Raw genomic sequence first — 138,181 nt, forward strand, 5'->3', positions numbered from 1 at the left:
AGCGATTCCGTTTATGAGCAACAAATGCGATATAGTTGTACCGAGGAGGTTTAAACCTCCTTGGTTGTACTGACTATGTTCCGATTTTAGCTCAGAACAAAGATTGTGAGGGAGCATTCTAAAATCAGCTAGCTAGCTAGTTTTATTTTTTGCTATCCTTTTAAGATTGTTTTTCAGCTTGTTGTGTGTTTTCACTTTGTGATAAAGTTTTTTTGAAAAAGGATTTTATTTATATCAGCATTCATTTTAAACATCCACGGAAACTTTATTGTTTATGCTATGACAATGGCTTGTAAACTGTGTTTTCATTTCGGCGGAGGTTGCAGTAAAGTTATATTTTGAAAAATACAGTACACTCCCGATAACTCGAACCCCTCAATAAACTCGAACTTCCAGTAACTCGAACTTTGAATTCTCGTTAAACCTTCACTAATACTTTCTTACAAAAATCACTCGATAACTCGAACCCCCGATAACTCGAACATTCGTTACGTCAAACCATTTTTCCAACCAAAACCAAAAAAATCTTTAATAGCTCGAATTATTTTCACTTATCGGCCAAAGTTCGAGTTATTGAATGTCCCGATAAGTCGAACATACGATAACTCGAACTATTTTTTGGTCCCCTGGAGGTTCGAGTTGTCGGGAGTGTACTGTATATATATATTACACACGAAACACTATAACGATGTGTGCACTTCACTTGATTTACAACATAATGCATACGTGTACTAACATACTCCACCCAGATGTGTTTACTTAAGGAGATAAGTAGGATAATAAACTTCACCAGCAATATTTCTTATAGCTCAACAGAGCCATGTGTTTTCGTGATCTTTAGCATAGTTCTTAACAGATTTTTTGAAAGTTCTACACTCCTCTCACTCTCGGTATGTGAAAATACAGCAAAAGTGGCGCAACGGATGGGATCTCCAAGCTTAAATGTAGCTCCTTCTTTTTTTAAACCTCCTGATCGGATCAATGTAATGATTTACTGCAAAAAAAGAACTCCATGAAAGGTACTGTGTGCCGTATTAAAAAGGTATTCAAGCGCACCAGGTTACCCGTAGTAAACACACCTAATGCTTATAAAACATTTATTCCTCTTTGTAAGCGCACCTTTAGATAAGCGCTTCTTTTCTTAGAAAATGCTAATCTCGTTTATAAAAGTGTCACAGCCAATCATTAGCTATGAAAAAGAAGTTTTAGAGTTTTTATGTACTGATTTCCGTCCTGATTCTATGTGACGGAAAGAAAAACAACCTACTTGTCATTTGAAAGGGTTAGAATAATATATAATGTAATTCTAGGAACTGTATGATTTTGTTTGTGTCTTTCAACACACTATTTATATGATTAAAGTTGTTCTTCTTAGAAAACTAGGCTCAAGTTATTAAAAATTTAGGTATTAAACCACGGCCTCCTAAAATAGTTATATCAGAAATATATTATAGCTAGCTAGCAATCTCTTTTCTTAACTTTCCATCTGCTTAAAATTTAAAATAGCACAAGCTTAATTTTTACCAAAGTTATGGGACGCTATATATACTATATACTCGGTTTAGACTTTTTTGTTATTTTTTATGTTCACTGCTTTGTAATTAGTATTAAAACTCTTGAGATAATATATCACAGTGGTGAGCTGTTCAATATCTACCACTATCTTCAGTACTTCCTGGATTTAACCATATGCCAGATTGAGTGCTCATTCAAAGTGTGACTTAAAATTTATTTGAGTTTGATTTTCTGAAATTTCTTCATAGTGTGGTGAAAAAGGCCTAGCAAAAATCAGTTTAAGTAAATCTTCCTACCTTTTCTCTTCCTCAAAATGGCTGTGTAATTTTTTTATGCTTTGTGTAAAATTATCTTATATCACATTGGTCTAAAAGTACTCCGTAACTGATATAATTCAAAACGTAATGATACATATATTTTGTAAAAAAAACATTTTCGATATTTTGTGCAAAATTATTTTATCTGTAAAGGACATTAGCGGCACTAGGTCTCTCAGATGTAACGTCATTCTTTGCATAAAGCTGCAAATTAAACCTGGGCACTTGGAAACAAGTTGAGTTTCTTTTTTTTGTTCTTCTCTTGATAGTTTGGTACGTATAGTGTGCTAGCTAGCTACTTTTCTAGTTTTATTAAACTTTCCCAGCTATTGAAATATTTTCATGAAAGCTGTATTACTTTATAATGTCTTATTTTATACTTTTTTTTGCTAAGTAATGCTTTTTATTAAAAAAAACATGATGCATACTGATACAGCTCCTCCGCCATTTTAATACGAACAGCTTCCTCCTGTTCGTCACAGACTCGCCGCCTCGCCAAAATATTTTGTATGACGCAATATCTATGTCACATATCCGCGCCAATCAGGTTTCATATCGGACCAGCCTCCTCCAGGGTCATGTTCGTATCGCCGTCCCGGGGTCAGAAAAGATGCAAGATGCCCTGGAGACTCAAGGTCAGTGCTTATGTAGAATAAATTGTTGATATTAACAACCTCAGTAAAAAAATATAGTAAAAAAAGAGTCCTGGGTACGAGGTTGGGATACTATATATATTTCTAAAGTACATTTCTGTTGCTTTCAGTTATATTCATTTCAGTTATATTCATTTCCGTTATATTTATTTGGGTTTTAAAGATTTTTTATAACGCGGTAAACCCGTCTGTGCCTGAACGGGTGAGTTAGCCAAAGTGTAGAAAATTGGTTTCATTTTGGTCCTAGTTGGTTCCTACTAACCCACACAGGTTCTAAGTTATTTACCCTGAAACTTTAAACCGCAATGCAATGTTATGAAAACCTTTCTGTAGTCACAAGTAGATATTGTTGTTTTAACATAATAAGAGATCTTATATAATTACCACCTTGTCATGGGGACTTAGGATTAACTTGTTACCTAATGAAGGTAGTTTTGGATACCAAAAATCTTGAGCATTTACTTCAGAATTGACTGCTAAGACACCAATAAAATTAATTTTACGTCAGTAGCTTAACTTGAATTAATAAAGCCATTACAATGCACTCATTATTTTTACCGCTCGGGTAACTAGGGACCATCCGGAACCAATTTACTAACACAGGGTCAACTAACCTGTTTCGGAACAGATGAGTTAATGACAACATCAAAAATACTTCAAATCCCAATATCTTTGCAGCCGTTTGTCAGGGCACACGATCCTATACATTTTCTTGATTAGTGTTTAAAAATCTACACAGTGGAAGCAAACGAAAAAACAAATTTCTCCAAAAAAATCTTTGTGCGTTGGTGCGATTTTGCGGATGTAAGCAAAATGTTGAACTCGAATCACGCGACATGTATCTAGGACTTTAAATGATTTCAATGACATTAGCAGCTTATTTTTTGCTTTTATTTGACATAAATAGAGTCTTAACCGATTCGAATGTTTGATATATACATGTGTAGGAGGCTTTAAGTGATTCGAAACCCTAACACTAACCCAAATATTTGAGCAGAAAACAAGTCCTGCAAAATTAAATACAAAGTTTTATAATACTTAGAAAAAGAAACTGCCCCCAAAAAATGTTCCTTCCCTCTTTTTGGAATTAACTTTTATATATTATATAGTACCTTTATATAGTACCTGCCAGTGCATTATCAACGTGGAAGAACAAAGATGACAAAGAAAAAATATTCAGCCATACAAGAAAGCGAACTGCCATTTCTGATTTCATTTTAAAAGAATTAGTGAGGGTTGCTATGTTCTGATATAAGGCTTCGTGTGCACATGTGTGTTAAAAGTGATTTTTTGATTTAAAGTTGTTCCTTAGGTCCTGAATTACCAATAAAAATGGGTAGCAAAAATTTTGGTTCCACGGGACCAAATTAGATGAGATCATCACTTTTACTGTCAGCAAAAAAATAATTTTACATTTATAAATCATGTTTATATGTCTGGAAAGAGGAGGTCGAATGCATCAAAAAAAAAATGTAAAAATTATGTCTTCAAAACGTAGCTTTGTACAAATTACAGATCAGTAATTTACTGACCCAGCACAAAAATGACTATAACTTGCTCAATAGCGAAGTTTTTTTGTTCAATTTTGGTATAGTATTGGGTCAACCTAATGTCTTTCTGTTTGACCAAAATCTATTGTTTAAATCACTTCAAGGGATAATTTACAGACCAGTAATTTACAGACCAAAGCACGTTATTTAGTTGTCTACTTTAGTTTTGAAAAGCAAGTAGCGAATTTCACATAGACATTTTGTATCTATTAGTATCAGTATGGTAATAAGTTTTGTTTTATAACTTTTCGATTTCATTGACATAGAATTCGAATGTTCTATTTCTAGAAAACAATCCATTGTTCAATTTTATAGCTAGACTGTATAATTTCGAAGTGTTATTAAATTGCAAGGGTAGAGATTTTATCCTTAACGGAGAAAGATTTTGTTACCATCCTACATAAAATAGACTCTCTATTACTCAAACTCTCCTTAATTCGAACAATTTTTCAACAAACAGTTTTTAGTTTTTAACTGGAAGAAACCCAGTTTTTAAAACCAGCGCAAAAAAAATTGTAACGCTCAGGAATGCTTAGTTCATGACTCCTTGCGTGCATATTTGCACCCACGGTATGCTTCTTCTGCGGAGATCAGGATGAATCACCAACCTCGCTTTCGGGCTTGTTTTGCTTTCCCACCTTGCACTCCGCGAAAGCAATGCTAGGATCTATTTTGTCCTTGCTATTAGTTTTTGACACGGTGCATGTTTTTTCAAAGCATAATACGTTCAAAGCTAGTGGCTTTCTGTCATTCTAGAAGTGAAGGAACTACATATTGAAGAGTACAATCTGCGTATGTTTGCATTTTTTTGTTTAATAATTTTGTTTTCAGTATTAGCTGATTTGTTGCTATCAGCTAATGCTGTCCGCTTGCATTATAGTTGCCATTTTTTGTATCTGTTGTTATGCCACTACTGCTGCCTCGAAGTAAGTTCAGTTTTTCTTATCACCACACCAATGTCTCATTTCCCATCAGAAGCTCTATTGGCCAGCTTCCATCAAAGTGATGATAAGTTTGGAGCAACAAAGGGTGTACAATTTTCTTGCATTTCACTATTTGGAGTGGTATTTTCTTTTTTATGTGTCTAGGCTATCCCTTCTCAATACTTACTGGATCTTGTTTTGTTTACATTATTAATTCTCACGCTAGAAATGGTTTAGGTGAACCATGCCCACATGGAAAAGCAGCGATATTGAGATTCGAAAATTTGCTTTTGCTTGCAACATATATAAAATATACATATCTGTTAAATGATATCATGGTACATAATGGTACAGTACGATATTCAGTATGTCAGAGTGACTTGCAGTATCACAGAACAAATACGGAAAGTAGTATTAAAAGCACACAAATCAGAAAATCTGCACTGCGCCGTATGAATAGTCAACGCCTTCGTAAGCATCGGTGGAAGGTGGAAGCATCATTTTCAAATATTAATGCTAAAAAAGGCAAACTTGATTTTAATGCTGCAAATAACATGAAGCAGAATTTTTCCACACATATAAAATCATTCAAGTTGAAAATTTTACAAGATGTTATATGTTTGTGTCGTATGCAATCGTGCATTGCACAAAAAGTCAGTTAAAAAGTGCAACCGTTCTTTTTATTCAGAACTTATTCAAGATATTTTCACTTATGTCAATCCTTTAATGGTAAGCAATACATTTTGCACACATGTCATAGAAAGTGTCTGAAGAATGACGTGCCTTGTCAAGCTGTACACAATGATTTATTACTTGATCAAGTACCAGGATGCTTTTTGTACCTGAATTCCCTTAAAACAGCTCTCATATCGAAGCGGCTGCTTTTAAAAAAGATCATGATTATGTCCAAAGGACAATTCCCAAAAATTAAAGGTGCTATATTCAATTTGCCAATAGATTTGAATGATACATGCGATACTTTACCACGAAGTGCATTGAACAATGGTATTCTATTTATAAAGTTGAAAGATTAGATTTTAAAGGTCATGTATTTTTTGAACGTGTTTCACCGCAGAAAGTTTACGATGCACTTTTATCTTTAAAACTGAATAATCCTCTATTTCCTGATATTGAAATTGATATGAACCAAATATCGGTTGAATTTCTAACCCTTCGTGAAGACGAAGAAAAAGAGATTGAACTTCGCCAGGAACCTGATGAAAACCTAGAAACAAATCTTAATCCCTTCCATCAGTTTCGTCAACCTGCAGTGATGACTTTAAAAGGGTCTGTCGACTTCAAACACGAATAAAAACAAGTAAAATAGAAAATTCAATTTTGGTGAAAAATTTCGTCGGTCAAAATTTTTAGCCGGTTATAAAATTTCGTCGGTCAAAACATTTCGTCGGTTACAAAATTTCGCCGGTGAAAAGTGACGAAATTTTTTTCAAATTTCGTCACTCAGGTTATTTTTGTTCCTTATATAAAAGTTCGTCGTCCGTGTTTTGAGTTAAAAATAATTACCTATATCTTGATCACACACACAGACGTTTTTTCTCTTAAACATGATCCTCCTTTGTAAAAACTTTAAAGCAAAATTATAGAATTTGGACTTTATTTTCCACCTTTCAGTCCCAACAATGGCAGGCCTCTCTAGATGCTAAACATTTTAGTCTCTCCACTTTTAAAATTACTCTTTCGGCCTGTTCAATGGAATCGGTATCTTTAACAACAGGCTGAGCGTTTAGTACAGGTAAACCGTGTCGCACATCCGTATAGGCGTACTTCTTTCGAAACACTTCGGTTTACATAAAAACATGCCCGTCGTTGTCCCGTCCAGATTTATAAAAAAAATAGCAATTTTAATTTGCAGTGTAAGTTTTCATAACAATAATAAAAGATGTAGCTACCTAGCTGCACTTAGCATAAAGAATTATTGATTATGACTTTTGTTGTAGCCAAACTGCATTTGTGGTTATCTAGCTAGCTTTTTAGCTAGCTAGATAACTACAAATCCAACATAAAAATAAATAATAAAAAACAAACTGAATAAAATATTTGAAAGAATAGCATTAAATATGGCTACCTATGCCTTAAAAATCTACGTTTGTAGCCTAAATCTTAAAATTGGTGTGTTTGGGATTTATACTTGGCTAAAAAATTGACATGTGAAAGCATACAGAAAATATATATTCTTTAGATACAAAGTATTTGGAAGAAAATGGTTAAAATGAGACCTACAAACGTCACACTATCACTTCCAAACCAAACTGGCATTCGTGAGCGTAGCCTGTAGCATGCTTTCTTTGGCCGCAATGCTAATGTGGCGAGGAACTTATATTGGTTGGTAGCAAAGTCTCATGATTGGCCTATTACGTTTGAGCAGTAGAAACAAAACCGGTAAAAAACGCCTTCTGCGAAGTTCCGAAATAACACTGCGGCGTTGCGGGGGTTTTCTGAAATAAAGATGCAACGCAACCCTTTAACAGTATACGGGTGCTATTAAGGAGAAGTCAGTGGCCCGTGGACAATCCACGAGATCGCCCTCCTTTATCTACTGTATTTCATATTTCTCGCTAATTTTAGTACCATTTTACGCAGTAATAAACAGATGACGGTTATTATCATAGAGACTAGCCGTGGGACCCGGCGTTGAAATGTGGGGTGAAGCTACAAGAGTTGAGGGCTAATAGCTGTGCTATGAACCAGGGGGAGCGCTTTAGTACATGTTTACAGTATGTCGTAAATCGAGTATAACGCACACAGCATCATAGTGTTTCGAGGGCAATATATCTTTCAAAAAAATAACATTCCCGCAACTTTAGCTAAATTAAAACACAGGTTAGCCTGTTAAAGCAAAGAGTTTCCAACCATATTTTTATTTTGCGGAATAACTTCCCGTGAACGTTTAAAAAATTGTTCGGTACACACTTATAGGCGTGATAAGCTTTTCTCAAAAAAGTTTATCGCAGCTTCGGTTTAAATAAAAACATGGGAAACCAGGTCGTCATTGCGTTGCCAAGATCAAGTTTAAAGATAATTATGTTGTTTCTTTAATAAAAGCTCATTAAGAGGTCTAGGTTCTAATTTATGCTTAACACTACATACGAATTATAAATTATTTTAAAGGACGGTTGAAAAAAACTTGTGTTGCCACTGCCATTTAAAATGTCGCTGAAATTAATCGTCTTTGGAGTTTTTTTTATTTTCATTCAAGGTAAGTTAGAGAATGATTTCTAAATATATTTAAATTCTTAAAAGTACATGCTGTGTTGGAATTATATAGTGGAAATTTATATGGAGTGATAACAATGTTTTTATGCGTCAAATATTTTTATGGCATTCTGGCATCTACCATCAAGAATTGAAATAGTTTAGTTAAAAAGACTTGACACCGACGTTGTCTATTTTTTAACTTGCCTTTCTTCTTTTTTTGTACAGAAATGTTATCAAATAGAGCAGAAATGAGCAAAGCAGTTATAGAAGTAGTTGTTAGTTACCAATAATTTTCGACACAGAACATCACAAAAATTCCTGCCGTTTTTGTTTTTTGAGTAGTCTCTCCGAAGCTCAATAATGGCAGCTTGTGTAACCACAAAGTCATTCAAAATAGGTACAGTTTGCTGAGAAAATGTTTTTTGAATTCTGAAAACGCTTAAACAGATGTACATTTTTTAATTTCCAGGAATCCAAGCAAGTTGTGAACACTGCAGAGGTAAATATGTTTTTGTAAACCCATTTTACATACCCGTTACATTAACATCAGCAAGAGTTACAAAAAAGCTTATGAGAAAGAATTACTTCTATTCTTCTTGTGGTTAGGGTTTGACTTATTTTTCCACGACTAAAATTGAACATAAGAACTGTCGTGAGCCTCTTCATCTTTCATTCATCTTTAGATACGAATTGGTGGGAAGGTCAAAGCAAAGTAGTCAAAGGTGCTGTTCTGTTTTCTGTCATTTTTGCAATAATCATTCCATGCATGCTATGCTGTTGTTGTTTTTGTCACGCTAACAACACCTCAACATCGGTAATTGGAAGACGACATGGTCCAGGTCACTTGAACACAATTTTCAACAATACGAACATGATGGAACAGCAGACGAACATACCGTATGAAAGACAGTTATAGTTTAACGTTTGAAAAAAATTTGTAACCATATTTTGCTAAACTTTTTTTAAACTAATGATTGTTGTACCGATTTATCTTGTGTCGTTGTGTCGTTTCCTAGTGAAAAGCTGTGTTGCTGTGGCAACAAGGAGTGCAGAACATCAATTTGTATGAACATAAAATAAAATCTTTTCGTTCTATTAGAAAGTAATAACACGAGATCAAATCTCAACTTTCTTACGATACGATTTGTAGTAGATATTAATTAGTTTTTGTCTATAAAGCAGGATTTAAAAAAGATTAAACTCTTAATAATCCAATCATTTTGTTATACCATAGTTTATTTGCGTGTAATACATGACTTAAGAATACATAAAGGCCGTTTCACATTACAGCAATATATTACCACTGAAAATCCCCAGCTTTAGGTGGACATTTTAGCATTACGTCATTTTCATCAAGTAAGCCACAAAGCACTAAAACAATATGAAGGAAATCTATCCAGACCACTTAAAACTAATGCACGAGTTGCAACTTTATTTGAGCGAGGCGTATATTACGTCTCTTTGTCGGCGTTTTCTTGAAAAAACAATTATAAATGTTCACCCAGAAGGAAAGTTTACTTGTCAATCAGATATGTGTACATTATCACGAGATATGTGGCTAGCAATATGCTAAGTAACATAGAACTATTTTTAATGTATAGATTACTGTTAACATACATTATATCTCAAGTTATCTGTGCATAAACACAATCTGGCAGAGCAGGTTCTGGCAAAGCAAGGTCACGTACAGTCCATCCTGCTATTACCACCACCTGTATATGATGACCATTTGTCTTAGACGACAAAATTTATGTCCTGCCAATGTTTTTCTTGGTCATTTGCCACTCTATAAGACAACTACCTGGCAAATGTGACCAGCGACCGCGATCTTTGTACGTCCCGACAAAATAATACCTGCGTAAGACGACCTTTTTTTTTCTTTTGAAAAACAAAAAACAAACGGCCCCCACTTCTCTACCGCAACACGAATGCTTAGTAAAGTATTTGAATCCACATTGCAGTTTACATAACGTAGAGATCACAGCGATCCGACACGGCCAGGTCAGAAGCTGACTGTCTTACAGGGGCGTTTTAAAACCACCCCTGCTTAAGGTGACCCCTGCATAAGATCACCCCCGCCTAAGATGACCCCTTCTTAGGATAACCCTGCTGAAGATGACCCCTCCTTAGACCCCTCTTCTTTAAGCCCCCAGAGTGACTGTGTTATACAGGTTTGGCTTTAAAAAGAGTGTGAAGTATACTTGACCAACGTATCTTTCAAGTGGTCCTGTAAATTTTTTTTTTAACAGTGATTCTTTAATCACAATAGTGGGAAGTTTTGCAAAAATAAGCGAACTTTAGTTTCTGCCTAAATTTTCAAGATTAGCCTTCTACAAAGTTAAATTCCTGTAGAACATTCAACTAATTAGGCGACACGGTGCTAAACTAGGTTGATGAATCTGCATTGTAAATTGCAGAACAGCAACAACATAGAAATGTCTGGCCAAATATTTTCGTATTTAAACCAAGCATTCGCAAATTACGGCTTTGATGTTTAAATACTGAAATTTTGCACGCAAAATAATTAATGTCCAATGATACGTCACCTAAATCATTTGCGAGCAGGAACGGTTTCTCTATGTTTGCAAGCGAAAAATTGTTAATTATGCTAATGAAAGGACAACACATTTTTAGTCCTCTGATACAACCTCGTTCCCATCGTCTGTTATCTGTTTCATATTGGGTCGGCGAGACAATGTTTGTATCGTCACATCGATAGAGAAAGAGACAACAGGTACTAGAAGTCAGTTTGAGTACGATAACAATATTTAGACCAGCCTCGTTCCCAGAGATCATATTGCTATGTCGTGATGCCGAAACGGATTCAAGATGCCGTTTACGCGAATTTGGATTTGGGTAGGAACTAAAAAAATGTATGTTCGTTTTCAGTGAGTAAAAAAGGCACATTAGCCAAAATATTTCTCTATTTCTATTTTCCAAAAAAAAGGAAACTTACCTTTAAATTCCTGAATTCCATAAATAAACCCACATTTGCGATTTCTGTTGGTTTTTTTGGTTCGTTTAAAAATTATGGGTGGGCCAGTGATAAGAATTGGAAAGAATCAGGTCCGGTATTGTTGCATCAATTTTTTAAAACCGTTCGTCTAGTAAACTTTTGGAATGTAAGAAATAGAAATAAAGTAAACGTATTATGCAATGTTAAGTATTAAAGTGAGAGCATCCTGACCATCAGTGTTTTACCATATTATTAACAACTCTAGTGAATTTGGAAACGGGCGAATTGTCCCAGCTTTGGGAGATTAGCCTTAAATTAGTCTCAGCTGGTGAGATAACGTCAGGTTTTTTCTATTAAATTATTTTCTACTAAAAACTATTAAAATTAGATATTAAAGTTCTACAAAGACATCAAGCATAGATTTTTACCTTAATGAATGTGTACGTATCCGGTCATAGAATAAAATGGCAGGAGTTAGTAAAAGACTATGCAGTCTTATCGTCTTATCATCTTACACCTTATTTAATCGCCATTAAAAGATATGTCAAATAGAAATTGACAATTAAAAATGTAAATAAAAATGGTAAATGCTATGTTATATTAAAAAGAAAGGATTAACTTTAATTAACGTCATTTGGCCTCAAAGTTATTAGTGCATTGCATTTGTTTGCTTACAAATTAGCTGTTGATGTTAATACATGATGTATTAACGTCAACAGCTAATTTGTCAGCAAACAAATAAGACATATAAACATCTCTTTGCTACTGGCACAGGCAGACAGACAGACAACCAGACGGAAGTAGCCTATTACTATAACAGACTAGTTGTTGTGCCCGTGGCAATATCCACTGATTAACAGTGTTTTTATTTTTATATGGACGAAATATTTTTAAATTAAAATTTCTTTCTTTATACTTGATTTTATATTCTTAGTTTAGCATTTCTTTGAGCATTGGATTGGTACATACAGTTAAAACTAATAGCTGTTTTGGATTATATTACAATGTCTTTATTTCTATTATGTTTCTGCCTTTAAAAAAGTGTAAACTAATTTTTAAATTCGACTTAAACTGAATTACAAACAGAACATATCTTTCACTACAGCCTTCATCGCACAGTACTTTCACGTTACTTTTATTTATCAACGTTAAATACTTTGGCGTTGTTTTCCACTATGCATTTGCAGCTGTATTTCAATCCTACTGTGCCTGCCGCGACGCTTTAAAACAAACCAATCATATTCATTTCTATACTTATATCAGCCAATGAAAATGCTTTGTTTCGATCTTCTTAAATTGGTGGCATTTACAAACGCTACTACCGCTAGGTTCAGTCAAGCGCATCTACAAACAAAAGCAGCTGCAATTTTAGATTACAAGCGAGTAGTAGCAGTTTAGTTTAAGCTTGTGTTAATCAAATTTTAAAAAAAGAATTGATGGAATTATACGGCGAAGATTAAGTGGTGCAAAAATTAAACATAGCTAGGTAAGTACAGATGTTTGTTCATCCAGTGAAAGTTTTTGAGAAGAAAAGTGCTCAAAGTGAAACATGAGAATCGCATGCTGTATAATTTTGATTGTTGCTGTTTTTTATTACTAAAAGTTTGTTTTAATTTCACACCTAAACAGGGCATGAACGCTTGCACTCAAGCCCTAAGTTCGTCCATTTCGTCCAATGTTTGTTAGTTGAAATTACTGTTAACATTTCAAAATTACAATACTGACTTAAAAAATTAGCCATGCTTATGAGCAGTGTTTGAAGTTTATACGTAACCTTTGTTCAAACATTTTGAACTTAAATTCCTCAAGTCGTTCGCAGTACGCATGACCGCTTAATTGTGCATGGAAGTTCGTTGAAAGTATATGTTTAAAAAAAGGTTTAATGTTTGATTAAAGATACATCTTAGATAGTTCAAGTGGTTATTTTTTGTAAAATATAATTTAAATGACAAGCTGTTTGGTTTTCAAAATGTTTCAATAACGGTAAGTTTGCTAGGCTTGCTCCTCTATGAGGTGGATTTCTATTTCATAATGAAACAAACGGTAAAGATCATTGATAACTTCACTGCGATCTGTTTGCTTTTGTTTGTTAAATACATATACTTTTTTTTTGACATACAGCAGAGAAGGTGGAAAGAATTTTCACTTTTCTTTAGCTGTGGAGAGGGGAAGGCCTTACCAACCACTTCGATATCACAGTTGTTGCGTCTGTTTGTTCTGGCGTAAAAATTAACATAGCCTGAACTTCTGAAATGTGCAGTATACCTTCTTCATCTCGAACAATCTTCCTCCAGCCCCGCCCGCTATCTCAAACAAATACTTTGGTCACTTTCCGAGTTTTTCTCCCTATGCTCTTTTTTTGTTTCGCACTTTCTGTATCTCGAACAAATTTCCTGTTCCTTTGCCAGTTTGAAATTAGGAAAATATACACTGTATTAGCTTACCACGAAGCGTACCAAACACTTTTCTAAACATTTATTTAACTCTTGCAGCCATGGTCATTGTGGCATATTATTTGGCATATTATTGACATAGGTACCGAGCAGCATTTGGAATATGTGTTTATGGAACGGTAAAAACTTGTGTATTAAAGCTACCTTCTATTACAGCGTACTTGGTCATACCTCCCTGCTTTAGTATTTGAGCATGCGCATTGGAATTTTTTCCTTCCCGCTACGCCTGTATTTTGAACGAATCAACTTCCAAGTGTTTGTACACACTCAACTTTTTTTAAGAACCAAAAAAAATTTAGTAAACTCTGCCATCTTTAATGTAATTGATATTGAGCATATTGAGCGACGACGTTTAAATTATTGAAGCTGCTGCAGGTTTTAGGCCATTTTTTAAAGCTGGGAGGAAGTACCTCCAAGATTAAAGCGATAAGAAACGAGTTTATATTTTCATGCCGTGATCTTGCTTGTTCATAATGTTTAATTTGTCAATATTCATTGTTCTAAAAATCAACAAACAAAATAAAAAAGCCGGCCACAAATTAGAACTGTTATGGTAAGTTTGCCTAAACAAGCTCAGTATTTTACAATCAAGAGAATATTTATGGATCATGGTATTATGGTATATATGACGTACATATTGCGTTTTAATTTTTACGCAAACTCTCGTAAAATATCCAGTTTTTGAAAAAGTTCACTTAATACAATCCTTAATTAAAAGTTAACATGCGCAAGAAAAGACATGCTTAAAAAGGAAAGGAAAAATCAAGGAAACAACAATATTTTTTGCAGCCTTAGTGATGGTTTATGCTGTTACAGTACCATCCGTTACAAATTCACTAAAACATCACCACAATAAGTTTACTTTCTCTTACCTAACTTTATTGTGGAAAGTTTGACTAAGAGAGTTGTTTTTGCTAGGAAAGAGTAACTATGTGGAAAACAAATGGGATTTACTTAATTCTCGACCTGTATTTCATTACTTTACGGTACGCAGTAGATAATTTTTATGATGTTATCCTTCAGTATCTGAAATTCTCGCTCGTGGATGAAAACTAACTGAAATTAATGGCTAAAAACTTTATTAAACAAAAATAAAGTTGATTCAGTTCCCTTTTCTTATTTAAAAATTATTCCGAGTAACTGTAAGCTTGCCGCAATGCTTCGAATAAACGCCCGGGGCGTTTAGTAATTTTTTTGATTTTTAGAGATGGGATCTATTTCAGGGGGCGTTTAATAAATATTTTTCCAGGAAATGTAAAACTATGGAATTTTCCATTCGCTTAAAAAACATTTTCTTTCATGGAAGCCAATCTGGAATAGTATTATCATATGAACAGGGGAATTTGTGAACAGTGACAGCCAATCTTTCCTCTTTCACTTTCCCCAGCTTCGAAACTCTCTCTCAAAAAAAGTTGGCCTTTCCGAAGCTAAATGACGTCATTATCACATTTTCGAACATTTATGCCCATTCAAAATCATTTCTTTCGCAAGCACTGCGACAAAATATCAAACTTTTTTTATATTTGTCGTCTTACAGCTGTGATTTAAGGCTTCCAACTGAAAGACATGTTACACACTTATTTTGAATGATATCAAAAATTTTGAGTTTTTTGATATTTTTCACTAACGATCATTGTAACATAAGGGTTACGACGATAAGTGAAAACAAGCCTTACTTACTAAATTATTTCATGCAATCATGATGTAACTATAATGACGGGGATTGTATATATTTATTCAAACATTTGTGGTGCTACCTGCATACACTAAAAGTAAAATTATATTAAAAGATAAAAATTTTAGCTCTAACATTAACCTCTTTAACTGTTTTATTGTTTTATTTTAGCCATGCATCGTCTCGTTGATATTTGTTGTTTGTTGTCCATTTTAACCGCGTTCATAGTAAGTAAATTCTACATCTCTTCTATATATTGATAATACCTTCTGTCTCTCCCTGCGCAAAATGGTACCAAAATAGCGGTAGTTATCTTTGCTCTGTGCTACGGACACATGAAACTGTCTCTCTCTGCGCAAAATGGTACCAAAATAGCGGTAGTTATCTTTGCTCTGTGCTACGGACACATGAAACGCGATACATAAAGGACGGCCAAACTCGTGGATATATCCAGGGGGTACCGACTAATCTTTTATAGTAATACTCGTATAAATTTTTTTATTTAAAATGGCCGCGTGTAGCTTTATTCCAGTATCCCCACAGTGCAATACACTATGCTTACCGGTGACCACGTAGATTTTTCTACGGATTAACGACATCTCTTTAATAATAGCCGTCGTCTGTCTGTCTGTGTGTCCGCGAAAGCCGTGTCCCGTAACGGAAACACGAAATTTTTAAAATGCGCATCAATACCAAATGCGATATATTTCTGTCCACTTCGTTGCAACGGATTAATTTAAAGGACGGGTGACCCCGTGGATTTTTCCGCGGGCTGACGACTTTTATATTAGAATACCCGAATACGTTTGTCTGTCTATCACGCAAAATGGTAACTTAGCTGCGCAAGTAGCGAGGCGCACGCAATGTGATATAAAAAGGACAGGCGAACCCGTAGATTTTTCCACGGGCTAACGACTAGTTATACAAATATTTACTGTATGTTTAGTTCTCCATTTGTTAACAATGCTCGTGATTTTTCATTAAATTATTTTAACAACATGAATCACCAAAACCTCTATAACCTGTCAGATCAGCCAAGCCTTACAGGAACAGGAAGAGATCTTAAAATCAGCAAAAATTATTAAAAAATTACAACCTATAATTTTAAAATTGTAATTCTTTTGTTTTTCATACTCTCGTTCAAGCAAAAGCGCAGCGAAATGGAAGCGCTCTTTATTGAAAAAAGGACGTTTCAGTACTGTCTCTATTTAAAACTTTCTTTTGGAGAGGGAGAAAAAGAAAATCTTTGTCAGCAAAGAAGTCTAGAGTAATTTGTTATAATTTGTATTATTATTATAACTTGTAGGCTAAACCGTCTATCAAAAAATCTTCCATATCTGATTTAATCTCATCCAATATTTGTTTAATATGTAATCCCTGTTACAAAAGTTTCTTGTTTATTTCAATCATTTGAAATCGTTTTAATTCGTTCAAGTATCGACTTCTTTATTTTGACTTTAATCTCTCTACCTGATAGGTAATCAAAATATTCGAAAATAATTCCAAACGTTATTTCTGAAAACTGATAGATTTAATTGTTCACTTGGTTATCTTACATGTCAGATATTACATGCCCGTTCTCGCTGAGTGTCAGCATTATACGCTCTTATTAGTTTTAAAGAGTGTGTCTTAAGCTAAGGGAAAAATACGTTTTTCACCCCTATAAGACAGAACATTTATGAAAGAATATAATAGAAAGAGAGTAAAGGCTCTATTTTGGCTGTTTCCGTGACCATCAGTAAAGTGAACCGCAACACCAATAGTGACCATTTTTATCTATTACAGTATTACTTTACTTTCATGTAACGCCTCTCAAACCATACAAAACTTTTCTGCGTCACTTAGCATAATATTGTGTGTTAAATGTAGCCACAAGTATCTACAAAGCGACTCAATAGTGTGCCCTAAAATGAAAACTCGTCAGCTTTCAGACTTGGATACAGAGATGCTGCAAAAATCAAATTGGCAGCATCACGCCGCTTCAGTTGCTTTGAAAGCTGTCAAATTCAAAACAAACAAAAAACTTGGAATGCTTTTTTCTTGTTTCACTATCAAAGAATGTGTTGTCAATGATATCTAGATATCCAAGAGGTCACGCTTCACACTTCCATCACCAGTTGTCCTCTGTATTTTTTTCTCACACCGGTAACTTTATGTTATGCTGCGCGTAAAATCGAATTTTTGTGCTTTTTTCATACCGTAAAATTGCCCGCGAGTTGCAAGTGGAAGGACTTCACCTTGGAAAAATTCGCCTGTATCACTGCCGTTTTTTCTTGATACAATTTTATGGGATGATCTCCGCCTAGTACCATACTCCTATAATAATAACTCTTTTTAAACTCTTTTTTATGCAGTCTTGCAACCCTACTTCATTTGAAAGACCCAAGAGACAAAATGGAAATTCGGATTACGAATTAATGCAAAGGTACTGGAGGGAAGTTTTACCACTTGGTTTCTTTATCAACAATGGTGCAGCTGAAACAGGTTGGCTACTAAGCGGTTTTTTTATATATATATTTCTTTATTTCGCTGGCATAGAATTTTACCCTGCATTTATATTTTTAAGCTTTTTTAAATTTACGTTACGTTTTAAATGCTGAAGCTCACCATTCTCGACCTTAGTGCACTTTGAGATAAAAGAGCTCTGGGGGCGAGGATGTGAGCTAACTATGAAAATATGGAAAAACTTTTTGGCAATTTTACAAAAATGAACAACTAGAACTTAGTCTCTTGTTCTATTTTACATTTAATTTACGTCTTTTTGGATTCTTCAGGGAAAAAATCAAGATTCTAGAACAGAGTATTGATAAAGTTAAAATACTTTTTCAGTGATTTTCAGGCTATCTTAAAATAAATATTATCTTCGCATAACAAGATTCAGAACCAAGGCCAATTTAATTTCTTCCGTTTAGGAGATAATACCGCCGCTGTTAGTGTCCGTGACAAAATCGAGCGTCTAGAATCAGAAGGCAGCGGTGACGTACGGCGTGACGATATTGCCAGACCAACACCATCTATTACAATACAAAACGATAAAAAAGCTACTGTTAATAACGAAAAAATTAGCACGGAGGAGAGTGGTAAATTGGCCGCAAAAATTGAAAAAGGAGGAGACTCCGCTGGAGAAGACAAGAAAGCTGATCCTGGTGACAAAAAGACGGTAAGCCGGGTGTTTATTTGCGTCACTTTGCGTCACTTGGCGACACTGGTGGCACTACTCATATATTTGCTACCGCTCTATATAAGTTATGAATATTAAATATCGTGTGCCAATGATTAGCTACCGAGGCAACAAGATAAAAGGCTCTCTTTTTCTTGAACATATATATAGGTCTCCCAACATTCTTTCTTTGTCCCCAACTTTTTCTATCTAAAGCAGTTTCTCCAGTCCCCTGCAATTTCGTAATAAGAGAGAATCCACTTCTTTTTATCGTTATCTGGAACATTCTCCCTGTCAACACACACACACCATAAAGGGAACCAGTATAAATACCAGTTTGAGAAGGTCGATTGGTTGGCGGCACAATTTTAGTGTTAATAGCAAAATTCGGGCAAACAACAACTGCACTCGATTGTTGTTTCGCAACCGTTTTCCAAATATGTCTTTGTTAAATATTATTATTAGGGTAGGAGAGGTAATTTAGCTAACAGTTACATCTTTTGGGCATTTAAACATACAGTTTTACACTTCATACAGCCACCCTTGGAAAAAAGTAGAGGGTTGGTGGAGAGGGGAAGTTGTAAGCTAAGGCGTCGGTTATCTGGGTTGTTAATTACATACATTTAACAGACATTGCTGAATTACTCGATTTTTAGCCCAACATAAGGGTTTAGAATAGGAACTATCAGCACTTCAGAAGATATGGTATTTACCACAACATATGACATTCTACGTTTATAATTCGTTAGCCTTAAATACACATATGGGGATACTTAAGTATACTGAATATGATAAACGTCACAGACCTTTAGGTAGAAAAGTTGATAAAAAATGTCTCATCTGCTACAAACATGTAGAATTCCCTTTAAATTTCAAAGCCTTAGAGAGAAATTCACCTATTTCTTTCGCAAACATTATTATTGTCCTCTATGAAAAAAGAAAAACAAAGTAAAGCTTTCTCTTAATGTATTTAGTTTTATAATCACGTTTTTATTTCCAAATAAATAGGAAAAAGAATTAATGGATAGAAAAATTGTTTTCATGTGCTTGTGCGTTTCGTTCTATAATAAATCCAGGGGAAGGGGAGAACGGTCTAAAATGAGATAAAGCAGTTCTGGCCTAAAATTGTTCTAAGTGAAACTGTGATTTCCTTCCACCATGGTAGAGTAAGGAAGAATGACCTAAAATTACTCAAATTGTTATTATTTTTAAAGATTCACAAGTAAAAAGGATATTAAATAGTTAAAGAATTTTAAAGACCACAGACTCGAGGCTAGATTTCGATTTTAGTGTCTTGCACAAATGTCAAGGTAATGGCGGTGGAAATTTTTATTAGCGCGGGTGTTCTGTTTATCACGTGCTATTGTTTAGAATGTGCGATGATTAAGAAAAACCCGTTTAAACCGTTTCGTAGCCTCTTAAAGAATACTGATTGAAATTTTTTAATTCTTATACCTAAAGTTACTGTTTATTATGAAACAATTAAGAACTATTATCGAAACGTAAATTTTAATTTTTAGGTGCGAACAACTGTCACATGTCAGGGTCAAAAAGAATGGTTACAGTGTGATGGACCATACGAATTAATAAAAATAAAAAACGCATTTTGGGGTCGCGATAATGATTACACGTGTACGAAAAGTGGCGTAACGCATGGACTTAAGACGGATAAAAATTGTGCGCAGGATGAATCGAACACGATGACAAAAGTCCAAGAGGCGTGTGATAACGAGAACGTGTGTGAAGTGGTGGCTTCTGGGATATATTTTGATAAAGCAGACTGCTCGGACGTATACAAATTTTTAAGGATGGATTGGGAGTGTGCTCCAAGTGAGTCGAGAATAAAAGAATCTGTCAGTTAGGTATATATATACTCATATATAAACTAAAATGCACCGAACACAAATACAACTAAAAATTATCCAAATGCAGCGAGCTTTTTTTGTCATGTGATCTGTTCTGATTTATTTAATTTTTGACGATTTTATTAATATATGAAGCATCTTACATACATGACAAAATTTATCTGTACGTTCAAACAACAACAGTAACAACAAAAGAATTCAAAACAACATATTTTGTTCAGTTAGATCATACCCACCGAAGTAGCTACCACGGCTTGTAGTGTTTTTTTATTTGGAGTAGAGATATTTCCATGCGAGCAAAATGCATTTTCTTCCTCACAATGTCATACATCTTTTCTGGTGTCAGAATTAGATTTGTCTCAAAAATTCATGAAATTTTTACATGAGAATTTAATTTTTTTTATTTTATTTTTTTCGACTTATTTTCTTAATTCTCTTTGACCCTCTTTCCGGTAGGAATATATCTCTTATAAATGTAATTTTAACTCTACGAAAAATCCAGTTACTCGCTCTTTTACTCGCTTTATATGGAATACGATGAAAAGTTGTTTTCTTAAATCAGACCACTGAAAGTTGTTTCGTAAAAACCAGTACAACGTTTCCCTCTTATCTTCGTCAACTTCGTTTGTCTTGCTTATCATAAAAATTATTTTCCCCTTTCTCGCTTATTCAAACTCTCTTTATATGCATTACACTGTAATTAATAATAATTCTTTGTGTAGATAGTTGCATATCTTTGTTATTTGGAAATTTTGACCAGATCAGAGAGAGATTTGGTTTTTGTTATTGTTGTAAGTTTTATTCTTTTAGGAGAGAAATATTTTTCGATGTATTACTTTCTACTTCATAATAACAGTTAAAATAAAAGAAGCATTTGCATTTGTATTTATTTGTTAATTATCTACTATATTTATTATATTTACGTTATATGTGTGCTGTTATTTATATAACTCGGCTAATGTAATGCTCTGCTTTAAGAAATGACGCCTTTACTTGGATTTGAAGAAGATGCGACAACGTTCTTTTTAAACACAGCGATTTTTTTGTTTTCAATATATCAGCGCATTTTATTTATATCTTAATGATTAAATGAATCAAAATCTCTTAATCAAATGATCCTTTTAACGGTAATAATGTTGCTAATGGAACATCTGCAGTTAAAGACGCTTGTTGGTTGAAATATTCAATTGATTGAAATGATAGAAAGTTTGTTAGCAAGTATGCAGACTTAACGAAGCGTGAAGATGACTCAGCTGCTTCACTGCACAAAGGTGTAAACAAATCTATCAGCTCACAACTCTTTCTTGAAACAACACTACAAACAGATGCAGAAATGAAAGCTTTGCAGAGATGAGATTGTAATGTAACTTTTTTTATACAAAAAAACTTGCAAAGTTGGAGTTACCAGGAAAAAGGTTTTTATTATGTTTAAAGATGTTTCTATATATGCTTTCTCTACCATGTGTGTGAACTGAGGATTTTTATTTTATCAGATGTTAAGTGTTCATTGAATATGTCTTCAAACAGATCAATTTGAGCTTAATTTGTAGCTCGCACTTATGTGTTTCAGTAACTTCCGTTTGCGACATAATATGAGCAAACTAACCCCAACCTTAACATAATGTTTTCCCTTAGGTTGATTGGTTGAGAAATTGGTGTGTTAGCAATGAATGGTATTTGGCCAGCATTATCTTTATTGCTTGCGATCATTTGTGTTGGATACACCGTAAGTTTCTTTCATAACTAAAACCTTTTTATTACGCAAAGAACATTATTATAAGGAATGCTCAATGGTAACTTTCTAAGGCACTGTGAGGCTGAAGTAACTCGACTTGTAATGGATATTTAGGGTGAATGAAAACGTTTGCCCTGTACTTTTTATCAAGGAAAACTGGTAACGAGTATCTAAACTTAAGACCTAAAACTTGAGACTTCAAATATTTTGTTCTAAAAAGCTCTAAATGGTTTTTTAAAGTACTAAGGGACTGCTTCCAAGACTGAAATTTTTAAAAATCTGGAACAACTTATGTATTTATTGTGCTCATAAGATAATTGTTCAAGTATTTTGAAAAGGTAGATAAGTAAAATACTATGTATATATGACACCATACTGCATATAACATTTTCTACAAATTTGAATGTACTGTTTCTATAAGAGCCAGTCAGAATCCTTGAAAATTTAAACAATTTAGGAATTATGCTAAGATCAGGATCCTTTGAGATCTATTTTAATCTCTATAATAATAACTGTATTCGGTCTGTCCCTGCACAAAATGGTACCTCAAGTAACGAGACAGACGAAATGCGGTATATAAAAGGACGACTATGTACTAAGAAGTCTTCTTAAACAGCAACCTCATTTTCAGGGCATTTTACCTTTTCAATAAGGGTAAAGAGACCTTGAGAATTAGGTATTATTTAATTTCTTGCCAAAATAACGGAAAGAGTTGTTTCACTTTCTTCTTTGTTTACATGGAAAGTGATGCTGGCGTAAAATGATATACCGCCAAATAAACTGTTGTGTCAAATATGAATAATTCTCTAGAATGCTGGTTTATGGGATGTTATAAAACGTTCACGTCGAAATTATCCCGATAATGAATTAGCTATGATGTATTGGAATTCGCCCGTCTCCTTCGGAGTATACGTCAACAATGACTTCGGTGGTGATGGGACGGGTGATACTATAAAACGTACAGACACTCCCCTGCATCCAGCGGGTAGTGGAAGCGGTAGTGGTGGAAACTACTTCGCTGACAGTGCAAAACGTGATTCAGTTCCAACTCCAAAGAAGGTGGAGATGGAAAAGAAATCAGAATTAACAGCACAAGCAGCCAAGGTGGAAGTGCAGGGAGAAGATGACGAAACGAAGGTAAGAGGAACATTTGTATCTGTATTTTGTAGATGTATCTTGACCGAACGATGTCATGTGAAAGACTATCTGCACTGCGCAAGTGACATTAATGTGATAAATAACTCGCGACACATTGGGCGGAATAGCTATTTACACTGTACAAGTAACAACACAGTGCAGAATAGCTATAAACATTGTACAAACGACAATACTGTGCAAAAGGACAATCAGCAATTATTTAATTTTTTATCAGTGTCAATGGCAGTTGTCTTATTTTCATGTTTTAAAACCTTGACTTTTTTCTTTCAGCGTCACACAACAGTCACGTGCCAAGGTCAAAAGGAATGGCTGCAATGTCCTATGTATCACTTAATAAAAATCAACAGTGCATTCTGGGGTCGAGACGAAGAAGCCGCTTGTTCGAAGTCTAGTGTAGAACATGGATTAAAAACTGATAAAATGTGTGCTCAAGATGAAAGCAACACAATGATAAAAGTGCAAAACGCCTGCGATGGAGAGAGTGCATGTGAATTAGTCTCCTCCCCTGTGTATTTCGATCGTACTGATTGTCCAGATGTTTACAAATTTTTAAGAGTTAACTGGGAATGTGCTCACAGCGAGTCCAGGCTAAAAGATACGATAGACGGGGGTACGAAAGACGTTGCCGAGAATACACAAGTGGAAAAACCTTCCAACACGACTAGTACTTTGAAGTAAAAACAACATCGTAGAATAGGACAAAGAGGATATGATCTAATAAAGCAAAAGAGATGTGGTACTCCACACCGTTAGACTATTTTAATATCTTGAATACTTCTTTCGATTGATTTGAGAAAACGAAAAAAAGGGGGATAGGTGAGGCAATCGAGAAAATTATGCGGCTGCTGCTCCAGAGTTAACCATATTTCTGGATAGCTAGGTACGCTTTAAAAACAGCCAATCACAACTATTGATTCCCTACATTTGCCCTGATAGCATACTGCACGTAGTGTAGAGGGCATCATTTGTACTGTACATAACCTTAATACTTATACACTTGTTCACTAGTAAAGGTTTTTATGTTCTTTTTTAGAAAGTTTTGTGATAACATATTTATATGATTATTATATGTTTTATATATACATGATTGTCTTTTTATTCCTAAAAGCGGTTACGTTGGCAGCATGCTTTTCCCCACAGTCGCTATCAAGAAATGCGAGTAATGAATAGTAATGAACTTTTGTCGGTTAAAGTCCACGAAACATTTTTATTTTTAATTTATTTATTTATTTATTTACCTGAAATACACATCTGGTAATTCGGACACATATAGTTGAAATCGGCAGCAAAAAGGATACGACTATCATATTGAAATTAAGCATTCCAATTACCAGATGTGTATTATATATTTGTGTATGTTCGTTATCCCTAATTTTTATTTTATTTATATACTAACTCATTATTTTTTTCTTTCCTAAATTTAATAAATAATTCATTTATTTATTATTTTCATTTCTTAACCTTATTTTTTTTCACACTAACATTATCTGCTATACAATCTGTCTCTGATATAACATTACTTACAGCAGCACTAAGGCTGGTCATCTTTATAATAACAACCGTTGCTTGCGTGTTTAAAATGGCTGCTCAAAGCTTTATTTCGGAACTACCGCAGAGTTCATTATACTGACAAGCAAACCTGACGAAATAACCACGGGTTAACGGCTAGTTTCTATAACAATAATCTTATTCTGCGTGTTCACAATGGTTGCACACAGCTTCATTCCGGACCCTACAGAGTATTATAATTACTTCGTGTCAACAGGTGAAAAATGATGGACGAAATACCGGTGAACGACTTGTGCATTGATAATGTTCGTATTCAGTCATTTTCATATTATTTAGCGATAATTTAGTAAACTGCTAATTTTTAAATCAACTTTATCTATACTAAACTGGTAATAGATACTTAAGTAATTGCAATGTCTTAAAAAACATGCAAACTTTAATTCGTTATTGTGCCTCTCAAGTAAAATGGCCAACAGCCTAGTGTCTTGAGCTCTGTTTAAGAACAAATGCCATAGGCTGTAATATTAACAGCACTTGTCCAAGTTTCTTTAAAAAATTTTACTAGACGGCAACGAAGTTTCAACAAAGAGAAGTTTCAAGTCAACAACACATTCGATTCCCGCTCTTTGCCTGGCATTATTGCCACTCAACAATGTTTGTACATTTAATCCTTGTCCATTCAATAATTATGTAACATCCAAATTCGCCATTTTTTACCACCCAACACCCCATCCCTTGTCCCAAATCTAGTACCACCTACCAACCCCCTCTTTTTATGCGATAATTCGACTCTTTAGACCTTCTCTATTCATTTCACATAGTACCAAAAACCTTCATGTCACAGATAATCAGGCAAAATAGTGCTGTAATATGAGAAAAAAAATATAACAGGGCCACTTACAAACAATTCAAGATGTAGCTCAAGCACTAAAATAATTATCGCAACAGTTCGTAAGAAATATGAAAAATGATCTCCCTTCTCCCCCCCCCTTCCCCCCGCCATCCCTCCTTCCACCCCTCACAGAGGTATAATATCCTTGTTACATTTCGTAACAAAAATAATCATAACCCCCTGTGCTTCTTTATAAAGATTTATATAAGAAGTAAGTAGTTGGTTTTTGAATTCCTTAAATTTCAAGAAACCCGAAAAATTCGTTTTAAAAACATTTTTTAAATACATATTGTATGTTATGCATATTTTGTGATCTCGTTCAAAACTGCTCTCGTCCAAGGCAAAAGTCCTACGAGCAAGATAAAATATTGTTTTGACTGATAGTAAACGGATGGCTGTTGCGATCAATACGTAGCATGGTATGTTAATTATGTTGATTATGCTAATTATGTTAATTATATGTTTTAAGTAGTTGTTAGTATATTAACAAATCGTTTTTATTGTTCGGTTGTCAACCGCTAGAATAACAATAATACTATTTGCAATTATAAAAACATATCTTGAAACAATACACGGGGCACAGCAAACCCTGAGGACATCCTAATCAACCTCATCTCCAGGGACTTTTGCCTTTTCGACGTCGAGGCCCGCGGCGAAAGTAAGCGCTAGTGGCTTTGACATAGGCAACAAAATTACGGAGACGAGGATGAAAACTGGTGCCACTTACTGACCTAGAAAAGAGGTTGATAGAAGATTCTAGTTATTAAAATATATGTCGACGTTTAGACTCTTTTTTTTGCACTGTAAGTACTATAATGTTCTGATTGACGACCTGGCGCCCCATTCTACAATTTACTAAAAATACTGCGCATAATTAATGCATTACGAGTCAAAATAAAGTCACGTTCTAGAAGGGCGAAGTGAGGGAAGGGATGAACAACGCGATAAAAGTATATTTACAGCACTCATAAAGCATGTGTTCTCATAAACATATGTCATAAAAAATATATCTAGTTTTTAAGTAAAAATCAATTCGCTCCTAATTTTTGAGCGTTTTTATTAACAAAATGATAACACAACAAAATGATACCATAATATGGTATCTTTTTGTTGTTGCCAAATAGATATATAATATATCTATTTGTCCATGCAGTTGAATCTTATTCACCGGTTAAGCAACCAGTTTATGAGCAACAACACGTTGATTTTTTCATATGCCACACAAACATTTTGGGTTAAAGCTCAATGTTAGGCTTCTGTATCTTGCAGGCTAAACTATCGCTTACTAGTTGCTTGTTAATTATCTAAATCTTCCAAAGTTATCTGCTTGCTTTCTCAGTTAGGTTTGTGGACCAATTAGAATCTAACTTCTCTTTTATGTCAGGTTGTATGACTACAATCCAGGCTAGCTGCTAGCCTAGTTAAATAAGCTTTCTCCGAGGATATAAAATTCAATTTCTCCTAAACGAAAGCTTTAGACGCAAACAAATGTCAGAGCAAAACCCTGAAATTTAAATCCACCTCATAGCAAACCCCGAATTAACTACAATCAACCAATTAGCACAAAATCGTGTGATCACATCTTACCCTCTTAAATGATACAAGAAGTAATAATAATTGTTCAGGTGAGTAAGACCATTCTTCATCAACGCAAAGGATTACCCGATGAACCACGTGAACAAAGAACAATAGAATTAGTCAATCAAAAAGTCGTTTAAGACCCCGCGTAATTTTTTCCCACCTTAACTATTTCGATTTTCTGGTGGTAAGAAAACTTATGCAGGGTCTCTTCACTAGTTAGATGTTGCTTACAAGTTACTTCGTTCTTTAAAAAATTTGAGTCACGTCGTGCTTATAAGATGTTACATGTACTTTTTATATAAGAAACCAGTGAAAGATCCTAGTACTCAATTTTTCTTAATTTTTTTATGTTTTCAGTACCGAAAGTATCTTATTAAGGTTTCTAATTTTTACAGTGATTCGATTTAAGATTAATTCAAATTGAGATTTGATCGTTAAATGTCAAAAATATTTCGAAATGAAATATCCGAAAAAACTAAAATATCGCGTTAAAAGAACAGGAAATTTTTTTTAAAAAAAGTTTGTAAAAACATTATTAGTATAAATTTCTTAATGTTTTAAAGCTAACAAAGTTCAGTGCAGAATGTTTCTAAATTATTTTGATGCTTCAACATTTAGTTTCTTATAAATAACGTGTGATTATAGAAAGCGAAGCGTTTATTAAGATGGTAAAATCATTTAGTCTTCCTTATCGTTTTCATAAGCATTGACTTGAATAAATAATAAACAGGAAAATAAATAAATTCAACTTTTTGATTGATCGTTGAATTTTTTATTTGTGCGCTATCACTTAAGCAGTAGGATATCACTTAGAATGTCAAAATAAATCTGCGCTGATTAAGTATGTTGTCACCAAACTAATCTCCTCAGTGAAATCTGTTATTTGTGTAAAGGAGGCAATTATTAAACTGCTTTGAATTTAATTGTAGATAAAAGATAATTGTATTCTTAAAAACACGAGTGGAATTTTAATAAAAAAGATCCATGAACAAGCAATTTTTCATAAAAAAAAGCAGTTTTTAAGAATGCCAGTACTGGCCTCTTTAATAATTGGGAACCGTTTGGAAGTAGAAAAATGAAGTATTATGTAAGAGATATCCCATGAAGCAGCGTTTTACTCAAGGTAATATTGTATACCAAATTCGATATACATACCAACCCCGTCCCCAGGATTCTTTGTCTTATGTCGAAGCCACCAGCAGTTAACAACTTTCTGCGTTGCCGGCCTCAATTTCAAAAAACAACGAAGCCCTGGGAACGAGGTTGGATACATATCTATTTTTCCCTTTATTAAAAATTAACGTCTGAAAGAAGGGAATTAAGAAACATTTTTGGAACTGAAATTGTGGTAAAATATTAGTAGCTTTTCCAACTATACCCTTAATAAAAGAAGAATCTGTTAAATTGGTTTCTTTTTGCAAGAACCTCCAACTGTTTTCAGTTGTGTTGCCATGAATTTTTTTTTGACAAAAGCTCGTATTGCTTACAAATCAAATATAAACACAAATTATATGCAATTATAAAATGGATAAAAGCTGTCCGAAATTCAGTTGTCCTTTGCTCTTAGATGTATCAAAAATCATGCTGGTATTCGAATAACAAATGTATACATTTTTAGGTTTTGTTTTGATAAAGGAAAGATAGTAAAACTTATTTTTTTACATTTACTAGAGCTGTATTTGTTATTTCACATGCATATTTATTTACTAAAAAAGGAGCTATAAGAAACTTTGTACCCAGACCACCTAGCAGGTGAACATGTTTTGGAACTATAATCCTGGCATAATAAGAAAAAAAAGAATTTTTGTAGTACTTGGTAGTAGAAGTTACAACATAAATATCCATCCAGATTTTCAATTAACAGTTTTTTTCAACCTAGGATTAATTATACAATCACAAAGTTCTCTATAACTAGTAGGGGACCTAAATTGTGGAATACATTTCTTGATAACGACATGAAAACTATTACATCACTTAACGAATTCAAATATAAACTAAAACATAAACTATTGACTACTGAAAATCTATATTTATTTTAGAACACACGACAGTTACAACGTACGACACATATAACACAACTCCTTATCATCTTCAATGCTAACCTTTTATATAGGTTGGAGGCTTGGTGATAAGGCTATTATATCGTTCTTCTCGCTCCTGCCCATTTTCACCTCTTTAGCTAACCTTTTTAGCATATGTAATCATATCTCTAGATTATACGATATAATAGCTTAAGATTTGTATCTTTTTTACGGATAACTGTAAATTCTTCAACGGCAAGAAAAGAAGGAGAAAAAAATTTTTATTTTTTTAAATTTATAGACATATCATTTTTTTCAACATAAAATTTATTTATTTATTTTTGAAACACATTTAAAACATTTTTAGAACTAAAATTGTTGCAGAGGATATACAACTTAGTTTTTTTTATAAAAACGTGTATTCAACTTTTATCTGTAAGATAGCGCTGGTGGTCATATAATAGGCGTCCAGGCTACATGAAGAACATTTAAACTTTTTTTCTATATTCTATATATTCTATATATATACGGAGGACTGGGTAAGAGTATAGAGAACTAGAAACGAGTCAGTTGGACGAAGTTTCAAGCAAACATCACATTCAAATCTTTAAATGGGCATTTTTTAAATTCACTGTTAACTTTTTTAATGTAGCGAAAAAAAGTTTCTTCGCGCTAATTGCAAAATAAAAAACAACATCCCCTATTTAGGAAATCTTACGCATTTTAAATTCCATATTTGTTGCCAATTTTAAAGATCCTCAAGGGTCGGGAATAGGTAAGGAACACATTAAGAGCAATGGCTGAAATTACACTAATTTTCAATTTTTCCTGAAACAGCATAAAAACTTTAAAAGATATCTTGGAGGGAAGTTCGTCAAACTCACTTTTTTTATCTCTGGACTCTTTTATTCTGATATTTATAGTCAACATTTATTCCTCAGATATCAATAAGTAGGGTCGAGGTTCCTTGTCAGGAAGAGTAAAAAAGTCCTGGGGACAAGGTTAACGAGATTTCCTCCTGGTCCTTTAAAGCAAGAAATTTCTAAGGAATCAGTAGTTAAGATTTTGCGAAACATATAAACTTTGTCACAATTTTTTCTCTTCCTTGTTTGTTTTGATATGTAAATGTTATGTTGTTTATTAGACAATTCTCAGTATCCTGTTTAAAGGGAAGAAAAGTGAATAATTACTTCCCTACCTTGTTTTATTTTAGCATCACAGGAAGGTAGGGTTGCATAAACTTTGACATGCTAATAACTAGATTAGATTTTTTTTAAGTTTTATTATTTCCTCCTCTTCGTCTCCAACATAACTTTACAAGATACCGTTTCTAAACTTTTTTTTTTAAAAAAAAATTGTGTTTTTTTATCAATGCTATGTTGTTATGTCATTTACAATATTTTTTCCCTCGAGTTAAATCCTTAATAACCTATAATCATACGTGATTTTCTGTTTTCACCTGAAAGCATAAATATATATAAAAAAGTATAAAAAATTATTTTTCCTCTTTACGGAAAAGTGTCATGCTATTTTGCTTGCTGTCCCAATTTAGTAACCATAGCAACATTGCTTATTGTGTGTAGTAAGCAAGTTAGAAATGAATCATAGATACGGATAAATATCTTTGTTGTGAACGTCGAATTACATTGCTTAAGAAATTTTTAAATGCGTGCAGTGAACTGTTGATAATTTCTATTGTTTAGCTAAATCCTCTTTGGTTTTGCAAATTTATGTATACACGTATTTAATAGGCATTCGAGATTTGTCTTTGAGTCATAACTGACGAAAAAATATTCACAGAGTTTCTTTCTCTTTACTGACAAGATGATCGCCGTAGTAGGTTTAGGCTTCGTTGGATCGGCACTGTGGAAAAGTTTTGAACATAAAAAGGTGACGCCATTATTTGTCTTTGACAAATTTAAAAATGGTGGGATTGGAAGTTTGGAGGAATGTTTACAAAGTCGAATTTTATTTATTTGTTTACCTACTCCGTACAACGAAGACACGAAAGAGTACGGAAAAGAAGCTATCAATGAAACCATGGAGAGGCTAGCAGCTTGTGATTATGCTGGTGTTGTCGTGATTAAAAGTACTGTCGAGCCTGGAACAACGGAAGATTTTTCAAGACGATACCCAAAACTCTCGATACTACACAACCCCGAGTTTCTTTCTGCGGCGACGGCTTTTCACGATTTTCACAATCAAAAGCACATTGTATTAGGAGCTGGAAGTAATTGCTCAGAAGATCAAGTTCAGGGAGTTTATGATTTTTATCATACTTTTTATCCGGAAGCTGAAATCTCGTTGTGTGGTTCTAACGAGTCTGAGTCGATGAAATCCTTTGTAAATTGTTTTTATGCCCTTAAAATTCAATTTTTTAACGAACTCTTTCTTTTATGCCAAAGTAACGGAACCGATTTTAATACAGTTCGAGATCTTATGTTGAAAAACAAGTGGATTAATCCAATGCATACTTCGGTTCCCGGTCGCGATGGGAAATTGAGCTACGGAGGAGGGTGCTTTCCAAAAGACACAAACGCCTTACTACAACACATGAAGAGAGCTGGAACTCCACATGCTGTGCTTGAAGGCTGTATCAGCGAACGAAATGTGATGCGTGGTGAAGTTGTAAAAGACCATATTCAAAACAAGTTGACGAACGGACACACCGAACATGCGATAAAATTGACCAACGGTTTTCCCAATACCGATATTAACCAAAACGGACTAAAATTAATTAAGCATATATGTGGACACGTGGAAAATGGTCACACGCCAAAACAACATCCACAGTGCGCCTGCGAATGATCAAATTTTCAACTGAAACTGTAAATTTTATCTATATTTTTATTTTTTGTATATGATTTTTTTTCTCAGTAAATTTTTTGGTAATGTTTGGTTGACAAAGTGACTCAGCGAGTCAATATTTTGTAATAAATTATCCCATATTTGGTTATTTTAGGAATATATATCTAATTTATGTTTAAATTATTTGGTAGGATTTAATGCCATTTCGAGAATCTTACTTTGATTAAGATTGTTCGGTTAAAAGTGCATCTTGCATCTCGCGGTAGCATTGTTACTGGTTAACATAACTACCAATGTCAGTTGTCTCATTTAGATTGGAAGTAGTTTCAAGAAGTTTTCACTGCCTTAATAAAATAACAATTTTTTTCTTATCAAAATTCTGAAAAGTCTGTATATGTAATAACATTGCACAAACTTCACGTATATGTGTTGGTATGTATGAATATTTTGTTTATTTCAACAGAAGTGGCCTCAATACACCTCGGGTTTTCACTCTGTATCAATACATAACAAGAAGCCCTGCGGCGTAAAGATTTCCGCCATTAGCAATAATCTGAAAAAGTACGGAACTTTAAAGAGGACTGAGAAGTATGGGGGAACAAAATCATTGAATATTCTAAAATTTTAAATTTAAATTTTTGATTATTATTGTAACTGTAAATCATAGCTGACTTAACTTACATAAACTTCATTTCTTTATAAAAACAATTTAAAAAAAAATAATAAACCTGAAAATTGATGAACAATAAAAACAAAATAAGACCAATGGCAAGGCTGAAAATTTATCTATTTTCTCTTTTTTTCTGAAAAACAACTTGGAAAATATCTTTAAAGGTGGCAGGATTTTTTTTTTTACATAATCAGTTACGAAAGGTTATTTTCATAAGGCTACATATTCTTTTTTCTTTTGCAACACACTTGTCACGATTTTATAGCTATAATACATTATCTTTCACCAAAAATATTCAGTCTCAACAATTCCTCTTTAAATTAAAAATCGTGAATAATTAATTAGTTCTGCTGAATATAGCTTTAGTCCACGTGCTTGCAAAATTGTACAGAAGGAAATGACGTAATTATTAAAGGGAAACGTTAATAACATCAAAGATGGCGCATTATAAGACGATCTTCATTATGCTACACTGCACAAGCGTTATCTTTCAATAGCATATAAAATTTAAAATAAAGTATTGTTCATTGGATAATAAAACAAGTTGTTGCACTGTTAGGATTCTTATTGGCTTAAAAGTCATTTTAGCCTCGCTAAACGTCCAGCCTAGCCGCGCTGTCTCTATCTATCTCTCTATCTCCTCAGCCGATTTTAAAGATTCCGCCTTCGCTGGCGGATATCAAAAGATATAGGAAGTCGACTGGCTTTAACAATTCCCGCCACACTCATAAGCTCTTGTGAGGTTTCCGTTTTTCCTAGGTCCGTCTGTTGGAGATACAGAAGTGGGTACGCAGGTTCCTCGTGCTTGCTTTTGTTGCTTTTAATACGGTCGTTCAAACCGCGATTTTAAGGAAAAAAAGTGTGCGCATGTTCCAAAAATTTTTTTTAAAAAAAGCACCTGCGGCATAACATTATGACGTCATCGATATTGACCTCACTCCCTATTATCTTGTTTTAGTGTCCCAATAAAAGAAAATTTAACATTTTTTTATTTTAAAACTAAAGAAGGATGACCATAGACTACTATCTCGCCTTTGGTTTCTACCCGGGGCAGCCTAAACAGACGGCAAGGTGCACAAAACCCCGGATGGCTAGCTCACAATTTACCAGTACAGGAACATTCTGACGCAAAGTTTTGCCTAAAGCGTTCTATCGTATAAGTTAGTAGCTGCCACTTTTTTTACTACTAAAATTTTGAGCTTTTCTACACCATACATTTCACTTTCGTTTTCACAAAAAAAAATGGTTGACAACTATTAGAAATGTAAAATGGACGCTAATAAACAAAGAACAACGATATTATACTTCAAAATTAAATTTTAAAAGGAAAATAATAATTCATCTGATCTGTAACCTTAGCTACCTCTAACGTTGGTCTTGATTAGTTTTCTAGAAGCCTGCTAAAACTAAACGTAAATCTGAGAAAGCTAGCTTCACTCAGACTCAGTGGACCCCAATGGAAATAATCCACTCACAATTGGTTTTTGTGATTTTCTGGGCTAGAAACACTTTAAATATTTATCATTATTGTTGTTGTTGTTGTTAGACTAGCAACTGATTGCAAATGAAAAAAAATTGTACAGTTATATATATGTTAAACGAAAAAGATAACAATTTACACATTTTTAGACATTTCAGACTAGACCAATCCCTAATCGTGAGATTTTTTTACCATGAAAGTCAATCTGAATTATATAAAAATACTTTACAAATTAGGCTATTACAAGTATTTTTTTATTTCAATTCATAATCTGTATTTAATGAATATATTCTTATTTCAAACGCATCCAACGAAAAGTGGTAATCGAGCAAATCAGCAAGCTCTTCTGTTTCATCATTGTTCCACCTTTTTTTTAACCGCTTCTGTCAACAAATCTTCACATGCAAATCACGTTTGAATGACGCTTGAAATTGTGAATTGTTGGGTCAAAATTAGTTCAATGAAATCGTGCCAACATGTTTTATATCATAGAACAATTTGGGACTGGTTCCCTAAAATGTGAAAAAACAGAAAGTACAATAAAAGCTACCAGAATCACCCAGAACCACGAAGACGCATGTGTGTCCAATGTGTGGCAATCGATTTCAATCTTTTATAATTCAATAATTTAACGGACCAGCCATCAACGTTCAATGGACCCAGGGCACAAACCTCGTACAGCCGACTTCCCGAAAAACGAAAAGTTTCTTTTTCAAGTCTCAATTATAAAATGTAATTTTTTGAAAAAGTTTCATAATTCCCAACTTCTTACTAAATATAAGGTCTTCTACCTAACAGGAGTCTTTTCCTTTAAAGTCTATGGAATACACGTTCGATATCGGTTTAAGAGACAAAAAATTTAAAGAACGCCTACTCTGCGAAAACGACATCACATTTGAAAAAGTACTATCCAACTGCAGAGCTAGTGCGGTATCAAAGTTGCAAACTAAGTCTATTCTCACAACAAGCCTGACTCAACTCAATCGTCATCAACTGCTAATTCTGATATCAATCAGATGATCCATCGTCAAAAAAGCAAAGAAGTCATGAAATGCAAATTCTGTGCCCAGCGAACGGCAAAATATGCAATACAATGATTACGTATAAAATAGACACTGGTGCTTGTATAAACGTTCTATCGATCTCTGTCTTTCAACGTCTCAGCAAAAAAGCAATGAGTGTAACATCCTACTCATATATTTTATATACCACACAAAAACCTGCTTGAAAAGTTTCACTCTGAAATTATTCTTGAATTAATGTTGCATAGTCCATTTTTATCTTTAATATATTATAAAAAAATATTTACACCTGTGAAAAACATGTCAATTTCCTATGCAAGTTTTTGAAATTTGATATTTTAAGAACTGCCCTAGATTTTTAAATGCTTTTCGTTAAAGTTATGTGCAGGACTTTTGGGGTATGAGAGGCTTTATGTCGTACAGTTTTCCACTATGATGAAAGGCTCGTTGATAGACAAAGTAAAGTTGACATAAATTCTGTGTGCAAACAGTGGTGTTACCTGCACTTTTTACGGTATATGCAGCTTATTAGCACTCACATCACATTATTCTCTGGTTTCTGAAAGCTATGGCATGTCCACTTCTTAAGCTTGCTAAATTTAGTAATGTTTCAGAATTTGGGTATCAAAATATAATCTTACCGAAGCAGTCGACGATAATTTCTGCACACCAACAACAGAAGTACGATGGGTGTCTGACAGAGACAATACAATTTTTCACTTGCATTTGCTTGAGGAGGAGGAGGTGGAGCTTTAACAACTTTACGCTCTAGTCTTCTTGTCAATAACTCTGGTATAATGTGTCGGAGATAAAACTGTTCAACTTTGTCCGTATTCAAATTGATGAAGTTCACATCAAACAAAACCTCAACAGCATGTAACCAATGTGGAGTCCACACAATAAAAAAACAGCTTTTGCAATTGAAAACAAACATTTGAAACTGTACTTGATAGTAATACCTGTGCTCTTTTTTCAACTTTCCTTCAGAATTCATAACAAATTTGTTGTCAGATACAGCAGCAGCGAAGGAAACAATGTTGCGATAACTGTACGGGCACTTGATTTCAATTAACTTTTCTTCCTTATGACAATCACATGTGAATATTCCATCAGGTGTAGCCCCAATATACGTCCGTTCTGGTACAAGTTTCAACCCACAATCAACAATCTTTGCATTTAAATGGTTACTACGTTTTAAAAAATCAGCGACAGCATGTTTCTCATGGTCAAGGCCCCAACGTAAAGAGGATACAGTGGTGGATACAACAGATGAAATTTTACAAATCCTTTTGATTAGGGACTCTGATGGAGTTTCCAAGTTAGTGTGGAGAACATCATATACTTTTGATGCAGTAATTCTGCCAACACGTATCTCATGCCAAATAAAACTTTTTGATTGTTTCGTACTTGAGTTGTAAATGTAATCAACAACCTCTGCTGACAAAGTCATGTTATTATAAATATCTCTTGACATTTGTTGTAACTCGTCACCATCTTTATCAATGTTGTTACTGCTAAATAGCGTTCTCAATGACTTTGGTAACTTGGCTCTTCTAGGTGGTTCATATATTGGCACGAATGGTTTATAAAAATCAGAGAATGTATGCAAAACAATGGATTTTTTGTCCAATTTAGACAGTTTTGATAAAAACCTTGCCTTTTCTTCATCAGTTGGTGGAACATTACTACCAGGAAATTTATTACTGCTACGATGTCAGAAATCTTCTTCGGTGCAACTTTTTTGACAAAATCGACATTCCACTTACATGCTTCTTCAGTACATGCTTTCTTAGTGAATCCAGCACGAACAGCAGCCTCGATTTTAAATAACAAAGCCCCTATGTGACTACATGACTCACCAAGCCCAGCCATACATGTGCAGTGGGCAGAAAGAACATTAACATTTTTTATGTCCACAATGATCCAGGGTATGTGAGGATCCTCATTTACTCTTTGAGAAGGCATAACTTCTGCCTTCAGTAAAATATATGGCCATGTTTTGTCTTTCTTAAAGAAAAACACAGTTCTAACCCATCCACTAACAAATTGATTGTGGGCTTCCAAACTTTTTCGACTCTTCATAGCTTCTCTTGTAAAAACGCCAGGGGTGTTTACCAAGTAATCATAAACCTCAGGGTACTCCAAGTTTGGCCACTTCGAAGGATCGTTGATCCAAGCATCTGCTGACAATTGGTATGGACAAGTATCCAAATTAACAATTTTTAGCTTATTAAAATATCTTGTTTTCGCTTCGACACTTATTTCTTCAATGTTGTAACTCATTGTGTCATAGACCTTCTCTTACAGTAAACTGCAGTGAAAAAAGCTTTCCACAGCTAGCGCAAAACGTTTGTTTTCACTGCAGTTACTCGCGCATGCGCGAAGATTGGCCAATCTTCAGCGGTGTGACGTCAGCCCGGATCCGAGAATTCACAGTATCAAATATATAGCTAGTTACCAATAAATCAATTCAATCAGCAAACTGCTTTTCACCAACATGAAACTTTCTGGCTACCTAAATAAATTCCCTGGGTGGGAGGGAATTACCTTTTGTATATATATTTCTATTAGTTTAAAACGCAATATAGCCTCGTTCTCAGAACTAAATGTGTCAAAACGAGAATTTAGGCTTTAGCCTGGATAAGTTTTAGGCGTCCAGGCTCTGGGCTGTCTCTATCTATCTATCTCTCTATCTTCCCAGGCGATTTTAAAGATTCCGCCCTCGCCGGCGGAAATCAATTATGATTTATGCATAATTGTAATAAAAATGCATAAGTACTGTAAAATAATTATATTTCTCTTCTCTACGGCACAATGTAATTATGCATAATTAGAATTTCTAAATACACCGCAGGGCGGTAAGCAGGCACCCAACGTTTTATCGTTTTTGTTTTCTTCTTTGGTGAAGGGATGAAGTGGAGGGGGCGGAGGCGGTAGATCGAAATAATTAATAATTACCATTGTATGAAACGTTGTCATAGTTTGGGCTGATGTGCCAAAGTAAAATTTTGTTCTCTCCTTTATTAGCCACCACTGAAAACATTTTTGAGGGGAAGAGGGAATGCTCCCTACCCATAAACCTCTAAGATGTTACACGGTCGTATACCGAAACCCTATTCAAAACGAGCTTCTTTTGTTATATATTTCGACGAACGTCACGATAACGTCACAATATTTTATTTCAATAACTATTTTAATTAGAACTGTTTATCAATACAAATTTCCGACTTTTTTTTTTTAAAAAAAAAACATTTTTTTAGAATTAAGAGCATTTTCTTAGCAACCACGCGTTCTTATTCCCAGGGCTTCCTCTTCGCTTACGCGCCAGCACTGTCAGCCGATTCTTCCATTTTTAGAAATTGGGATTTTTCTCTTTAGTTGATTGAAAAACAACCGAACATGCGCAATACGAATTTTCTTTGACTTGATATGTATTAACTCTGATCTGTTGTTGCAAAGCAACTCGGTGACTTTCCTGCAAAAAAATTAATAAAAAATCGAAGGTCGTAATTTCACTGCAGCTAAAAAATCAATTTCGCGTATTTATATTTTCTAACTACTTATAATACCAAGATTTTAGCTTCGCGAATTTTCACGAGGCTGAAACTCTTCGCCTCAACTAATTAGCACCTACGTTTCGGGGACATGATGATATTTTGAACAAATAAACAAGATATTCCATTTTCTTTTCAACAGATTCTGATTTAGGATTAATATAACTGGTTTAAATGTGTAAAAAGTAAATTTAGGTAAAAGATTTCAAGTAAGTTTTTTAGGGAAATATGATGAAGAATCGCAGCGATAGCAAATTGATACGAAAACAACATTCATTGTTTGCGACGTTTCGAGTGTTCACACACATGGGTGTCAAGCAATCAATAATGTACAAAATTTGTCTAAAATATATACAAAGTTTTACAGTAACCATAGTTACAAATTAAATAAGTAAATGTATAAATACAATGGAGCTGATCTAATGTTATTAGACTTATTCAACTGAGGACTATCCTGCATTATGAACAAACTCTCAGTAATTTCTAACCAATAACGGTTGTTTCCGCTGGACAGGATACTGAAATCGTCAAGAGATGATGTGGTGTGACAGGCTTTGAGATAATTTTCAATGGCTGTCCAATTAGGTAGTTAATTTCTTGCCTCCAAGGTTGACACTCAAGGTGCTCGCTTGCCCGACGTCTCGCCTATATAAGTGGCGTTGCATCCACTGCACTTATATTTATATACCACGTCTGGCATCAATGCTTTAGAGTTTAACAGTGTGAATTCTGAAAACAACAGAAACTTTTCAACAATACAAAATAGATTTAAAAAGTTTTTCTAATGTTAGTTCTCGTTTGTAGAAATATTTTACCTAAAAAACAGGGAGATCGATCAAAATGTTTTCTTCTCAGCCATCTGGGTGACTTCTTTACTTTTAGCGAGATGTAGAAAAAAAGTGTTTTATGACCCCGTCAGTAAATAGTTCTGGATAACCATTTCGGATGAAGATGTCTTTGATTAAAACGGCCCCATGATGGAAAATTGACCAACTTGAACAAATTTTAAAGCAACGATGAATCTATTAATCCTAATTTATACTTATCGGCAATAAAACTATAGAAGTGTGTGTACACTCCGCTAGAAAAAGGCTTTCTATATATGGATGTAAAAAACATATTTCGAGGAAAGATAATGTATTGCTTTTTTCAGTCTCTGTTGTAACAGAGATGTTGGGATGGCATTTATTTAAATAATTCTAAAAATTTTTACTAACTGAAAGTTATGATTAAAACATTGATACCCGTGATAAAATACACGGATATTCCCATCAGCAAGTTATTTTCTCTCCTGGGGACCATTTGTGCAGCCATTTGAAACACACGAAAAACGGAATTTCATCAACCCGTGAAAAAATCCTAATTCGTGGGCCCGTAGCACAACGTTTCTTTTGCGGACACACAGACATAATACTGCTATTATTAAAGAGACTAGTCGTTAACCCGTGGAAAAATCCACGGGGTCGCCCGTCGTGTTCGCTCGTCCTTTAAATTAACCCGTTACAACAAAGCGGACAGAAATACATCGCATTTGCTACTGATGCACATTTTAAAAATTTCGTGTTTCCGTTACGAGACACAGTTTTCGCGGACACACAGGCAGACAGACGACGGCTATTATTAAAGAGACTAGTCGTTAGACTGTGGAAAATTCAACGGGCTTATCCGTCGCGCATATTTCCAGTCATCGGATTATTGCGCATCATGCATAACCCGCCGATTTCTATTTCGTAAATACTTATCGCAGAATAACAATTCGGCTACCATTTTGAACAAAATACAGGCATTAAGAGCGAAGCTTTTAACGGAAACAAAAGTAAATAAAAATCAATTTATGCATAACATATTATAATATCATATTCATATTTACAAAAAAAAATGCCTCTGTATAAAAACAAGAGGGTTGGACCGAGATTGTATATTTACAAATCTTTTTTTTTTTACAATTAAAAAATTTCGTCACGTCGAGACATGCTTTGCGTAATCAATTATAAATCTCACTTCAACTTCTTTCACACAACGCTTCCTCCATACCACGCTTCCTACCAGCATGCAATTTTAAAATTAACCCATCATGCATTGCTCTCGCTACGTTTGGAACCAACTTGAAGAATGGCTTCTAATTCATTACTTGCCTCTAGCATCTAAAAAGAAACGCTGCCTTTGTACTCATTGTCGGTGTGACTTTGTAGTTTGCCCTCGGAAAATTTGTGTCTGGGGTTGAGTTTTCAATGAATTCAATTTTGATATTCTCAAAGAAAGCTTAGTTAAAAGCGAACTAAACTCAAAAATAACTTTTTAATATTGTTAAAAATGGGAGTTATGTTCGAAAAAATGAAGAAATGCAACCTTAATTTATGTCTCGTTTACCCCAAATAACATGGCTGTTATTTTGGATAAATAGTAATAACACGATATTAAAAAATAAATTTTTGTGTTTCATTCTCCTTTACCAAATCTATATACTTTGGTTGGCGACAATAGTTGTTTCAAGTAACCAGTAAATTATAGAGGTATTCATTGAGCTATTTTAAATTGACGTATTGTTGATGATAAAATACTTTCTCATTTTTAATTCCCTAAACCACGCAATACAAAATAATAAATAAATAAACATCCCACGCTCATATGAAAGAAATATCTAAAAATTAAGTTTATTTTTTACAGATCAGATACAAATCAGTTTCGGAACACTAGCTTCGAAAGAACTTGTGTTTTTTTGAAATGGCGGTTAATAAAAGGGGCGGTTACCTAAAGGGGCGTCTATTTTCCTAAGTGGGGTTAATTCGAAACAAAACAAAACAAGGAGCTTACTTCAGGATCAATTTTGTTCGCCGCCAGTGTATCTTTAAGTAAAGATATTTTCTTTTTAAACAAAGATAATTGCTTCGCCGCAGCTTTTCTGTCCTGTTTGTGCTGACACAGCATCAATGCATAATTCAAATGAATCATCGGATTATGACTAAAAAGATGAAGATAAGGAAAATAAGTTGTCATGGAAATTATATTCTTAATTGATTGCTATTTCAAAAAAAGTTACTCCTCCTCGAAACAAAACAGAACGGTAACAGGGTAATGGAAAAAATTTAAATTCAGGGTGGCCATAGAGTTAAAACGCTATTTCTGGAAAGTTTAGGACAGTTTGGGTTTTAGGGGGAAAATATAGAAGAAACAGTAAAAAAACGTAAACATAATTTTTGGTTTTTTTAAAATACATACAGGTTTATTATTTTTCAAAAAGTGTTAATAATTAATAACCTCTTAGAAAGAGAGAAACGCATGTTAGGATACACAATTTTAGGAGATTTTAAGTAAGGTCAGTTATTTTTGTTCAAAATTCTATGTTATTTAGGAGACTTAAGGAAAGTTCCCACTTGAAGCTGATGAGACGAGCGAGAGGGTGCCTTGGCAAATTCTTTTTCTTTATCAATACACCTTTATAATATCTATGCATTGATAAATTTCGAATGCATAATCCTGAAAAGGTCATAAATTAGAAATAGACCGAAAATGATCAAAATTGGTCATCACTAAAATAAGACATCATAATTTATGCAGTTTGACAATTTACAACATAGGTTTAACATCATTTTCAACATAAGGGCTCATATCGACTTTAAGGTGTGGACGCACTAGATAACTTTTATAAGGTGTGGCCACACTAAATAACATTTCTGAAGATTGTTTCCTGCTGCTGTTAAAAGTGAAAGTTAAACAAAAGTTTAAAAGAAACAGTTCAGTCGCCGTTAAACCCATAGAAGAAATTCTTAAGCTTTATTTTAGAATGCCGAAACTGACAAGTCGATAATGTGAGAAAGGTCGGTCATACATGTTTCTTATAAGCTTATAAAATTTAAAAACAGACGTACTTAACAAACACTTATTTTTAGTCTCAAAACACACGTTAACGTATATTTTTATAATTATTTTTTACAAGTGTTTCCTGACAAACGAATCGAAGCGTGTTGTAATTTTACACGTGTCTATTTTTGTCACTGCGCGAGGATTAATACCTTTTTAAATTTTGTTTCAATTAACTGAAAAAAGTGTACTTTTATGGAATAGATTGTTTTGATCTTAAACCTGTTCTTGTATTTCTACAAATTTCTACACAACTGATGAAAAGTGTAATTTCGCGTATTGCTCAGACTGAAAAAATATATTTATAACTGATATTTATAATTTTTTTAACATTTATAATTTCTTTTTTCTATTTATAATCCCCCCCCCCCCCCCCCCCCCCACTTTTTTGCTAAGAAAAAATTTTTGTTGAGGTTTTAATTATTGTATTGTTTTGCTACAAATTTATTTGTACGATTCTGTTAACACTTTTCATCTGCATAAAATGTACTTTATGATTTTAAATGGTTGCATTTGTTTAAAAAATCAAGGTACCTAAAACAGAAATTAAGTATAAGTTTTGCACGAATTAAGTTTTTTTTTTGATTAGTATCCGATGAAAAATTTCGAAAATTGGGGCACATTTAAGGCTATTTCAGAGGCCTAAATTCGAAAACTTTTTCGGCCCGTCGGCCCAACTATGGTGGGGTTTCCTTAGATACTACATATATTCCCCCCCCCCTCAATTTCAATTCCGATTAGCCGGCCCTATTACCTTTCAAAATGGATTGCTTGATCATATGCTTGTTTCGCATCGTCGTATGATTTCAAGTTGGTCAATGCAACTAAAATAACATATAAACAAGTTAAAGAACAAGAGAATTGACAATTACAAACGGGTCGTCGACATTGGGGGAGGGAGGGATGTCTTCTCTCCCTTCCCCCACAACTTTTAAACACGTTTATTTAGAAATCAGGTAAAACTAACAGTGGGGTGTATAACGCACATTATGTTACAACCGAAATTGAATACTCACCGGCAAGTAGCATAAATAACTTTCCCATTTTTGGTTTTAGTGTGATGGCCGCACTTAGATAATGGAATGCTGACGCATATCTGTTACATTGTTTATTAAGAAAAAATAAAGGCAACAACAAAAAAGATAGACAAACAGTCAGACAAAGAGACAGACAGAAAGACAGACAAACAGACAGACAGACAGACAGACAGACAGACAGACAGACAGACAGACAGACAAAGAGACAGACAAAGACACAAAGCGACAAAGAGACAGACAGACAGACAAAGAGACAAAGCGACAAAGAGACAGACAGACAGACAGACAGCCGGACAGACAGACAGACAGACAGACAGACAGCCGGACAGACAGACAGACAGACAGACAGACAGACAGACAGACAGACAGACAGACAGACAGACAGTAGATACTGTTGCATAGTTAGATGTATCAGTCCAAGGTTGTACATAATAGTCCATTCAAACGGAGATAGATATAGAGCACGCTTCAAACAACTAATTGCCTAAAAGAAAAAGAAAAATTAAATCCTCTCAATAAAGCAAATCAACTTTAAAAACCTTTAACCTTGGCGCCCAACCCTTTACGTTGATCCATCTAACTGTTCACACTAACTTAAAATAAGGCGTGAAATGAAGTAAACCCTTCACGCACAATACTTTCTTAAATAAGATAGAAATATATAAAACTAAACACAGCGGTCTTCCAATATCATTCTTATGATGGGACAAACATAAACTTTCACACTTTCAAACTTCTATCTTTTGAGAAATACTTATGCAGAAAAGTCTGTTTAATTTCTATTGATAGTATTATCAGTGCAAAGTGGTTTCTACGCACTCAAAGCTTTTACATGAGACTTGCGAACACAGTAACTGCTCAAGACATCAATCCCGTTTTCATGCTAAACGCTAAGCAATATGGACCCATTTGCACTTATTTAATCTCTGGCTTGACCACGATATCACGCCTGAAGGCCAACGCTCTACCACAAGGTTACCAGTCGCTTAATTCCAGCGAAGAAGGCTATTTTAAATCAAGTAATTTTTAAAAAGACGGACGCTCGGGTTAAACGAGTAAAAATCCTTTAAATAGTATAAAAAATCGTGCAGAAAAAGAAAACTTTTATACTTACAGCAACATATTTCTTCTTCCCAAAAAAGCACATTCCGATATTATTCCAAATTTGTGGGGATTCTGGCATGGTTGTCACAGCAACGCGATACTTAGTGAGAGCAACATCAAAATCACTCTCATCCTGTATCATGGCAGCTGCGGCTAGGATGGCCTGATAGAAATAATAAAAACAATCAACGACAGCAAACGGAACGACAACGAAAACGACAATAACGACAACAGCGAAAACGACAATAACGACAACAGCGACAACGACAATAACGACAACAGCGACAACGACAATAACGACAACAGCGACAACGACAATAACGACAACAGCGACAACGACAATAACGACAACAGCGACAACGACAATAACGACAACAACGACAACAGCGACAACGACAATAACGACAACAGCGACAACGACAATAACGACAACAGCGACAACGATAATAACGACAACAGCGACAACGACAATAACGACAACAGCGACAACGACAATAACGACAACAGCGACAACGACAATAACGACAACAACGACAACAGCGACAACGACAATAACGACAACAACAACAACGACAATAACGACAACAGCGACAACGACAATAACGACAACAGCGACAACGATAATAACGACAAGAGCGACAACGACAATAACGACAACAGCGACAACGACAATAACGACAACATTAAAAATAACAGAGAATTTCAAAATAATGCTATCTTACTTTTATATTAGTTGGATCATAAGTTAATGCATTTCCCAACTGCTCAAACGCTTTTTGATTGTGACCAAGCTAAAATACATGACTGATTGACTAAATAAATGGAAAAACGAAAAAGCAAGAAGAACCAGCATGTAGTCTGGGTGTTAATTTTTGCGTAAGCAATTTCAACTATCGTGTCTTTTCTATATTTTATTTAAAGTAAATCAAAAGAGAGAGAGTGGATAGTGTACAATTCAAAATTTCGTGTGCAACAACTTTTTTGTTCAACATCAATTCTCAAGAGAGTTTTGCAGAGAAAACGAGAACGTCATTCTGCAGAGAATATCAGAACAACATTTTGCAGGTAATATGACAATTTCATTTTGCAGAGAACATCAAAATTAATAGAATATCAAAATATCATTTTAGAGGGAATATCAAAATGTTATTTTCCAGAGAATGTCAGAATATCTTTTTGCAGAGAATATCAGAATGTCGTTTTGCAGAGAATATCAGAATGTCGTTTTGGAGAGAATATCAGAATGTCGTTATGGAGAGAATATCAGAATATCATTTTGCTGAGAATATCGGAATGTCGTTATGGAGAGAATATCGGAATGTCGTTTTGCTGAGAATATCGGAATGTCGTTATGGAGAGAATATCGGAATGTCGTTTTGGAGAGAATATCAGAATATCATTTTGCTGAGAATATCGGAATGTCGTTATGGAGAGAATATCGGAATGTCGTTTTGGAGAGAATATCAGAATATCATTTTGCTGAGAATATCGGAATCGCATTTTGTAGATATCAAAATGTGACCACTGAAAATCAAGAAGAAAATTAGAAGTAGCTGTATATTCTTAATACCATGTCTAGTATACAACACTTAGAATTATAACTTTACTGCGACTTAAGGAATGAGTTTCCCTGTTAGGACAGCCTTTATATTATCATAAAATCCTCTCCGACTGGCATTTTATTCAAGTTAAATTCTGGAAGCAATGCCACTGGTTAGAATCATAATCTTAAACGACCTACTTTAATTCTAGCACAATTTCAACTAAACCTAAGCCCATTGAGCCTTGACTTATTGCCCAACAAGAAGAATTAAGTTCTTTAAACCCCTAGTTAATAATTAGTTAAAATATCCCAGCTTTCTTCATTGCTTTAGCCTGTATAAGTTCCACAATATGACTTTTCAAGGATGACCCACTGCAAAGAAGCGTACTATTAATTAGATTTCTGCGCGAATATTGCTATGAATAAGAAATGGTACCTGTAAATACAACAGACCCAATGTTGTCATCAACTCAGGATTCTCAGGAGAGTATCTAAAATAAATATATATATATATATATACATAATGAAATAAGAAATTATAAACAAAGCCAGGAATTTAATATGCGAATTCTGAACCCTAAAAAAATGTTTAACTAAATATTTTGTAAATCCAAACTCTTTTTTTGGCATAAAAAGGCGAAGGTTTAATGATAGAATTTATCATGACTTCTTGAAAACAAAATAATCATAAAGGCCCAGAATATCTGTTTTCTTAATTTATTAATGGGACGTTTCACTGCACTAGTCGAGACCCGCCACTTCATGCAGCACTAAAGAATAAATGTCGTCCGATCGTTTTTGATTGTTATTCCCTTTTCCATGAAATAAATTTGTCATTATATTATATACAATATTATTTAAAAATTCCATCAATAAAACCATAGTTACCATATCACCATGACTGAGCATCCCCGGACCGATTTTGCAAATATTAAAAATGCAATAACTTAAATGCAAAGAAGATTATTGACTTGAAAGTGGATACGAGATGCTTTTAGATCAATGTAAAGGAATCAGGATAAAAAATAATTTTGAATTAGCTATACTTCGTGCGTGCCAGAATTTGGGCATTAAAAGAAAGTGGAATAAAACAGAAATGCGTACAATTTTTTTAGTAAAAGGCTTTCTTTAAGGTCTGTGCATTTGCTAAGACAATTTCAGATCAAGTATGTGGATTAAGCACGTTTTCAATTTCTACGACATGATGCTCTTTAATATCAATAATACAAAAGCATAAAACTGCATATTGAATATAGTCTTACAGGCCAAAAAGCTGGACGGGCTTAGTACTGTTATTATAGGTGCAAATAAAATGACGTTTATGATTAAAAGAACGGGTTGGTATACTTTAGTTCACAGACAATTAACAAGCATTATAATATTAGATTTATTGATAACTTGACTTATGCTTGACTTTTTTAAGAGAGAATATTTTCTCCCATAACTCCCTATAAAGAGGGATGCCTTCTACTACACATTTATATAAGGGGGTTGCCTCCTCTCACCACTCCATATGAGGAAAGAAGCTTATTTCATCTCTCCATATGAGAGGAATTCCTTATTCCACCTTTCCGTCTGATGCTTAACTTTCCTTAAAGTCTGTAATAGTTTTGCAACTGCTGCCAAGGTGGACACATTTCTATTGTGCGTTGCTTTGTTGTATCTTTCCATTACAATTGGAATTGTGATCCAGTGTACAACAGTTCCTTCACAATCGCAGTTCTTTTAGAAAAACCAAGCTTAAGCACATCAAGCTACATTCTCAATGAAGATTTGCCTAATCACCTTGACATTCTTTTATATACATTTATATTATAACAAGAATCAAGAAACACAAAGAAAAAAAAGATACATACTCGACAGCCTTCTTGTAAACATCAACTGCAGCATCAATCTTTCCTTCCATGAGAAAACATTTACCCAACATAACATACGAGATATCATGTCGACTCAACTGAATTGCTTTAGTTAACAATGCTTTCGCCTTCTCAACATCTTTTAAATATGTGTAACAAACACCTTTAAAGAATCAAAAATACTGTTAGGAAAGATTTGGTAAACTAACAAGCAAAATTAATACTGAGCAATGTCAAAATTTATTAAATGTGCTAGTTTGGTGGAATTCATTTAAAATTCACTGCAATCCAAAATTATTTCCTGACTTTTCCACAACAACCCTCTAATAACGCTCCTTCTTAACCACGTGGAGCATTGGTGATGACAAAATAGTTATTAGATCAAGGACAGGTAATTGTAATGATATGCGAAATAAAAAAAATTAAGGCAGCAGGAGAGGGGCATTAGATTATAATAAGGCTATACCTACAGAACAGAAAACTTTGGAAGATAAGCAAACAAACCTGTTTTTTTCAACTTCATTCACAGATTGTTTCCTCAATTAATAATTCACGAAAAAACCCATGAAAAACACAAAAACTAACTAACTAATCACATTCGAGATCTTCCACATTTTTTTGATTATCACAACTCACAACAATTTGTATGGGCAAATTTCTATTTTAACCATTCATGAAATTTACACACTTGTCATTACCAAACACTATTTTTTTTAACTTGCATAAAAAAATGCTCGTAAAAATAAGTACGCTTAAAGTAGAATGCTTATAAAAAGGTTGTTGTTACTGAAAAATGGCCAACTTAACACTAATATAAATGTAAGCAAGTGACAGTAGAATACAGTAAGTTAGTCTAACCTTGGTTATGATATATTTCCCAATCATGGTCACAAACTTTTGAGGCTTCTTCATAAACTCCCAACGCGGCTTTATGGCGACCAAGAAGAAACCTACGTCGTAAAAATTCCGTATTGTGGTACAACATGACTTATATCAACACATTCCGAATTAAAGTTTGCTTAAAATACATCTGTACACTTTGTTGTGAGATACATGATTAACTGGGCAAAAAATTAGAAACTTAGTCGATGGATCAGTGATTACTTAAATGCATCAAAAAGAGGGATTACTCAAAAGAGTAAAAATGAAAAAGTGATTTTTGTTAATACCTTTTTATTCAAATATTTAATTGTCACTTGTCACTGTTCTAGGTCTTTCAGGTTGAGAAAAATATATATATTTTAGGGAAGTTTCAGTACGCACAACAGGAAAACAGGAAGAAACAATTGTATTGTGCGAACTTACCCCTATTTTTGAAATTGGAATGTTAGGAAAATGTTAAAAAAAATTTTTTACTAATCTTTAAGTAGGAAAGTAAAAAGAAAAAGACAAACCATGAGGTTTTTGCTGGCAGTTATATAGGGCAAAGCTTTGATTTAAACCTCGTAGTTGCTAACGGTTGCAGCTATTATTTCTCCAAATAAAAAAACTTTTATTATTGCAAAAAATAAATAGAGTATAGAAGTCTCGTAAGATTATCCAGATGTACACTTAGGTTGATTAAACGGGCTGCTAAACGATTCAATAAGCTCAACCCCCGCAATTTCCAAACAATAGCGTGCCATAAACGGACTAATCAAAAGGTCAAGCTGCAAGAAGTTATACACATTTTAGAACCAAATAGACGTCTAGACAACCTGTTTATGAATAATTAATTTTCTATGTTGAATTTGATACATTTTTTAATTTTTTTTCCAAAAAAAAAAGAAAAATCTTCTTCAGTATTCTATTTTGTGGTAAAATAAGCTAGGGTCTGAAGATATATTAAATATTAGTAAATCGAAATTTTGTTTTTACGAGGGGACAGAGACAACACGAGGAGCTGTATTTGTTAAAAAAATGCTATGTTACTAGCTTTAAGAATAATTAACACCTCTAAAAATATTTTAAAGTCATTGTTGTTGCTTAGACTGGTTTTATTTACAATAAAATTATGTTCCTATGCAAAATTTTGAAGGGTATAGTTAGGTAATTAAAAATTTTTGAAGTTTATTTTATTAGAAAGTTGGAGTTAAAAGCAAGGTATCGAATAAATCATGGATATCCAATATAGTGTAGGAAACTTTTCTGTCATTTTTAGTTATATTTAGATGCTCAAAATGATATTTAGGATGATGTAAGTTGTTGTTTTATTCCTCAGTGATCATAAACATTTTTACCGTCATTAGCTCAAATTTCGTATAAAACACAAAAGTCAAAAAACCGCTTTAACTTTCTAAATTTCCAGTCTAGTCTGCTGATTTGCGTCAAAAACTTCAGGTCTTATAAAAATGGTTACGTCTTTAATAAAAACTTACAATGATCGAGCCACTTGTTTTAAGTTGTCGATATTGTGTTGATTTAATTCTAAACATTGTTGAAACATTTCCAAAGATTCTTGAATCTCTCCCTCTTCTCGAAGAATTAAAGCTGCAAACAAAAGAGGTTGGTTACACATATATAACACTAGTCAGTGGCCTGTGAAAAAAATCAACGGGTTCTCCCGTCCTTTTTATACCGTATCACGTGAGTCTCGCTACTAGTGGTACCACTTTGCGTGACAAAGAGACGTATACAGGTATTATAATATAAATTTTTAAAATGTTTAAAGTTTTGTAATTTTTACCATATTTCAAGGTTCTTAAGCACTCATACACAATGAAAAACCTTAAGTGCAATTCAAATAAATGTATAAAACACAACATGGTCAAATCTTCACACTTATGAGAAGAATTAAGATACTAAATAACTAACAAGAATAGTGTGAAATTATTTATGCTATCTATATTTTGATTCACCATCAGACACTCTGATTACAATTGCTTTTATTTGTCAGAGGATTGAGTTCTGAACAAAATTACTTGAGTCATAACAGATTTTTAAACGCAAGGAGGCAAACAAATGTCTAAGGGGGTACACAATGGTAAAAATGGACTCTGAGGAATTTGGGTGCACAATAGTTATGGTAATTTTATATAAGTATAGTAAAGTTTTGTATGACTGCATTTTAATAACTGATAAAATTTTTACCAAACTTTTTAATGCTATGATTTGTTACGCATATTTCAAGTTTTTTAGGCAAAAAGACCCCAAAATAGCATAGCCAAACGTTCAAATTCCAAGGAAGGGAAGTATCTAAAAGACTGCAAAAATAGTGAGACAATGTATCATATTACAATAAAAAATTTTTTTTTAAAATATTAACCTTTTTCGATTTTAAAATTTTTAAGCTTTTTTGAGGTGTTTTAGACAAGCATTTTTTTGATAAGCATCAAAGCAATCACATTGGAATATCTCATGTTTTATAGATTTAGTAATCAGTAGTAACGCTAATCCAGTAAGGCTAATGTAGTAAGTGCAACCCTTACTTAAGTCCTCATTTTGTTATTGAGAAAAAATTAACCTGAGAATGATCACTGCAGAGCATAGTGATGTGTGGTAATGTCTTTTTGTGAAAACAGATAAAATAGTAATAATGCTGGAAAGAAATAGAATAACATACCGTACACGTAAATTGGATATTCACACATGTTGGAAGACTCCTGCAGTACATCTTTTATTAATGCCTAAAAATGGTTTTTCAGTTAACTTGAATGAACTAACCTTCATAGAAAAAAATGTTGCATATTTGGAAATGCAAAGGCTTTTCATATAAATTAACTCGATTCATTCAATTTTAGGAGTTTCCCTCACTTTAGAACATAAACAAAACACACCTTACAAACGTTGTATTCCTTTCGAACATAGTGTAGATGAATTAGCCAGTTTTTACGTTCAAATACTGAAATTTCTGGAGCTAAAAAAAACACCAACAATGATAATAACAACAACATTAACAATAGAAAAACTTTCAAAAGTTTTAATTTCAAAGGAAATTTATTTCAAACACACCAAAAAAAGAGAAAGAATTAGGATTTTTAGTTTTGCTAATCGCAATATTTTAGTTCTAACAGTCATAAGTAACATATTTTCTTCTAATGAATTTATAACTTTGAGATTTGAAAATAAATATTGGGTTAAGTAAAAGATGCGAATAAATAAACTTATGAAAATGAAAATAACCAAATTGTTTCGTTAAAAAACCCAAGTTTTTCTAAAATTTTCGCGTGTTCTATAACTTTGCAATTTTCTTGCGTAATTCAAAACTATACCTCTTCCAGGCCTCCGCTTACTAACTTTTGGTTCTGTCAATTCAACTAGTTTTTCCGGTTCTTTTCCTTTTACTTCCTCTACAGCTTTTAACAAATCATCCACATCTTCAGGGTTCTCACTTCTTAAGTTTGATGTAGACTGCTCAGCAGCTGTTTCTTCAGCAGCCATCTTTAGAAAGGTTATTTCTATTATTTATCTCATCTAAATGCAAGTGAACGAATGAATGAATTAATGAATGGATCAATAGAAGCAGATTGAACACTAAAAAAGAGTCAAAGCATAGGCTCAACAACTCTAAAATTAGTATATTTTATTTCATCACGAATACTGACTGTTTTTTTTTCAAATTTACTTTAACTTGGCCACAAATAACATTCACAAAATAACGTCCAAATTCAGTTTGACAGTTAATGTGAATAATGTCATAATTGTGCATGGAGTTCAATACTCATAAACTACTGATTAATAAATAGGCTCAAGTTTTTAAAATGCTAAGTACAGTCCAGGCTGAACTTGATACCCGATGCTTATAAAGACGGTGCTTTGTTTGTAATCTTGTCCTCCTGGCTTATGTATTTAGCACTAGAAACCAAGGAAATATGAAATAACAGAACTTTATGTTTATTGTATAGATTTAAAATCCAAACTTCGAACAGCTAAACAAAATAACACAAAGCCACACAGATTAGTGGCAGTGGAGAAAAATAATGATAGGAGAAATGTGGCTAAATATTAAATACTACTGATACCATAAGTTAATTTTACCTAATATAGGAAACAATACTGATATTGCAGGAATATTTACAAATGTACAAAAATAAACATAACTTGTAGAAAAAGATTCTTCACACAATGAAAAGGTTGTTTGGTGCATGATAAACAGAATCAACTTAAGTAATGCTTGCCTTACACTTATTTTGATCTATATATTATAATATCCATATACTTCTGTCTGTCTGTCAAGCAAAATGGTAACCCCAGTAGTGAGACACAAAATGTGGTAAAATAAAAGCGGGCAAAGTCGTAATTTTACGTTGACATTTTTCACGATTTGGGACTAAATGTACCTGTTCATAGTCTCTTTAGCATAAACCTCTCAAAACAGTGCCTTCTTTAAATAAATACCTTCTTGAAAGGTAAAAAAATGTCCCAGGCATTTAATTGAAACATTACTGTATATATACTAATCATTGTCATCAATATCTTGTATTGATATAATGATAAAAAACACACAGGTAAAAATTAAAAATTTGACATAAAGAAACTTTAGACTCAAACCATTAAACAATTTCTAGGGGATAGTTTCAATGTATATCTTTGGTAATGTTTGAGAAAAGCTGATTGTTTGTAAAAGAAAGAGGTATATACTTAATTTCAGAAACATTTCATTTTGTTTTCATCTTAAAAAAATTACCAGCTATTTCTTAATAATACTACTAAAAGTAAATATAAAAATGTAGACATAAAAACAAGAAAATATGTTTTATTAATTGAACAACAATTATGTTATAATACCCATATACGTCTGTCTGACATGCAAAATGGTAACTGCAGTAGTGAGACACGGAATACGGTCAATAAAGGACGGACGAACCCATGGATAAATCCATGGGTTACAAACTAGTGAAATAATATAAATTGGTGGGAGTGTTTACAACCAATCATTGACGTTTTAAGTAATTAAACAGATCGTATAATAAAATGATGAAAAAAATTGTTTGAGTAACAAAAATAACGGTAACAGTCATTATAAAAAAGTCTAATAAAAATATACATGAATTTAACAATACAATGTTATTCACAAGTCTCTACAAAAGATTCTGTTGGAAGCTGTTCTGATGGTATTGGTTGATCTTCTGGGTACTGTTCTGCTAACATGGGTGTAGCAATATAATGGTACCCATTAAATGATTTAAAATGTTTTCCAACTTCTTGATGTTGAACTGGCCGACCTGTGCTAATTGGCAAAACATTTTCTATAAAAAAGAAAGTAACACAATAGAATTGGCATAAGATTTAAATTAAAAAAAAATTATCCTGGCATCACTGACGAAATATTTTTGAAGTTGTATTGTGACAAACCTTATTTATTGAATACAATTTAAAATGAACTTAGTGTAGTTTTGTTTTGAAGCTTTTTCAGGACAATAACAGTTTATTCACTGAATATTTTCATATCAGTAACCACCCGAAATAAAATTTAAATTAGGTCCACAAAAAAAGTGTTTCACCTTGAGCTGCATATCTAGTTGAGCCATCATGTGCAAGAACATTATAATATGGCTGTTTATCTTTATCAACCAGATTTGGAACACCCATTTGTTGTTGCCAAGCTACATCCATCATACAACAGGCATCCCAACCAAAAATAACAAAGTAATAATGGTACCTGCATAAATAAACAAATAAATTATTAGAGTGAACAGATGAATGAATAAATGAACCTAAAATAAGTAATGTTCTTTATACTTACAATTTGTGTTTCATTACCATCCCAACTCGGTACTTAACATTTGAATTTTCTTCATCACTTCGATATTTCTATAAAAAAAGCCTTGCATTACAAACCACAGGAAAAAGTTTGAGTGTAAATCATTTCAATTTCTTTTATTGAAGTACAAAGTGAAACAAAAAAATTGAAATGATTAGAAGCTGCTTATGTTCAAATTATACTTCTTAAGCTTCGCCCGTTATCATATGTTTAAGAATTATACGGAAAAAAAAAGATAAAAAAAATACACTAAAAAAGAAACCTTTAGCAGCAATAAATAAAAAAAGAAGAATAAATAAAAGCAACGTTTAATTATTACAACAACAACAAATTTATTTATATCCATTTTGTAATATACATTTTATGGTACCCCCAAAATACATCATTTTACTTCCCACATATTCATCAAAAGTACAGTGCTGAAAAAATAGACACAAAAGCGTGCTGGGAATCAAACTGGCTGATGAAGGTTTGGCAGGCTAACATTTGTTGGACAAGATGAGGGTAAAACCAAACCATGCACCTCGTATGGGTTTAGACTGGAAAGCCAGCAATTTAGAAAGGGTGTTCGATGATTCTTTTACATCTTCCCAATTTATTATTTTACGACAAAAATAGTATTATTCGATAGGAAATTTATCTGACTTTCAGAATACATATACTTTTATATAATTTTATTTTACAGTTTAGGAAATATATTTTCAACATGGATAATAGATGTTTCATGTATCCTTAACCAAGCAAAAATCTTGTTGCCAAACATGTTAGCATTTTTACTATAACTTTGGATTTTTTAGGCTCAAGGGGAAGCAAAACAAAGACTTTCAAGTTGTTGTAATTTTCAGGCAAGGAAACTCCCTTTTACACCCTTAAAATGTTTGTTAAGATGTTTGTTCCTAAATATAATTTTTTTAAGCAAAATAGCATCATTTCCTAGTGACCATCACTGTTTTTAAGCCATTATATAACTTTAACTCACAGCTTTAAAAGTCCTATTTTCTTTCATCTTCGCTTCTGCATGTTTCAGTAAAACATCCAACGTTTCCATTGGCAGTCCCCTTTCAGATGAAGACATCTCTTGTAAATGTTTTATCACCTATTAAAAAAAGCAAATATTACAAAGATAATTGTTCTACAAATTTTTCTTTCTCTTTTAAAATGGAAAAATATACATAACTTAGCTTCGAGTTGACTTGCATCTATTAACAAATAACTTTGCAAATAACTTTTTCTTTAGAAATATGAACAAGGTGACCAAAAAAAAAAAAAAGAAAAATCTGAATTTCAGGACATTCCAGAAATTCCCAGGAAATTTTTCGAAGACAAAATTGCTCGAAAATTAAGGCAATATAGACAACCATGATACATTTCCATGAAGTCCGGGATTTCGGAAAATAATTCTTTCCAGGTTAAGATTTTAAAAGCGTTTGGATTCATTCATTGAAAAAAATATGCCACACCCGAAACTCAGGTGGGCTACCATTATGACCAAAATGTATTCGTTTTCTTAGCTTCTTTTATGATGGAACTAACAGTGGCTGTTATCCCTTCTTCACTTTTAGTTTTTGTTGAAAGAAAAAATTGCTCTTGTGTATCAACTTTTAAAGAAGCAACTTTCTGCATGAAATTTGCATAAATTTCTTGAATTTTGTTGCTTTATTTGCATCTTTGAAATTAAATTAAGAAAAAACTTCTGGTCATCCAGTAGATCTCTACATAATTCCACTAGTTTTCCTGTTACTTTGATCTTGTAAATAAACTTATGCACATGTGAGACCACAGGGTAAGTATTGTTAACAAATTTTGATCGCTCCAGATCTTTAAAGCTTCTAGCTGGAAAAGGTATTTTTGCCTTAGGTTTTAAAAAGATTCAATATCTAGATTTAAAAAATTTAACTCAACATAAATATTATCTAGGACAATCTTAGTACATCTTCATCTTCAATTTTTGTCCAAATTCCAGGAATTTTAAAGACTAATTTACTTGGTAAGATTTTTCTGCAACTTTCAGGACCGTGGTCACTATGTGTAAAACATAAAGATTGCCTACATACCTCTGTAAGGTTGATTCTTCGATGCAGATATATTCTTGATAAAAGCAATTTGTGTCCATCATCGTGAGGAGAAAGTAGTAACATCAGCTCTAGCATACTTTGCAATATATCCATGTTTCTGATACAAAGAATGTTAATAAAAGGGAGAATTAATTTTGGTTTCGTCAACTGTATGTAAAAAAACTTTTTCCGAAAACGCAACCTATCTTAATCATGTGACAAAATAGTCAACATAATTTATTTTAGCCAATAGTAAACAATTTAATTAGAAAGGCTTAGATGTCTATTTACCAGCCTATGAGCCACCTTTCCTACAACCAGTTGTTAAAATTTGATCTCAGCCTGATTTTCCACCAAATGCAGGAAATAGTAAATTATTTGTTTAAATAGTGAAATTTGCTGTACTTGTTAAGCTCTTAGCAAATTTGATTGGCCGGTTGAGCTCCGATTATGCATCATTCGGTGATATCTCGTTGCCATGTGTTAGTAGAAAGGTATGTCGCAAGGAGGTAGTATCCCCGCCTCATCTACTACATGTGCTAGAGAGATAGCATCGAATTGAGAGGTTGTGGGTTCAAGTCCCACTCGATCCATCAACTTTGCAGCACTTGGGAAGATAATGTGCAGGATTACTTATACCAATATAGCTCACATATGCACCGTTGTTCCTATAAAACTGTTATTGTTTTTTTCAACTTAAACTTGTGTAATGCTTACATGAACGAAAAAAAAACTCAAAGGATCTATTTTTAATTAATTAAGAAGACAGAACAACCACCGGCACATACCTTGAATCATGATTTGTTGGTTTTCTTAATATATTAATGATATTTGCAATCATTCTGATGAAAATCTAGAAAAAGATTATTTATAAAGTTGTACTTGACAACAAAATGATCTTGATAAAAACAAGTTTAGGTCCACGTACATGCCTCTCATCTGCAACTTGAAACAATCTATCAATTGGAGGATCCGCAAAATTATGCAAAAATTTTGCTACACATTCACCCTGGTTTAAAATTTCGCCTCTATTGAATGCATCTACATAGATCTCAGATGTTTGGCTAAAAATATTTAATATTATTTTATTTAAATTATCTTATAATCATCTTCTTTGGCTTAACATCTGTTTTCCATGCTAGCATGACCTTCTTCCAATCTGATCTAGACTGTGTTATAGTTCTAAACTCCAATTCCTTTGCATAAAGACTACCCTTACTACATCCTGCCAAGTCTTTCTTCATCTACCTCTGGTTATCCCCCCAGGATATTTACACTTTTTTACCCAATTATTCTCCTCAACTTTTCAAAATGTCCCAACCAACTCAATATCTGGATAACATCTCCAATACTACAAATAGTTAGCCTAATTCTTAGCTCATCTGAACTCTTTCTGTCTTTTAAACTGCTGTTACAAATCTACCATATTAACCCTTTCTAAACACTCAAGATTTTCCTGCTTTACTGACCATGTCAAAACAAAGTATAACATAAAACTTCTTAAACAGGCTCAATCGATAAGACTTTCATAGTCGACAAAGGAAGTAACCCTTTTAAACTTTTTCCAAGCAATACCTATCCCGCAAATAATACTTTTTCTAACAACCTCATTGAATTTTCTCTAACCTGACTGATAAAATATAAACTAATTCATTACAATGACAAGTATTCTTTGTTTCGGAAAAGCAGGGCTTACATAATAATAAAGCTCAGTTGATAATATATTACAAAAGTTATCAAGAAACGTTATTAAGATAAGCTTTTATGTAAAACTAATGACTACAACGAAATGTTGTTTTAGAGGCCAAAAGGTTTGGTTTCCACTTTCGCTATTTTTGAGCAACACCTGCAAGGATTTCCATAAAAAATAGAACTTACCCATTTTTATCTGCGTTCACTTTAACCAAGAAATGACCTGGAAAATTCACCTACATAAACATTCAACATAAAACGAGTTATGTAAGTCTTATAGCATATCATTTATCATTTACAAAACACTAGTGCACTCTTTTACAATGATGAGCAGTCACAATTATAAATATTCATATTTTAACAGGAAGCATTTTTCTTTAGTACAGTTTTAGATAAAAAAAAAAGTGTATTAAGGTTGTTATGCATAAGTTACCCACAGCTGTTATGCCACTTTGAACAAATCAAAATGGTGTCCTGTGTTCATATACATATTAAAATCCTTTAAGGTTGTCCCCCATACTCTTGGCCTAAGAATCCTTATTATCTCCCTATCCATCGTACTAGTTACTGAAAGATGGAAAGAGGGAAAAAGCCCACCGTCCAATTATAATTTCAAAATCCTTTAATAAAACTTTACTTACACCGAATATTTGTAGACCAAGTCTTCGACCAATGGCGATGTATAAAATTGATAAAGTTAATGGTATCCCTTTTTTCGTCCTTAAAACCTAAAAATTAGAAACTGCATTCAGTAAGGAACAATTAAAAGATTGTTGTTATTATGGAAAAAGGAGCAAATTTACAGTACAATAAATGGAGTTCAGTCTAGATCACAGTTATTTGTAAAACAAAAGGGAAGAAACAAACGCAGGAGGATAAAATGAAGATGCCCTTGTATTTACAAACTTAAATTATGGTTTTTTAAACAAGGACTCAACATCTTTTTTTTTCGCAATTTTACGTAATTTACATTCGTTTGCAATCTCCAAACATTCAGGGTAACATTTACTTAAGACATATAACATAAAAGTAAAACAGCAGCTATATCTGACGTTATTGTCCTATTGTCCAAAGTAAGGAAAATACTTTATACTCACCAAAAAATAACAAAATTACCTGATGTATATATGAATTCGATATATTATAATATGAAGACGAATTTCCTTCAAACAAATACTCATCATAAAGAATTTTATTCAATGATTTTAAAACTTCAGTAACATAGTGGTAGCCATTAGGCTGAGACTGGCTTCTCGATGGTACTAAAAAATACCAAAGTATGTTTAAATGCTTCACGGTAGACACAATTACAATCAGTTAAATGATGTCCTTACACATTTGAAAGTCTCTTGTGCATGTTTTGTTTTTGTTAAATGAAAAAAATAAATCCAAAGCAATTTCAAAATAAATTTTAGTAGGAGTAAAAGCATTTTTTAGTCTCTAATTAAAAATAATTTAGTAATAGTAATTAGGTGTAATATCCATATAAAACATTAAATATATATAATGCAGAAAAAAAGAAAGAATTACATATTTTTTTCACAGATTCAGCAATATCATTCAGTGTTTTCGTTATTTCACTTAATTCTATTTTCACTTCTGGATTGCACCATTGTGATATTATTGTAGCACCTTGAAAAAAAAAGATACAATTTCTATGTTACACACCAACAATTTTTTTAACTTTATAAGTGCGTAGACTTAACCATCTGTCACAAACAAAACCTTATACTGCAAAAAAAAATTAAATAATCACTCTGAGCGCCCCTTTTTTTTTTGACTTACTTATTTATACTCTAGAACATATTTTATATAATATAGATTTATATATGTATAGGCATTTTAAAGAGGAAGGGCTTGGTATATGCTTTAAAAATAGAAAGCGTGACAATACAGAGCCAGAAAATGTGAAGCTAGACTAAGCAATTAACAACGATGTAAGGACTTTGCATGAGAAATTTCACAACACAATATAAATTTGTAGCTTTTAGCTGGAGCATATCAAAAAGTGACTTATAGAAAAAGCTATGGCATTATTTATAAACCGTGAAACCTAGTAAATCAACTCAGTCTACAAGCTTTGATATTTTTCTTTACACATAAAGTCAAGGTTTTCACGACAGACACTTTCTAACTTTAGATTTACCCTACTTAGGTAGCCACTTATATCAATCATAAAAGCTAGGCTATTATTTTTATCATTGCATGTCCAGATTTTGAGAAACAAAGCTGGGTTGCAAGCCTTTGTTATCTTAACCTGCAAATTTATACCAAGAGACTTTTAAAGAACGTATAGCATTTTAAATATAATTTTTTGTAATTTCAAAATACCAAATATAATTTGTAATATGAACCAATTTTTATATGACAACTGTCTGCTGCGTAATTGCTAAGCCTTGCGGATTCACTGTGAGTCTCACATTTTTTGAAACACCTCAAGATTTCTAACAGATTTAACATACATGTAAGCCTCCAAGTTTATATGTGCATTGTATTTCTTGGAAAACCAAGGATTGTAAGAAAAAATTCAGCGATTATGTACATTAACATTATTGGCATTGATACGTATTCCATTATTACGATGTCTATACAATGCATATCCATCAATTTCAGGATTTAAAATGCAAAAATTTTCTTAGTCACCCAAAATGGCAATGAACTTAGCAACTAACATATACTGCAGTAAAAAATTGAAAACAATTCTACTGTTATTAAAGGACGTACTTACCCTCTTCCAGGCTGTATATAGATTTTTCTTCAGACACCAACAACTTCATGAGTTGATATTTTAGCTTGTAATGGTAAACATATCTGTATACCTTCTCAGCATGATATTTCATGTTTAAATCTCCGGTAAGAGGACTAGTAACAAATAAAAAATCATTAACAACTCTATTAATGAAAATTATAAGCGTTAACCCTAACAACGAACATATTATGACGGGGGGATGGAAGGATTAGTTCCTCACCCCTTCCTCCTTGATAACTTTTGGCTAATAGTCCAAATTGACTCAACTTTGGTACACTTACAGTATGTCATAAAAGAAACAAAATGGCAGCAATAAATTTTTGCTTATGTTAGCATCATCTGTACCTTAAAATTTCTCAAAAATACCACTATCAAATTATTTAAGTTCTACAGCGAATTTTCACATTCTGTTTAAAGTTTTGGATAGTTAAATAAAACACATTTGATATATTTTCTGGTTTTTACATAGTCCGCACAAAAAAATGCCAAAAATTGCCTAAATATCTGATTTTCATCAATTTTATGTGCAATTGAAAAAATGAATATTTCTATTAAAAAATGCTCAAAAAATTTCAATAAAAAAATGTTGAGTGTACTATTTGTTGTTTATTTAAAATAAGTGCCAGTAACTCTATTTAGATCTGTAAAATTAAAATTATAAAAAATAACTATCTGTGAAACTTTATTTCTGAAAAATCTAAATTATTCATCTGTAAAAATTAAATTTTCCATGTTTGTTCCTTGATGTGACTAGTGAACGAATTTTATCAGTCTATGAAAATATAATTGGTTATGTCTAGTTTTTTTACAACCCTAAAACAAAAACATTACCTTTGTTGGGTATGACATTGAAGACAGTCAAGTGCCATGTTGACATAGTTATCATCTACCAAATTGGAATCGAGTCTGTTTAACATTCTGTTAGGTATGCCGTCTAATGTGTATGTATATTTTGCAATATTCTCAAGCATATTTTTAAGTACAAGATCAACGTGGTATCGAAATTGAATTGCTTGAAGATATTGAACCTCGTCAAGTGTTGCTGACCAATCAGGCCACCTAAAAAAAGGTCTACAATTTAACTTTGCAATCAATACGTGATATATTATTAAGCATATTTTTTGTCTTGATAGAATTGAATCATGTCTAGTATATTAGGATGTTGTGATAAACTCTATCTATCACCCAGCATTTACTTGATGGCATGAATTGCTTCATAATAATTATTGCAGATCACTTACTATGCTCAATAAAAATGAAAAAAGACTCAAAATGGTTTGTTTTTTGCAATCAAGAGACATCTTAATTTAAAAACAAGAAGCCCTGCAGCTTAAAGATTTCCGCCATTTAATCTGAAAATGTACTGAACTTTGAAGAGGACTAATATGGGGGAACAAAATCAATGAATATTTTAAGATTTTAAAATTCAATTTTTGATTATTATTTTACCTGTAAATCCAAGCTAACTTAACTTAATAAACTTCATTTCTCTATCATCATCATCATTCTCGGCTTAACGTCCATTTTCCATGCTAGCATGGGTTGGACGGGGTATATTAATGACCCTCTTCCAATCTGATCTAGACTGTGTTAGATCTAAACTCAACTTCCTCTGTATCAAGTCTGTCCTTATAACCTCCTGCCAAGTCTTTCTCGGTCAGCCTCTGGGCTTTTCCCCAGGAACTATCAAGTCTCTACACTTTCTTACCCAATTATCCTCCTCCATTCTTTCCAAGTGCCCCAGCCAATTCAATCTTCTTATCTGGATAACATCTTTAATTCTACGGAGACTTAGCCTGCTTCTTAGCTCATCTGAACTCTTTCTGTCTCTCAGACTGGCGTTACACATCCACCTAACCATTCTCATATCATTCCTTTCTAAACGGTCAAGATCTTCCTGCTTCACTGCCCATGTCTCACTACCGTACAACATAACACTTCTTACACAGGCCTCATACAACCTACCTTTTACCTCAATTGACAGGACTCTGCTAGTCAACAAAGGAAGTAACTCTCTGAACTTTTTCCAAGCAGAACCTATCCTGCAAGTAACACTTCTTCCAACACCCCCTTCATTGCCCAACATATCACCTAAGTAACAGAAGTTCTCAACTATCTCTAACGAGCCACTGTTGTACATCATTAAAGCTGGAAATACTTCATTCTCTATAATCTCACCTTTGCAACACTTGCATACAAACTGAATGTCAGCTCTTAACCTTCCACTAATACTACTGCACTTCTTATGTACCCAATGCTTGCAAGTCTGACAAAAAATTGAGTTACTACCAACCCCTTTCCTGCAAACTCCACAAGGCTACTTTCCAACTACAAGGTCACACTTGGCTGCAATGCTACTAATCATGACTTTAGACTTTGCTGTGTTTACCTATAGCCCTTTCTCTTCTAGTCCTTTCTTCCACTTCTCAAACTTTTCAACTAATTCTTCCATCGACTCTGCTATGAGAACCAAATCATCTGCATACAATAACTCCCATGGACAACCTGTTCTGAACTCCATCGACAAGGCTTAAGACTAGAACAAACAACAAAGGACTAAGTACAGAACCCTGATGTACACCAACATTTACACTAAATTCATCACTAAGTGAATCGTTAATCCTGACACGACTTCTAGCATTGCTGTACATAGACTGTACCATCGAACTAGCCACTCATCCAAACCTAATTTTCTCATAGCCCACCAAATAACTTTACGTGGCACTCTATCAAAAGCATTCGCTAAATCTACAAAGGCAAAATATAGATTCTTTCTCTTCCTAAATACTTTTCCTGAAGCTGTCTGAGTAAAAATATTGCATCTGTAGTGCCGCGCCCTGGAACAAAACCAAATTGCATCTTATCTATATCAATTCTTTCTCTAAGTAACTTATCAATCACTCTTTCAATAACTTTCATTACTTGATCAACCACCTTCAAACCTCTATAGTTACCCCTTTCTAATGCATCACCCTTGCCCTTGAAACAATTCACTAATACACTCGACTGCCACTCACTCAGAATAGCACCATCCTTTATAATCTGGTTAGCAAGACTTGTAATAAGCTCAACTCCAATACATCCAGATGCTTTTACCATCTCTGCAACAATACCTGATACTCCTGCAGCCTTGCCAATCTTCAATTTCCTAATAGCCTCCACTACCCATTCTGTCTTGATCTGCATAGCTGGCCTTTCTACAACATCATCATCAGACAAATTATCCTCGTCCAAATCAAACTCAGTGTTAAGCAACCTCTGATAATGATTCTTCCAAGCTTCTCCTCCTCTGTGCTAGCCAAAACACCTTCATCATTATGTATACACTTCTCACCTACAACATCTTGATTAGTCTTCTTCATTTGCTTTGCTATCTTGAATACCTCATTGCGCTGGTTTTCCCTTCTTAACACATCTGCAAATCTGTTTCTCTCTGCTTCAGATTTTGCCTTATACACTGCTGTACGAGCGCGACGCTTAGCTTCTAAGTAAATATTTTTACTACCACCTGACTTCCACTCTTTCCAAAGTTTCCTGTTTTCCTTTATACACTGGTCAACCTCATTATTCCACCACCAGGTCTGTCTATGTCTAGCTGGTCCTTTCGTCCACCCACAGGTATCATCAGAATCTTCTAGAAGACAATTCTTCAAAGTAGTCCAAGTACTTTCAACATTGTCACTATCACATTGACCATTGTGGGCTAACTGCTGAACTTTTGCACTAAATTGTCTTGCTACAATCTCTTCCTTCAGCTTCCACACTTTCCGACAGGGCCTGTACTTTCCCTTGGCTTCTTTAACACTCTTCAAGATAATATCACAAACCAGCAACCTATGATATGATATAACTTTCTTGTCTGACTTTCTAACCAGGAAGTAATCTATCTGTGTCTTACAACCACCTGACTCATATGTTATCAGTCTACTCTGTCTCTTACTGAATAATGTGTTGCAAACCACCATGTCCGTTGCCATTCCAAACTCAAGCAATCTCTCCCCTTCCTTATTTCTGCTCCTAAATCCATAGCCTCCATGCGCACCTCTATAACCTTCAGATGACTCCCTAACATGACCATTAAAGTCGCCGCCCAACATGACAAGTTCAGTGTCCCCAAACTTTGATGTGACTGCTATTAACTCATCATAAAACTTATCTTTATCTTCCTCACTGAGTCCACACTGTGGAGCATAAACTGACAGAAAAGTGACAATCCTATTACCTATCAAAAACTTTATCACTATAATACGACTATTAACACGCATAACATCTATTACTTTTTCTACCCACTTCTCTGCAACGAATATGCCAACTCCTCCATATCCATCACTATTACCAATCCAAAAAAGCTTATACCATGCCCTCCTAACTTTCACAAATCTCACTGAAGCTCCTCTCCACCTGACTTCCTGAACACAACACATATCAACAGATCTATGTTCTAACATTTCAACTACTTCACCTGCTCTACCTCTCAGAGTACCAACATTTATACTAACCATCCTCAACCTAGTGTTATCTACCTTGTGATGTGATAGCTGGGTAACGGTCTGACGATGCTCACACCTGACATCTGTCCTACCGTGCACAACACCTTCACTCATTAGAGTTCCAGCCCCATTTACGCAGTTTGTCTGATCAACTATTCTTACGGCCATTAATAAAGAGTTTTGGCATTGTTTTACAGCTGGATGCCCTTCCTAGCGCCAACCGTTCACAGACCGGACTGGGTGTTTTTTAAAGTGACACCATCACTATGTGGCATTTCATGGGACTTCCACAATCGCCAATCAATTACTTCTGCTGAATATAGGTTTAATCTACGTGCTTGCGAAAAGGTACAGAAGGAAATGATGTAATTATTAGAGGAAAACGCTAAAACACCAAAGATAGCGCATTATAAGACGATCTTCATTATGCTACACTGGACGAGCTTTAACTTTCGATATATAAACTTTAAAATAAAGTTTTGTTCATTGGATAATAAAACAATTTGATGCACTGTTAGGATTCTTATTGGCTTAAAACTCATTTTAGCCTCGTTCTCAAAAAAAAATCTCTTAAAATGAGGATTAAGGCTGTAGTCTGGATAAGTTTCGGGCGTCCAGCCTAACCGTGCTGTCTCTATTTCTCTATCTCTCTATCTATCTATCTGCCTTTGCTGGCGGAAATCAACAAACCACTTTATGACTAAAATTAAACATTCTTTAAAATGAAAGTCTATGAAGCAAAAACAAATTAAATGATTTTAAGTTTAGTGTTCCTTTTACAAGACTTTATCTTTTGATTTTTTTACTGTCTAGCGTATGATCCGCCAACTCCGTTAATCCGCCAACTGCTTTCGATGCCTACAACAACTTACCACAGCTCTGTCTACCATTTTTAATGAATGAACTCAATTTGGGGGGTTTGCAGCCCTCAAAATAATTTTTGGAGACTCGTCAGACAAAATGTCCGCCACATTTCCAGTTTCATCTGACATGTCCGTAGCCTGTTTTAAACTTTCGCCGAACAAAACGTCCCATAGATTTCGGGCTTGGTCGGACATTTGTTTAGATCTCAGAACTATTGAATAGTGTTGGTCCATTTAATCCACGAGCAAGCCTATTCATAGCCAACCTGACCATCCTAGCTGATTCACCAACTCCTGACTTAGTTAAAAGAACTACATAGACATGAATCTCTATTGCCTGGCCCCTTCGTCGTTGGTAAGCAGGTCTTACACAAGAAATCCAGCCATGTGGTTCTTAACTAATGCAGAGGTGAACGCTGACAGAGTGCGGATGAAGCAAGTCTGCAAAACTGCACTTACAGGCGGAACAGACATTACATCATGGATTTAATTGTAGATAACTTTGTGTTCTTTTCTTTTTATATTTTGAAAAAGCCCTTTCTGTTTTAAAAGTCATTTTTTCTCAGGTGTGTAAATTTGAGTGATAAAAGATCTTTCATGTTAGTTTATTTTCGCCATCATTTTTGCACTTGAATTTTTATCGCTGCCGTATTTTTTAAGGAGACTTATTGTTTGCTAAGCCTGCTTATGTTTAGAAAATACAAAAGAAAACAAAGTTGGGAAGACAAAGAAAAACTATGGAGAGAAATACAAGTATTTAAAAACCTAGAAAGTCTACATATATATTCGTTGTCATCAACAAATAAATCGATTAAAACAATCAGAACATCTACCAACACGTTTTTCCTCTTCGCTGTACCCTTTGACTGTACTGTTAACACTAGTAGAACATATGTTACAAGATGTTTTTTGACACAATATGCACCGATACTTCGTTCTTCTTTCGCAAAAACAACAAGGCAAATCATTAATTTCACTCATACTTGAAGGTTACATGCGGTAAATGTGAAATGAACAAATTTTCATTTCTTATAAAAGTGCAAGGGACTGGCGTTTTTTTAACAGTTCGAATGATCTCACTCAGAGATGTTTTATATTAAAATGAATTAAAAATTTTTTTAAGACGATGGAGTGTTGTAGGTAAAGGAAAATTTTTTTCTTTGTTTGACAAAACAATTCTAAACCATAGCGGCCCATTTAATGGATTCTTAATACTGCAAGTGTTATTTCTATTCAAACAATTTTAATAAAGAAACCCACGTACGGTATAATTTTTTGTTTTGTATATATTTTGTTAAAATGTAGCTAAACTTTTTGAATGAATTTTGAAGTTTTATTTAAGCTACGTGGATAAACTTAAAACATTTTTTTTTTAATTTGAAAACAAAGCATATTTTTTTCCTATTCGCTAGTGATGACACAAATAATTATAAAAATACAAACTTAAAAAACTATTTTGTTTTATGTTTTAAAGTATTCTTTAGTGACGGCATTCTTTACGATTTGATTGGCTTAATAAAATACGCGGCCTTACTTTGTTTTTTAACGGCCCTAACCACATTTATTATTTGTGGTATGTGTGATCATGATTAGAAAACTTCCATGATAGCACGTGGCAGATGAAAACAAAACAAAAGTGACGCAGAACGAAGATTGATTAAAAGAGACAGATTATATTTAAATTATCTCGTTATTTTTGCATGTTTCAATTTTTATTTTAAGTTATAATTGTGAAAATGTAGCTAGAAAAACGTGCCGGACAAAATGACAGGCCAGAACTGATTTTCGTCGGACATATTTGCGTCTGGGATTGGACAATGTCCAATGTCTGACCGCTATTTTGAGGGCTGGGTTTGGTACTACAACTTAATCATTTTAGGGATGTCGGAACTCGTCCATAACAAAAATTTGGCGGTATAAGTTCAGCCAGCTATACCTTTTTGTGATTTTCAAGTCAAGCTCGACAGTGGTCATTTTTGATTCTATTGTTATTTCAGTTAATTTATTATAATTATGGTCATGTTATACCTTTTCTGAGGGCCCAATGATGTTTTAAAATGAATATTTTAATTTTTAAATTATTTTTGCTAGTCATCAGAAAGCAAGAAAAAGCGTTTTTCAAATTTCACGGAATTGAAGGATCCATCACGGCTTTATCGGATGACAGTACATGTTGAATCCGGCTTATTTGTCCACTAATAAATGGGGTTGTTTTCTTGTCATACCCCCCAAACAGTTTGCGACAGATACCGCTACGATAATAAAAGTTTGAAATAATCAATATGTTGACAATATGGATATAAGGACGTTAAATGTGTTTTTTTCACGGAGTTGGCGCAATTATATGCTATGCTTGGTATTTTATTTTACAAAATTGTTTTTGTCATTGTTAGCTACGCTTTAAGATCTCAGTAAAAAAATTGCATTGGCAAAATTAAACTTCACATTTCGCGTATGGATTTTGTTTGTTATGATCTGTTATCTATTATAAAAAAACAGGTTACTATTGTTTGCATGTGCACATTCACATAATCTGGTTTTTATAAAGAGTCCAGGTGTGAACTATTTTATGTAACATTATTTTCTTCCAACAGGTAGGCCGTTCTTGTCTCACATGGCCCATATAGTGAAGCTGAAACAGTTCTTCTTTAATACCACGCAAATCAACTGCAGTTGAATGTTATAATCAAATTCTTATAAATTAAAGAACTTTTAATTATAATAAATCAAACCTGTTCTAATAACCTGGTTTTTCCAAAAATATGTTTCTACCTTTAGCTACAGTTTTTTGCTAATAAATTATAAAAACAAACCTTTGGGAAAGTTTTATTTTCCAAAGTTCATTACTTCTTGTCACATCATATAAACGTCGACAAACTAATGACAGATTAAGGATATCTTTAAAAGTTAGTAGCCTGCAGCAAAATATTTGTTCCAGCAGTTCATCAGCAAGTTCTGTCAGGTCCATCTTTTTGTTTTGGTTCGCCGTTGCCATTTTTGTTTATAGTGGTAGCAGTAAACTTTACGTCAACCGACATAATGCAAAAAAAATCACTGGACGCGTGAAAATCTTGGGTCGTCCCCGATGTTCCCTGCATTATATAAATGTAGTGGGTAAAACATGTCCTTAAAAAAGACGAGCGGAAGAAGTACCCAGAAGAGGGCTGGATGCAACAGCAGTGTTTTAAAAAACAAGTAACTCATTGTCTCTATCTCTGCAATAATTTTTTAATAGACTGACGTTCTTAATATTTTGCTTACCTCGAACCCAGGGCCTGTAGTGTTTTTTTTTATATGAAGATTAAACGCGTTTCATCTTCATACCAAAAAACGCTGCAGTTCCTGAGTTCGAGGTTGAATATTTCGCCCCAACACGTTAAATTATGTGCCTTCTGCGTTTGCTAAGCCGCTATTCTAAAACTTACGCAACGTATCGATACATCTCACAAGATAACTCCTTCATTGTTCATTAAAAATAATTTTTGACATACATTGCGCTAAAAGCAGTCATATAGAGAATAAAGCCCTGAGTTGTGATGTACAACCTCTTCTTCTCCTGCTCGTTTGATCTATTAACTGACAAGTTGGATTTCAAATACATTTTCGCCGTGTTAGGTTAAACACCCTTACATAAAAGAATGTTCTTCTTGATAGTATTAAGTACGCATTTTTTGTTCATGTGCGGTTGTATCGTCATAATATGTTAGCAGTAAAAAAACGAGAATTTTTATACCCCACTAAGCTGCGTTCTACAGGAATAAAATTTCCCCTTCCTCCCAAACTTGCTGGAAGCAAATACAGCTTACGTTGCAAGTGATTGCATATGTACAGCCAATAAGCAAAGCTGACAGTAATATCTGTCAGATAGCGTCTTCAAAAGGTGTGAACACACTTGATATGTTGCTAATTGTTCTCATGATGCATTAAAACCTATCTTGTAAACTAGGCCGCATATGCAGAGTTAATATAAATTTTCCCAATCGTGGACAAAACGCGTATTTCGTTCACTCAATCTTTTTTTTTCTTTTCAATGTATTTCATTCTATCACAAATGCACCCGAGTGTTTATTTCCTTCAACTGCTACCATAACTCCACTGTCCGAGGTTTGACGATCAAAAAACTTTTCGAAGCTTAAGGATCGTAGCCAATGAAATGACCATGGGTGCTAATTTTTTGCCGCCAAATGTTTAGCTCACTCAAAGTCGCACTACCTGAAAAATCATTTGCAAATGCAATCCACCTTGCACGATTTTCATCGATGTCAAGATTTAAAACTAGTAATATACCAATCGTATACATAGCCATTGCGATAAGCCCCCCTGTGTGGTAGACTCAGCTGAAGGTTTTCTTTCCCGTGCAATTCACGAAAAGACATGATGTTTTGCATAGCATTTACGAAAAACCTCGTACCCAGCGCATCTTGTGTCTTTTTGACATCCGGACAGCGATAACAACGATAAGCTCGCGCAGAAAAATCCACTTAGATAGCCAAAGGATGTAAAAAATTGTCAATGAAATTTTAGTGACGTCATTGCTAACACAAAAATAATCATAAATTTGTTAACTCGTTGCCATTGCGCAGACGTAGAACTGTGATCAACATAATGTATATGATCATGTGCTTTGAACCAATGGTTAAGGAGATATTAGGGTTTAAAAAGTTTGCTGATGTCAACAATGGCACAGCAATGAACAAAAATATTTTTTTCATTGAATAGAATGTGAATAGAATGTGCTTTTGTTGAACAGTTGAAGAAATATTGGAGCACCCTTGTCCCCAGGTTTTCTTTTCTTTTTGATGAGAGAAGACGTCATCTCTCCATATCAGAAAAGCAAAAAACCTTGAGGACGAGGGTGATATTGGAGTTCAAGGTCTTTTGATGACGTTCTCAACCCGTCTCTGTTCCGAAACGTGTTTAGGAAATTTGTCCTATTTTAGTACCAAGTAGACGACGTCAGTTATTTCCACCCGTTTCCAAGATTATTTGACCCCCAAACTTGAACGTGCAATGCAATGGCGTTGCTGGTCTTAATAAAGTGACGTCAGGTTAAATGCACTGACATCGTGCCGTAACGTCTAGGCAGTTACAGGAAAATGAACTTGGCATGTTTCAGACAGACAAACAGACAGACACATTGGTTGTATCTCCATTAAACAGGCCAATAGTTGGCTGAAAGACGCAGTATGGTCATGACACAGCTTTGCCTAAAACTCGTGTAAGAACTTTTACTAATCCAGGCCGAACGCCTGTATTTTTCGCTAAATATCAATCAGTATCCGACGGAACGTCTGTCTGTCTGTCTGTCTGTCTGTCTGTCTGTCTGTCTGTCTGTCTGTCTGTCTGTCTGTCTGTCTGTCTGTCTGTCTGTCTGTCTGTCTGTCTGTCTGTCTGTCTGTCTGTCTGTCTGTCTGTCTGTCTGTCTGTCTGTCTGTCTGTCTGTCTGTCTGTCTGTCTGTCTGTCTGTCTGTCTGTCTGTCTGTCTGTCTGTCTGTCTGTCTGTCTGTCTGTCTGTCTGTCTGTCTGTCTGTCTGTCTGTCTGTCTGTCTGTCTGTCTGTCTGTCTGTCTGTCTGTCTGTCTGTCTGTCTGTCTGTCTGTCTGTCTGTCTGTCTGTCTGTCTGTCTGTCTGTCTGTCTGTCTGTCTGTCTGTCTGTCTGTCTGTCTGTCTGTCTGTCTGTCTGTCTGTCTGTCTGTCTGTCTGTCTGTCTGTCTGTCTGTCTGTCTGTCTGTCTGTCTGTCTGTCTGTCACGCAAAATGGTAGTAAATTATAAGCCTCGTTTATTTGTCTTTTAATGGTATCCTTGGGAACAGGTTCATCTGGTAGTTAAACAACTTCTTGGTCATCTTCAAATTCGCAATTTTGCGACATAATATGTTATTTGCTCCCCATCGTTGATGATTCAGTGGTATAACTTTGACACTTCCAACTCACTTCATCTGTCATCGCTGGCCTCCGTTTACTTGACAATAAAACAACTTTCTAAATGTTTTTAACTTATTGCAAACAAAACTTTTATCTCTTTATACGACAATATGAAAACTTTATTCGACCTTCCGTTTATCGCACCCCCGTTCCCAGAGTTTTTTTCATTCTTGATATGAGAGCGTTTATCTCTCATTTTACGCCTGCCATCGATTTTAAAAGATACAAGATGGTCCTGGTGGACAAGATGTTAATCAATACTCCTTTACGATAATTCAATTGTACATGCGTTCCTACGGTTCTCCATCGTTTTACAATATCAGAAAAAAGGAGGTAAAAATCGTTTTTTATGAGAGTTTGTTAGAGATAAAAGCGTGTTTTCTCCAGTTTTTTAACTTCCGTCGTATCAACTTCTTTCAAATTTTCAGGAAACGTTAATAATAATAAGATACAACTTATGTGTACTTTTCATTAAAAACAAAACGTGGCAAGAAAAGTTATAACGAAAAAACGTGTTTCCTCATTAATTAAATCTTATAAAAGTGTGATGTTTACCTCCTCCGATCGCTAAATAAGCTGCGATAGAGTATTAATTTCCCGAATTATCGTAAAGGTGTATTTGGAGGAAGCCGGGCACCTTCCGTAAAAACAAAAATAAGGCCTTGGGTGACAAGGCTTTGTACCAAAAAAATCTCAAAATGTAAACTGACCCTTCTTCGCGCCATACTTTTTTATTTTGCTTGACGGGGAATGTTACTCTACACCGAGTTTTACCCACTCACAGCACAGTTTGTTTCGTGACTTGCACGAATGCTACTTATCATGAGATTTCTGCTTTTTTTTCTTTTTAACTTTTTCTTTCTTTCTTTATAGACTTAATTTTAATTTTATTTAAAGCCGATTATGCTATGAACATCCCTTTTCCTTTGCAATAACAGACATTTTTACTACTTAGCTAGCTAGCTAGCTAGCTATAATAGGCTAAGCACAAAAATCAGAAGGCCAGGGCAATTAATCCAAGATTCTTTGTGTCTTAGTCATAATATTGAAAAAAAAATTGTTCATCATTCATTGAAATGCTCAACTCATCCCCATGGTTGGCACCTATTCACTTTTTTATACTATCGCAAACACAGGTGAAGTGTATTTCTGCAAAAAGTCGGACCACTCTGCATGTCCTTCTCTGTTGCGTTGCTGATGCCAACACCGAAAATATGTCATGTTGCACATAGTGCTTTTATTTGTCATAATGAATTTTGTTTTCAAGACCATGAAACAACTTAGCTAGCAGGTTTGAAAGTCACTGATTATTAAAAACAAAACATGAAGAAGCAACCTGATGGTTGTGATAGTTCAGACAAAAAAATCACTGCAGAAGCATTTAAAACAAAAGACAGAATATAGCTACAGCTTTTTTGTACATCGTGGATTGGAATTTTTAGTCTTTTTTTCTGACTACTAGCCTGGTTGTTTTATAGCTATAGCAACATATATAGTATATACGGTAAATAAGTTGGACTGAGAAAAGCATAACATATTTTTAATGGTGGCCTAAAAAACAGAAGACAGGTTTTTTTTGGTGATTGGTGCAAATGATCCAATTTTTGCATGAATATTGAGAATTTTGGAAAAACAAACTTTTTTGCAGGTGCTCAAAAATGCATATAATACAGATGGTGAAAAAATTTAAGGCCTGTAATTCAAACTGTCTCGATATTAGAAAAACAAAAAGTATATATAAATAAAATTTACAGACCAGAATTTGTATATATATGACAGGGGTCTACCTAATCCAGTGAAAAAACAACATTCTTGAAATTATTTTGTGTGTTTTGATTACTATCGTTTGTGTGACGTATGGGTCCATTCTAGGTAGTTTGGTTTGTTATGGGTGGCTCTATACATTTTTTAGTTTCTTTTGTGATAACAGTAGCTCACTTTAAATGTTTTTATTGCAGATTAAATGCACATACAGTCACCATGTTTTTGCTTGATGAGATTCGGGAGTATGATCGATCCATGAGATGGAATCCAGTATTTCAGGTACGTACCTTTAGCTAAGCATAATTTGTGTATAAAAGTGAAGTAACAAAATTCCTTTGCCCATGTATACTTACAGGGGTTGCTTTTTTGCATAAGAAACAAGCATGGTACAAGTTCCAGCAATGCTCACGGCTGGGAATTTCAACAAAAACTTTATTGTTGAAAAAAATTTTATATATCTTAAATCTATTTTACTCTGAAAGACGAACCATACCTGCTCTTCAAGTAATGTTTTCAAACCTGGCAATTTTAAGGTCGTTATTTTAAAAATCCTTGCGATTATACTTTCCCAAAATATGACCCCGAAAATAATACCGTATTTTCCGGTATATAACCCGCACATCGTATAACCCGCGGCTCAGCTTTTTTAGGGAGTTATAAACTAGATGCTATCAGATAGCCTGCACCTTCGTATAACCCGCATAAAATTTTAATCAATGTGTTTTACTTACCCGCACCTTTGAATAACCCGCATTATGTTAAGAAAAAATTCCAGCATGTTTTTACTTCCCTAATCATTGTATAAGCGTGTGTGTTTTTTCATGCTGGAGACAAGTAGGGGAAGTTTAAACTCGTGAACCCCAAACACGAAAACCGAGTGTTTGAACCAGCCACTCTCTCAGTCTTAACTTCCTTGTCTCTGATTGCCGAAATAATAATGAATTAAAATTAATTTGAGAAGTCGATCTTCTGCTAATGGCGACTGTACTAAATTAGACAATGCTGTTTTCTTTTTATTTGTAGACATTAGTTTCAGCCAATAATAACTCTTGCTTCCTGCGATTAAACAAACAAACAAATAAAAAACCATTCTATCAGGTTATAAACCTAAAGTAAAATCTCTGTTTTTTATATTTAAGTTTTTTTTGGCATAAAAATAAACAACACAATAATTATCGCGGATTGTCTGTAACAGAGATTACGGAACGTTCTTTTCTAATGTTTATAGAATTTTGTTATCTATTTATATCTTAGCAATCACAGTGTGCATAATAAACTGAATGGTGGCAATGAGGAGGAGATAGTTGTGTGTGTCTTATTAATTGTGTTTTATATTTGTTTTTGATATTTTCAGTGGCCACCTATTGCTTGAAGGTAGCGAAGATAAAAAAGAAAATTATTATCTATACTTTAATTTTAACATTTTTCAAAAAATTTTTAACCGGAATTAATAATTAAGTCCTGGGCACTAGGTTGTGAAATATGTGTCAAATAAACCTAATAATGATACCTGCTATATTGCTTTATTACCAAAAGCAAATCATTTCAATGTGCTCAGTGTTATTGCAAAGATAGATTAGAATTATACATTCAACACAAAATAAAAATGATCTCCAGAATTGTGTTTCAGAGAGAGCTCGTAATATTAACAATGGCAAGCTAAAGAAAGTTAAAGAAAGCAATTTCACTGTGTAAAAAAGATTAAATTACATAAATGAAGTAAGATTACATAGATATAGGATTGCGCATGCAGTTATATTAATGTATGCATTTTATCCCGTTGGTACTATTTTCTCCATTGAATGTATAAACTTTAAATTTCACAATAAATAACAGAAAATATAAAACTTATCACATAACCCGCACCACAATATAACCCGCACCAATGGTGGAAGTCGTAAAAATCAACTTATAACCTGCGAGTTATATACCGAAAAATACGGTAATCATTTTTGTTCTATTGTAAATAAATTATTTAAAGCCAACCTGTATACATCCTAGATAATCCACTGACACCTGACCCAGATCAAGAATTATGTAGACTAAAATATTGTCAACATTACAGCAGATTACAGCTGATACCTAGCCATGCGATCCTTCACTGGTGTAGTGGGGGTGAATGCTAGTGAGAGATGGATGAAATAAGTGTACATAATAGCACTTACAATGTGTTGTTGCCATTATTCCATTTAAAATTATTTCTTAATTTTGAAACTAAATATGGTCTACGTTAATCTGAATTAATAAAATGAATAAATATTAGAAGAACAAATTCAGATTACTAAGAAAATTGCTCAGGTAAGGCCACTTGCAGTTGATTCATTCATGGTATATATTGTTGTGACGAAAATAAAATGTGCAATGTGCTTATTATTATTTTTTTTTTTTTTTAAATTTATATCAGTAGTATTTCTAGTTTTCGTTCAACTCAAATAAAGAAAGGTTGCAAGCAAAAAATTTACACGTCAATCACAAAAATATAGTTATATGTGGTTAAGGAAAATTTTTATGTGTTTTATAACAAAAATTAACTTCTTTTGCTAAAATAGTTATATTACAAGTGAAAAACAAGACAGATTATTATTGTCATAACACCCTCCTTTGTTATGATTATTGTACATGTTTAAAGGGGAACTCCAGTAAAAATCACTTTTTTCTTTTTTGTTTTATACGTACTCAGAAAAGCATAAGAAATCAAAAAAAACTTACTTCACTTGTTTTCCTTATTTAAAATCGTTGTACTAGCCTTCGCATATTCAATTTTTTTCTTATAAAAAAACAGACAGGCGCGATTTCATTTAGGACTGGACCCGATTATAAACAATGACATCACATCGTGCAGAAAGTTTAAGCGAGCGCAGAGAACGTTCATGTTAAGACCTCTGGCTTACATTTAAATCGCTTTTTGTATGTAAATTACGTTTAAATCTTTAAAAAATGGTTAGTTGCTCTGCGTTTGGATGTACCAATCGATCAGAAAAGTGTAAAGAAGTCAGTTTTCACAGAATCCCGTCTGTGAAAAAGAAAGAACTCAGACAAAAATGGCTAAACAAAATACGTCGTACAGGTGATCTACCAAGCGATCGAAGTTTTTATATTTGTTCGTCGCACTTCACAGATAGTTCTTTTAAAAGGGATCTCCAGGTAATAATCTTCCATATTAAAATATTGCCACTTCGTAAAAATGCCATTTTAGCTAGTCAACGCGATCAAAGTTTCTCATTTCTTCTTCATTTCATTATTTGTACTTATATCCACAACACAACCAAATAACGTTTTCTACATATTTATATTATAAAAGAACATTATACCAATTTCCAATACAAAGTTATCTAGTTAGACATGTATCTTTCGTAGCGCTCGTAAGTTTCTATTCTTTGTTTTTCAAAAAAGAAGCTTTTTGATGGAAGGACCTGCCGAATATTTTCAGGGGGTAAATGTGCCCATTTTATTAGCATCATTTCATCGGCGCTACTTCTAATCTTTGTTTATTTAGGCTGAACTTACTGGTATCAAAAGAAAGAGACAGCTGACCGAGGATGCTGTTCCAACAATTTTTTCTTTTAGTAAGCCTGAAAATTCAAGAGAATCGACATCAAAAAGATTGGAAACTTTCGCTAAAAACAAGTGTGTTTTTAAAATTTATGCTATTGCCAAAATGTGAGTTGTGCCTGTCTTTTTTCTTGGAAGTTATTCTGATCATTTTTTTTCTAGTGTGTTGCAAAGGCTTTAAGTGTGGAGGATGATGTTGACCTTGAAGTATACGCTGAACAAGAAATAATTTCATTGGTTAAGGAACAAGGCGTTAGTGCAATTGTGGAAACGGTAGAGAAATCGGTTGGTGCCAATACTTTTACCAGGTCCGTTAGAACACAATGTGATCCCTTAGAGGCAATTCATCCTGAGATACAACCAACGAAGGATGTTTTAAAAGTGAAATTTACTCTTCCGCACGGACGATGTAAGTCTACTAACACCGACCTATCCTTTCCTCCGCAAGCTGACGTGACATTCTTGCTGAATGCAAATATGGAAAGTGATCATGATATCGTCTCTGGTGATGAGTGCCCTTCTGATGATTCTTTATACTCACCGCAATTACAAATTCACATCGACGACAGTTATGATGAAAATATCAGCGAAGAAGAGTCTTTTGACACTGCTGAATGTAACCCAGGGCTCAAAAGCGACGCACAATTTCTTGTTTTCTGGTCTTGTCTGTTGACATTATTTCAAGTTTGTTTCACGTGTTTACAAAAAACGTGCATTACTCGTGTGGTAAAACGTGGAACTCTTATCATTGTTACTAGTATTTGTCCAAATAAACATGTTTTCAGCTGGCAGTCTCAACCTATCGTAAATGGAAGAGCAGCAGGGAACTTATTACTTTCTGCAGCCATATTGTATTCCGGAAACACATACGCCCGCATTGCCGAAATGATGAGTATTTTGAGGCTTCAGTTTATCTCTAAGTCCACCTTCTATGATATTCAAAGGTCCGTTCTTTTTCCAAAATTAAACACTTTTTATAAAAAATATCGAAATAACATTTATTCTGAGTGCGCTGCGAAAGAAGGGAATTTGATTGGTGATGGGCGAAGTGACTCTCCAGGTTACAGTGCAAAGTATGGTACGTACACTCTAATGAGCGTAGACATCAATAAAATCATCGACTTTCAAGTTGTTCATGTTAGAACTGCAGGGAATTCTAGTCGAATGGAGAAGTGGGGATTAGTAACGCTACTAAATAAGCTGCGTGACCACAAAGTGACAGTTTCAGCATTAACAACAGATCGCCATGTTCAAATCCGCGCATTCATGAAGAAAGAACATCCTGAGATAAACCACCAGTTCGACGTTTGGCACTTTGGAAAAAGCTTGAAAAAAAGCTTGACTGCTGCTGCGAAGCGCAAAGAATGTCTTGAGCTGATACCTTGGATCAAATCCATTATGAATCATTTATGGTGGTGCTGCGCTTCATGCGACAAAAATGAAAACGTTTTACGTGAAAGGTGGCTTAGCATTCTTTATCATATTCGTGGAATCCACTCTTGGCAAGGCAATGAATATTTCCATGAATGTGCGCACCCCACATTAGACCAGCAACGCAAATGGTTAAAGTTGAATTCACCTGCATATGAAGCAGTGGAGACTATTGTGCAAAATAAAAAAACTCTTGCCGACATGAACTATTTGGCGCACTTTTGCCATACGGGAAGCCTAGAGGTATTCCATTCTTTGCTTACCAAATATTGCCCGAAACGTATTCATTTCAGCATGGAAGGTATGATCGCGCGCACGCAGCTGGCTGTCCTTGATTTTAACTCGGGGACTAATTGTGAACAGGCTGTTACCAAAAAAGGAGTACTCCGCTATAAACAAGTCTTTTCACGAGTAACACAATCCTGGGTCGTAAAAAAAATTACCGAGAAGAAAGAAAAGGCGTATTTAGCAGAATTAATGACGGCTACTTTGGAACCAATCGACAACGAAAAAGATAAGTTACCACAAACAGGAGAAATTGCTGAAAGAATAACAGAGGTTGAAAAACCCGACAAAAGCGATGCCATTAAAGCCATCAGGACAAGATTTAAAACGTGACTTTTTTATTTTTTTATTTTTATTCAACTTTCTTTGAATAAAACATATTTTTCATCTTCTGCCGGATATTTTCTTCGAATTGCCCATACTACACAAGAAGGAATCACTCTTCTCACCCCTTTTCCCAATCGACTGTGTATCCACCAAGTGAACTGTTTATAACCAGCGTAACGATAAGATCTATATAGAAAAATAAGGGAGGCATTATTGTCAGTTTTTTACCTTCTTTTTCTCGGACAAAAGAAGGGCTTGGAAACGAGGTTGAGCTACTTACTCATTTTTTAATTCTAAAGTGTCTCCTCTCAAATCATGCAATGCAGATAACGCAGTTTCTAAAACAGCTTTTGTCAAAACAACCACTTGAAAATCAGCAGCTTCTGTAACGCATTTATGACCTATGATAAGAGTGATTTTCAATTATACAATATTTATACCCCCGTTTTACTAACTTATCATTTCCACACGAACCTTATTCGATCTTTCGATCACGCATTTCAATGTTCTCCATCACGGAGAAAATGTAACATTACATAAGATTTCTTGGCATTTGTGTGCAAAAAAAAGCGCATGCGGAGGAATTAGATTGTTGAACCGTGAAATAAAAATAAATTGGCTTGTGAAGTAAAAAAAAAGTGATGAAAGATTATTTTATTGAAGCAAAAGATAAAGTTTTTGACGAAAAGAATGTAAAAGAAAAGCGATGAAATATATTTTTTATTTGTTTAAAAAGGAAAATTTCGCTTAGAAAAAAATTATATTTGCAGTATATATCCTACCTACCTTGGAAAAACTCATCAGGAATTTCGTTTGACTCGACACAGCACACGCTTTCAGTATCGGTTTCCATTGCTCTACAATTTCCACATTCACACCAATTTGCATTACCCGTACGTGGCTCTGCATCAGTAAAAGAAACCTCGTCATTTTCTACACCGTTACTAACTTCTTCCTCGTCAGACACAAGAGGTTCAAATTCGTATGGCTGTAGCTTTGTAAAGTCTTTTTCATGAAGAGAATTATCCGATTCTGAGCTTTCTAAGTTATATTCTTCGTCATTATTACAAGACATCTTATCAACGAACAATGTAAACAGTAAGTAAACAAAACTTTTAGAAGGCGTGCTGCTGAGCTCACGGACTTTTTGCACGATGTGACGTATGCTAATTTATTCGGACCTAGTCCTCTCGACTTTACGCGACCTTGCAAATTTATTTGAAATTGAAGATGTTTACGGACGCGATTAAGGTATAAATAAAGATTTTTAACGATTGTAAAAGGTTTATTTTGACATATTTATGTATTGTCTTATAAAAATAACATTTTTTTCAAATATTTTTTTTTCACTGGAGTGCCCCTTTAAAGTTACGCTAGCTAAAATGTAATACTGCAGGACTTTTAGTCCATACCTTTTAGGAAAAATAATAAAAACAAAGTAGAATGCTTTTGTTGTAAACTTGCTGTATAACTTTCAAAACAACACAATTGATTCTGTATAATTGTCAAAACAGCATAAGAAAAATTCTTACCTGCGTAAGTGAGACATTAGTATTTTTTCTTTGCAACAAACTGCGTGTATGATGCGAAAATACATAAAAAAAACCTCCTTCGTTTTAGAATTGAAGAATTATATGTTGCATGCCTTGACCCTATAGAAACAAGGCTAGGCTGAAAACAACGAAAAAAGCAATAATGTTTTTTTAATATGCGTGAGTAAATGGTTTTGTAATCAACATAATAAATATCTGCTGAAACACAATTTTAATTTTTTTAAATTTTCTTTGAATAATAAATCAAAGGAAGCCATTATTTTCACCGATGATACAAATGCTTGGATTGATCATGAACGAAGAATCAAATGCCAGTGGTCTAACCAATGTTTTTTTTCAACTGGGGGAGCAGTTAATGACTCTGCTATTTTTCCATTTCTTAGAATTGGAGGCGTCTTTGCGTGTGTGTGTGTGTGAGAGTGATAGCTTGTCTCTTATTGACTGGTCTGATTTTTGATAAAGTGGTGTTTTCATGTATTTTTTGTAGAATTTTCTTTTGACTTTCGTTAAAATAAAAAACCCAAAAATGTCAGTTAAGCTATACGATTTTTTTTATTATCTCAATACTCCTTTAGCAAGGAAATTGCTTACATAAATATGAATTTTTTATAATGTGTTTAAAATTACAGATAGTAATTCCCTTTTATAATCCTTTATAGACAAATAATCGATACACAGGAATGACAGTTGATTTGCTAGTATTAATTTTCTTAATTTTTGTGGATTTTATATTTTTTAAACTGGTAAAGTTAAGCAATTTAAGTTTCGTATAGTCCAATTTATGAATTGTGAGACGACTAAAGAGTTTGTGTTTCTAGATGCTTCATTTGGATACAAGACAAATGATTGAGGATAAAACACAGAAAGCCGCAAGAGCACCACAAAATCGTAGTCTTAACAGATACAGGGATGTGTTACCATGTATGAAATAAACATGCAATTATATATTTTATTATCTTTAAAGTAAACACTTGTCAGTTTTTCTCATTAATTGTTATGTCATGCATTTTAGATGACGACACCCGTGTTAAACTAGAAACAAGTGATAATGATTATATCAACGCAAACTTTGTTGAGGTAATTACTTGTTGCATGATACTTTTATACATTTAATTTATGTTTTCAACTGACTGTTCAATATGTGTTTTTCTTTTTAAAGTCTCCTGGTGTGAAACGAAGGTATATACTCGCTCAGGTTAGTAAAGACAGTTGGACTTTATTAAAAAAAATTTAATTTTTTGTCCATAAATAATACAAACAATCCTACATTTAGGGTCCCTTACAAAGCACTTGTAAAGATTTTTGGCGCATGATTTGGGAAAATCATTCACCGGCAATAATAATGTTAAATCGAATAGTTGAAAAAAATATGGTAAAATATTTTTTATTGTAAATTATTACTTTTTATACAATTAGTATTGCCTGATATTGTGAAACATAATAAGTTTTTCAAAATGATAGTCAAAATATACACTACTACTCATGATATATAGCCCAATGCTGTCTAAACTGTATGTTACCAAAAAATGCGTAATGCGCAGTTAAACTTTTTAAAAACCCTAAACCTTTTTTTTCGGCAACTATTTCTACGATGACTCATATTCTTTCTCTGTACTAGTATACTAATTTAAAAAAAATACCTGTTTCATGTTGGCAGACTTCTGTGTTAACAATTTGTGATAGCACTCACAAACACACACACACATAATCAACAGTTAATTTTAGCAAGAAAATGACAACAAAACTATTGCGAGTTTAAGTTAAATCAAAATAAATTTAAAAACAATGCTGTAAAAATTGCTGAGGTAAATTAAGAAATTAAGTAACATGAATCTGCATTTGGCTTAGCAACATTTTGAATTGCTCCATTGTAATTTAGTGTATTTTTCTCCAGGTAAAATGTCATCCATATTGGCCAATGGGTGAAGATGAAATTTCTGAATTTGGTGAATTTGAAATAGAAAATAGAAGTACCCAAATGGAGGATGCGTATATCATACGTGAACTTATAGTTCATTATAAAAAGGTACACATCTATATGCTTGAGTATTTGTGGAACAAAAATTGGTTTTTATTTTTACAATCTTAGCCTTATAAGCATATTTTTTTAGACAGGTGAAAGAAGAAAAGTGCTACAATTTCACTATGTGGCATGGCCAGACTTTGGTGTACCACAAGACCCTGAAACATTTTTACAATTCCTTGAAGATATAAAAAAGAAAGACGTTTTGTACAATATAAATAATCCACCAGTCATTCATTGCAGGTGTGTCTTCTTTGTTATAAATTATCTGATCCTTCCTTGAAAAGCACTGATACAAGTTATGTAACATACTTGAGCTCTTCTTAAGAAGCACTAATGCAGCATTCCTGTTTCTTGCTGTTTGATCTCTCCTTCAGGAGTACTGATACATGCTGTATACTGTATCTTGGCCTTCTTAAGAAATACTGATACAGTTTGTGCACTGTATCAAAGCTTTCTAAGAAGTACCCATGCAACATTCTAGTTTCATTTATTTTTATACAGTGCAGGCATTGGAAGATCGGGAACTTTTTGTTTGGTTGATTCAGCACTGGCCATTGTGAGTTAATTGTTTTTCTTGTTTTAAATTTTCACAAAGCATTTAAAGAAAGGTTTTGTTTTATATAATGTGTTACCAATATATAGTATACAGTTCTAACAACTTGTTCGTTTAAATTAACCAAATCAGGCCGAGCGAGATGACACACCAACGAATGTCAATCCACGAAGCTTACTACTCTCCCTAAGGAAATGTCGATGTGGTTTAATTCAAACAGCAGAACAATATAGATTTGCAAATGTTGCTATATTGACTGGATTTCATCATTTGTTTCCACATTTATTTAAAGATTTCGAATCACCAGGTATATTGAAGAATCCATAGTCAGTGGATCTAACCGTTTTTTTTATATCAGGAATTAGTTAAAGTATTTTGAAAAAGGGAATCCTATTGTCTTATTTTCATAGACATCCTATTTTTAGGGGTAGGCACATATAACATCAATATGAAGATGCTACTACACAGAAATTATTATTCGCGGTTGAGATATTGCTTAGTGAAAAATTAGTACCTGTGGAAATTAGAAAACTGACTATTCATGGAATTGTGATAAATAATTCACACTATATTTTTTCTTTTCTTCTTTTTTAAAACAATGATTTACACTCGTGTTTTTTCCTCTTAGTTACCATTTATGTATAATTGATATGTCGATTTTAACATCAGCATTATCAAAAAAGATTTTATAAAAACATAAATGAGGAAAAATGTCCTCAAACACTTTTTTTTCACGAAATTCCTCAAATCTAGTTCTTGGGGAGTATTACTAAACATAGTTCTCCCAAAATTTTATTTTATTTTCAAAAAATCTCTTGCCAAAATTAATTCTCTTAAAGTAGTTATTAACCTTTTAAGATCCAAGATGTTAATCCAATTTAAGACCATGGTTGGCACTTTTTCTTAGTTTTAGAAGACAACGATACGCCACCTCCATTGCCACCAAGAAGAACAAAAAATAATGTACCTCCACCTAAACCTGAACGCACATCCATTGCGAAAACACACGAAGCTGACCAAGCTAAACTATTCCAGTCAGCAACAGGTATTTATGTTCTTACTAGTAGTAATCCCACAGAAAATTTCACGGCAGATCACCTGCTCTACATATTTCCTGTATCGCTATTTAGTGCATTCTTCCCTGTCTGTTAGCATGAAGTAATGAAATTTGCTTAACAGGGTTATTACCATAATTATAGGTGCCATTATAATGGCGTTTTCAAGTACAAATCCCTGGTTTTTAAATTCACTTTTTCAATGAATTGATTTTGCAAAGCAGTTCACATGCAACACACTTTTGCTTGCTTTCATTTTTTCAGACAACTTTACAAGGAAAAATCATGTAAAACACCCCTTTCTTTAAACGACAACATAACAGATTAATTTGCCCTACTGTGTGTCTTTCTAGATAATGAAATTCTATATAGCAAAAAAATTCTTTAATGAATTTAAAATTACGATTGATAAAATTTACTCATTATTTTTTGGTTATTTATATTTTTGCACTTGTGATTGCGTTTTGGGCACAAAAACTATCAAAGAGCTATTGTCTTACTTTCAATCTTTGTAAAAACTAGAATAGTATTAAAAGGGCTTTCTTTAGGCTTGGAATCCTCAGATGAAGATAGCAGCGAAGAAGAGATCATTGATCTATCAGATGGATCATACACTGAGCTTATAGAAGAAGAAAGCAGCAGTGAAGGAGACTCCAATGAAGAGAAGGCCAAACAAACATCAAATAGTTCAGTAGATGCATCCAGAAGTGAGGTTGACGGCAATGTAGTCAATGAAAATGATATTCACCCTGAAGTGTGGGAAACCGTCGAAAGAAGATCTGAAAGAAAATCTGAATCTCCAGTTAACATTGGATCCAAGGCAAGGTACTTTATTTTTATGCATTTTAAAGGAGAGAGATCGTTTGGGAAAGGTTGATTTTTTATAACAACAACTTTATTAGTTAGTGCTAATTTAACGTTAGAATTTAGTATAAAATACAAATTATTTTTTAAAAGCAAACAATATATCAGAGATAAAAATTTGAAAAAAGAACACAAAAAGATTATTTATTGAAATTTAACCTGTAAGCCACACCTTTTTGGGGATTATTTTTGTTCAATTTTATGTTCTGTCACAATATATTTCTTTCTTTTATGATTTGCACTTAATGACAACATACTTCACTAGTTAATTGACTTTATTTTTCCATTCGTGTTGTGAAAGTGATAACAATGTTACTTTAGCGAAAACAAAGAACTTCATCTTCGTCAGCGCAAGAAACGGTTATTGGAAACAAAAGAACGTGTACAGACAATAAAACGTAAGATGAAAGAAAGTGAAAAATCATCAACTTTGAGTTACTTGTTATATATTGGTGCGACTATAGGATTGTGTTCTGGTCTTTGTTTTGCTGCGTACAAATATTTAGGTTAAGAACCTCATGTCAAATTACAATGTTCCGATCATAATATATTAAAATGGATATAAGAAACAGATTTCGCCCAACAGAAACATCATGTTCTGCATTTTGGAAAACCTCACACTGATGTTATATATACGTATGCATAAAAAGATTGAAAAATATTGTATTCCTGTGTAACTATCCTTTACAAATTTTAACGGGATTTAACTGAGCTGTATATCAGAAAATATGTTTAATAATTTGTTTTTAAAACTAAATTCTAAATTATTTTCAAACTTCTGATTATTATAGTATTTTTGAGTCTTAATAAACAAGCTGCATTTCGTCATTGTGCTACAGGCGGCTGCATTATCAGAAACACATCTAGTGAAGGGAGTTAACAATGAATTTAGAATCTCTTTAGAAATGCAATTCTTTGTTTTGCCATTCAGTTTTTTTTTCCTTCTCAAGTTTAGGCTACAATGTTTTTTTGTGGAAAACCAGTTTGTGTATGGGTTGCTCAGAGATCACCAGCTCGTTTTGGGAGCTTTAGGATATTCATTTGTCTTATATTCAAAAGCGTCTTATTATTTAGTAGATGCAATGATTAAATACTAATAAGATTAATTTGCTTCAATACTTCTTCATACTGATAATATTTATTTCTTTGTTTCTTTTTATTTGTTTGTTATTAGTATTTTTCATCTTTGATTTTTTTTTTGAAGATAGAACATAATGTAAATAAAGTTTTTACAGTTTTAATATTTTTATGTATTAGAGAAGTCATTTTTTGTTTACTTTAAATCACAAATTTATTGCATCCTAAAACCACTTTAACCCAAATGTGCTTTATTTGTTCATCCCAGGCCTGTGGGGTACTTGTATTCATCACGTCTTGTTATTTTGTGTTTGACTTTTAAGCATGTTTATCATGGTAAAAGTATACTCTTGATAAGTAAGCTAACTGCACCTTTTGCCAAATGGAACCATCTTTATGGACTCCTAAGACTGTTTTTTGAGATTTCTTCAGATGACCTATAGATACAGATTTTTCAAGTGATATTCTATGCAAAGGGGCAATATTTTGAAAAATATTCCTAACAACTTTAAATCTGTTTTCTTTGCTGGTACGTGTCCCAATTTTCAAATGAGTTTTATATAAGCGAAAATATCTGACGTTGTTTTGTCGATTTTTATTTGGTGGTTACTTCTTTTGTATTTTTGTTCAATCCTTCATTAATTTCTTTTTCTATTCTCATGTTCCATTTTTTGAAAATTCGTCTGTGATGTTTACTTAACAAAGTATATTTTATGTGGGTTTTGTTTTGAATTTTGTTGCAGATATTTATTGTGTTTACGTTGTACCATTATTTGGTTTTTCTAACTTACCTGAAACGAGGTAACTTGTTGTAGTGTTATGAAAACCAATCTCTCTATCTATGTAAAGTTTTTGTGGTAACAATACAAGAAGCATAGCATTCGCAGCTAGGCGTGGCTCCATAGGGATGTGTGGCAACACAGGGATGTATGGCAACACAGGAATGTATGGCAACACAGTGTTGTTCTTTGATGTTGCAAAATAGTGCATGACTTTAATGAGATCAGAAATTTTTGTTAATTTACCTCTTAGAGTAAACCAAAAAACTTCCCTAAATTTATATTTAGTAAGACAAGTACAATATGAAGAATAATGCTTTGCAGAAGCAATATTTTGACGCTGCTCATGATTTCCACAGAAAACGAAAACTACAAGAAAGTGGTCAGTTTCACCATGTTAATAGTACAACCCACCACCAGATAGACAATAATAACAACCAAATGAGAAAGAAGAAAAAGTCTTTTCATGATGTGAATCATGTGCAGAGAGAATTATTACCCATACGTTTTGGTAAACGTGCATTGATAAGTGAAGTTATGAAGAATGAAAGCATTATCGTTATGTCGGAAACAGGGAGTGGAAAGACCACCCAACTTCCGCAGTACTTACTAGAGACAGGATTATCAACAAGAGGTAAGGAAATCTTTAGTTTGTGTACAAGATTAACTTTTTTTTCGTGAAAAGTACTTTTCACACTAGTACTTCAGGTGACAACTCTATGTTGCTTTTTAATTTTTAGCGATTTTGAACTTCGCATTGATATCAGTGATGTTTCTTTAGGCGTGATTTGCTGTACACAACCCAGAAGAGTTGCTGCAATAACTGTTGCTTTACGAGTTGCTGAGGAAAGAAACGTACCTATAGGCGATTTGGTTGGATACACCGTGCGTTTTGAAGATGTTACCAGTGCTAAAACTAAACTTAAATATATGACAGACGGAATGTTGCTTCGAGAAGCACTACTAGACCCATTACTACAGAAGTATTCTGTTATTATATTGGACGAAGCACATGAGCGTTCTGTACAGACGGATGTGTTGTTTGGAGTGGTCAAACGTGCTCAGGCTAATAGACGAACTTCAAAGCCGTTGAAAATCATCGTTATGTCAGCAACACTGCAAGCAGATAAATTTTCAAAATATTTTAATAATGCAAAAGTATGCTTTATTGAAGGAAGACGGCATCCAATCAAAATTTTGTATACTGAAGAAATCCAAAAAGATTATACGCATGCGTGTATAGTGACTTCACTGCAACTTCACAGAGAGAAACCGCTAGGGTAAGTGTGTATATTTGGGTAAGTTTGAACTTCATCTTTACACAGAGGGAGCATTAGCAGGATGTCTGTCGGACCTTGAAACCTTGAAACCCTTAAAGTCAGACTAGATAATGTTGGGACCGTGAATTTCTAAATATATTTTTTGTGTAGCTATGGTACATTATTCTGTAATTCGCTGTATTTACAGCCTCTCAAATACTTCCCTTTCCATGAACGTGTTTGGAAGTGCCATTTTAGGTTTCTTACATCGACTTTGAATTTAACCTTTTCATTTTGCTTGCGTATGTATGATTAGGAAACTCAAAATGTGACAAAAGCGATAGCATAAAAAAATTAAAGAAACAAAATAGGTGGCCCTGATCAGGGTAAATTTGAACATTCCCTGGAAGAAATCTTTATAGTAAGTTTGAACATTGAAATCTCACAGGGAATAGATGGTAAGTTTGAGCACTGCAGCCGCAACCGCAATCAGACAAAATCAGGATAAGTGTCAGCATTTCTAATTTACAAGGAAAAAGTATTATGATAAGTTTAGGTAAGAAATTTTGCATCGATTTTTAGATTTGCTACTGTTAATATTATAAGATTTCTAATTACATTTTTGCGTAATTGCTAAAATTTCACAGGTGAGTATAGAAGTGCAACAAAAATTTAACACAACACAAAAAGTTTAAGCATTTTTAAACATTTTAACTTTTCTTTAAATATTAAATATCAAAGCCTAAGAGAAAATCGAACATGCATTTGTCCCTTTGAGATTTAATATTTTAAAAAACCGTTAAAATGCTAAAATATAAATGCTAAAAGTTTTTATATTGTGTTTAATTTTGTTGCACTTCTATACTCACCTGTCATTTTCAGCAATTACGCAAAAATGTAATTAGAAATCTTATAATATTCACAGTAGCAAATCTAAAAATCTCAAAATCGAAGGAGGATCGGACTTCTTGCTGCTTAACGGGAACATTGGATAAGTAGAACTCCTGCTGATTTTTCACATCCTTTGTTTAAAGTGATCGCTTGGCAATGTTTTAGAAATGTAACATTGGTTTTGTTTTAAAGACAAAAAAATGCGTTTGTTTTAATTTGGTAAAAACATTCTGAGCAAAATATGTTATTTTTATGTGTGCAATCATTCTTCTTGCAGGGTAGGTAAAGGTTATGAAAAGTATTTTTAATTTCTTATTTCTATTTTTTATTTTTAGGCACGACATACTTGTTTTCTTAACCGGTCAGGAAGAAATTGATTCTGTCTCCAAAATCATTCAAGATATCGTTCTTCATGCTAAAGAACGTAAGAACTAACTTAGTGCCCATTTCTTCTTTTCCAGTCTCCCTTAGCTAAAGTATATACTTTCATTGTCATGGTATTATTTTTAGATTTTGGAAACATCGATGTTCGACCACTGTTTGCTTCTTTACCGAACAGTGTGCAGATTAAAGCTTTTCAGCCGACTCAAGTCGGTCGCCGTAAAATAATCCTTGCAACAAACATAGCGGAAACGTCAGTTACAATACCCGGGGTTAAATATGTTGTTGATTGTGGTATGGTAAAAGCTAAAGGTAGGTCACAACTTCGTGCCCAGTTTTATTTTATATACATCATGTAGTTATCTATCTGCAGATAAGTAATGTATTAATTTACTCCATTTTTGCCAAGAAACAAAATCTTCCTTTTTTGAAATGTCTCTTTATATAAATTTCTACCATCTAAACAAATATTATCTCACATAATATGGAAGGATCTTTTATGATAGTGAGACATATCTTTGCGTAGGAATGGAACAAGTAAAAACCTGTATTATGTTTACGTCTTTGTTTTTACCAGCCTACAGTCCGTCCACTGGCCTCGACATGTTAAAAGTTCAGCCGATATCAAAAGCACAATCACGTCAAAGATGCGGAAGAGCAGGGAGGGAGTGTCCGGGCGAGTGTTTTCGTCTTTATCCAGAGAAGAGTTTTCTTGCTTTAAATGAAGATACTGTCCCTGAAATTCAAAGATGTAACTTAAAAAGTGGGTATTCATTTTTATATATTTAAATTTACTTCAAAACATAATTTTTCTAAGATAAATGGCGATAACATAATTCTTTACGCCACCCAAGTTGTGCTGCTCCTTGTTTTCGTCGAATATTATAAAGGCGTTTAGGATTAGGATTTAGGATGTTCTGTCAGTATTTGATGCATCGTCTTGTAGTTTTTTTTAAGAATTCTTCTTTTTACAAAAGTTTTGCAGTGCCGTTATTGGGTATTTTTTACATTTGCTTCTTTTGGGATTTTGATTGTTTGTGTGCATAAGAGTCTTGAAATTGGCGAAAATTGTAAAAAAAACACGTTAAAAACACGCACGGAATAAGGACCTTGTCTCAATCAATGTAACAGATGTAGCTATATTAGTATTGTTCACGTTAAACATTGTTTAAGGCTGAAGAATTAGTATCTTTAAGTTTTCTTTGTTCTCTTGTTTAGGTGTTGTTTTGCACTTGTTGGCGCTTGGTTTGAAAGATGTGTTAACGTTTGATTTTATGAGTCAACCACATGAGGGTGGTTTGCCAGATGCGTTAAATCAACTGCTTTTACTTGGTGCTGTCGAATCTGTTGAATCACAAAAGGTGAATCTCACTACAGATTTTTTTTACCTTTCTTTGCGCAAATTTTATTAAGGAATCTACGAAAACAAAATTTCGCGAACAGTTTCGTAAAATTAAATAATCTTGTAAAAAGTTGCGAAATTTTCGTAAATAAATCCCGCAAATCGTTCAGCGCGGATAATTTGAATTATCGAAGTTTCATGCAAATTATCGTTTCTTTTCATATGTTATCTCTTCTTCGTAGATCACAGACAAGGGCAAGCTTTTAGCGACATTTCCCTTGGATCCTGCACTATCAAGTTGTATTTTAGCTGCGCAAGAGTTAGGCTGCACCGAAGAAGTTCTTACTATTGTCTCATTACTGTCAGTTGAATCGCTCACCTATACACCCCACAACCAGCGAGAGAGAAGTCGAAAATCATTGCAGAAATTCATGTCTTCTGAGGGTGACCATGTGTCAATGTTGTTACTTTACCGAGCATTTAAACATGCGAAAAAGAACGTCGATTGGTGTCGGGAACACTTTATAAACGTGAGAAATATGACTACGGTCAGTAAAATTAAAAAACAAATCCGTGAAATTTCTGCTCGGTCAAATATCACATTAAAAAGCTGCGGAACAGATTATAGTTTGATTCGTAAAGCATTGGCTGCTGGAATGTTTATGAACAGTGCCGAACGGCAAAAAGACGGCACCTATTTGACAATCAAACAACGGCAACAAGTGCAGATACACCCGTCGTCGGTTTTGTTTAACTCAAAGCCGTCGTTTGTCGTATTTAACGAAGTTGTGGAAACTTCGAAACGATACATGAGGAATTTGTGTGTGGTAGATCCAACATGGCTCGTACAAGCTTGCCCAAATTATTTTGATGGAAAAAATTTAATTCCTCAATCAGTCGCTACGTGATGTGATATAGATCGAATTATAAAGAAAAATGCAGTTTTGTTTCGTTTTCCTTTTTTGTCGTGTTTTTTGTCACATTTGCAATTCCTTTAACGGTCAAATATCTTTTTACCTAGCTCGTGTTTGTCTCTTAGAATTATTCATTTCATGCTTGCCATTAAACGAAGAAAAAAATAATACCAAGTGCTTGCTTTTAAGGACATTAGGTTCACCGATCACAGAATTCAACGAACTAATTTTGGCTGGGGCGTTTATTTCCAAAAAATATATATGCACAAATAAATTGCTACTTTAAGGAAAATTAAGAACAAAAACTTTCGCTTCCTGATATAAAATTGTACCAGAATTTATAAGAATATCAGGGTGAGGTTTAAGTCTATAGAAATAAGAATAATGAACAGCGTGGTTAGAATTTGGATATTCTTCTAAAAAAAGCTTGTAGTTGATAGAAATGATTCTAAACCTTTTGTGATATGAGCATTCGTATCATAAGAAATTACGAAAAAATACTAGTATTTCCGCGAAAAAATATCCTCGCAAAAGCTTAAAATGTTTTTACGAGAGAAAATAGTCTCGCAATAGGAGGCGTTTTTTGGTTTCAAGAAACTTATGCAAATTAGAATGCGAAAAGAAAGTTCTAGGGATGAGACCGTAACTTCGTAGAATAAAAAATATGGAAAACATTTCCTTTGATAATATTGTGACCAAATTATCGTGGTCGAGTCAGTTATTTAACTCATTTCGCCTTTGTCCCGAGCGCTAATAAATTTTTATCTCGAAGAGCTCTGGTGACGAATATGAAAATCGATTCGATCTGAATATTTTCTGACTTTGCCACTTTTCAATCTTTTTACTTCATGAAACAAGTAGAATCAAAGTTCGTCTTTTGTTGACAGGTTCAATTCAATTACTTCAACCAGGAAATCTTTTGCGATTCCAAAAATTCGCAAATTTTTTTTATTAAACCTCCGCGAATTCTGCTTTCACAAAAGTCGGTTTTCCACTATGCGATTCAAAATACACACCACAACAACTTTTTTGTGTTCTTATAGTTGCCTATATGATAAGGATTATCATCAACATGCTTGTAACTTGAATGCTTCAAAAAGACTCGCTTTTTTTTTTCAAAATCAGTACAAATGTATTTCTGTAAGTTTTTCTTACAAAAGTTTCTCTATGTCCACTCAAATAAAAGTAACCGCCTCTTCAAAATAATCAAGCTCAAAACAACCTATTTCATTTGTGATAAAAGTTTATTTGTTTAAACATCATTGGGTGCATAATAATTTAAAAAAGAAAACAATTTCAATAAAATTGCACGCTTATCGATAGGGGCGCTAAATCGAGCCTTTACGGTATACGCGATTCATTTACGGGAGCATGAGAGCTCCGTTTGCAGATGTGCGACCCTTCAACGGAATTGCAGTTTAAGAATTTCTACAAAAAAAGAAAACAGGAGCACGTGGTTTTCTAATTACTATATATCATAGAGTTGAATAACAATTTCTGTTTGCTATTAAACCTTTATATAGCCACTAGAGTAACAACCTTCAGCAAACTCAGAAAAGATATTTCATACTCTAAATTTCCACAATGTCAATGTTTGTTTCAGTAAAATAACGTGTCCATTGGTTCTCCTACTACGTACACAACCATTTCTTTGGTTTTGTTGCAGTTAGTTCTGCAAACTCTACCAGACTGTATCAGACCCCTCCTGCAAATAGGGCACGTTAGCTAACTAGTGATTGCTCCAATCGACGATATCTATCGAGCATGTGTTCATACATGGTCACGTGATCTTCATTCGGCTTACAAACTAATCTATGAGGTGGCAGATCTTTAATAGCCTCTAAGTAGGAGAGTGTACCATCTGCGATGGAGGCTTGTTTACATCTGTATATGCCACCCAAACACGCAGAATTACTCGTTTCTTTTAACGTATAAACTGGCAAGTTGAACACATCGGATAGCACTTGTAAAATAACTGTGTTTTCAGATGCACCTCCAGTTGCTAGGATACGTGATGACTCGGCTAAAAGCAAATAAGGTAAATTTTAGTTTGAAAAAATTAACTTTTTTTTAGGATAGAGGACAGGAAAAAAAAAAATTAGGAATAGTAATTAAAAAAATCCAGTTTTTTTATACGGACCAAAAAATTTGGCTTCAGCAATGTTCTTATATTTTTCATCTGTTCAGCTTAAAATTGTTCTTATTTTGTTCCTAGAATTTCAGCCTAATTTTTACAGTAATTACAAATATTAGCGAAAATGAAGAGTTACTTGGTTTGAAGCCAAACATCTGAGCATGGTAACGCTTTGCAAGAAATTGTCCTTCAATGACAGCTCGAACTTCTTCAGCTGATTCAAAAGTAGTGACGTCATCGTCATTTTCGTTCCATTTGTAAACACCTTTAACATGAGGTAGAATTTCCATCTCATCAAAGTATATCCCGATTTTCCCGCCATTACCAGCCGGCGTGTTTTTCAAGAACTGGTTAAATTCTTCCCATGATCCTTTGCAATGCTCGGCGCAAATTTTTTCTCTCGATAGCGAGCCATTTTTAAAACAAAGCATGGCCATGTACTTCTCCTCTAATAGAATAAGTTAAGAACTAGTTTCAACAAATTTTGAAGGGTAAAATAGAGTTTATAAATAGCAACACGTATTATTCAGTTGCGTATTCTTGATTCTGTTTTGGAAATTTGATGTAGTTATCGAAAATTCTGGTTCTCTATTTCTATCCTTCCAGATTAAATATATATAAAAGAAGAGAGTTGTTCTAAGATTTTGCGCTTTCATTATTAAAAAAAAAATGCTCGCGAAAAAAAACTTTTTTCTGGTTTTACTAAACAAAACACCTTTGCAATTAAATTTTTCGCGGGAATTGCTTTTCGCTAATTTCGCGTTTACTTTTTCATCACTGGCCAGAATTAAAAAAAAACTTCTTAAAAAAACTTTATAAACAACACAACAAAACATAAACAACAACGTACTGTCCAGTGGATTAACGAAAACATGTCCTTCCGTCGACGGGTTAGCAGATTCACTCCAAAACATTAACGTATCACTCGTCCCAAGACTAACCGCAACATCTGTATGATCGAGCCGCATGCCAGCTAACGAAGACGGATTATCCCCAGTGAAAGCGATTACCTCGCATGACGAAGGAAAGTTATATCTACCATGCATGTACTTGGATACCTTTCCAATGACAGAACTTGATGCCACAGGGACTCCCAGGCGATTTGCCAATCCTGGGGCACAAGCCTACGATAAACAACCAACCTTATCACTAAACATCCCTAATCAAGACGTTAGAAAATATCTATTGCATATTATTTACGTTTGTTAACTGGTCTTGTCTTCCTTCGTTTCGATTTATATCTTTATTTGCTATACAAATTATATTTCAAAGATATCGGCGTTAACTTTTGGAAAGCAAAACTGAACTGATAGCATATTACTCATATGCGTCTATTAAAAATAAAAATGAACAAAAAATAGCGTTCTTATCATCTTTATTCAGAAGTTGTTGCTTGTGTTTTTAAACGCAGTTGCGATCGAACTGTTTATGTCAACATTACGTAAACAGACATTGTCTTTCCAGCTCATTTTCAGCTCATTATGCCCCTTGTTGTAAAAAAGAAGCATTTCTTGAAGAAATTCTTGAACCCAACGAATCCTCCCTTTTTTATCCCGAGACCATTTGCAATTACTCCATTGTACAATCTTATTTCACAAACTTCGACATGGCTACATCATAAATGCAGTGCCAATCAATTAATAAAAAACCTTTCAAATTTCTAATTAACAGAATCTCCTTACAAATACAAGGCACAGGACTTAACTGAGATTATTTGGTGTGTGCCCTGTAAACAGCATAGAAGAACGGGAAGAAAAAACTTTTCATTAAATGAATAGAGTGTAGAAAAAAGAGATTTCCTATAACAATTGATGTAAAAGTACACGAAAACTAAACGGCTGTAACATGCTTTTCATTTCTTATTATTTGTTATTATTACAATGAAAATTTATTCTCGAGTTTTTTTTTCTTCGTGCGCTAAATTTAAATGTTAGCAAATAATCAGTCGATATTAGCTTCTTATTCTCTTGACATTTTTTAGACTCTTTCAATTTACGTTATTTTAGACTGGAATTTCATGCTTTTTTAAAGCCCTGATTAACCTTTAAAATTGTAATAAGCTAGTACTGATGCTAACGATTTTTTTTTAAATTTCTGACTAATTGATTCCAACATTTTTTAAAAAACTAAAAACATTTCTGCCATTTTGACAATACCTTAAAAACCCTCATGCTTTCTGACCATCCTGGCAAAATGGATACCCTGAAAGACTCGGATGAATCTCTGAGCGAAATAAAAATTTCTTGGCTTTTACATTTGCGTTAATAGTTAGGCAAAAAGGCGCGAAAAATAAAAGGCGAGAAAATTTCGCGTATTAAAGAAGATGTACCGTGCTACTTTTGTGCAGTTCTAATTTTTAATATCTTACAGGGTCAACTTACTTTCATCAAGCTTGCTTCCCACTCTTTCGTATTGATATTCAATAAATTCATTCCAGACCCGTCACTAAAATCAATTGGCGCATATTTACCAATGAAAAGTGTCGCTAGAAAACTGCTGACTAAGCAAATGCGTTCACAATTGCGATAATCATCTGCACACGTTTGATATATCTTCGCGATCTGATTACCTAAAATACGGCTACGAGAGTAGTTGAATTTGTCGTATTTTCGTTCGTCCTTTAACAGTTTAAGCATGTAAAAATCTTAAACAAAATAATTTTAAGATTTTAGCAGGGTTCGAATTAGCAGTTCGCAATTCGCGAATCGAAATGCTATTTTTAGGAATCACTTTGCGAAGAAAATAATAAAATTGAGAACCGAATATTTTTAAGTGGCGATAGAAATGCTGTTTTAGATCGCATTTTAAAAGTTTAAGAACGAAGAACGGCGATAGAAATGCTGTTTTAGATCGCATTTTAAAAGTTTAAGAACGAAGAACGGCGATAGAAATGCTGTTTTAGATCGCATTTTAAAAGTTTAAGAACGAAGAACGGCGATAGAAATGCTGTTTTAGATCGCATTTTAAAAGTTTAAGAACGAAAATCGGCAATAAAAATGCTTTTGAAGAACGACGATAGAAAAATGGTAATTGATCAAGGTGTTTCACAGGCCACATCTAGATGGTAGTTTACTTCGTTACAGAGTGTTGAAATTTTTGCGAACCGACTTTACTTTTCTAATTTGAACCCTGTTTAGCTATTAAAGTAGGTTGTAATCATGAGCTAGCTCGTAATAAAAGAACTCCACAAACGCTTAGTTTTCAAGAAGTTTAAAAACTTAATAAGCTTCTCTAGAAATGACATTGTGGCTTTTAATACGTAAAGAAACATCAAAAGATCATAAAAAAGCTTGCTGTTAGTTACCTGTGAATCTCTCATACGCTTTTGAACCAGTTATTTTAGAAAGTTGCATACTTCCACCGGCTGCCTGTTCAAGATCTTCACATTGTTTTGTTGTACTGGAATCCATCCAAACTGGAGAATTGGAAATTACAAAACAATCCTACAACGAGTATTTATATGAAGTATGAAATAACATCCTTGTAAAAGTTTATACACACGCCTTTTCTTAACACCACTAATTGTATTCTTATCGAATCTCAAAGGCAGTCACCTTCTCAAAAAAGAAAAATGTTTCATATCTCGGCGTGTAAAGGATGAACTCATAATAACTCCTCGTTTTATTGTACGTCAAACATTTTCATGCATCATTTTCAGCTAAATTTAAAAACACCACAACCACCCACCACTCCTGACTCTGACACTATCAAAAGGCGTCAGCAAAAAATGTTCCCAGAAGAAAGTACTTTGACCATAACTTGCATTTTATTTTCAATAATACCCATCTATAACGACCTTGGATTAACACGTTACAGGATGTTCACTCAAAAATTGATTTTCAAAATTCCTTCCCCTCTTTTTTCTGTAGTTACGACTGATGAACTACCTGACAGTTTAAGGAAAGAAAAAAAATGCAATATACCTGAAGAAAGAAAAAAGAAACAAAGGATGAAACAAATACAAGCTGAAGATCGAAAATGACATTGAAAAACTTATGCCTTACATAGACTGAGTGAAAGTTATGAAAATCCTGATATTCATGACAAAATGGACACCCTGCATTATTACCTGTAACTGATCAACAAGCGTGGAATTCTCGTCCAAGTGAGTCAAGGTTAACTCTGCGGCATTTTTCCAGTATACACTTCCGTGTTGTTGACCAGTCCCTGATATCATGTCAACTTTGCTAAAGTCCACTCCCTTCGTCATCATCTTCATCAAGAGAAGGTCGACTGCTTTAACCCACATCAAAGTTGGCGACGTGATCGTACATCCATCATTGTGACGAGTCAAACCATTCTCAGTGTGGAACTCAGGAAGATCTTTGTCGAAACTGCAACAACAGAGTTGGATAAATGGGACAAAAATAATGTTTTGTGAAAATTTTTTGAGAAAATGACAAAAAGATTTTAAAATTTTTAAAAACTTTCCAAGAGAAAATAGTTGCTTCACAGAGACATACATATTATTAAAAAAGCATATGAAAAAGTAACCATGGTCAATCTTACAACATCTGAGGGCACTCAAAACTGAGTTGTCACCCCCACTGTTTGTCAAAGACATATACCTTCGAAAACATTATTTTCTCGATTCCAATACATTAAAATTGTAGAATTTAAATAACGGAATAGCAAATCTAAAGGTCTTAAAATCCAAAGAAACTTTAAGTCAACCATAGAGCCTTCTTTACCAATATAAAACAAACTAAATATAAAGAAACATACTTTATAGAATCTTCATGAACTATATCTAATTTGTGGTTTGCAACAATAGCTTTTAGTGACTGCGTACTCAAATCAAAAGACAGAAAACATCTTCCCTCCATCCTTGAAAGTTAATACATCGTTTTCACTGAAAAAACAACTGAAGAGGTTGGAACTAGAAGGAAAACAATACGTTTATTTTTAACAACACTTGTAGGGTGACAATTCAAACCAAAATTGGAACATTAACCCGGAATTAACAATATCATAAACAATGAATTGAATATCAAAGAAGGATATTAAAAAAAATCAAATATAATACTTCAATATTCATGTGAATTTATTATATTTTTTTTTACAACAAAACTTGAAATATCAAAAAAAAAATGTAGTCATAAAAAATATTCTTATAATCTCTACCATTGAAATAATTTTCAAAATATCTTTCTAATGCTTATAACAAAAAAGAATTTAGAAAGAAACAAAAATAAAAAGATCGTGTATTATATAATAAGTTTAGTTTCATTCTTCCTGTAAAAATGGCGGTATGTAAACAAAAATAGAAAAAATTAGTCAAGTAATTTATAGAGATATTTAGGCAAACAGATACTAATCATGTCGAAATTTAAAGTCCACAATCCCTTCTTTTTCAGATTTAAATATTCGCGGCAATTATTCTAACAACTGTCTAACAGCGACAAAAACATACAAGTATTGGGAAAGCTCAAAATTACATAAACCTTCCCCGAATTTCTTTTTCCTTGACGAGCTACATTTTGTTTCAAAAGTTAACAAAAATTAATTGAACACATCACCTAAAACTTAACAAATTCTGAAATTTTCAATATCATACAGCTAAAGATCAAACCGACCTAATTTTTTTTATCGTTATACTCACACTCTGTTGCAAATTAAGGCGTTGGCCTTTCATTTTAACGAAGAAAGTTTGTTTTGATGTCAATAACCTAATTAAAATAAACTTCAGCTATGTAAATACAACGAAGAAAAGTTCGAATACAACGAAATAACATGTCAATCTAGAGCTTTAAAAAAACACTAGATTCGGGAAAGGCCTATTTCAATAATAAACACATTAATTTAATAATTTAATACTATATCAAAATTTTAAAGCAGAACAGACAAAAAGGATACGAAAAACACAGCCAATACTAATGGACTTCAATCAAATCTTGGTTATATTTCCACTAATCACAATATTGTTCGAAATGCAAAACATATTGTTTGAAAAACCTCAGCCATTTTTTAAGACGCTTCTAACATTTGTTTGAAGTGTTCCAAACATGAAACAGTAATTGGTAGAAACTGCAAGAAAAGTGCTAGTTGTCGACATTTTACATACTTACATATGACAGAGAAGAAGAAAAATCAATCCAAAGAAATCCAATTTTTTTACATATTTGGTGAAAATATAATATCTACGACGACCTTTGTATTCCACAAAACAGACCAGGGTGCCCACAGATTTAAAATTTTACAAATTTAGGAGAATTTAGGACTTTGGGTCAAAAATTAGAAGAACACTTTTAGAAGGAAACAGTTATTATTAAGCACACCATTTTCAACATATGCATACTGGCTAACCTTTTGTCAAAACAGAAGAGCAAGAACACTATTTGGAAAGAAAAAATGCAGGATATGCAATTTTAGAAATCGATCTTTTTGTTTCAAATTTTAGGCTAGTTAGGAGATTTTGGGATATTGTTTATTTATCTTATAAATTTTTACTTCCAATGGTGTAAAAATTTCGATATGATCTTTACATTGTTGATCTCATCATGTACTCATTACGTAATGTCAAAATATATAATTGCATATCTACTTTGTACAGTGAAAACTAATAGTCATAAAGCAAACTCATGGCTTCTGCAGCTCTCGAACGCACTGATGCAGAGGGATCTTTCAACAACACAACCAACGCTGAAAATAGAAATTCATAGATGTAAACAATAAAAAAACATGTCACACATAGATCTCACTGAACAAAATCAAAATAAACATTTAGCAATGTTTTTAGCCAAGTTTTTTCTTACAAGTTATATAACAAGAGATTATTATTTATATTTACTCAGGACAACATGGTTTTTATTGGAACTATATTTGCCAACGGTGTATTAAATCACGTTAGACTTAACAAAGAAACTGTTAAATTCTAAAAAGACTAATGCTCGAAGCTACAACACTCACTATATATTGTAGTCACAAACCCTTGCTATGGCAGAGGAAAGTTGTTACCAGCCCCCCAGTTCTAGTAAAACCACATTTTGAACATTAAAAACGCATTAAAAAAGGTAAAACGAACAACAGCAGACGACAGTACTTAAGGATTTTCACAGAACCCACATCCCTTGCTCGGACATCAAGTAGTTAGTAGTAAAATAACATTATGAACATTTTGACCATTAAAACGAACAAGTGAAAACAATAATACCATCTACTTACCACTGCAGACATGATCGAGTGACACAGAATTACGTTCTTCTTTGTTAAGATTACCCAGCAGGAAGCCAACAAACAACGCAGCGTTAGCACGAACATCTGGCCAATTACTTTTGAAAAACGTAACACATCCCATGACATAGAAATTCATTTTATCGGTGTAATCTGCAATCTGAAAATAAATTATAATCTCTTTCTTTAGATCTGCCAAAACTTTGTCGGCAAGAAGTGACAAAATTTTGTGGCGACAAAGATTAAGGCAAAAAAAAAATTAAGGCAGATTAAGTATTTGGTCCAACAATTAATTTGTACCAATAAAAAATTTTAGCTAGTTTTTTTTAAAAATTTATGCTAAGTTTGACCTTGATGCACTATAAGGAATTACCAAATTTTAGCATCAGATTCTCTGCACATAAACTGAACTTTCTGAGTTGGGTATTTTAGGGTGCCAAAAAATTTACATCACTGTCCCTAATTGTCCGCCCTTAGTAATCAATGAGATGACGAACATTTTCTTTTTGTCTGGGCCATGAAGGTATATATATAAACAACAATAATTTTTATCTATTCATGCATAATTTAAAAGAATGATATCTGAGGGAATGTATCTTTTCTTTCCCCATAACTTACGGGAATAAATTTTTACTAAAATTAATTTTTCCAAATTTATGACATGCTTAAAATTTTGCGTACTTTAGTTCTCACGAACTTTCATCATAGTTGCTTTTTGCGAAATTAATTTCAAAAAAAACAAAAACACAAAAAACATTGAACTCAAAAATTACAACGACAAGTTTTTCAGTAAATATAGGAAAGTTAAAAAATACAATCATAAAAAAATTCAAAAAAACACATTTTGTCTTCTTTCTAATTGATCCTTGCGAAATTTTTTAATTAACCCTTTTCGCGAAATTAAATTCCCACAATCTAAAAACTCACTCGACCTTTGCAAAACCGTGTACAAAAATTCTCACAAAAAAGTATTCTTCAAGGTAATTTTTCAGATACAATTGATTCTCACTTCTCATATACAAGCTCGAATTCCACGATAGTACAAAACTGAGGGGAAATTAATCACTGTATCTAGTTTATGAATATCCAGCTTTGCAGTGGACTAAAAACTTGTGTATTGACAAAGCGTTATCAATATTGAAAACTAGAAAGTGAATCTATTACGATAAAAATTACTCACGATAAGACGAGATAAATCGTTCATAAATTCTCCGTAGTGCAAATTCCCATCTTCAATAAGATGTTTCTGGAACATATCATTAATCGCGGTGGAACCAAGTCTTGGACCAATTAAACGTAGAGCAACTTTAGAAGCCTGTAAAAATAAACATTAGTAAAGCAAATTTGACGTTGGTTCGGATACCAATGCATTTATCTGATCTTTCCAAATCCCTCTGGCAAAATGACAGTCTCTGTGGCTTTTAATTTTAAATTCCCAAACTAAAGTCGCCCAAAACAATATTTGCTTAGTAAATATTCGTAGCAACCGCGCATGCCTACCAGTCTCTAAATTACAAGAATGACATTCTCTTACCTTGGTAACGATCGTTTCTTCGTTTAGATGTAACAGTATACTAACAAAGTTTGTATGGATTTGTTCTAAAAAGGAGTTCTCTGATGGACCATGACCAAAGCGGGATAAATTACCAAATAAATGTATAGCAGCTGCTCGAACAGAGGCGTTCTCCTGGAAAAAAATAGACGAAGGTCATATAAATGGAGAAAAAGGGTTGCCAAATGATAGTTTTTCATGGTACATTCGTGTATCCATTTTCTACTAAGAATGGTCCGACTAGACCTCTAATCAAACACAATCATTGTAGTCACAAAAAAGTAGAATTACTTTGTGCTTTGCTAACACCACTGTTTGGCAAAACACTGGATCTCACTGGAGGAGTTGTCACAATTTTTAGAGTCGAATTTTAAACCTTACTTGAGAAGATGACAGCGTTTTCATTAATTAAATTTTTTAATAAATTAAAAATTTTTTTTAAAGCTTAAAAAAAAGGTTGTAGTACAAAAATTTTAGGAGATAAAATTGAGAAAGATTATAATGATTGCAAAAAGATAAACAGGAAAATATCAACATGTGTTCAATGTGGCTAAATTTTCAGTTTTTGAGAAAAAAATTATGGAGTGGTTTAATATCCTTAAATGTTAGAAATTAATTAAGACAAATCAATCGTTTCCAACCCTTTTAATGCATAAATATACCTTTTCAAAACATGGTCGTATCCTCAGACAAATATTGATAAGGATTTGACGAACAGCACCTTCGTCTAAAAGTGCTAATATCCGTGTCAAGCCAGACATAGCTTCCAATGTGATAGTCATCTCAGGATCCTCCTTATCATCCATACCTGCCATCATTGCAGATAAAATTGTTGTTGAATACGTCTGTAACTTTTGACCACCCACGCTGGCTACATTACCCAACCCACGGATGCATAACTTTCTCACTAAGTGAGCTGGGTCAACAAGTTTTGATAACAAGCTGTTCATGAGAAGTTCGACCAGTTGCATATCACCACAACAACGTTGGTTAACAAGCTGGAATAATAAATAAATAAACTCCAATGTTTTTTTAAACTCTTTAACACAACAAAGGTACCTTCAACATTAGCTAGTAGAATTACTAAATCCCAGCGATGTTTTATTTTTTGTTAACTTTGTAAGGCTTTATTTGAACACATAGCACTTTCAAAGATCATGCCTTGCAAATTTCCCTTCATGTTAAAGTTATACCGCTCTAAAATTGACAGCCACCACAGACAGGCAGAGTTTTAAAATTCCACACAAATGTATATGGATAAGTTAGCCGATGTGCCACAACCCGTTATATCAAGCAGTTATGCTCAATTGAAGAAATCATGAATACCTCAGCGAACACAGCAGCAGGCACGAGTCGTTGTGTATCATATGGACTTGAAAGTGATGGTAAAAGCGACGAAACAAGATCATTGATTGAAGATGGCTCACATTCACACAAAGCTCTGGAAAGACAAAAACAAATAAACGTGACAGAAACAACAATAATTATGTTAAAAAATTTACAACCAAAACGCAGACATTAAGTTCCTCAGCACCTAGAAAACAATATGTTCAGCAATTTCAAAGCTTAGGCTGGAAACACAAATTGAGCCTTTGTAATATATACGTAAGATACGTGAGAACGTGCCAATACTGATTTCCACTCAAGAATAAAACAGAGAAGAAAGTGATTTCTGAAATCCGATGGGTTGATAAAATTTTCTGTTTTGATCCAAACTGAAAGTTAAAATCATTTCAACTTTCTTTGCGAACATGATTGGTTAGCTATATAAACACAAAAGGAAATCAGCAGGATAGCCACTTAAATAAAGCATTCTTCTTCTTTGGTTCTGTTTTGTTTTTGAAGGAAAATTTACTCACACAACGACTAGTTGTAAACCATCACAAAATGTAGCCGTATCATCAAACAAAGACCAAACATCCTTATCATCAATTTGTTTCTTCAAGGAGGTGCATTTAGTTCGGTTAATGAATTCTTTGAAACAAATAATAGCCATACTGCAACGAAAAGATAAACGCATTCAGACTTTAATACACTGTCTTTCTTGATTAAAATTTTCTTAAATGTTCTTAGATTAAATTTTACATGTTGGGACTGGATATACTCAATTTTTATCGGGATAATATAAACAGGGTATTTAAAAGGTGGCTGTTGTGAATGCTTTGAAAGTTGACTTGCCTAAACCTCTGAATACACACGAATATGGAGCATTAGAAGATGCAGCAAAGAGGGTTTTAGAACTCTTCAAAATACTTCAAACTTAACGTAGAAGCATATTGTTGTGCATGGTGTTTGTTTGTCTTACAGTTCAGGTAACCCAAGTCGTCCTCCTTACTGTTGTTCAATGGAGCACAAAAGTTCCTCGTTTTAATTGCGGTTCATTCTTGAGGTTTTACCAAACACACTGATTAGAATTTAGGTAACTTAGAAAGATAAACGCAAGGTAAATGCTTGGTAGCCTTTATCAAATTCGCAAAATCAAGTTCGCTTTTCTAAACGTCCGTTAGAAGATCAATGTCAAAATTTTTAATGAAAAGAATGCATTAACAAATGTGCTGGAAATAGTTCATCGCAAAACATAAACAAACTTTTTATTGCCTAAAACCGACATTATAGATTTTTTAATACATTAGTAAACTAAATATTTCATTTTTTGAATCAAGATGGAAGAACGACTAAACCTATACCCTTGTTTTATAAAGAGACAAGTGCAAATAAAATTAATGTTTGGTAAATACAAATATAATTACCAAACATTAATTCTTTACACCCGTCTCTTCAATGAAAAGTGTATTGGTTTAGTCGTTCTTCCAAAAAAACTGGTATTACCTTAGCGAATTCAAATTTAGAATTATGTTTTTAACAACAGGGAATTTCCTAGCATAACTGATAAACAAGGAAATGGAGCTTCTGCATGCCAGTTGCCAAAAAAACAAAACAGAACAGTGCTTAGTGCTTTCCTAAGGCAGTGCATTTATACCTCATAGGAGAGATTGTTGAGATAACTTCCTTTTTCTTCCCTTTTATATGATCTTGGACTGATATCTTCACATCCACACATGAACCAAGTCTTAACAAAGTAGCCGAAAGAAGTTTTGGAAATAAATTGGATACCAGAACTTCAGATTCAGGTACTTTAAAAATTTCGGTTAGAGCAGCAGACACCTAAGATAAAGGATTGTAAATGTATGTCATGAATGTATATTAAAAAAAGGTTGATAATTAAATTTAATTGGTTACTAGTAAAATTACTGATTAAAACTAAACAGATAACCTTTATTTATGACAAATAGTGTTGGCACCACACCCAAATTGTGGAAATAAAACCAATTACAGGCATCCTACTTCATTTCAAAATGAAAGTTAAGTAGTTTCAAGAAGCATTTATGCAGTTTTGGAGTTCCTTTGGAATGTTTTTATTTATGATATTTGAGGGCTTTTAACTATGTTTGTGGGCTATGATATTTGAGGGCTTCTTAACTATGTTTGTGGGCTAAGTTTGTCAGGTTTTTAAAGAATGACATGTTTATGGAGTATGAATGGAATTCATTAAGATTCATGTCAACTATTTTAGTTCGATTTGCAAATGCAACTATGGAGGTAATACTTTTTGTATCACAAACTGGATTTTTGTCTTTTTTCAATTCCCAAAGTTTGAACTTAACATGTTGCTTATTAAACTCTGTAGAAGTAGAATGAGACAAAAATTTTGAGGTCGATTTAAGAAAATTGCAAAAATATTCTCAAGCCAGAAAATTTTAACAATTTGACAAAGTGTCGCAATCCCTGCCTTAGGGCCCAAGAATTAATTTGGACTAAATTTAAGACCTACAGATTTTTAATTGGGGAAGTTGTCCTGTGTTAAGATTGAAAAAATAGTGTTTTTAGAGATATCTAAGCTATTTGTGAAAAATGTTAGGGGTGCCTGCTGATTTACAAACAAAAAATAATATACTAACTGCAAGTGACAAAGGTGTTGCAATTCGAGTCATTTTGAACTTATCTTTGGTATCTTCGTGTTCAGTATAAGGAGGAGAACGATGCAACAAATCAAGCAGATGATCAAATGCATCTGAGGTGAGATCTTTGTCTTTTGCTAGTGTTTTCCAAAATTCACATACAGTTCTAAGAATATAAATCAGTTACAAAAAAAATTAAAAAACACACATATTAAAATCTGTATCAGTCTCTGTGTAGGAAAATGAATTTGAAGTTGTACTCTTTTATCCATTTTCTGAATATTTTAAAGACACGACATCGTCAGAAATGTCCAAAAAACAATTTGTAAAAAAAATTTCTACATGTAATTTGTTTCTTCCCAGAGGCTTAAAACACAAAATGATAGAAACTTGCAAGAGGTAATGTTGGTAATGTCGGTTCAATTTCTGGTCATTTTCTCTTCACAGTTAATTAATATTATTACTTACGATTTAAATGGTACTGGGAAATCCAGGAAAGCCTGCAACACTTGTATCAAGTGATGCGTAGCTAATGTCCTCATTGCAACTAGTGAACCAGTAATGGTTTGATTAAAACTGACAACGCTTAAGTTGTCAACAATTTCTTTGACTAAAGTATGGACCTATAAATAAACAGAAAATAATAAGCAGAGGTATCAGAATAGAGACATTATTTTATTTTACATGGAAAAATTCATTCAGGTCTTTTTAGAAAAATGTTGGTATGTGTAGCGCAAAGCACACGTCCTGTATTTTAAGGATGATTTTAGACATGGAGATAAGGGTTGGCTGCTTATAAAGTTTGGAATTTTGTACGTACTAATAACAGCATGCCTAAATCGATTTACACGTATTTAAGTGTGTGTATGCTATTTACGTGTTTTGTTAAAAATCACGAGTAGGCCTATTAAAAAGAGGTTATTAACAAAAAACAAATGACAGTATGGAAGCTTTGGACATAAAAAATAACGTAAAATTCATAAGAAAAGAAAGAAGGGGTTGAAAGATTTTAAAACACGTCAGATGCATAACGCCAAAAAATGTCAAAATCTAAACTTAAAATTACTAATGGTAAAAACTAGAATTTATGGAAAGGTGTATGGAAAACAAAAAAAAAAAATTATACTTCTTTTCCAAGCTCTGCACCACGAAATTTCATTAAACAATTCAACATGGCACATGCACCACTGGAACTTTGACAGTGGGGATCTTTTAGGCCATCTGTAAGTGAAAATACAAGTGTTTTGACTTGCTCATCTGGTGTCTTTTTGCTGATTACCTGCAAGAAAAACAAATTTTAAAATTGAAATGCCTAAAACGTTAAGAAATCCTTGACCTCTATCTAGACAGGAAATGGACAAATCAGTTAAATTAGAATTTGAGCATTAAATGCAAAGAAAATAAACTAAAGAACAAAAATATGAGAATTCCCAAAGGTTGAAAAAATCAAAAATCCTTATTTTGCACGAATAATAAATTTTGTGTCTATTATAATATTAAACTTTTAGTATAGCTTTAGGTTGGTCAAAATACAATTTCCAGTCTTTTTTAAACAAAAATTGTAATTCCAACTTGTCATTTTGCAGAGCTGCAATGCTTATTTGTTTTGAGAAAAATAATTCAAGGAATTGTTTTAAAGTTGATAAGGCTAGAAACTCAACTAAGAAACCATGAAATTGTTAACTTTATGCGAATACGAAAGAAAAGTGAAACCGACACAACTGAGTGTCGATTTTAACCATTAGTAGTTACATAAAACTATAAAGACAAGTGTTTTCTATCTCTCGCACAGGTCGTTGCTCATATTAAAGCTAATTTTTACAAAAATTAACAAAATTATCAAAAAATTACATGAGATTTTAAAAAATCTTTTGGTCTTTCTTTCCTTTTTTTTTTAATTGACATTTTCCAACCCTCCTTTGCAATTTAAATTTCAACTTTGCAATCTTTTATTAAACAGATTCCCATCCCAGTAAAAGTTGGACTACCAACCCAAGTATAAAAATTGATACATGGCAATTGAATGATCACACAGAATACACTATGACCGATTATTTTAAGGAGGTACCATATTTGTGTTAGACCAGAGACTGGAATAGACAGTAAACCTTTTTTTTGTGACAGATATCACATTTTACTGTGTTTCGCTGAAGAGTGAGAAAATAATACACTGATTAAAATTGGCATTGGTTTAGTACTACTTACAAAAAAAGGAAAACATAAAAAAGGGGAAATCAGACAAGCCAAGATTTGCCGTCGCATGAAGCAAATATTTACTTATTTAATTGGTATTATGCTAGCTGAAACTTGAATACAAAAAAGTTACCATAGAGAGCTCATTCACAACATTAAAAAGAACAGATGGTTCGCTCTTGTTTAAACTTTCTTTCAACTGAGTTAAACCTTGAATGCGATCATCATTAACATTTGGAGGAACGCCTGAAAAATTGAATAAAAAAGGATTCTTGATAATAAATTCAATATTCACATCTTTTTTTTGCCTAATATTTTATTATTTAGGGATGAGGTCCATACACATGTAAAAATGTTTACAAACCTTCATATCGGTCATTGATAGTCAAAAGTAACTGTACGCACTGCATGCTATTTTGACGCACTGAAGTCACTGGATCAGTACATCGTGGTAAAAATCGACCCAGAATGTAACCCAAGGTGTTGAAATGTATACCACCCTGTCAAAATCATTTAAAAATCAAGTAGCTTTTGATTCAGCACAGAATTTTTGGTATTATTAAGAAGTACATAAATGTAGATGAAAACTTACAGAAAAATTGGCTACATTCAAATAGTTTTGAAGTATAACTTTGACAGTAAGGAAAACTCTTTCTCGCTCATAATTCTGAGCCGAAGTCATGTATGGTTCCAGCAGCTAAAAAATATGAAACACTTAAATGCTGCTATATTGGCTGATGATAGGTATGTGATCAATATTGATAGATCGTACAAAAAATCAACACATTTATGAAGAGTTCTACTACTACTATTTTTTATTAAGAATGCAAAGTAAAGAAGATCAGCCATGAGAAAAAGTAAAACAAGGTTCTTGCAAAAAAGTTCAGAGACAAAACCATCATTCCTTATCCTATTTTCTTGGAGAGTTATGTCAACAACAATGTTAATAATACATCTTGTAACGCATACTGTCTTGAGATTCAATACCTTGAGAAGTGATTGGAGAGGTAATGGCTTTGGATCTCGACTAGATAATTCTTTCATCAACGCATTTAAACTTTCGACTGCTGAGTTTATCAATTTCTCTGCCTCTTCCTAAACATCATCAAATTAATGAAAATTTTTTACTTAGCAAACCTCTTTAAAGACATTATACCGTTTGCGTAAATAAAACGATTTCTTTAAAAAAATATTTTTGCATCTTTAATAATTTTTATTACCTCTGACTGGGTAGTGGTATCTTTACCACGTAATGGTGACTGCTGTGAAGACAATATAGAAACAGGGTAGACATTGCTGCAGCATACGCCAACAATTTCTGAAATGTCTGTATCATTTACACTTTCTTCCAACTTACTAATAATCCCTTATTAAAGAAATAAACATACTTCCAAAAACTAAACATACATTACTTTTAAAAACTAAATAAAAAGAAAAGAAGATTCAAAAATATTTAACATCCAATATGTTTAAATAACTTATTCCCCCATCCCTCAAACACTGTTCCAACATTCTTTGATTTGGATGTGATGTTTCCTGAATTTTAAGTTCTTGTTTTTAACACATGAAATGCTTGACATAATACAAGGTAATGGCACTTAAACATTAAGGCTGTATCATCTTTTACTAATCCCGATTTTAAAGCACTCTTAGCGTTCTTAGTGGGTTGAAATAAGAACATAAAATACTATCCTTCATACTTATTAACTGAGTTAAACCTTGAATCCAATCATTGTTAGTATTTGCAAGAAATACCGGCAACCTTATTTTAATCTACGTTAATTTTGCGTAAATGTTTATATTGAAAAATTAAAGTGTCTAAAGCTACTTGGTCCAAATGTTTATAAACTGAAAACAGCTTCAGGGACGTAGTTCTCAAAAAAAGAACATAACAAACAATGCAAGGATACACTAAATTAGTTATAGCATCGATTGCTAGTGCCCGTGTCTCTGTGGCTGCAGTCTTTGATTCTGATTTTAAAAACCCCTAAAAAATAATTATATTTAGACAAAACAAAGGACTTAAACAAGACAAAAACAATAGATGTAACATTAATTTACGTACTTCCATGTGTTTTAAGAGATCTGTTCTACGTGTAAACACGTAATTCTCACTCTGCAAGTGATTAGGTTGCACTGCTCGACCAATCAATTCAACAGCTCGAATTAAATTTTGTTTCACATTATTATCACGTACGGTTGTAAAATGTGGATTAATGACTCGCATCACATTTGATTCCAACCGTGCACTTACCAGTCTAAACAAAAGGTTAAAACACTTAAATCAAACCAAAAATTTGTTTCTGAATCAGTTAACATGAAAACTATGTAGGAACACGAAAAAATGAAAACTTTACTATGTAAAACAGACTTTTTAAGGGGTACAATATTTCTTACAAACAAGAAAGTTTGCCTATATTTAGGTGTTCTTGATTAAAGTTTTTTTATCATTTATCACTGTACCCAGGTGGTCCATAGAACACAACATATCCATAACACAACATCACTGTGCTTTTTATTCTTTCCACATCTGCTTCTGATTTATCCTAGATGAAAAAAAAAGAAAATAAAAAAAACCCTTTTCTATCTAAATCCATCACCATTGCTTAAATGATTTCAGATTTCTTGTACCTTAATTAATCCCATAAATCCTGTTGCTTTACGAACCATTTGAGTTTTCGTAACTTCTTCTAATTTCATCAAACATTGATCAAGGTGAGATGCGGCACAAAAGCCAACTCCAACAGCGCAACCCTCTCTCTCAGTTTGATTGGTATGATCAACCGATGAAAATATTAAATTTAGATGCTCTCTAATAAAGTCTGTAGTTCCAATTTTACGTAAAACTACACCAAGGCATTTGTAGAGAAAGTTCTAAAATATTAAGAGTCAACATAGAAAGAAATATTGAGAGAAATTATAAAGTATAAAAAAAGTACGTAAGGAAACCTTTTCCTCTGTACAACCAGCATACAAAGGCAATTGAAGGCCAATTTCACGACCAAATGCTAGGAACCATTCTTCTGAATCAACAGCACTTAAGGTTTTTGCTAACAACTACAAAGAAATAACAACAAAAATAAGAACAACACAAATAAATATTTAAATAAAAATCAGAAGAAGCAAACAAGGGTACAGTAATATTTCAGATACCTTAAGAATAAGATCTTCCCATGCTTTTTGATTCCAGTTTTCTGAGTCGTATGAATTTTCTAAATAATTAATATTGTGACGCAACTAGTTTAGATGAACAAATAATATATAACATTTCTCTCATTAAAGATAAAGCTATTTTTACAACTGTCAAACATTAACGCATTATCAAAATATACTAGTCTCATACCTTCTAAGTACACTGTAAGTTTTGGAATGACAGTGTCCCACATTTCCACGATGTTGGGATGTATATTAGGTGAATATGACTTCAAAAAGTTCAGAATATGTATTCCTCGACCACCTCCTTTTAATGGATGTCCAGTGATCACCTAATACAAAATAAAGAATATTTATGTGAAACAAGCCTTAGGGTGCAGGATGTTCAATCAAAAGATAAGAAGTAATCAAGAATTTAAGAAGTAATTTTTTGTCAAGTAATCCAAAATCTACAAGCTACTTACAATAAGTCTTGATAGAAGCGCTTGTGGTTTTGGCACATTCACTAAAAACACAATAAATTGGAGTGTGAGATGTCAAAAAATCACATCCGCATGTTTAAAACTTGAGCATGGATTAATATTCCAAAAAGGCCAAAAATCATGACACTTACAAAAACTTCGCTTGTAGCATTTTCTTCTCCGATAAGAAAACATCGAAAAAAACATTAAATATTTAACATTTTAGAATTTTTCCTGCAACTTTATATTTCTGCAAGCCAAACAAGGTGACACCTCATTGCGCATTTAATATTAAAGTAATAAACAAACTTAGAATAATCGTCTCAGATAATATTTCTAGGATTTCTCGCTACACAAAATTATAAAAGCTAAAACGGAAGTTTGAATATAACTTAACAGTACCTTGAACTGTATATTGAATCATGTAACTCTCATCTTCTTCTTCTCTTTTCCTTGATGCAATAATTGAAAGAGCACGACATACCGCCATTATTGATTCAGTGTAATGACTAGGTAGCAGAAATTCCAATAAATATGGCCAAAGCACCTAAACACAATAAAGTATTCTTACAGTAAAAAATATCTAGAGTATAAACACAATAATGTGTAGTCCCAAAAATTCACCTACGTACTCAACAAAGAAAAATATAATGGATTTCAAATTTTTTGATGATATCAGGAAGTGTCCAACACATATAAAATAATTTCTTCAGTAGTGTATGAATCCAACTAATTTTGATTCCAGTCAATTTTCCCAACCTGTCGTCACGTTTGATAATAACATTACTAGTCGATAAGGCCTGTGGAGAAATCCACTTAGGCAGGAGGACAATAAAAAAATAGGTTGTGTTAGATTTTTTGCTGACGTCAGCAGTGCAGATATTTGCCGAAGTTTAGTTTATTCGTTGCCTGTAATGTGTAGAGGTTAAAGCGCTGATCAAAATAATACAGGATCATATGTTTTTGGCAAACGCCTAAGGAAATATAAGGTTTTAATAATTTTGCTGATATCAGCAATGGCTAGTCAAAACTGTAAAAATTTTTTTCAGAAATTTGTATGCATGTTGCCTTCATCGTATAGATCTTGAAACGCTGATCAAGAAAATGTATAGGATTATGTGCTTTTGACAAACGGTTGCAGAGATATTAAGGTATAAAGGTTTTTGATGACATCATTAACCCGTCCATTCCGAAATGGATTTGGGGACACCATCATCATCATCATCATCATTCTCGACTTAACGTCCGTTTTCCATGCTGGCATGGGTTGGACAGGGTATATTAATGACCCTCTTCCAATCTGATCTAGACTGTGTTAGATCTAAACTCAACTTCCTCTCTATCAAGTCTGTCCTTATAACCTCCTGCCAAGTCTTTCTCGGTCTGCCTCTGGGCTTTGCCCCAGGAACTATCAAGTCTCTACACTTTCTTACCCAATTATCCTCCTCCATTCTTTCCAAGTGCCCCAGCCAATTCAATCTTCTTATCTGGATAACATCTTTAATTCTACGGAGACTTAGCCTGCTTCTTAGCTCATCTGAACTCTTTCTGTCTCTCAGACTGGCGTTACACATCCACCTAACCATTCTCATATCATTCCTTTCTAAACGGTCAAGATCTTCCTGCTTCACTGCCCATGTCTCACTACCGTACAACATAACACTTCTTACACAGGCCTCATACAACCTACCTTTTACCTCAATTGACAGGACTCTGCTAGTCAACAAAGGAAGTAACTCTCTGAACTTTTTCCAAGCAGAACCTATCCTGCAAGTAACACTTCTTCCAACACCCCCTTCATTGCCCAACATATCACCTAAGTAACAGAAGTTCTCAACTATCTCTAACGAGCCACTGTTGTACATCATTAAAGCTGGAAATACTTCATTCTCTATAATCTCACCTTTGCAACACTTGCATACAAACTGAATGTCAGCTCTTAACCTTCCACTAATACTACTGCACTTCTTATGTACCCAATGCTTGCAAGTCTGACAAAAAATTGAGTTACTACCAACCCCTTTCCTGCAAACTCCACAAGGCTACTTTCCAACTACAAGGTCACACTTGGCTGCAATGCTACTAATCATGACTTTAGACTTTGCTGTGTTTACCTATAGCCCTTTCTCTTCTAGTCCTTTCTTCCACTTCTCAAACTTTTCAACTAATTCTTCCATCGACTCTGCTATGAGAACCAAATCATCTGCATACAATAACTCCCATGGACAACCTGTTCTGAACTCCATCGACAAGGCTTAAGACTAGAACAAACAACAAAGGACTAAGTACAGAACCCTGATGTACACCAACATTTACACTAAATTCATCACTAAGTGAATCGTTAATCCTGACACGACTTCTAGCATTGCTGTACATAGACTGTACCATCGAACTAGCCACTCATCCAAACCTAATTTTCTCATAGCCCACCAAATAACTTTACGTGGCACTCTATCAAAAGCATTCGCTAAATCTACAAAGGCAAAATATAGATTCTTTCTCTTCCTAAATACTTTTCCTGAAGCTGTCTGAGTAAAAATATTGCATCTGTAGTGCCGCGCCCTGGAACAAAACCAAATTGCATCTTATCTATATCAATTCTTTCTCTAAGTAACTTATCAATCACTCTTTCAATAACTTTCATTACTTGATCAACCACCTTCAAACCTCTATAGTTACCCCTTTCTAATGCATCACCCTTGCCCTTGAAACAATTCACTAATACACTCGACTGCCACTCACTCAGAATAGCACCATCCTTTATAATCTGGTTAGCAAGACTTGTAATAAGCTCAACTCCAATACATCCAGATGCTTTTACCATCTCTGCAACAATACCTGATACTCCTGCAGCCTTGCCAATCTTCAATTTCCTAATAGCCTCCACTACCCATTCTGTCTTGATCTGCATAGCTGGCCTTTCTACAACATCATCATCAGACAAATTATCCTCGTCCAAATCAAACTCAGTGTTAAGCAACCTCTGATAATGATTCTTCCAAGCTACCCTTTTCTCCTCCTCTGTGCTAGCCAAAACACCTTCATCATTACGTATACACTTCTCACCTATAATATATCTTGATTAGTCTTCTTCATTTGCTTTGCTATCTTGAATACCTCATTGCGCTGGTCTTCCCTTCTTAACACATCTGCAAATCTGTTTCTCTCTGCTTCTGATTTTGCCTTATACACTGCTGTACGAGCGCGACGCTTAGCTTCTAAGTAAATATTTTTACTACCACCTGACTTCCACTCTTTCCAAAGTTTCCTCTTTTCCTTTATACACTGGTCAACCTCATTATTCCACCACCAGGTCTGTCTATGTCTAGCTGGTCCTTTCGTCCACCCACAGGTATCATCAGAAGCTTCTAGAAGACAATTCTTCAAAGTAGTCCAAGTACTTTCAACATTGTCACTATCACATTGACTATTGTAGGCTAACTGCTGAACTTTTGCACTAAATTGTCTTGCTACAATCTCTTCCTTCAGCTTCCAGACTTTTCGACGGGGCCTGTACTTTCCCTTGGCTTCTTTAACACTCTTCAAGATAATATCACAAACCAGCAACCTATGCTGGGAAACACACTCTTCCCCCGATAAAACTTTCACGTCCTTCACCACTTTCTTGTCTGACTTTCTAACCAGGAAGTAATCTATCTGTGTCTTACAACCACCTGACTCATATGTTATCAGCCTACTCTGTCTCTTACTGAATGATGTGTTGCAAACCACCATGTCCGTTGCCATTCCAAACTCAAGCAATCTCTCCCCTTCCTTATTTCTGCTCCCAAATCCATAGCCTCCATGCACACCTCTATAACCTTCAGATGACTTCCCAACATGACCATTAAAGTCGCCGCCCACCATGACAAGTTCAGTGTCTCCAAACTTTGATGTGACTGCTATTAACTCATCATAAAACTTATCTTTATCTTCCTCACTGAGTCCACACTGTGGAGCATAAACTGACAGAAAAGTGACAATCCTATTACCTATCAAAAACTTTATCACTATAATACGACTATTAACACGCATAACATCTATTACTTTTTCTACCCACTTCTCTGCAACGAATATGCCAACTCCTCCATATCCATCACTATTACCAATCCAAAAAAGCTTATACCTTGCCCTCCTACCTTCCATAAATCTCACTGAAGCTCCTCTCCACCTAACTTCCTGAACACAACACATATCAACAGATCTACGTTCTAACATTTCAACTACTTCACCTGCTCTACCTGTCAGAGTACCAACATTTACACTAGCCATCCTCAACCTAGTGTTATCTACCTTGTGATTTGGGAACTACCTTGTGGTTTGGGAAACTTACCCAAATTGGTCCCAGGTGGTCCCTAGTTACCAACGAGGTGAAAAAACATTGACGTCACCACTTCGTTTCCAAGTTATTTGGCCTCAAAGTTTTAAGTGTAATGGCATCATTAATTTCATATACTTTCCTTTGACGTTAATATTATTATAACGTTAAAAGTTTGGTAATTTACAGAACATATTTATAAGTGATGTTTTATAGACTTTATTGAAGAAAACTTTGAAAAATATAATCGACATTGCAAAAGTATTATATAGACTAGCCGAATTCCCGTGGAAAAATCCACTAAATCTCTTATTGAATGCATGTACGGGACACCAAACAAAAACATACAGCATGGTAATTTAAATTTTTAAAACTTACACTTTAACTTCGGCTCTTTGTCTCTTTTTTATAACGGGACGGAAAAAAGAGAGAAAAGCCCTGGAATTGAGGTTGCTCACAGTCTGCATTGCTTTATATTTATACCCGTTGAAACCAAAACGTTGAAAATATAAGCAGGTGCAACAAAAATATAAATAAAAATGCAAAATGTCCATACCAAAATCAGATATTCAGTCTATTGCATACACAACCCTTTTAAAGTTTTACACAAGATATAAGAAATTAACAGTTATCTGCGTTCCCGTGAAAGAATCCAATGAATCTGTCATTGAATCGATGTAAGGGATACCAAACAAAAACATACAACACAGTAATTTGAATTTTCAAAAATCACATTTTAACCTCGACCCGGGCTCTTTGTATTTTTTATACCGGCATGGCAAAAAGAGAAAAAAGCCCTGGAATTGAGGTTGCTTACAATATGCATTATTTTTATACCCGCTAAAACAAAACATTTAAAAATATAAGCAAGTTATGCAACAAAATAAAAATTAAATGAGATAAAAATTCAAAAAGTCAACACAATCTGGACTGTACTGTACCTTCTTTGCCATGCGAGAAGTACACCTTGGAAAATAGTATGCCAGACATTAGGAAAAATTGCTAAGTCACACAAAAAATTGCAAATTTTCCACAACGTACAGTTGCATCATACCAAATAAGCTATTTACTCTATTGCATACAGCAACCCTCCCAATGCGCAAACGTGCCGTGCATAATAACAATGCAGCGTTTTGAATTTAAGAATCGAATAATATTTCAAACGATCATAATGTAACAGATGTAAACATTGATTTAAAAACCAGTAACAACGGAAAAATTACTTTTTATAGTTTATAAAATTCTCATCTAAGATATATACCATGTATTTTATAAGAATTATTCCGTTTCAGCCTTAATGTTCTTAACTTTCTCGACAAATACTATTCTTATTGTTCCTAATACATTTTTAGTAGGGCTATGGTCTCAATATATATATGTATAAAAAATGACTTAATAAAATGAAGCTTGCTATAAGTTGCTATAGCTAATGGCATATTCTGCTACATGTAACGGCCCATTGCTTTGGACAGAAAAAAGTTCAGTTTGTTAGATATGCAATAAAAAAGTAAACTTCTAATTAAATTTGCGCATCATACACATTTTTATATTAGAACAAACGATCAAGCTTAGACATAATCTTAGTATATTCTGACCCATTGTTTAGAGTATACTCTTAGAAATTAAAGTTCTTAACTTTCTTTACAAATACTATCCTCGTAGCCTAAACATATATAACGCCTCAATAAAATAAAGCTTGCTATATATTGCTATGGCTATTGGCAATTTTTTTACATTTAGAACAAACAATCATAATCATATGATCTTGAATAATATAATAATAATTAGAATAATATAAACTTCTGACCCATTGTTTATAGTATATATGTATATATATTCTTACAAAAAAAGTTCTCAACTTTCTGGACAAATACTATCCCCATTATTCTAAATATATTCTTAGCATGTCCATGTCCTGAAAATATATAATGCCTTAATAAAATAAAGCTTGGTATAGCTATTGACAAATTCTTTTTATATTTATAACAAACAAACGAGGTTGGACGTATTCTTAAGATATTCTTAACTGACCCTGAGTATATTCTTACAAAAAAGAATATGTTCAGGCACAAGACAAAACATATTTCACTTCATATTTAAGGCAAAGTTTAGCTTTGAAAGTGCAAACGGCTTAAATATCGTTATTTACCTGAATTCATTTCTCTACCAGATAATCTAAACAACACACCTGTTTTTCTTTGGCTTTCCCAGCAGGTCGCTAGCTAGGGCTCTTTGAAAAGTCTAATCATTTTTTTATTTCGATTACTAAACTTTGCTTCATCCCAAAGAAAACAAATTGAAAATGTATAGCTAGCTGCAATTGTCTGATACATTTCCAATCAGTTCTCTTTTTGACGTAATATCATCGTACATTTTTCTTCTTAATAACAAAACTAAACTTTTTAAACTCGCACGACAACAAAAGCCGCTCTACAACAATAAGTTTGTTCTTTACATTTTAGATTCGAATTATTATTTGAAATCGATAGTTTTTTTTAAAAAAGAAAGCAACCTTGGTCCCAGAACACCAAAATGATAGAAGAAACAAATAAGGTTTAATCTAACCTCATGATGAGTAAACATCGTTTGAAATAACTTTTTACAGGATTACTTTGAAAAAGAGACAAGATTCTTCGCTTTGGTTTTCTTTTTTCAGTTGATAAACTTTGTTTCCATGAGAAACGGCGCGCACATGGTAAACCGGGAGTAAAGTTAAATTATTCCATCTATAACGACCAACCAGGGTTTTAAAACAAAAAAACAAATAAAAACATTTAAAAATAAAATAAAAATTAGTTTTAATAAAATAAAGAAAAAGAGTTTTATTTTTTAAAGTAATAAGAAAAGAGAATTAAACATTTAAATAGTACCCCCTGATTCACGTTTTTTTTAACTTGGTAAATTTTAGCGTAACGCCACGTCGTGAAAAAGAATACTTTTTTGTGTCGTGGAATCACATGGTCACTCACACAAGCGTATTATTATATAGATAAGTGCAATGCAATGAATCCAGTGATCTTAATATTTCTTTGACGTTAAGCTATCAAAATTACCTTCAAAGTAATAGTGTGGACCCACTCAAGCTTCATGGTCTGGTGGTGATTAATAAGTAAATATTTTTATAACACATAATAAAGCAGTGCTCAATCCTCTTCACTAACTGTTACAAAGTCATAAGATATATCAATTTTTTATTTTAACACATCATTGAGAAAAACGAAGAAAACTTAAAACATATGAAAAGAGAGTATACATGTAAGAATAAAATAAAGTGCATATCCAATATTAAAATGTTTAGTTTAGCATTTCGCTTGAGGTGAATCTGTCCTAAAGTTTCATGAACAATCAACTTTAATTCTTTTGCATAATTCAAGATTATTCAGAGTTGTTTGTTTACTTACATTCTCCATAACATCGATAGTGGTCGACATCAAATGAAGTACATTTTGACACATTGATTTAACAGAAGCTACAGTTACGACATCTCCATCTTGAGGACGCTTTGTTGATTTCTAAAGAAGGCACATTGATTTGTTTTTTTACTTTACATGAGCTGATGATGTTGTAATGGTGAAATTAGGAATGTTTCAATCAAAGACAACTATACTGCAATTATTATCAATCAATTTTACAAAAGTTTCTAGTATAAAACCTAGTGAATGGCGGAGGATTAGCCCTGAGAAATTGAAAGGTTACGTACGTGTAAGAATTTTTAAGAATACCCTAATTCTTGAACATACCCTAACTTTTTAATGAGAAATCGTAAAATGCAAAAGATTCTTTGGAACAATAATGAAACGTTATCATTATTTTTTTGCACATTGTTGACAAGATGTAGCAAGCATTATTAAACATAAAAAATTCTGTGTAAAAAACGCGCACAATAATATAACATGAATACTTTATTAAAAAATTTGCATCTATGACTTTTAAGAATTAATTTTCTTTGCAAAATGCAAAATTTTTTATGCTTTGGCTACGTCTTAATTTCAAACGAAATCAAGTTCGATAATATCAACTTTTTATAGGGATCTGTAATATAGAAGTTAAAATTAACCACCAACGATAAAAAAGGCACATCAATTAAATAATTTTTCTTTCCAATTTAATGTACCCAATAATGACATAAAACTGTTTTTAAATATTCCAGTTATACATTGTTTGTTTATGGTCAATTGTTAAATTTCGGAAGTCAAGGACCGTGGATCAGTCGTTATTTTAAAAGGATTCCTGGATTGAAAATGATATTTTTGTATGTTTAGAGTATAAAAAGTTGTTTATTAAGATTTTGGAATTTTTTAAAAATCTTTTTTCGTTCTCAAGATATCAGGCTTAAAAGATTTCCAGCTGGCTGTATGACATCATCATTGATGATATAATAGGGTAGTAAGCATAAATTAATATTTGAAATATCATGCGAAGTTACATAATATCAAAACTTTTAAGCAGTGTGGACTTATGCTTCTGATGATTAGGCATGTGTAAAGTTTTGTAGTTTAAGAATGATCTCATCTTTAATTACTGGTAGAAATATAATGTCAGGATTTTTCAAAACTTTCTTACAGCATCATAGGATCCCGGACTTCAATTACTTAAAATTTTAAATACCTTCAGAACGAAAAAAGATTTGAAAAAAATTTCAAAGGACTTGATAAACAACTTTTTATTCTCCACAACATATAAAAATATCATTTTTAATGCAGGAATCCCTTTAAGCACTGCATTTATATAATTTTTGAATATTGTCAGTATTCTTAACATGGGTATTATGGGTACAACATTCTTTAATCCAACAATCCGGAACTTTTCTGTGCTCTTAAAATAACATTGCACTTGATGAAACAAATTTGCAATTATTTATCACACTGGCAATTGCTGCATGCCAATATGAATTTTAGGGGCGAATACCACTACCACTAACCTCATCATCCTGTAAGGCACACATTCGAACAACAAATTCCACCATCTTTCCACCACCTTCCAATCCAAGGTAATCATGGTGTGCCATTGCGATTATACACTGTGCAAATGAACGACAGACCTATGTCAATAAAAAAATACTAAAAAATAACACAAAATCGTAAAGCACGTTTAATCTATATTAATTTATTTATGTTTTCGCTTAATCGTTCAGTCATATTTATTCATTCATTCATCCGTTCATTAAATTATTTATTTATTACAATATTTTAGTACTTTTATTGTAAGTTTGGAACAAGTATCATTTTTTACTTTTTTGGCACAATAGAAAAAGCTGTAATTAATTTTATAAAACTAAAAATTGAAACAACACCAACCCAATCTTTCCTTTTGAAAACTCATTTGTAAAAAAGGGAAATGGTAACATTAAATTTCGTAAAACCTAAATTTTTGTACTTCTTATCAATTTTTTTGTTGCCCTTGGAAAGAAGATGTGCCCCCAAATAGATCAGGAAGGTGTTTGGAAGCCATACTATCAGAAGAGATTTGATTCAGTGCAATTCAAGTTACTTGGTGATTTTACCTTTAAATTATTTTCGTTCAATAGTATGCTAACACTAGAAAGTATTAACTCCTTTTTATTTTGTAGATAAGTATCTAAAAGAATTAAAACATAATTAACATAATACATCAGTATAACAGAAAAAAGTCTATGACTGCAAATTTAGGCAAGATGGATGTCCAGTTTTAGAGAAAAGTAGCAGTTCACTATTTTTTGTTAAAATAAATCAAAAGGCAATCAATAGCAATTATTTTGCAAAAAAATCTCATGGAAAAAAATCGTAATAGTACCTGTTCATATTCTAAACCTCCTTGTACTCACAAATATTGTTAAAAAAAAAATTCCCCACTACATTAACCATTAATAATTCACCTCATGAAAATTAACCTGCGCATTCTGAAATGTCAATTTTATAAAAAGGCAAGAAAAACAAACCTGAAGAGTTTATTAGATGTTTGATAATTGATATTGTTGCAGCTTTCGATTTTTCTTGACCTGCTTCCAGTTTTATTTGCAGAAAACCCACTACACGATCTGAAAAAGTTTGAGCTAAAACAAATAAACAAAACAAAATTAATTTTAACACCTACAAAGGTATTTAGAAAGATAAGAAATAAGGAAACAATACATAACATTCTGAACAAACAATAACTAAATCATACTTAGTACTTGGAAGCACCGTAAAAGTTCGTTATTATTTTTTACTGATTGAATGTTGCCGTAATCTGGTTCTATTGAAGCCTAAAAAACAAAAAAGATTAATATGAAGAAACTCTAAAGACCTTTAAAAAGACCTTATCTTAAACAAAAAGAAAAAGGCCTGAGCCTAGGAAATCAGTACGCAGTTGATAATTGGAAATGGGAAAGTGTTTTGTTTCCATAAATTAGACCTTGTGGGACTGCCTTGCAAAGATCGCTATGTTTTCTTTATGTGTTCATACTGTTTTCTCTTTTAGACAGAAGAAAGAGGATGGGTATATATTGTATTAGTGAAAGTCGGAATATAACACATATAGAAGGTACACAAATCAAAGTCAGATTTAGGATTAATGTTGCAGATCTTTGCAAAAAATGTTTTAACTTCAGAAGATTTTGTTAGTAATATTTGCAAGACAATTTTGTGGGTATTTATTTTGCTAATGATGTTTTGGTAAAGCGTTTTACTGAAATCAATCTTACATGTTCATTTTAAACTCATTTTAAAAAAAAATACACAAAAAACAGTTTTCTCCTGTATTTTATTTTTATATTATCAACTTAAAGTTAAATACATGTGGTTGTACCTTTATTGATTCTTATTTAACCAATATCATATTTAAACAAAATGCTACGTGGAATTAGTATGAAGCATTACGAATTCTATAGTTTCAGCAATATTTGATAACTTCAATGCGTACCTGTACATGAATACCATTCATCATTTGATCAAGTATTGGTAACAACATCATCGAACCATCTGTACAAGCTGCACTCAACACCATACATAATGACTATTAAGAAAACAGTTATAATCAGTACAGTGATTACAAAATCATTTATCTGCTCATGCGTGAAATGTTGACGTATCATAAAAACATTACAACACGAGGCTGCAAACAGAAAAAATAGGCTTAGTATTTGTTTCAAATTTTTCTTTATCCATTTATTATTTAATGTCATAACAATGCAAATGACTGAAATAGGGTAACAGGCCTTGTCTAAATGTGCAATTACAATCTACAAACACAATCAGACAACTAAACAACATAAGTCACCTGTAATGACGAAGTGTAAACACGCCTCGAGTGTTGCATATATATTATTTATAAGAAAATTTGCCAGAAAGCTAAATTTAGTTTCCACTATATTTTTCAGATTGACCGAAAAAGAATTACATAGAAGGATAAATTATATTGTCTTTATTTCCTCTCTGTAATGTATAAGCTTTTTTGTTGTGCTTTAACTTAATAGCCTACGAAAACATTCGATATACACACCAAAGTAAAAAACACTATTTGGGAGTGTAACAAGATTATAGCTTAATAACATCGTTATGTACAACTTTTTTGATAGAAAACTAAGCCAGTTCAAATACCGATGAAAACATTCCAATAAGGCATATGAACAAAAAAAAAGATCTGTCATTTGAATTTTAATGATGGTATCTACCCTTCGGTCCCGAAATGGGCGAATTGACCCAGCTTCAGGACCCATTTGAACACATTTTGGTTCCATTTGGTCTTTGGTCCCTAGTTACTTACACATGAGCAGACATTTAATTCAATTTGTTTCCACGTTGTTTGGCCTAATAGTGTAAAACAATAGCTCCACCATCAAACAAAGTTTTGTACACTCACAGAACAGTTTTACAGCCATATTTTTATAAAAGTCGTTAAAGAAAATTTAAAAAGCCAAAAGCTGAAAATAATGCATAGGAAAAATTATCAGTTGAAAGGTTATGAGATAGTTGAGTTCAATGACAAGTACAACACAGTATTGACGCAAAATTAGTATATATTGAATTGTGACATAAAATCAAAACAGTAATGTTTAGCAACTAAGGCATGTTTAGGGCTTATTGCTAATGAACAAAGAAATGGAAATAAACTTATCTTACTAAAAGGATTCTCTAGTTTTCAAGTCAAATTCATTTTCAACTTTTCAAGCTTTAAATTCTTTATTTATCAAAACTATTTCCATGCTTGTTTTATGTTAGTTTAAATTGATTTTCCGTTTCGTTTCGTTAGGCAGTAAAATATCATGGCCTTGATATTTCTTGCTAATGATTACTGACCAAACACACAATATCTATTTTTAATCAGTACAATTACCACGAAAAGGAGAATAATTCAGGCATAAATATTAAAAAATAATGGCGTGTTAGTGGTAAGCGAATGTTGCTTTTTTAATAAACCGTTACAAAGAAACTCGTAAAAGATGACTTTTAATTAGCTTCATTCATGAAATTTTAGTTATAGCTAGCAAAATGTTTAAAAGTAAATATGCAGAAGGTTATTAAGAATAAATGTTTTTACAGAATTACTTGAAGGCTGGTTACACATACCCAAGATAAAACTCACACTGGCGTAAAATTGTTGGCAAAGTAAACCCAATTCAACTTCATATGAAACTTCCATTAGTGGATACATGTTCAAACCTAAGTGAAACTTTACGTCAGTGTGAGTTTCCAATAGTCAAAAAGATCAAAGTGAAATCTCACACTGGCATTAAAATAGCTAAAAAAATTCAATCTTTTTAATTCAACATACTGCAAATGCATTTCTATGTTCTTCTGCATGTCTAATTCACTTTGCAGCATTTCTACTTTAAACATGTTTGTGGTGGCGACTTTTTACTGACGTGATATGTTATTTACCAGCTTTATTAACGGGTTGGCATTCATCAGCAATTGAAAGGCTGCTTCGGTTATTTTAGGCCAAGTGAAATTCCCTTCTTTAACAGCACTGAAAATGGATTACTCTGAAAAGCTTTAGCTTTAAAACTTTGAACATTTGCTTTAACATTTGTTTTTGTTTTGCCTGTGATGAATACGCCTGAAAAACTGTTGCGCATGTGTGAGTGCATGCACATGCAATAACACGTGTCTGATAAAATTCCCAGAAATTTTAATTCTTATTTGAGTGGCCACTTGTTGTCTAAATAAAATTACTAGGAAAAAATATTGAGTTGTTTGGACCACCAATAATGCCAGAAAATAATATCCTATCACAAGGAGAAAACCACCTAAAGTTATATATTATGATTAAAAAGATACAAACTGAGTAAAATGCACAAGTATTATCAGAGCATTTAACAGGTTCAAACTATGTTATTTCGTAGAGCGAGAGCACTACTGCAAACACAGAAATAGGTGATTACTTAAAGCTGTTTAATGATAAATGTCACGATTTTTCTCTATAAACAAGGCACAGAATAGCTTCATACCAAATTTCGCTTTGTTGCTTAGAAATTGAAAAATCAGAAATAAAGTAATTTTCATTATTTTACATTAAGGTGGCAGTAACCCTTTTTTAGCTGTCCAAATAGCTGAATTATTTACTCAGTGTTTTATTTATACCATTTTTTTTTTACTATTTCCTAAAAATATAGGCCTTAATACATACTTAATACATCATCAGCTTCTGTTTTTAAATGAACCTTTGGTTAACCCTGTTAAATCAGTGAGTTTTTTTGTTAATTTATATTTTTTTAACAATAGCCTTTTTTTCAAAAGATTCTTTGTTAGCATTCCCTGCTGCATCGAACGCTGTTAAAAGAAAAATATTACGACTAAAAAGATTTCCGCACACTGTATCAAATGCATGGTTCACCAAACATGTCTGAAAATTTTAAATAAAAATGCTATCAAAAGTTAAATTTCGTGTAGTGTAGCATAATCAAGATTGTCTTAAATTTCTACATAATACGCCATCTTTGTTGTTATTAACATTTCTCTTTAATAATTACGTCATTTCTTTTGTCATTTCTACAATTTCACAAGTGCGTAGACTTAAACTATATTTGGCAGAACTAATTAATTATTCATGAATTTTATTTGAAAGAGAAATTGTTGAGGCTGAATATTTTTGGTGAAAGATAATAGTATTTTAGCTATAAAATCGTGACAAGTGTGTTATAACAGAAAAAATATAGATATATAGTCTGAAAATAACCTTTCATAACTAATTATGTAAATAGGTTACTGCTACCTTAAATGAAAATTACGAGAAAATTCACTAACCTGTGTAATAACATAGTGTTCAGAATGTCTTCTATACAAGCTTGTTATACCCTGCAGAAGTCTCTGTATATATTCTTCTAGTTTTTCCTTAGACATCAAATGTGCCATGTGGCCAAATGCTTCAACTGTGGCCAAACGAACCTAGATAGTATGGCTTACAATTTAAATACTTGATAATCAGTGCACACATATGTCTAAAAAATAACTTAATATATTTAAATTATGTTGTTACTTCTTACATTCATATATGTGATGCTCTCTAGGAAAATTGACCACATCTCTTTTTGTAGTAAAAAATACGAAATACGGAAATTTCGTATTAAAAAATACGGATTTTGCATTTTAAAAATACACATATTTTTTAAAATACGAAATAGAAATAGAACATACAAAATTCTATTAAAAAAAAAACATACAAAATTCTTTTTTTAAAAAATAGAACATACGAAATTCGTATTTTTAAAAAATGTTACGTGTATTAAGTGAGTGGTTTAATAAACTGAATAAAATTACTTACAAGTTTGTTTTTAATAGGTTTTTAATTGGCTCAATGATTTCACAGGGACTTTTTTTCTTCACTTTAGAATGAAATACGGCAACTTTAGAGCTTCGCAGGGACGTTTTCTTGTCATTTTAGAAGGAAATACGGCAACTTTAAAACTTCATATACACATTTTCTTGTCATTGTAGAACGGCCAGCTATGCAGATCAAGACAGAATGGGTAGTGGAGGCTATTAGAAATTGAAGATTGGCAAGGCTGTAGGAGTATCAGGTATTGTTGCAGAGATGGTAAAAGCATCTGGATATATCGGAGTTGAGCTTATTACAAGTCTTGCTAACCAGATTATAAAGGAAGGCGCTATTTCGAGTGAGTGGCAGTCGAGTGTAATAGTGAATTGTTTCAAGGGAAAGGGTGATGCATTAGAAAGGGGTAACTATAGAGGTTTGAAGTTGGTTGATCAAGTAATGAAAGTTATTGAAAGAGTGATTGATAAGTTACTTAGAGAAAGAATTGATATAGATAAGATGCAATTTGGTTTTGTTCCAGGGCGTGGCACTACGGATGCAATATTTTTACTCAGACAGCTTCAGGAAAAGTATTTAGGAAAGAGAAAGAATCTCTATTTTACCTTTGTAGATTTAGAGAAAGCTTTTGATAGAGTGCCACGTAAAGTTATTTGGTGGGCTATGAGAAAATTAGGTGTGGATGAGTGGGTAGTTACGATGGTACAGTCTATGTACAGCAATGCTAGAAGTCGTGTCAGGATTAACAATTCACTTAGTGATGAATTTAGTGTAAATGTTGGTGTACATCAGGGTTCTGTACTTAGCCCTTTGTTGTTTGTTCTAGTCTTAGAAGCCCTGTCGATGGAGTTCAGAACAGGTTGTCCATGGTAGTTATTGTATGCAGATGATTTGGTTCTCATAGCAGAGTCGATGGAAGAATTAGTTGAAAAGTTTGAGAAGTGGAAGAAATGACTAGAAGAGAAAGGGCTAAAGGTAAACACAGCAAAGTCTAAAGTCATGATTAGTAGCATTGCAGCCAAGTGTGACCTTGCAGTTGGAAAGTGGCCTTGTGGAGTTTGCAGGAAAGGGGTTGGTAGTAACTCAATTTTTTGTCAGACTTGCAAGCATTGGGTACATAAGAAGTGCAGTAGTATTAGTGGAAGGTTAAGAGCTGACATTCAGTTTGTATGCAAGCATTGCAAATGTGAGATTATAGAGAATGAAGTATTTCCAGCTTTAATGATGTACAACAGTGGCTCGTTAGAGATAGTTAAGAACTTCTGTTACTTAGGTGATATGTTGGGCAATGAAGGGGGTGTTGGAAGAAGTGTTACTTGCAGGATAGGTTCTGCTTGGAAAAAGTTCAGAGAGTTACTTCCTTTGTTGACTAGCAGAGTCCTGTCAATTGAGGTAAAAGGTAGGTTGTATGAGGCCTGTGTAAGAAGTGTTATGTTGTACGGTAGTGAGACATGGGCAGTGAAGCAGGAAGATCTTGACCGTTTAGAAAGGAATGATATGAGAATGGTTAGGTGGATGTGTAATGCCAGTATGAGAGACAGAAAGAGTTCAGATGAGCTAAGAAGCAGGCTAAGTCTCCATAGAATTAAAGATGGTAACCAGATAAGAAGATTGAATTGGCTGGGGTACTTGGAAAGAATGGAGGAGGATAATTGGGTAAGAAAGTGTAAAGACTTGATAGTTCCTGGGGCAAAGCCCAGAGGCAGACCGAGAAAGACTTGGCAGGAGGTTATAAGGACAGACTTGATACAGAGAAAGTTGAGATCTAACACAGTCTAGATCAGATTGGAAGAGGGTCATTATTATACCCCATCCAACCCATGCTAGCATGGAAAACGGACGTTAAGCCGAGAATGATGATAATGATGATGATGATACGGTTACGATTATGATTACGGCAACTTTTTAAGAAAAGACAAGTTTATATTTCACAAGTTAAATTGGTTTTTAATTAGTTCATTTATTTCAAAATTCGTTTCAATAATGCGTCATGTACCTTTAGCATTGTCTTACTTTCGATATTTTGACAATCGTATCAAATCGTTTCAAACGTTTTTTTTACAATATTGTTTCAAAATCGTTTCATTTTTCGTATTAAATTATATAATCGGTTCGTGCAAAAAAATTAAAAAATTTAATTCGATTCATAATACGATTATTATACAATGTAAAAAAATAATGAAACATTTCCTATATAATGAAAATTGTTTCAATTCAAAAATGAAAAGATCTCAGGGACGATCCCTTACTTTTTTATATGTTTTCGAATTTTAAATCTACAGCGTATTTTTATAAATGCGTATTTTTTGAAATACTTATTTTTTAATACGAATTTCGTATTTTCAAATATACGAAATTTGTATTAAAAAATACATTTATTTTTAAATATGAATTCCGTATTTTTAAAAATACAAAATACGCAATTCTATTTTTTAAAAGTACGAATTAAAAATAGAAGTGGTTGATTTTCCTAGAGAGCATCCCATATATTCAAACAAAAATGCGTTAGGATAAACAAAATTAATTTTACTAGCATATACTCTTCGAGAGAAGCGCTCAATTAATGAGTCACCATATTACAACAATTTACTTAAACTATTCCACACAAAGTTGTTTCCAAGTATAAAAAATCAGATATCTACCCTAGCTTCTTTTGATGAGGTAAGCCACACAGTAAACATGATTTCAAATGCTGTAAATATTTCTCCATAGAATCGATCTTTTGCAATATCAGGGTAGGGTGCACTTTCCAAGTTTGCACAATAATCTAAAATTGCTTCACTGAATGATCCAATACCTAAAATAGTACAAAAATACTTTTTCTTAAGATCTAATTCACAACATTTCCAGTGTGGAACTGAAAATTTTAACTTGAGATGTCGCACAAAAATCAGGAATTTCTGGTGAACAGAAGTTTAGAGCCTTTCATGAAAGAACAACAAATCCGTCTTAGCTTAATACATTGAACCTGTACCACTGATATGATACTGCACATACATACTAAACTTTACAATAAAATTAATAAATCTTACATTTTGCAAAAACCCAACGTATATTGTCAGCCTTTGCCATGCCAAGCATCGACAACATTCTGCTAAATATGTCTTTTAAAAATGGAACTACACCAAAAACTAAAAAGACAATTGAAAACAGTCATTAAATTAACACTAGTAGTATTACTACAGCACACAGTTAATACATTATTGATTTTCCTAAGAGTTTCTGTTCACTGGGACTTTGCAAGTTTTTATATTCGTGTTGTAGAAAGATAAAAAGTTAAACTTCCTATAAAAGGAATAACACTGTTGGCTACAACTATAAAAAGTCTGAACCCGCAACACCCTCCAAGAAAATTTAAAACTGGCATGTTCAGCAACATGTCGGTCATGTTGTGTCACCCCTAAACACTGGCAAACATGGAAGATTTTGGAAACATATTTTAAAAAAATTGTAAAGTAACCCTTAATGAACATTAAGTTAATAAATATATTTGGAATTAGCATCACTTAAAGTCTTATGGGATGAATAGTTTTTTTTAAATTTTGATGTGCAGTTACATCATAAGCTGTGCGTTCAGCATATGCACATCTAAAAAATAGGCCTTTCCAGCCTATCAGCTGCTGATTTTAGCAAAAAAATGGGACACGTTAATTTTGGAGAGTGATGTGTAATGTGCAGAATATTCACCCAATATTGTTACTTTTTCTCAGTATTAATTTTCTCAATTTAACCAACAGTACTTACCATTTTCCTTTGCCATATTTGCCATAGTGAGAATGACAAAGTAATGTGGCAATGTCCCAGGTATAATCTTCTGCAACATCTCAACCATTACCTCTTGACTGAAATTTGCACCTAATGCAACTAATACGTTGGAAGCAGCAGTTTGCCATTCCGGAACTATGTCCTGAAAATCCATCACTATTTTTATTAGACTTTGTTACATCATCAAAAAAATTAATAAAGGAAACATAAAAACATTGTATACCTTCGATTTTGTTAATTCGTTTGAGGCCAACAAAATCAGTTCTTTGGAAAGATCTAAGGAGATGTTTGAACCTGTATCTTTTATAATTTTTGTCATCATGTCAAGAAGTAGGACACGGTGGCCTTGAACCAGCTAAACATAAAAAAATATGTATGCTACGCTGTCAAAAGCAAGCAAATTCGTTTGAAATGCCTTAAAATTCATGTTGCACGAAATTTATAAATTTGCTTCAGGTGTAACTGATACCAACCTTCTGATGTTTCTGTAAATAGATATTGCATGAGCTTAGGACAAGTTCTGGTTGTTTTTTTCCAAGATTGTGTAGGGCTGTTGTCATGTCATGACGTACATCAGATTTTTTGTCGTAAGCAGCATCAATTAATGCCAAAACTAAATCTAAAACAAAAATTAAAGCAAAGGCAATTTAATTAGTTGTTCTACAGGCAGCAAAGATTTTTTTGGGTTCCAAAGAAAATATACAGTTGGCACAAAAAATTGCATGCAAGAGAGCATGCAACATTAAAAAATAAAAATTACAGAGCTAAATAATTAAATGGAGTATTCCTTTGTTTCGTGTGGGAAACAAACATAATGCAAACTTTTAAGACATGAAAATTCAACCTTTATACAAAGAGGTTGTAAGCAGAGTCTTTAATTAAATGAGAAGTAACGATTGATAACAAGTTGTGCTTAAAATGTTCATTATTATTTGAATATAAATTGTGGTAGATCAAGATATTTAGATCAAAGTAGCCCTACGATCACCGCCATGACAGTGTTTATGAGGATTTTCTGTTTGGTAAAATACTAACTTGTGTCACATCTGCTGGATGTAAACAAATGCATTCCAAATAAACAAAACCAGGGAATGCTAAACTGTGCCTTCTGTGATTGTCTAAGGTAATTTTATTTATCATATTGTGAAATAAATACCTTAATCAGAATAAAATAATTTTTCACCGTTACAAATATAGTTTCAAATTTTTAAACATGTGGAAAAAATAAGTATAATGCAAATTCTGCTTTTTTATACAATTTTCTTGTTTTATTTTTGTATTAAATATCTTGAAAGACAACAGGTGCTTCATTTAATTTGTTAGAATTGAAAATAAAACTTTAAATGATTATGCACAATAGAGTGTACTGAAATTAATTTTGTGATTGCAAAATAAAACAAAAACAGTCTCAAGGCTTTTTCTCATTTACTTACTTTCGCATATGTTAAATTGTAAAAAAATATTATTTTTTTACGACAATGTCATTCTTATAATAATACGGAGATTGTGTTTGTCTGTGTGTCTGTAACAGGCATAGTGGGTGTGTTTATTTTCCTCTGATATCGCCGAAACGTATGTCTCAAATGTCAAATTTTCTAACGTTACAGCAGAACGTCAATGCATTTAGACTGACGTCAATTTGTTCAGGAAGATTGGTGAAGCCATTGCATAGTACTTAAAATTTTGAGGCCAAATAACTTGGAAGTGACGTGGTGACGTCAATAATTTTTCACCGCGTGGGTAACTAGGGACCACCTGGGAACAATTTGGGTAAGTTTCCCAAAACCTGGTCCTCCAAATCCGTTTCTGAATGAACGAGTTGATGACGTCATCAAAAAACCTTTAAACCCTAATATCTCTGCAATGTTTGTCAAAAGTACATGATCCTATACATTGTCTTGATCACTGTTTTATGATCTTTTTGATGAAGTCAACAGGTATACAATTATCTAAAAAAAATTTTTAGGTTTTAATGGGCCATTGCTGACATCAGCAAAATTTTTAAACCCTTACATCTCATTAACCGCTCATCAAAAGCACATGATCATAAACATTTTCTTGATCAGCAGTTTAAGCTCTACGCAATAGACACAATGTGAAAACAAGCTTCTAAAATATTTTTTTGTGGATGGGTTGCTGCCAACATCAAAATTTAAATAACGCTTCCTTTTCACTTTTATCCTGCCTCAGTGGATATTTCCATGGGCTTTATGAACTAGTTGTAAATAATTGTATATTAACTAAATATAAAACAACAAGTTGTCCAAACTATAAGCTAGTATTGAAGTCTTTTACGGTTTTACTGTCTGAAAATGTCTGAAAAAATTTAATATTGTTTTAACCTTACAATATTGTCGGTTATTTTTTAACATGGTGAAATTTTTGTCTCTTTCTTTTTAACGTAATCCGATAATTCATTGTCAGTTCTTTTTTGCATAGAGCACACTAAAATGATTTGCTTTTGGTAATAGGGCAGTATGGCGGGTATCATTTGTTATTTGTTGTTGGTGTTATTGAAATGTAATTCAGCACCTAGTGCCTAGGAATTTATTATCAAAAGGCGTTGAAATATTAAAAAAATGTTACAATTAAACGTTGATAATTCATTTTATTTTTTTTTTCTTTATCTTCGCTACTTTCAAACAACAGGTGACCACGTAAGATATAAAAGAATAAAATAAAATACAATAATAATAAGCTATAACCTCTATATTGCTGCCATTAATTTTATCACAAACACTGTGACAGGGTGACCACTAATAAAATGAGAAGAAAAGTAATGATATGAAGGAGAGTTAAGGAGACAAATTGACATTTTTTAAGGATATTTTGCTGTGAACAAGAATGAAAAAAATAAAAAATAAGGATAATTAAGGAGAAAACCAATTTTAGTTCTCTATCTTTAATGTTACATCATACTATGTTCTATTATACAAATACAAGAAAACCCTGGGAACGAGTTTGGATTAAATTTTGTTTATGTAGGCGTCTAGTTTTTATCTTTACTTCATTAAGTTAACTATCACAATCTCTGCATATGAACCATTTTTTTAATGTTTTAAAAACAAACCTTCACACTATGAAATACAAAAATCAGAAGCGTATTGAAATATGTTTTTTTAAAATTGAAATTGAAAAACATTACCTACGTGACAGCATGCGAAGAGTAGAGAACTTAGGTTAGTAAAAGGAGACATAAAACTGATTTTGTTACAAAAACAGAAACTTTGTTTTCCAAAAATTTTCATAAAAATGATGTTTAAATCGTCTGTTAAGAAAAGCAATAATGTTTCTTTATGCTATAAATTAGGAAAGATAAAAATATATTTACTCACTTCAATATATTGCAATGCATCATGCGCATCTATTCGGAACTTGTAGGTTAACGCAATTAAAATTTTAGGACAAAAAAGCTATTGTGTATCGATTGTGTTACGCATACCGTATTTGCCGGTATATAACCAGCGGGTTTTAAGTTGATTTTTACGACTTCCACTGTTGCAATCACATTGAGCAAATTGAAATGATTTGCTTCTGGTAATAGAGCAATATAGCAGGTATCATTTTAGGTTTAATTGACATGTATTTCACAACCTAGTGCCCAGGACTTAATTATTAATTCCTGTTAAAAATATTGAATAATGTTAAAATTAAAGTATAGGTGATAATTTTCTTTTTTTTTTATCTTCGCTACCTTCAAGCAACAGATGGCCACTGAAAATATGAAAAATAAATATAAAATACAATTAATAAGACACACACAACTATCTCCTCCTCATTGCCGCCATTTATTTTATCATGCACACTCTGATAGCTGAGATATAAATGGATAACGGACTTATATAAACATTAGAAAAGAACGTTCCGTACATCTCTGTTACAGACAATCCGTGATAATTATTATGCTGTTTATTTTTATGCCAAAAAAACTTAAATATACATAAAAAACAGAAATTTTACTTTAGGTTTATAACCTGATAGCGTGTTTTTTTTTTTATTTGTTTGTTTGTTTAATCACAGGAAGCAAGAGTTATCATAGGCTGAAACTAATGTTTATTATTATGCAAAAAAAACCTTAAATATACATAAAAAACAGAGATTTTACTTTAGGTTTATAACCTGACAGCGTGTTTTTTTTATTTGTTTGTTTGTTTAATCACAGGAAGCATGAGTTATTATAGGCTGAAACTAATGTTTACAAATAAAAAGAAAATGGCATTGTACTGTTGGCATTAGCAAAAGATCGACTTGTTCAAATTAATTTTAATTCATTATTATTTCAGCAATCGGAGACAAGGAAGTTAAGACTGAGAGAGTCGCTAGTTCAGACACTCGGGTCTTGTGTTTGGAATTTACGAGTTTAAATGTCCCCCACTTGTCTAAAGCATAAAAAAAAAAATGACACAGAATACACGCACATGTTTATAAAATGATTAGGGTAAGTAAAAATATGGTGAAATTTTTTCTTAGCACGATGCGGGTTATGCAAAGGTGCGGGTAAGTGAAACACATTGATTGAAATTTTATGGGGTTATACAAAGGTGCAGGCAACTCCCTAAAAAAGCTGAACTGCGGGTTATACAATGTGCAGGTTATATACCGGTAAATACGGTAATGCACGATGTTTGATGTTAAGATACCTTTTTACAGTACTGTATCAATGTACACCCTTAACATTGCTGCAAGTAGTGCAGTGTGTTCTTCTGCAGCTCCAGTTCTAGGGATCACAGATTAAATATTGCTCACTGCCAGACAGTATGTTAATGATGTGAAAAGTGGCTTTACTTCTATTTTTGAATACTTCTATTTACTAATTTAAATGATTTTGATTTGCATAATTTAGATTCAAGTTCTTAATTATGTGTATTAAAATAAAATCTTACCATCAACATGACCTCCTGTTTTACGAATTGTTCGTTCCATTCTTTATGACATCATTTATTTCTTGAATGAATTTTTTTCTGTTTATTTAATCCTGAAAATATATGAGCATTAATTAAAAAAGTCCTGGTTTTAACAGTTAAACATCAAAACAGTTTGGACAATCCTGAAAGCCAGAACTAAAAATACTTTCTGGAAAGAATTTTGCATTAATTTTTAAAGAAAATATGGCTGTAATATAAGCTTGGCAGTATTGTATTTTATATGTTTTATATGTTAAGAAATAAATATATATATATATATAATTTGTTTACACACGTTGGTATAAATTAATATCATTGGATAAATTTCAGTCGATCAACGAAAACTGGAAAGCAATGCCACTTTCGAATTCTACTGAATTCGACCACTAGGTCGACGTCAATAAACAAAGATTATGCAATGTTCTATTTTTAGTAACATCAATGCGATAGACATAAACCGATTCCACCATAATTGAGTGGAAAACCAACTTAATGTGGCAAGGTCTTACAATTTTTACATGTTACATCACATCTGCCATGCAGTATGTCAGGATCATTAACTTTGGTAGGTTTTTTTGCTTAGGGATCAATCCTGCTTTTCTAAAAAATGTGTTGTTTATATACAACGTTTTACAGCCCAAAGGAAATCCAACAACTTTCCAACGCTCTAAAGTTTAGTGGTGGTCAAGTTTTAAAGTCAATCCATCAACTCAAGGTGTCAGTTGGTATTGTTGGTATGATGATTAATAAGACAGTCTGCCTTCCTAGCTAGTGACACTTTTCTAATATGGTTCTTGCTAGTAACCTGGTTAAATTATTTGGGTTAAATAAGACTGCCTTGCGTACCCATATTTGTACACATGCCATGTTGGGCTAGACCTATCAAACTTCATTATTTAGGACCTGCAATTAACAGGCTTGGCTTAGCTAGATTAGATCCATTTTGTTTTTAACGTAAATAATCAATAATTTAAGCCAACTATTTTGTTACATTTTCATAGTGCAAAGCAGTTAAGATTAGCTCATTTAAATTGGATATTTATTAAGATAATACAAGTGTACTTCACCTTCACATTCATATAAGCTGTAAACAAATTCCACCCACCACAATGGTGTTATTTTTCCGAACCCCTTACAACAGTTCATTTCAAACATTATTCTAATTTTAATTTCAAGTGGCAGTATCTTTGAATTGAACCTACATTAGAAACATCAGGGTA

The 138,181-nt window shown here is 33.3% G+C and overlaps 13 protein-coding genes across 16 annotated transcripts; 6 read left to right on the plus strand and 7 right to left on the minus strand.

The window, feature by feature from the left end:
- Window positions 1-8,045: 8,045 nt before the first annotated feature.
- Window positions 8,046-9,162, plus strand: LOC130614391 (uncharacterized). Its single transcript, XM_057435822.1, has 3 exons — window positions 8,046-8,175; window positions 8,644-8,673; window positions 8,858-9,162. The coding sequence occupies exons 1-3, from the start codon at window positions 8,127-8,129 to the stop codon at window positions 9,088-9,090; spliced, it is 312 nt and encodes a 103-aa protein (XP_057291805.1). The 5' UTR covers window positions 8,046-8,126; the 3' UTR covers window positions 9,091-9,162.
- A 915-nt stretch (window positions 9,163-10,077) lies between these two features.
- Window positions 10,078-11,563, minus strand: LOC130614687 (uncharacterized). Its single transcript, XM_057436124.1, has 2 exons — window positions 11,131-11,563; window positions 10,078-11,037 (listed from the first exon to the last, which is right to left on the minus strand). The coding sequence occupies exon 2, from the start codon at window positions 10,968-10,970 to the stop codon at window positions 10,560-10,562; it is 411 nt and encodes a 136-aa protein (XP_057292107.1). The 5' UTR covers window positions 10,971-11,037; window positions 11,131-11,563; the 3' UTR covers window positions 10,078-10,559.
- An 892-nt stretch (window positions 11,564-12,455) lies between these two features.
- Window positions 12,456-21,168, plus strand: LOC130614355 (uncharacterized). 2 transcript variants are annotated; one of them, XM_057435779.1, is made up of 5 exons: window positions 12,456-12,616; window positions 15,430-15,485; window positions 17,613-17,742; window positions 18,171-18,418; window positions 19,939-21,168. In XM_057435779.1, exons 2-5 carry the CDS (start codon window positions 15,432-15,434, stop codon window positions 20,278-20,280), a joined length of 774 nt encoding a protein of 257 aa, XP_057291762.1. In that variant the 5' UTR covers window positions 12,456-12,616; window positions 15,430-15,431; the 3' UTR covers window positions 20,281-21,168. The 2 variants fall into 2 exon arrangements, with proteins under 2 accessions (XP_057291762.1, XP_057291763.1); XM_057435780.1 differs by lacking the exon at window positions 12,456-12,616 and adding an exon at window positions 13,038-13,113.
- A 333-nt stretch (window positions 21,169-21,501) lies between these two features.
- LOC130614354 (uncharacterized) lies at window positions 21,502-24,258 on the plus strand. The gene is made up of 4 exons (XM_057435778.1): window positions 21,502-21,698; window positions 21,919-22,009; window positions 22,829-23,155; window positions 23,447-24,258. Exons 2-4 carry the CDS (start codon window positions 21,950-21,952, stop codon window positions 23,852-23,854), a joined length of 795 nt encoding a protein of 264 aa, XP_057291761.1. The 5' UTR covers window positions 21,502-21,698; window positions 21,919-21,949; the 3' UTR covers window positions 23,855-24,258.
- Window positions 24,259-31,003: 6,745 nt separating this feature from the next.
- On the plus strand, window positions 31,004-31,987 carry LOC130613415 (UDP-glucose 6-dehydrogenase-like). The gene has a single exon (XM_057434763.1). It carries the CDS (start codon window positions 31,004-31,006, stop codon window positions 31,985-31,987), a length of 984 nt encoding a protein of 327 aa, XP_057290746.1.
- Window positions 31,988-33,814: 1,827 nt separating this feature from the next.
- Window positions 33,815-36,866, minus strand: LOC130614074 (uncharacterized). The gene is made up of 2 exons (XM_057435472.1): window positions 35,801-36,866; window positions 33,815-34,649 (listed from the first exon to the last, which is right to left on the minus strand). The coding sequence occupies exons 1-2, from the start codon at window positions 36,631-36,633 to the stop codon at window positions 34,619-34,621; spliced, it is 864 nt and encodes a 287-aa protein (XP_057291455.1). The 5' UTR covers window positions 36,634-36,866; the 3' UTR covers window positions 33,815-34,618.
- A 3,678-nt stretch (window positions 36,867-40,544) lies between these two features.
- On the minus strand, window positions 40,545-52,530 carry LOC130613794 (Bardet-Biedl syndrome 4 protein-like). Its single transcript, XM_057435134.1, has 14 exons — window positions 52,305-52,530; window positions 51,870-51,949; window positions 51,656-51,719; window positions 50,472-50,583; window positions 48,973-49,064; window positions 48,115-48,277; window positions 46,695-46,749; window positions 45,438-45,506; window positions 44,726-44,878; window positions 44,004-44,095; window positions 43,591-43,670; window positions 43,329-43,398; window positions 41,528-41,675; window positions 40,545-40,857 (listed from the first exon to the last, which is right to left on the minus strand). Exons 1-14 carry the CDS (start codon window positions 52,471-52,473, stop codon window positions 40,786-40,788), a joined length of 1,419 nt encoding a protein of 472 aa, XP_057291117.1. The 5' UTR covers window positions 52,474-52,530; the 3' UTR covers window positions 40,545-40,785.
- A 495-nt stretch (window positions 52,531-53,025) lies between these two features.
- On the minus strand, window positions 53,026-69,693 carry LOC130613793 (F-box only protein 21-like). The gene is made up of 14 exons (XM_057435133.1): window positions 69,458-69,693; window positions 62,123-62,350; window positions 61,271-61,404; window positions 60,073-60,174; window positions 59,659-59,804; window positions 59,184-59,270; window positions 58,729-58,778; window positions 57,779-57,914; window positions 57,639-57,703; window positions 56,851-56,968; window positions 55,776-55,892; window positions 54,779-54,846; window positions 54,537-54,694; window positions 53,026-54,281 (listed from the first exon to the last, which is right to left on the minus strand). The coding sequence occupies exons 1-14, from the start codon at window positions 69,637-69,639 to the stop codon at window positions 54,100-54,102; spliced, it is 1,773 nt and encodes a 590-aa protein (XP_057291116.1). The 5' UTR covers window positions 69,640-69,693; the 3' UTR covers window positions 53,026-54,099.
- A 3,858-nt stretch (window positions 69,694-73,551) lies between these two features.
- Window positions 73,552-87,300, plus strand: LOC130613733 (tyrosine-protein phosphatase non-receptor type 2-like). Of its 2 annotated transcripts, XM_057435070.1 has the most exons (13): window positions 73,552-73,704; window positions 74,527-74,611; window positions 82,299-82,401; window positions 82,493-82,557; window positions 82,640-82,675; window positions 82,754-82,852; window positions 83,375-83,506; window positions 83,592-83,746; window positions 84,008-84,062; window positions 84,192-84,366; window positions 84,967-85,104; window positions 85,663-85,939; window positions 86,300-87,300. In XM_057435070.1, exons 2-13 carry the CDS (start codon window positions 74,549-74,551, stop codon window positions 86,487-86,489), a joined length of 1,488 nt encoding a protein of 495 aa, XP_057291053.1. In that variant the 5' UTR covers window positions 73,552-73,704; window positions 74,527-74,548; the 3' UTR covers window positions 86,490-87,300. The 2 variants fall into 2 exon arrangements, with proteins under 2 accessions (XP_057291053.1, XP_057291052.1); XM_057435069.1 differs by lacking the exon at window positions 73,552-73,704 and having other exon boundaries at window positions 74,490-74,611; window positions 85,663-85,934.
- On the minus strand, window positions 79,957-81,002 carry LOC130613734 (P2X purinoceptor 7-like). Its single transcript, XM_057435071.1, has 3 exons — window positions 80,714-81,002; window positions 80,208-80,328; window positions 79,957-80,113 (listed from the first exon to the last, which is right to left on the minus strand). The coding sequence occupies exons 1-3, from the start codon at window positions 81,000-81,002 to the stop codon at window positions 79,957-79,959; spliced, it is 567 nt and encodes a 188-aa protein (XP_057291054.1).
- A 670-nt stretch (window positions 87,301-87,970) lies between the features above and the next one.
- On the plus strand, window positions 87,971-92,664 carry LOC130613732 (ATP-dependent RNA helicase DHX33-like). The gene is made up of 7 exons (XM_057435068.1): window positions 87,971-88,468; window positions 88,616-89,114; window positions 90,320-90,408; window positions 90,495-90,677; window positions 90,943-91,128; window positions 91,584-91,726; window positions 91,950-92,664. The coding sequence occupies exons 1-7, from the start codon at window positions 88,138-88,140 to the stop codon at window positions 92,613-92,615; spliced, it is 2,097 nt and encodes a 698-aa protein (XP_057291051.1). The 5' UTR covers window positions 87,971-88,137; the 3' UTR covers window positions 92,616-92,664.
- A 1,411-nt stretch (window positions 92,665-94,075) lies between these two features.
- On the minus strand, window positions 94,076-99,638 carry LOC130614790 (xylulose kinase-like). 2 transcript variants are annotated; one of them, XM_057436251.1, is made up of 7 exons: window positions 99,481-99,638; window positions 98,825-99,089; window positions 98,060-98,198; window positions 97,137-97,324; window positions 95,606-95,879; window positions 94,892-95,203; window positions 94,076-94,644 (listed from the first exon to the last, which is right to left on the minus strand). In XM_057436251.1, the coding sequence occupies exons 1-7, from the start codon at window positions 99,579-99,581 to the stop codon at window positions 94,343-94,345; spliced, it is 1,581 nt and encodes a 526-aa protein (XP_057292234.1). In that variant the 5' UTR covers window positions 99,582-99,638; the 3' UTR covers window positions 94,076-94,342. The 2 variants fall into 2 exon arrangements, with proteins under 2 accessions (XP_057292234.1, XP_057292233.1); XM_057436250.1 differs by lacking the exon at window positions 99,481-99,638 and having other exon boundaries at window positions 98,825-99,431.
- A 150-nt stretch (window positions 99,639-99,788) lies between these two features.
- LOC130614789 (maestro heat-like repeat-containing protein family member 1) lies at window positions 99,789-137,033 on the minus strand. Its single transcript, XM_057436249.1, has 38 exons — window positions 136,941-137,033; window positions 132,531-132,676; window positions 132,281-132,412; window positions 132,037-132,199; window positions 131,325-131,423; window positions 130,935-131,089; window positions 127,767-127,907; window positions 124,444-124,536; window positions 123,709-123,787; window positions 123,482-123,595; window positions 123,068-123,141; window positions 122,486-122,605; window positions 120,966-121,076; window positions 113,649-113,793; window positions 113,250-113,290; window positions 112,976-113,117; window positions 112,786-112,844; window positions 112,582-112,689; window positions 112,264-112,506; window positions 112,096-112,178; window positions 111,698-111,890; window positions 111,543-111,619; window positions 110,853-110,988; window positions 110,620-110,727; window positions 110,225-110,329; window positions 109,997-110,132; window positions 109,766-109,878; window positions 108,566-108,718; window positions 107,908-108,062; window positions 107,440-107,605; window positions 106,461-106,645; window positions 105,340-105,477; window positions 104,807-104,921; window positions 104,143-104,478; window positions 103,463-103,615; window positions 103,109-103,243; window positions 101,920-102,088; window positions 99,789-101,397 (listed from the first exon to the last, which is right to left on the minus strand). The coding sequence occupies exons 1-38, from the start codon at window positions 136,978-136,980 to the stop codon at window positions 101,315-101,317; spliced, it is 4,944 nt and encodes a 1,647-aa protein (XP_057292232.1). The 5' UTR covers window positions 136,981-137,033; the 3' UTR covers window positions 99,789-101,314.
- Window positions 137,034-138,181: the final 1,148 nt, after the last annotated feature.

Source organism: Hydractinia symbiolongicarpus, chromosome 11 (genome assembly GCF_029227915.1).
Source record: "Hydractinia symbiolongicarpus strain clone_291-10 chromosome 11, HSymV2.1, whole genome shotgun sequence".
Taxonomy (NCBI): domain Eukaryota; kingdom Metazoa; phylum Cnidaria; class Hydrozoa; order Anthoathecata; family Hydractiniidae; genus Hydractinia; species Hydractinia symbiolongicarpus.

Coding starts and splice junctions, on each gene's coding strand:
- LOC130614391 (XM_057435822.1), top strand. CDS start 8,127: ATGTCGCTGAAATTAATCGTCTTTGGAGTTTTTTTTATTTTCATTCAA. Junction 8,176..8,643: donor TTTTTTTATTTTCATTCAAG/GTAAGTTAGAGA, acceptor TTTAATTTCCAG/GAATCCAAGCAAGTTGTGAA. Junction 8,674..8,857: donor AAGTTGTGAACACTGCAGAG/GTAAATATGTTT, acceptor ATTCATCTTTAG/ATACGAATTGGTGGGAAGGT.
- LOC130614687 (XM_057436124.1), bottom strand. CDS start 10,970: ATGATCTCTGGGAACGAGGCTGGTCTAAATATTGTTATCGTACTCAAA.
- LOC130614355 (XM_057435779.1), top strand. CDS start 15,432: ATGCATCGTCTCGTTGATATTTGTTGTTTGTTGTCCATTTTAACCGCG. Junction 15,486..17,612: donor CCATTTTAACCGCGTTCATA/GTAAGTAAATTC, acceptor TTTTTTATGCAG/TCTTGCAACCCTACTTCATT. Junction 18,419..19,938: donor ATCCTGGTGACAAAAAGACG/GTAAGCCGGGTG, acceptor TTTAATTTTTAG/GTGCGAACAACTGTCACATG.
- LOC130614354 (XM_057435778.1), top strand. CDS start 21,950: ATGAATGGTATTTGGCCAGCATTATCTTTATTGCTTGCGATCATTTGT. Junction 22,010..22,828: donor TCATTTGTGTTGGATACACC/GTAAGTTTCTTT, acceptor ATAATTCTCTAG/AATGCTGGTTTATGGGATGT. Junction 23,156..23,446: donor GAGAAGATGACGAAACGAAG/GTAAGAGGAACA, acceptor TTTTTCTTTCAG/CGTCACACAACAGTCACGTG.
- LOC130613415 (XM_057434763.1), top strand. CDS start 31,004: ATGATCGCCGTAGTAGGTTTAGGCTTCGTTGGATCGGCACTGTGGAAA.
- LOC130614074 (XM_057435472.1), bottom strand. CDS start 36,633: ATGTCAAGAGATATTTATAATAACATGACTTTGTCAGCAGAGGTTGTT. Junction 34,650..35,800: donor AATTATCGTCGACTGCTTCG/GTAAGATTATAT, acceptor TTCACATTTTAG/GGAACCAGTCCCAAATTGTT.
- LOC130613794 (XM_057435134.1), bottom strand. CDS start 52,473: ATGGCTGCTGAAGAAACAGCTGCTGAGCAGTCTACATCAAACTTAAGA. Junction 51,720..51,869: donor AGGAATACAACGTTTGTAAG/GTGTGTTTTGTT, acceptor AACCATTTTTAG/GCATTAATAAAAGATGTACT. Junction 41,676..43,328: donor CAAGCAATCCATTTTGAAAG/GTAATAGGGCCG, acceptor TCATCTTTTTAG/TCATAATCCGATGATTCATT.
- LOC130613793 (XM_057435133.1), bottom strand. CDS start 69,639: ATGGCAACGGCGAACCAAAACAAAAAGATGGACCTGACAGAACTTGCT. Junction 56,969..57,638: donor CCAACAAATCATGATTCAAG/GTATGTGCCGGT, acceptor TCTTTGTATCAG/AAACATGGATATATTGCAAA. Junction 54,695..54,778: donor ATGGTAATGAAACACAAATT/GTAAGTATAAAG, acceptor TTATTTATGCAG/GTACCATTATTACTTTGTTA.
- LOC130613733 (XM_057435070.1), top strand. CDS start 74,549: ATGTTTTTGCTTGATGAGATTCGGGAGTATGATCGATCCATGAGATGG. Junction 82,402..82,492: donor ATACAGGGATGTGTTACCAT/GTATGAAATAAA, acceptor CATGCATTTTAG/ATGACGACACCCGTGTTAAA. Junction 82,676..82,753: donor GAAGGTATATACTCGCTCAG/GTTAGTAAAGAC, acceptor TCCTACATTTAG/GGTCCCTTACAAAGCACTTG.
- LOC130613734 (XM_057435071.1), bottom strand. CDS start 81,002: ATGTCTTGTAATAATGACGAAGAATATAACTTAGAAAGCTCAGAATCG. Junction 80,329..80,713: donor TCCTGATGAGTTTTTCCAAG/GTAGGTAGGATA, acceptor CTCTTATCATAG/GTCATAAATGCGTTACAGAA. Junction 80,114..80,207: donor ACTTTAGAATTAAAAAATGA/GTAAGTAGCTCA, acceptor TTTTCTATATAG/ATCTTATCGTTACGCTGGTT.
- LOC130613732 (XM_057435068.1), top strand. CDS start 88,138: ATGAAGAATAATGCTTTGCAGAAGCAATATTTTGACGCTGCTCATGAT. Junction 90,409..90,494: donor CGTTCTTCATGCTAAAGAAC/GTAAGAACTAAC, acceptor TATTATTTTTAG/ATTTTGGAAACATCGATGTT. Junction 91,129..91,583: donor TCAAAGATGTAACTTAAAAA/GTGGGTATTCAT, acceptor TCTCTTGTTTAG/GTGTTGTTTTGCACTTGTTG.
- LOC130614790 (XM_057436250.1), bottom strand. CDS start 99,319: ATGTCTTTGACAAACAGTGGGGGTGACAACTCAGTTTTGAGTGCCCTC. Junction 95,204..95,605: donor TTTCGTTAATCCACTGGACA/GTACGTTGTTGT, acceptor TTATTCTATTAG/AGGAGAAGTACATGGCCATG. Junction 94,645..94,891: donor GATGTTTGGCTTCAAACCAA/GTAACTCTTCAT, acceptor ATTTGCTTTTAG/CCGAGTCATCACGTATCCTA.
- LOC130614789 (XM_057436249.1), bottom strand. CDS start 136,980: ATGGAACGAACAATTCGTAAAACAGGAGGTCATGTTGATG. Junction 112,845..112,975: donor ACTTACAGTGTACTTAGAAG/GTATGAGACTAG, acceptor TTAATTATTTAG/AAAATTCATACGACTCAGAA. Junction 108,063..108,565: donor GTGCAGAGCTTGGAAAAGAA/GTATAATTTTTT, acceptor GTTTATTTATAG/GTCCATACTTTAGTCAAAGA.